The sequence below is a fragment of the Oncorhynchus kisutch genome, linkage group LG10 (assembly GCF_002021735.2).
Source record: "Oncorhynchus kisutch isolate 150728-3 linkage group LG10, Okis_V2, whole genome shotgun sequence".
NCBI lineage: Eukaryota > Metazoa > Chordata > Actinopteri > Salmoniformes > Salmonidae > Oncorhynchus > Oncorhynchus kisutch.
The window spans coordinates 57,664,802-57,808,980 of record NC_034183.2 but is presented as its reverse complement, the minus strand read 5'-3'; the positions used below and the strand labels follow the sequence as shown (position 1 = coordinate 57,808,980).

Below are 144,179 nucleotides of genomic sequence, written 5' to 3'. Positions count from 1 at the left end.
GTCTGTCTGTCTGTCTGTCTGTCTGTCTGTTCTGGTTTCCAGGGAGACCCGGGTCCGTCTGGAGCTCCAGGAAAGAGTGGCCCTGCTGGGCTCCGAGGCTTCAGAGGGAGCAGGGGCAGCCCTGGAGCCATGGTAACGAGCTAACACACCCACCTCACATCTTCTGACCTTCACCTTACTGACATATTACATTCTGCACTGATGTAAAGTACTACTGTATTGTATAGCGCCCAGTGTTTTCTGTGAAAATCACTGAAGGCCAGTTTCCTGGCTTTTTATAGAGATTCTCCATTGACCATGTGGCTTTTTAGTCCAAGAGTGGGCTTCATCTGGGTCTGGGAAACTGACCCTAAGTCCTTTACTTGAATTAGCTGATGATGGACCATCTGATAACTGTATACTCTGGATAGAAACTGATTGGTTGGAGTTCCTGTGATGAAGGCTCTGATTGGTTCATCTGATTGGTTCATCTCTTGCTTGCCTCTCTCTAGGGCATTGCTGGACTGAAAGGAGGAGAAGGACCCACCGGTCTGTCAGGAGCAGGGGTAAATTGGATTTCATCCTGTAGCAATTGTTTAATTCCCATTTTCCCCATGCTACCCCCCTAATCTCCACCTCCATCCCCAATCCTGGTCCGTATGTGGTCTATAGCCAACAAGGACCTGTAGAGTGGGAGGCTGCTACCATGAAGATCATAACCAGTGTACTAAATGAAAGAGTGTATCATGTGACGTTGTCCTCTTACCTCTCTGTTCCCCCTGTTGTGTCGTTACCCAGGGAGCCACTGGGGAGAAAGGGCCTTCTGGAGCGGCTGGTGCTATTGGTCAGCCTGGACGCTCCGGTGGGGTCGGCCCTGGAGGACCAATGGGAGAAAAGGGCGAGCCAGTAAGAACATTTGATCATTTCCTTATTCGTTTTTTTTCTTATGCAACGCCAGTGTCAATTTATAAATGGACAGACGAACATCACTACTCATTACTGAGAAATAAACAGCATGTGTGGGTTCCTCTGTACTGTATGTGTCATAATCACTTACGCGCGGGCGCGCGCGTGTGTGTGTGTCTGCATGTTCCACTCTCTCTGCGTTATCTATTAATCAATATGTCATTGTGCAATATGAGACTAGAATAATGGCTGTGGTTAGACTAACGGTGTTTCCTCATCCATCTGTTCCCAAGGGAGAGAAGGGGCCCATCGGGCCAGCTGGACAGGACGGGGCGCAGGGGCCTGTGGGGCTGCCTGGGGCTGCTGGCCCCGCTGGGCCTCCAGGAGAGGATGGAGACAAGGTACTTACACCTGTACAGCACAGTAGGTACCATGCCACTGTAGAGGGACAACTTAGGAGAATCCAACTCCTGGCCCTCAAGGCCTGAAGCACTGCTGGGGTTTTCTATTGCTAGTCAATTGATCTATTGTCCTTATTGGCCATGGAGTCCACTCACCTAGTGGCCTTGATGTTGTGTGGGGGTGAGGTGTATGTGTTACTGGGTGTGTTTCTTTATCTCTGCAACGTGTGTGTGTGTGTGTGTGTGTGTGTGTGTGTGTGTGTGTGTGTGTGTGTGTGTGTGTGTGTGTGTGTGTGTGTGTGTGTGTGTGTGTGTGTGTGTGTTGTCTACAGGGCGAGACAGGAGGACCAGGCCAGAAAGGCAGTAAAGGAGACAAAGGAGAATCTGTGAGTCTTCATCTGGCGAGATTTCAACCACAACACTGTCTTTTAGCCTCACAAGCCACAGAATTATACACCTGACAGGATATGACATCACCAGACACAGTACTACCAGAGAGAGGGAGGGGAAGATCCTATCTCTGGCCCAAATCTGCCCATGTTAAGCAAATCCTTAATTATTATGTAGGTGAAGAGTTTTTGTGTGGGGGGGCAATGAAAGTTTTGAATTTAGTCAAGATTAACATAAATTGCTATTTTGATACGTGAGGCTTATTTGATCTAATAGAAGTTTCATAATGCTTCGGTTGTTACGAGTGTGCTGTTATAAGTGTGACGCATGTGACATCCGGGCAACTTTGAGAAAAAACCCTTTATCAGAGTTGTCCCTGTTGAAATTCGAGAACAGACTGTTCACATTCATGAAACTATGATCTTACTCTCCGTTGAATACAGGTCAAAATGGGGATCAAACTAGCTTTATTTTTGACTTTTATCTTTGACCATCATTCTATCCCCCACCCAGCAACTCCACTCCTACTTGTCTCCAGTTCCACATCCCAAACCTCAGTTTCAAACAAGTATTTAATTAACAAGATGTATCCACCAATCCAAAGAGAGGAATAGGCGGGAGCTTGCAGCCCGCCGTTCCGCTCTGTGGACAACGAATTCCATTGTTAGAGCGGAGACACAAGCATCTCGTCTTTATGTCCAGTATCTCTGGTACTACTCACCTGGCAGGATATGACATCACAAACCATAGTACTACACACCTGACAGGATATAACATCACCTGCCACAGTACTACCAATCTTAACAATATAGCCAGGTGACCACTCTAACAATACGTCCTCAATGATTGAAGGAAGGTGAGATCAGGTGGGACCATTCTAGCCAATGAGAGGGCAGATACGAGTGTGAACAACAGCTACAACTAAGTTGTTTTTCTCAAATTTGCCGAAATGCCAAATGCATCCACTTGTATCAGTACATTTGTAACAGCCTAAACATTACGAAACTTCTATTCGATCAAATAAGCCTCACATAATTCGACACTCCCATTCAAAAAGAACTTAACTCATGCGGATGGATTTCGCCACTTCGCCTCTTCCGCTCTGGTACTACATACCTAACAGGATATGACATCACTAGAAAAATAACGAAGTCAAATCGTGATGTCAGTAATCTTCAGGTCGGAAAGTTTCCAACTTGGAAATACGACATGGATGACCGTTCAAAGTTATTTCTCCAGGCCAGAGCTAGTTTTTCCCAGAGTTCCCAGTTGTCTTGAACGCACTTAAATCAGAGGTTTCCGAGTTCCCAATTCACAGTTGTTTTGAATGCGGCATACACACCTGACAGGATAGGACATCACCAGTCAACGTATTACACACCTGACAGGATATGACATTACCGGTCACAGTATTACACACCTGACAGGATATGACATCCCCAATCACAGCATTAAGCACCGGCCAGTATCCTCCCCTTCACCAGCTGCTATCACTAGGATAATTCAAATGAATGACTCAATAAATGAGAAAGGGTTTATAATTGAGCGTTGAGATAATTATGTGCAGTTATAATTAACTGTACAGTATATTACTGTATGTGAGCTGTTATACTCAGCTTTAGGCATTATACGCCTTTCTTCATGGTCTAGTTAGCATGCACTGTGCATCTTCATGTTCTTTATCTTATCCTAGCCCTGGCAGCTCTATCAAACTATTCAAAATACTGTCTAACACTTTCAGAAGCCAAGCAATCACAAACAGCTACCATCAACAGCTGCAATTTAACAGTAGTTGTGTTTTTTGAGCTCCTGACACAGCAGTGTTTTCCTGCAGTGTATGATTGATATGCAGTATACTTTCAACAGCATCTCTGTTTCTCGGTCTCTTCTCCAGGGCCCTTCAGGACCTATTGGAATCCAGGGACCTGTCGGCCATCCGGGGTTACCGGTACGTCTATTCAATGTATCTGTCTTTATTGTGTGTGTTTGTGTGTACTGTATGTGTGTACAGCACTGACCTCTGTGTGTGTTTCAGGGTGTGGACGGGGAGCCGGGGCTGAGGGGCCAGCAGGGGATGTACGGGCCGAAGGGAGACGAGGGAGCGAGAGGCCACAAGGGGGCCACAGGACCCACTGGACTACAGGTGAGGAGACGAGACACCCCTCTGTTGGACTGTACCATCCATCTCTCTACTCCAGCACATAGCTGACAGGTGGACTGTACCATCTCTCATCAACAGCACATAGCTGATAGCATTGCAGTATCCCTACTACGGCGCCTCTAACCATTCTCTGTCTTTACAGGGCATGCCAGGACTCCCAGGAGAGAAGGGAGACAGTGGACACGTGGGCACGATGGTGAGTACTGGACATACCATTGGACGATGACATCATTTCCCTATATCCTATTGTTGACCTGGCAGCCTCACTGGACTCTCCCACCAAAGATCATTCCTTAAGTATGTCTCTCATCTTCATTGTGGTATAAAGCCTAACTAAAGTACAGCCCTGCTTGGAGGCAGTGTCTAGAGTCTGGCTCCATGTAGAGTGACTGGAGCGTAACAGCCATGACACGTCCAGCTACACATCCAGAGAGGACTAGGGCTTTGTGTCTAAATGTAACAAGGAGTCCCTCTGAAGTGAGAGGGAGAAAAGTCGAAGAGTCAGTGGAGTGAAGGAGGGAGAGAGAGAAAGCGAGGGATAGGGATGGAGAGAGAGAGAGAGAGAGAGAGCGAGAGGGAGGTGGTTTGAGGAGGAAGACGGCAGCGTGACAGCTGCTAATCAGATTAGCCTGAGCCGGGCCTGTCTAATGAGCATCTTCCTTCTATTGTGACAGTCATTTCAGAACACCACAGACCGTGAACACATGCTAAACAAGATTCTACACACACAGCCAGCGCCACAGCACACACAGCCAGCGCCACAGCACACTCAGCCTGATTAGGGAGAGGGGAAGGAAGCGTCAGAAACAGAACAAAAAAACAAAAGAGGGAACAAGAAGGGAGAGAAGGAGAGGATGAGAGGGAACAAAATATATGGGGGGATAGAGAGAGAGGGATGTGAGAGAGAGAGAGAGGGCACGAAGGAAAGAGAACTCACTGGGAAAGCCTTATCCATGTGAATGCTGTGGTTCACAGGATTGCAGCTTCTAATGCCCGTGTAGCTCCCCAGTAGCAGGATTATAGGATATGTGCTTACTGTAGTGGATGTAGTAGTGTCTCGAGTATGTCTGTCTGTCTTAGTGCTGTGTGTACAGACTCTCACTGTATTGGGATTTCAGTGTTTGTGAAGCACAGCTAACCATTAACTCTGGGCTGGAAGGGAGCAGTCAGTGCAGTTAAGATGGATAGCTTGTTGTCCATGTAGAGGTGCACAGAGGGGTGGAATCCCATCACACTGACTGAGTGTCAGTGAGTGCTCTCATTTCCCCTGTAGCCTGATCATGTGTTCTTGGAGAGAACTAGAGGTTCCTCTTAGAGAGAGAGAGAGAGAGAGAAGGAGGGGATAGAGGGAGGGAGAGAGAGATGAAGGGAGAGAAAGAGAGGGAGATACTGCACAGAAAGAGGGGGTGAAAGACCAGAAGAGAGAGAGGGAGATAGAGACAGAGAGTTAGGGAGAGAGGGAGGGAGAAAGAGAAAGAGAGAGAACCTTTCTGTGTGTCATTGAGGGTAATGGCTTGTCCTCGTGATGTCTTCATCATGTCAGTGAGGTAATGATCATAGAGGCTGGTTCTGTTCTGGGGATATGTTGCACCAGCCACCAGGCCCTCAGCCACCAGGCCCTCACTGAATGACTAGCATGCACACTGTCCCTCACTGAATGACTAGCATCACTGTCCCCAGGGAGGAGCTGCCTGGTGGGTCACACAGTCTACTTCCTTTGGGATAGAGGTGTGTGTGTGTTTGTGTCTGTGTGTGCGTATGCATGTATGTGCTGTCTCAAGCCAATGGCTAATGATTTATTTTCTCCTCAGGGCCCTCCAGGACAACATGGCCCCAGAGGCCCCCAGGGGTCCATTGGTGGAGAGGTACAGTATATTTCTGGCCTTATCTGACCACATTTCTATGCACTGGGTTTGCTGCAGTAATGGATTGGTTTATGTTGCAAGACGGTATACTATTTTGCGCAGCTCTCACTCCTACTCAAATCTACACTACCGACTATCAGAACACACCCACCAATAGGGTTGTTACTTCACACACTCCTCTACCCTCTGCCCCTCTCCCTCTCCCAGACCCTCTGCCGGTTTGGAGCTGTGAATTATTAAGTGGTATTAGAATGTAATCCCTCAGAGGGAGTTATAGTTACCGCTCTATAAATCATTAAGGAGTATTAGACAATCATCCCTGGGAGGAAGTTATATTTACCTCTATAAATCATTAAGGAGTATTAGACAATCATCCCTGGGAGGAAGTTATATTTACCTCTATTAATGGCCAACCTCTCACACCAATCAATTATTCACGAGAGAGAGAGATGGGAAGAAGTCACTCCACACACACACACACACACACACACACACACACACACACACACACACACACACACACACACACACACACACACACACACACACACACACACATAGTCAAAAATCAAATCAAATCAAAATGTATTGGTCACATAGACATATTTAGCAGATGTTATTGTGGGTGTAGTGAAATGCTTGTATGGATTCAGTGGTACGGATTCAGATCGTCACATCAGACCTGGGTACAACTTTCATTTGATAGACCACATACTTTATTTGAGCATTTGCCTGGAGTGCTAGATGGGCGGGGTTTGTACTTTTGGGACTATCCCATTGGTTCTAGTTTCCTATCCAAGCTCAATCAAGCACTATTTGAAAGATGTTGAATACCATTTGAACCCAGGTTGGATTCATATGGTGCCATGGAAATAGAAGGGTGTAGAGATGGAGCGATCCATGAATGGATTGATGCAGGTGATGTTGTGAGAGAGAAATGGTTAAAGAGAAGCGTTGAGTCTTTGTGGGAAATAGAAGAGCTGGCTTGCACTGCAGGCAGGATAGTCTTCCACTCACTCACACGCTCCAATTTGTGCACTCTACCAAAGAGAGAGATGCTTTCACTGTTTTTCTCTCGAGACAGCCAGCACACACTTCCACATTGACACACACCGATGCAGAGAGAATGACTCCACACTCTGTTACTCAGATCGCATCAACAGAGGAAACTCACACACACAGACAACAGTCAATATTTTCTCCTAGTGATGATGGTGCAGCTGTTATCTCAGCACCCTGACAGAGAACAACAGACACACAAAACAACCTCATCACAAGAAACCTGTAGATTAAACATTTATTATTTCACTCCTCCTGTCAGTGTGTTGGTTCGAGTGGTTCTGTTGTGTTGTAACAGGGCACTGCTGGCCAGCCTGGTGGAGTGGGCCAGCCTGGGATCGTTGGAGAGAAGGGGGAGGATGGAGAGGCTGGGGACCCGGGACCAGTTGGAGACACTGGTGCCGCTGTAAGTCATCTTTCTCTCATCCTCTTCTTCACTGCCTCTCTCTCTCTCTCTCTCTCTCTCTCTCTCTCTCTCTCTCTCTCTCTCTGTGTGTCTCAACCACTAACTGTATGATTGTATGGTGTCCCCAGGGTGGTAAAGGGGAGCTGGGGGAGAAGGGTGACTCTGGCCCCTCCGGAGCAGCAGGACCTGCAGGTGTCAGAGGCACGCCAGGGGAGGACGGACCCAAAGGAAACCCTGTGAGTAGATCTCTATGTAGGCCACTCATCCTCTACCAACTGGTTCTTGAGTGGGTGGCAGACCAATGCATTAGATTAATCTCAAGCGATGCTGCTGTATCTAACAGTCATTGGTAACTGACCACTCCCGGTCCTCTGTAGGGGCCCCTTGGGTTCCCCGGAGATTCTGGACCCCCTGGAGAAGCAGGGATCAATGTGAGTACAACACCCGTAGAACCAAGTAATACAACAGGCAGTAGATGACTGATTCTTCTGTTCCTCCTCTAAATGTGTGTTTCCGGTTGGAACAGGGAGCTGACGGTGGACCGGGAGCAAAGGGAGACAACGGTGATCCTGGGAAAGCCGTAAGTACAGTACAGCATTTACATCACACAGGAATTCGTACGAACAGCATAAACATGTGTTACGGTGTATATTCTCTGAGCTCATTCAACAGTATCACATACATAAAGTGAATGCATACCAAAGATATAGTATTGCCTTTGTACTTTGTCACATACAGAGGCTTGTTTATTTCATGGATATGCTGTTCTTTCTTCCCTGTGTCTTTTAGACTGTGTGGTTGTTGTCTTTGAGACTGTGTGGTTGTTGTCTTTTAGACTGTGTGTGGTTGTTGTCTTTTAGACTGTGTGTGGTTGTTGTCTTTTAGACTGTGTGTGGTTGTTGTCTTTTAGACTGTGTGTGGTTGTTGTCTTTTAGACTGTGTGTGTTTGTTGTCTTTTAGACTGTGTGTGGTTGTTGTCTTTGAGACTGTGTGGTTGTTGTCTTTGAGACTGTGTGGTTGTTGTCTTTTAGACTGTGTGTGGTTGTTGTCTTTTAGACTGTGTGTGGTTGTTGCCTTTTAGACTGTGTGTGGTTGTTGTCTTTTAGACTGTGTGTGGTTGTTGTCTTTGAGACTGTGTGTGGTTGTTGTCTTTTAGACTGTGTGTGGTTGTTGTCTTTTAGACTGTGTGTGGTTGTTGTCTTTTAGACTGTGTGTGGTTGTTGTCTTTTAGACTGTGTGTGGTTGTTGTCTTTTAGACTGTGTGCGGTTGTTGTCTTTTAGACTGTGTGTGGTTGTTGTCTTTTAGACTGTGTGTGGTTGTTGTCTTTTAGACTGTGTGTGGTTGTTGTCTTTTAGACTGTGTGTGGTTGTTGTCTTTTAGACTGTGTGTGGTTGTTGTCTTTTAGACTGTGTGTGGTTGTTGTCTTTTAGACTGTGTGTGGTTGTTGCCTTTTAGACTGTGTGTGGTTGTTGCCTTTTAGACTGTGTGTGGTTGTTGTCTTTTAGACTGTGTGTGGTTGTTGTCTTTGAGACTGTGTGTGGTTGTTGTCTTTGAGACTGTGTGTGGTTGTTGTCTTTTAGACTGTGTGTGGTTGTTGTCTTTGAGACTGTGTGTGGTTGTTGTCTTTGAGACTGTGTGTGGTTGTTGTCTTTGAGACTGTGTGTGGTTGTTGTGTGGTTCAACTCTGACCCTTTGTTCTGCTGTCCTCAGGGACCCCCAGGAGCCTCTGGAGAACCGGGCCCTTCCGGGCCCCCTGGGAGAAGGGTGAGGGTAGATGTGTGTGTGTGTGTGAGAGAGAGCGAGAGAGAGAGAGAGAGAGAGAGAGAGAGTTTGTGGGGCTTGCGAGCATGCCTTTATTGTTGTATATTTCTACAGACTCGGATATCTTCAGGGATTTTATTGACCTCTATCTGTTTTAGAAGAACAAAAGCAGTGTAAGGCTTTTAAGCACTCGGGTATTGTCCCCAGCAGCTGAAACTCTGTCCTCATGTTCCCCCACCTCTCTCTCTCTCTCTCTCTCTCTCTCTCTCTCTCTCTCTCTCTCTCTCTCTCACCAGGGCCACTTGGGAGCTGCTGGAAAAGAAGGGAAACAAGGAATGAAGGGAGCAAAGGTAAGGATGTGTGGAACACTCAACAACACTCAACTCATTCATGAAATATGATGAAAATATATCCCCAAAAAGAAAATGCACTACATTGTACACCACACATATCAGTTTTACTCACCACCATGTCATTCTGTTCCTCTCTCTCCTTCCTTTAGGGGACCAATGGGGTTGAGGGTCTGGTGGGGAAGAAAGGGCCAGTGGGGCCCCAGGGACAGTCAGGGATGCCTGGCCCGGAGGGCCTCAGAGGGATCCCAGGCCCTGGGGTGAGTCCCCCTCTCCTCTCCTCTCCTCTCTTTACTCTAACTCAAACAGACATCTCCCTCTACTGTAGCCTGTGGCTCTGCTGCTCCCCTCATCATGTCTCCCTAATTAGTTTAGTATAATCTGTCATTGGTTTACTATCAACATGCATGGTGCATCTCAGTACAACCAGCAACAAAGCTTGGGGACATGTTGTCGTATGACCTTCAGTAACCCCAGTCAATGCTGGAGCCCTTCACTAATTGATTAACCCCTATTTGTGTTTTCATTTGCAGGGTGAGCAAGGGTTAAACGGCCCCCCAGGCCAGACGGGACCCCCTGGACCCATGGTAAGATCCCCATGCATATTACATGTTCATATGTCAACCTACTGTACTGTTATTGCCTCTCTTCCACATAACATATGGTAGGTAGCCTTGATAGGGTCAATTCCAGTGATATGTCAATTATATTTTTTCACCCATGTGTAACCATGTATTAAATGTGAACCTGTGTTGTACCCAGGGACCCCCAGGACTGCCAGGTTTGAAAGGAGACCCGGGCAGGAAGGGAGATAAAGGTCACGGTGGTCTGATCGGTCTGATCGGACCTCCAGGAGAGCTGGGAGAGAAGGGAGACAGAGGCCTGCCCGGAAATCAGGGCACACAAGGAACCAAAGGAGACGGGGGTAAGGGTGGCCTCCCTGGCCCCACCGGCCCCCCAGGACCCCCTGGACTTTCTGTAAGTGCCCCCTCCTCCTCCCTCCCCTCCCCTCCCCCCACCCCACTCAACTCTTCATAGTTGGCTTTGCTTTACTCTGATATGACTTTTCCTATTTCAAAATGACCTCTCCTCCCCTGTTAGGGTGCAGTTGGTGAGAGAGGATCCAAAGGAGACCTGGTGAGTCCAGTCATCTGACTGTAGCTCCACATTGTCATTCCTCTCCTTACACACCAGCATATAGCTAGCAGCTGGCAGGAGCGTATGCTGCCAGACAAGCGGCTATCTCGCCTAGCCAAATGAACCATCACTCAGCCTAATGTTCTATATTGTGCTTTTTAAATGTATTTTGGCCTTAAAAGTGAGCCCATACAGTGATGTGTTGTTCCTGTGGGTACAGTGTATTTTAATAGGATATAGTGGTGTGGTGTGATGTTGTGAAAAGTACCATAGTGTGTCATGTAGAGAGCAGGGGCTTTGGCCACAAACTGCTGATGTACAGAGCTGGATAATCCTATAAACCCTAGAACCATATCTGCCAGGATCAAAGAGGGATTTGGCAAACTAGTGTGAGAATCGCTCCAGGTGACCGGAGGATTGATGCAGGATTTTGTTCCACTCTTTTCTTCAGGGCGCCATCGGACTACAAGGAGATACTGGCCCCGCCGGATCCCCCGGACCCCCTGTAAGTCCTCCACACACCCACCTCCCCACCTCCACACTTTCATCCACCCCACCTTTCTCTTTCTGTTTCTCTCTGTCCCCTCTGTTCCGCTTCATCGCCTGTTGTTGTTCAACCACACACACCTCCACGCCTCCACACCTCCACACCTCCACACCTCCACACCTCCACGCCTCCACACCTCCCCACCTCCCCACCTCCCCACCTCCACGCCTCTCCTTCCCCCCACAATTCTCTTTTTTTTCTGCCTCTCCCAGTCACTGTTGTTTCTTGTCTTCTATCTTCCACTTGTGTTCCTTCCCTCCAGGGTCCGCCTGCCACCATGGTCCAGCCGCTGCCTATCAGAGACCACGAGGGCCGGAGGAAGAGGAAGAGGCACTCTAGGATGGTGCAAGGAGGCTCAGATCCCTACGAGGAGGCAGAGATGAAGATGGATCTGGAGCAGGAGGAGTTCCTGCAGGCAGACCAGCCCATGCTGGAGGAGACAGAGGGCATGGAGGAGGTGTTTGCCTCCCTCACCTCCATGAAGACAGAGGTGGAGCTGATGAGGAAGCCCCTGGGGACCTTTGAGAGCCCCGCCCGCACCTGCAAGGAGCTCATGATGATCCAGCATGGCTACAGAGACGGTCAGCACATCACCTCATCACCCTCGTATCACACAGATCTCCCCTCAGCACCCTGCATTGGCACTCTTATTGAACATGTACGGTGCCTATAGAAAATCTACACCCCCTTGAACTTTTGCTTACCAAAAAGACCAAAAATCTAAAAATCTATGGCAACACTTGAAAATGGCTTTCTAGCCATGACCCCCAACAGAGTTGACAGAGCTTGAAGAAGTTTGAAAAGAATAATGGGCAAATATTGCACAATCCAGGTGTGTAAAGCTTTTCTGAGACTTACCCAATAAGGCTAACAGCTGTAATCACTGCCAAATGTGTTTATAACATGTATTGATTCTAAGGGGTGAATATTTATCTAATCGAGGTATATTAGTGTTTTATTTTTCATTATTCTTAAAAAAAAATATATCAATAATTGTTCTTCCACTTTGACATTACAGAATATTTTGTGTAGATCGTTGACAAAAAATGACAATAAATCCGTTTGAATCCCACTCAGTAACACAATGTGAAGAAATCCAAGGGGGATGTAGACTTTCTATAGGCCCTGTATTTGATTGAGTCAATAAGCCACCAAATCCTCCAATAGCCAGGATAGTTACCTGTTACATCAGACATACTCTACGATTTCATGTCTTCCCCTTTCTCTTGCCTGATCTGCTGTCCTGTATGAAATTACACCGCTGTCTCTGTCTCCGTACCTGTCCCAGGTGACTACTGGATCGACCCCAACCAGGGATGTCACAGGGACTCCATCAAGGTCTTCTGTAACTTCACCGCTGAGGGAGACACCTGTCTCTACCCTGACAAGAGGTTTGAAACTGTGAGTCTCAAACTACCTTGATGTCTGCTCACATCAACCTAACTAGAACGTTGTTGTAGTAGTGTACAGTACATATTCATTGGCCTCAGATCAACTGGTGTCTTACAGATGCACTATCTTGATTTGACTCTATTTATCACAGCAGGAAAATAATCCTGCAGCAACAGGATATGTGAATTATTATGTGGATTATAATTCGAATACATTTTTTAGGCGTTGATACATTTTCTGTTACATTTTTTCTTAATGTCAAATCAATTTTAAAGTGGAAATCACAAACCTTAGAAGCCTTTTAAAACCTTCAATACACGACAATTGATATTTCCCGCTGTGCAGGAACATTCTCCGCAACAAAAGAGTGATCAAATTAAGATACCAGATCTGCACATCCTCAGAAGCCTGTGTTACAGAGGCTCCTTGTTTCCTTCTCTATTCCTGTGAACAGGTGAAGCTAGCAGCCTGGAACAAAGAGAAACCAGGGAGCTGGTTCAGCCAATACAGGAAAGGCAAACAGGTACTGACCACTTTCAACTGCTGCCGTTCATTTAAATGTTTCCAAACACCAGGTAGATTATATTCATTTAAAGAGAGTGCGTTTGAATAATAATCATGTGTATAATCGAGTAGATGTGCATGTGTGTGAGCATGTGCGTGATTGAACCTACTGTCCAATTGAGTGTTCATGTATGTGCCCATGTATGATACCTGTGTCTTCTGCCTGCAGTAGTGAGTGAGTCACGCAGAGCCTCTGGCAGCAGTGGGCTCTCATTGAAGAGCATTCAGAGCTTTGAGCACTGCTCTGTCATGTGCACCTGACCAGACATCTCTTAACACAGAAACATAATCACTTCTCTCCCAGTCCAATCCCTTTCAATGACTCTTTCACACCCATGCCATCGTGTCCTTTTCTCTCTCTCTCTCTCTCTCTCTCTCTCTCTCTCTCCCTCTCTCTCTCTCTCTCTCTCTCTCTCTCTCTCTCTCTCTCTCTCTCTCTCTCTCTCTCTCTCTCTCTCTCTCTCCTCTTTCTCTCTCTCTCTCTCTGTCTCTCTCTGTCTCTCTCCCTATATCTCCCTCTCTTTTTCTCTCTCTCTCTCTCTCTCTCTCTTTCTCTCTCTCTCTCTCTCTCTCTCTCTCTCTCTCTCTCTCTCTCTCTCTCTCTCTTCCTCTCTCACTAACTCTCTTTTTCTCCCCGACTCTCTTATTCTGACTCTAGCTGAATTACTGTGACCTTTGTCCCCTCCTCTCCTCTTACATTATTAATGAAATACGGGTTGAGATTTCTAAGAGAGAAAAGGTTCATGGTAATACAATTGGTCCTAGCCTTCCTTCCTCTGTTCACCAGGATGGATATAGTGCTCTGTAACCAGCATTAACTCTGTCAGCTTGGGTTTCCTGTCCAGGTTATTTGGTAATGGAAAAACTCCTGGCCCTAGCCATTATAGATTGGATGTACGGTTGAAGTCAGAAGTTTACATACACCTTAACCAAATACATTTAGTTTTTCACAATTCCTGACATGTAATCCTTGTAAAAAAATCTCTGTTTTAGGTCAGATAAGATAACCACTTTATTTTAAGAATGTGAAATGTCACAATAATAGTAGAGAAAATGATTTATTTCAGCTTTTGTTTCTTTCATCACATTCCCAGTCAGAAGTTTACATACACTCAATTAGTATTTGGTAGCATTGCCTTTAAATTGTTTAACTTGGGTCAAACATTTTGGTTAGCCTTCCACAAGTTTCCCACAATAAATTGGGTGAATTTTGGTCCATTCCTCCTGACAGAGCTGGTGTAACTGAGTCAGGTTTACAGGCCTCCTTGCTCACACACGCTTTTTCAGTTCTGCCCAGAAATGTTCTATAGGATGGAGGTCAGGGAATGGGATGGCCACTCCAATACCTTGACTTTGTTGTCCTTAAGCCATTTTGCCACAACTTTGGAAGTATGCTTGGGGTCATTGTCCATTTGGAAGACCAATTTGCGACCAAGCTTTAACTTCCTGACTGATGTCTTGAAATGTTGCTTCAATATATACACATCATTTTCCTGCCTCATGATGCCATCTATTTTGTGAAGTGCACCAGTCTCTCCTGCAGCAAAGCACACCCACAACATGATACTGCCACCTCCATGCTTCACAGTTCGCATGGTGTTCTTCGGCTTGCAAGCTTCCCCCTTTTTCCTCCAAACATAACAATGGTCATTATGGCCAAACAGTTATATTTTTGTTTCATCAGACCAGAGGACATTTTTCCAAAAAGTACAATCTTTGTCCCCATGTGCAGTTGCCAACCATAGCTTTTTTATGGCGGTTTTGGAGCAGTGGCTTCTTCCTTGTTGAGCCGCCTTTCAGGTTATGTCGATATAGGACTCGTTTTACTGTGGATATAGATACTTTTGTACCTGTTTCCTCCAGCATCTTCACAAGGTCCTTTGCTGTTGTTCTGGGATTGATTTGCACTTTTTGCATCAAAGTACATTCATCTCTAGGAGACAGAATGTGTCTCCATCCTGAGCGATATGACGGCTGCGTGGTCCCATGGTGTTTATACTTCCGTACTATTGTTTGTACAGATGAACGTGGTACCTTCAGGCATTGGGAAATTGCTCCCAAGAATGAACCAGACTTGTGGAGGTCTACAATGTTTTTTCTGAGGTCTTGGCTGATTTTCCCATGATGTCAAGCAAAGAGGCACTGAGTTTGAAGGTATGCCTTGAAATACATCCACAGATACACCTCTAATTGACTCAAATGATATCAATTAGCCTATCAGAAGCTTCTAAAGCCATGACATAATTTTCTGGAATTTTTCATGCTGTTTAAAGGCAGTCAACTTGGTGTATGTAAACTTCTGGCCCACTGGAATTGTGATACAGTGGATTTTAAGTGAAATAATCTGTCTGTAAACAATTGTTGGAAAAATGACTTGTCTCATGCACAAAGTAGATGTCCTAATCGACTTGCCAAAACTATAGTTTGTTAACAAGAAATTTGTGGAGTGGTTGAAAAACGAGTTATAATGACTCCAACCTAAGTGTATCTAAACTTCCGACTTCAACTGTATATAGTGCTTTACCAGATGCTCTACTACCAATGCATTGGCACTGCTATTTGTTTCTGGACATTCAATATGTGACTGACATGGTCATTGAGAGTTGTTTCTTTCCCCTGGTCCAGTTCTCATGCAGTGACTCTGATGGGAGCCTGGTTGCTTCAAGTGGTCTATATTAATATGTGGTTCATATCTGGTCTAGTTCTCATTCAATTACTTTGATAATGTCTCTGATGTACTGTGTGTCTCTGGTCCAGTTCCAGTACAATGACTCTGATATGTTGTGTGTCTCTGGTCCAGTTCCAGTACAATGACTCTGATATGTTGTGTGTCTCTGGTCCAGTACAATGACTCTGATATGCTGTGTGTCTCTGGTCCACTTCCAGTACAGTGACTCTGATATGTTGTGTGTCTCTGGTCCAGTTCCAGTACAATGACTCTGATATGCTGTGTGTCTCTGGTCGAGCTACAGTACAATGACTCTGATATGCTGTGTGTCTCTGGTCCAGTTCCAGTACAATGACTCTGATATGTTGTGTGTCTCTGGTCCAGTTCCAGTATAATGACTCTGATATGTTGTGTGTCTCTGGTCCAGTTCCAGTATAATGACTCTGATATGTTGTGTGTCTCTGGTCCAGTTCCAGTACAGTGACTCTGATATGTTGTGTGTCTCTGGTCCAGTTCCAGTATAATGACTCTGATATGCTGTGTGTCTCTGGTCCAGTTCCAGTACAGTGACTCTGATATGCTGTGTGTCTCTGGTCCAGTTCCAGTACAGTGACTCTGATATGTTGTGTGTCTCTGGTCCAGTTCCAGTATAATGACTCTGATATGTTGTGTGTCTCTGGTCCAGTTCCAGTACAGTGACTCTGATATGCTGTGTGTCTCTGGTCCAGTTCCAGTACAGTGACTCTGATATGCTGTGTGTCTCTGGTCCAGTTCCAGTACAGTGACTCTGATATGTTGTGTGTCTCTGGTCCAGTTCCAGTATAATGACTCTGATATGTTGTGTGTCTCTGGTCCAGTTCCAGTACAGTGACTCTGATATGCTGTGTGTCTCTGGTCCAGTTCCAGTACAGTGACTCTGATATGCTGTGTGTCTCTGGTCCAGTTCCAGTACAGTGACTCTGATATGCTGTGTGTCTCTGGTCCAGTTCCAGTACAGTGACTCTGATATGCTATGTGTCTCTGGTCCAGCTACAGTACAGTGACTCTGATGGGAACCCGGTCCACGTGGTCCAGCTGACCTTCCTGAAACTGCTGAGTGCCACGGCCAGACAGACCTTCACATACTCCTGCCAGAACTCTGCCGGCTGGTTCGACAGCGCCACCCGCAGCCACCAGCACGCCATACGCTTCCGGGGAAGCAACGACGAGGAGATGAGCCAGGCCAAGAGCCCCTTCATCCAGGCAACACACGACGGATGCCAGGTAGGTGCCATGCAGAGACAAAGGAAAATGAATGAATGACTGAATTAATGTAATTGGTGCTAATGTTTTGACCAATGCTAATGTTTTGACCAATGCTAATGTTTTGACCAATGCTAATGTTTTGATCAATGCTAATGTTTTGACCAATGCTAATGTTTTGACCAATGCTAATGTTTTGACCAGTGCTAATGTTTTGACCAATGCTAATGTTTTGACCAATGCTAATGTTTTGATCAATGCTAATTTTTTGACCAATGCTAATGTTTTGACCAATGTTTTGTCAGCTGCTGTTTGATTCGATAAGGTCATGTAGTTGGTCACAATCAGTTCATCATATGATATCTGAGGATGGTATAGATAGGATCGAAGTTAGAATGAAAGTTAGCGAGTTAGCAGGCACAGTGTATCCTCAACTCTGCTGTATTTTTCTTTGTCTCTGGTGTAGTTCCGTAAGGGACAGGAGCGGACAGTCCTGGAGATCGACTCCCCCAGAGCAGAGCTGCTGCCAGTCATAGACGTGGCCCCGTCAGACTTTGGAAGCAGCAACCAAAAGTTTGGCTTCCACGTGGGACCAGTATGTTACAACAGTTAACTAACGTTGTATCGACCAACTAAGGAATGACCGGAACTGACCTACACAACAATTTACCAATGAAAGAAACTGGACTTCACACTGTTGTTTCCACATGCAATATTTATTATTATATGTCTGTATATGTGGTGGGTTTCTGGCATATGTTATATGACTTTCAACAACCAATGGCGAGTAGAGGAGCAGAGGCAAGGAGGAACAAAGCACATTTATCAAAGGGACTTCATCCAATTAGATATATTTAATGTGTAGTGGTTTTTCTTTATCGTCATTCTTTTCATCGCTCACCTTTTGAGTGTGCTGTAATTAGATCCGCTAGAAGTAGTCTCTTGTTCCACTTGACAACAACCAATTTAAAAAGACAGGCAGATCCCTCCCATGTTGAGGCATGGGGTTAGCCTGTCATCTGTGGTATGGGTCAGTTGAGTGGCACTGTCTTTGTCAGGCCTGGGATGCAGATGAGACGAGTTGCTACCTGAGGGATTATGATGAAAGTGGAGTGGAATTAGCAGGAGACACTATCTGGCATACTCATTAGCATGCCTGGATTGCAGTAGGATAATATCATATTGCAGTATAAGGACATTAGTTCTTGTTAACTGGTGGTGTACCGCAGTATCTACGGTTGTAGGATCTTAATTTGAGACAGTTCACTACAGCAGGAAAACAATCCTGCAGCAACAGGAAATGTGAATTATTATGTGGATTATAATGAATGGACATTTTTGTTGGGGTTGATACATTTTTCATAAGGGAAAATCAAGTCTGAAATGTCAAAGTAAAAATTACAAATACACCACAAGTTTGACATTTCCTGCATTGGAACAGGGTGATCAAATTAAGATCCTACATCGGTAGCATGTCAATTCCATACTAGTCTATTTCATCTGGCAACATTCCCTGTGTTAATTAGAAGGTTGAACATACTGTACAATAGAAATGATAGCTTTGCTCAGTGCTTACCCTTCAACTGCAGATCACTCACTGAATGAGCTTGAGAAGTACACACAATACCATGTTACTAGTAGTCTATTGAGGCCAATGGTTACTTGAACAGAGAAGTTTGCTTTCCTTATTGGACTGGTTTACTCTGCATGCCTGTTGATAATATGACTTTCCGGCCTTCCATGTTTTCATTTCCTATTTGTGTCAGTTTGGCGTCCATTTTGTTACGGAAAACAAGCATTCTGTATTCCAGGCCTTAATGGTTGAGCTGGAGCTGTTTCAGCCCGAGAATGAGTTTCAGAGCATGTTGTTCTTCAAGAGGATATTAACAGTGTTTTCTCCAGTCCTCCGTTTGTCTGTTACATCAAGGAGCATTTCACATGTCGTTGTTTTCAAGCATCTTTTAAAAAGTGCCATTATTATCCACTGTCCTGTTCTCCACCTCAGTCATGTATTTGTTTATTTGTTTTCTATGTGAATTCATTTTTATGATGTATTTTGTTTGGTGCTAAAGAAAATGGTTTTGTTTTGTGTCAACCACGTTTGTGTTGTTGTGTGTCTTGAGGCAGGATGAGAGAGAAAGGGTGCAAGTTATTGGTGCTCCAAAAGCAGTGCATGATGGGAAAGGAATGCTCTCTGAGCCAGGGAGTATCATATCGTACTGTAGGTCTAGACACTACAGTACACACACTTTAACCTGCTGTATGGTAGTCAGGTTACAGTACCAGAGGTAGGTTAGGGGTAAGTTCCACGTTTTCACTTTAAGAGTTCAAACTCCCAAGACAGCCGTTGTTACAACGTAGTGCCTTTACATCTCTACAACATCTCTCCAACAACCTGCAGGCTGGTCTCCCAGCCTGTGTACATAAACAGTACTGGCAGTTTATCAGCGTACTCCTCCTCACACTGTCTTTTAGTATTTAAACAATTAGAGTAAAATCCCCCGCCCCGTCCTGCCACACCCTGTGTATAGTATCTGTTCTACTCATTTTATATACTGTACAGTTATTCTAAGGACTTGAGTATGAATAACAATCTGTTGCCTGAATGAAAATGGGTTTGTGAAACGTGATGAGCGAATAAAAAAAACTATTTTAAAAAGACTAGGTTGTATCTGGGAGAGGGAGAGAAAGAGAGTTGTTTGTATCGGCCTCTCACCACTCAGTGTAATAGACAAACAATTCTCTTCATTACCGCCTAGTTCTGCAACATTCACTCAATGAGCCCGCAATCAACATCCCACCACAGCAGATGTAATCAACTCTGATTGGATTCCCAGTTCATTTATTTCAATTAGGTGGTGTTTCATTCCTCCAGAGGGAAACAGAGGAGAGACGCTAGCCTGGGTGGGAGGGGGGGTAATAAAATTTTCCCAGAACTGTCCAGTGTGTGTATGTGTGTGTGTGTGTGTGTGTGTGTGTGTGTGTGTGTGTGTGTGTGTGTGTGTGTGTGTGTGTGTGTGTGTGTGTGTGTGTGCGAGAGAGAGAGAGAGAGAGAGAGAGAGAGAGAGAGGGCAGGAATTAAGATACACAGAACAGACACTGCTGTATTGTTGGCTCTTGCTATAACACTGTCTGGTTGGCTGGTTATGTGACAAAAACACACTGTCAAATCTTCCTCATGCTGGCTCTCCTCTCTCGCTTTTATTCAGACATAATACATGCTGTCTCTCTCTCTCTTTCTCTCTCACACACACACACACTTTCTATCACATAACCCTTGACCAAGTCCACCAGTCCCCTGTGGGGACTAGTCCTCAAGGTTAACGTCAATGCAGAATAAAGGTTACAGTACATTTCTTTCCTTTCTGCTCTCTTCAACTCAATTGGATTTTAACCACAGTGTAAGTTCCTGGCTGGGAAAGGTCAGACCTAGCTGCTTCCTCAGAATAATGATCAAGCAAAGTGCATCATGACCGTCGATAGGCTAATATGCATTTTTCTCTCTCCAGCAAAGCACACACTATGCTGTAGGATCTGGGTAGAATGAATCACTATGCTGTAAGATCTGGGTAGAATGAATCACTATGCTGTAGAATCTGGGTAGAATGAATCACTATGCTGTAGAATCTGGGTAGAATGAATCACTATGCTGTAGAATCTGGGTAGAATGAATCACTATGCTGTAGGATCTGGGAAGAATGAATCGCTATGCTGTAAGATCTGGGTAGAATGAATCACTATGCTGTAGGATCTGGGAAGAATGAATCGCTATGCTGTAAGATCTGGGTAGAATGAATCGCTATGCTGTAGGATCTGGGTAGAATGAATCGCTATGCTGTAGGATCTGGGTAGAATTCATCGCTATGCTGTAGGATGTGGGTAGAATGAATCGCTATGCTGTAGGATATGGGTAGAATGAATCACTATGCTGTAGGATCTGGATAGAATGAATCGCTATGCTGTAGGATCTGGGTAGAATTAATCACTATGCTGTAGGATCTGGGTAGAATGAAATACTATGCTGTTGAATCTGGTGCTGCCGTTTGGTCTTTGTGTCTCTGAGGTCCTCTATTCTCCCTAACCCATTGTCCATGTTGCTTTTTTGAGCAGAGAAGATAGTAAGATAGTGTGGAGAAATCCTGCACGAAGCCTTCACCGTGCACTGCCACTTTAAGAGAGCATCAGCAGTAAGGAAGGAGGAAATAAAGACCGCTTTTTCAGCTCTTGGGGGAGGAGCTCTTGGTTGGCGCGACAGTTTGATTGTGTGTGCTATGCTGCAGAACTTTGGTTTATTTTCAGCGTGTGTAGTTTATAAAGTATTTAGCTCAATCATCGGTGTGACAGTTCTAGGTCGTGGTTGTTATCGTTTGGGACTGCCCCGGTTATGGATCGCATGGATTAGTAGCAACATTGTTGTGACGGTCAGACAGTACACCGGCAGGCCTGAAGACCACAGCTAAGATCTCTCTTGTTCTCTTTCTCTCTTTCTCTTCCCTCTCATTCCAGTGCTTTACCCTGCAACCAGACTTTCTATTTTTCAAATGCACTTCCCTTTGAAGTTCATTAGAGCTGGACTATTATTGCCCTGCCAGAAGTATTTGGGTGGACATTTTAGTTAAAAGGGAGGTTGCTTGTATAAGTTGTGTATTGTTATGTGAACTGTATTGAGGTGGGGTGTACTAATGACATGTGGCCGAGAAGATTGTGGACATTTTTAAAGCCTCTGTGTCTGAACACCACCCACATTCATACCCTCTACACTCATCCACTGGAAGATAACACATATTATTGCAAATCCTCTGTTGATGACTAGGTTCTTTCTTGAATGAAGTTGCTGTTCAATTGCTCTGCCATTTATTATTATTATTGTATGAGGTATTCTTGGTGGGGTTACCCCTGTGCTGTGATGTGGGTTTTATAGGGTGTGTATTCTCTTTTCTCTACACTGGCTATCTGGTAAACAGGCTACACTCTAGGCAGTCTCTTCTTCTGCTGATGTGTGTAAGTCTGGTAGTGGTACTCTCTCTATTCTACTCTTTTCCTTTTGGCATGGTTAATACCTGCCTGGCGCCCAAACAAAATCTTTATATTTACCCCTGTCAAATAAATACCGCTACAGAATTGGCGCCCAAACAGGGACTTGAAGAGAAACACCCATGACACCATCCACACAAGGTTGAATCATGTATTTTGTTGGATCCCCATACTGTGTCAATGTGGACACACCTGATGGTAATCATGTTTGTGGAATCTTTCATTGTGGAAGGACTCAATGGACTAATGGAGTTGGATAGCGCTGACCCTAATCCCCAGGCTTCCGGCTCACCTATAACATCTCCACCATTACCCTCCCCTCAAACCCTTCCTGTTACCCTGTCCAGAGAGACTGGGAGAGGTGTCTCTGTGATCACTGGACAAATGGAACATCAATGGACACCCACCAATCATAGTTTGACAATGCAGGAGAATGCCATTCGCAAACTCAGTGAATGTGTGGAGGCTCATCAGACAGATGTGCAGCGGAGGATGGATTACCTTCCCTGTCAAATGGAGGAAAACCAACAACAAATTGTTCAGAGACACAAATATTTACAAGATTCTCTGAAGCAGGATATTCAAGGAAAACTGCACCGGTTCAAAACACAAATGGAAACTAACCATCAAGTCATAATCTTTCTTGAGGAGGAACAAAAACTGAGAGCAGAGGAGTCGGCCTCTGTTGTGAAGGGAGTGTGTTGTTATCTGAAGGAGGTTATGGAGGACATGAAGAACTCTCTCACAGGGGAACTATGATTTTTGATTGCACAGACTCAAAAGGACACCGTTAATGAGATGTGAAAAGCACAGAAGGCCACAGACCTTCAAATGGAAGAGCTGCACAAGGAGGTAATGCAGTGCTTTTCCCTTCTGGACAAGTCTTCTGCACCTACCTCAGGTTTTACATCTGCCACTGGCTTGGTCAGTAAGGGAATAGGAACAGGTAGCACTACAAAAGATACTGAAGATACTGTTAAACAACAGAACTCCCACTGTCATGCCTCATCTAGAGCTCTCCCTCCCTATCAAACCACTTTCCCCCACTTTTGGCAGCCCAGAAGATGATGTTGATCCACTGTTTTTCTTATCTAAGTGTAATGATTTTCTTTCTATCCGGCCTCTTACTGACTTGGAGGTTCTTGCTACCCTCCACAGTGTTCTCTATGGTACAGCAAGAGACTGGTGGGAGATAGCCCGTGAACATGTGTCAACCTGGGAGGAGTTTCAAAAAATATTCCTCTTAGCATTCCTCTCAGAGGACAATGAGGATGAACTGGCGGAACGTGTTTGTAACAGAGTCCAGGGTGAAGCAGAGCCAATACGGGACTTTGCCTTCTCTTATCGAGTTCTATGTAGGAGATGGAAGGCTGACATTACTGAGCAGGAGATGGTCAAACTCCTTCTTAAGAACATGGTTCCCCGCCTTGCTAGTCAACTTCGAGAACGTGTGCAGAACGTGGATGATCTGGTGCGTCTTGGGACTCCGATTGAGAAGGACTGGAAGCACCACCTCCAAACTAAAAACCCTGTTCCCTCATCCCAGTATACCCATAAGTCTCCTGGGGCTAAACCGTCTCAGATATTTGTACCCAAGATCCAAGGCAAAAGTCCAGTTATGTGTTGGAGGTGTAAAGTCCAACATCCTCCAGATTCTGTCTCAGCCTCCAGTATTTATGCTGCAGTAGTTTATGTGTCGGGGGGCTGGGGTCAGTTTGTTATATCTGGAGTACTTCTCCTGTCCTATTCGGTGTCCTGTGTGAATCTAAGTGTGCGTTCTCTAATTCTCTCCTTCTCTCTTTCTTTCTCTCTCTCGGAGGACCTGAGCCCTAGGACCATGCCCCAGGACTACCTGACATGATGACTCCTTGCTGTCCCCAGTCCACCTGGCCATGCTGATGCTCCAGTTTCAACTTCCACCTGACTGTGCTGCTGCTCTAGTTTCAACTGTTCTGCCTTATTATTATTCGACCATGCTGGTCATTTATGAACATTTGAACATCTTGGCCATGTTCTGTTATAATCTCCACCCGGCACAGCCAGAAGAGGACTGGCCACCCCACATAGCCTGGTTCCTCTCTAGGTTTCTTCCTAGGTATTGGCCTTTCTAGGGAGTTTTTCCTAGCCACCGTGCTTCTACACCTGCATTGCTTGCTGTTTGTGGTTTTAGGCTGGGTTTCTGTACAGCACTTTGAGATATCAGCTGATGTACGAAGGGCTATATAAATACATTTGATTTGATTTGATTCTTGCCTGCTCGATGTCCAGCTTCAGGATTCAGGAAAAGGTCAGAAAGGACCGAAGACTGAAAGTCTAGACAGGTGTGGTGGCTTGCATACAATTGGGTCAGCTTTAATGCCCACCATGAATCCTTTAGACGGCACAACTAGCGGTCTTATTCCTATTCCGCAACAGTCTGACTGTTAGGAACTGGAGAGGGAAGGCCATAATCGACACAGGGGAATCTTACACTTTGATGCAAGAGGCCCTGTGGCAGAACATGGCATTACCTCATGAGGAGCTACGAACATGGGAGGAGGGACCATTGTACTTGGCCAATGGAGAACCTACCACCCCCTTGGGCTGGATTGGTATAATAATAAAACTGCATGGTGAGACTATTAACCTTCCTGTGGCTATTCTTGCAGATTCAAGCCTTGCATTTGCTGTAGTCCTTGGCCTAGATATCCTGTTATTCAGTGGACTGACCATCTCTATGTCCGAACCCTCCTATCGGCTGCACTCTGACTATTCCCAGCCTCATCCATTTCAACCTGGTAATGCACTGATTTCAGGCTGGAGCCTGCTACATTATGCAGAGTCCGGACAAGGTCAAGTCAGAGACAGAGAAAATATAAAGAGATAATGACAAAAACATGTTCCACCAGTGAAGTCCGAGAACCCAACTATCACCCTGATTACCGCCGTTTCTGTCTGCCAGAACTCAAGTTCCTTGGTCATGTGGTTAATGCTGAAGGTATCCATGCAGATCCAGCCAAAGTTGCAGCCGTGCAGGAATTCCCAATTCCCACATCCCTCAAGGCTGTTCAGCGGTTTCTGGGTATGGCTAGATGGTACCACAGGTTTGTGCCTGACTTCTCAAAGGTCGCCGAACCCCTCAATCAACTTAAGAAGAAAGGTGTGAAATTCCAATGGACCCCTGCATGCCAAAGTGCATTTGAAGCACTCAAAAACAGTCTTATTACTCCTCCAGTGCTTGGACATCCTAACCTGAATGCTCATTTCATTGTGTACACGGATGCAAGTCAAACAGGACTTGGAGCAGTCTTGGCTCAACAAACAGGACTTGGAACAGAAGAAGTTCTTGCCTATGCAAGTCGCACCCTTAATTCAGCCGAGAGGAATTATTCAACGACTGAAAGGGAGTGCCTCGCTGTGGTCTGGGCTTTGGAGAAATGGAGCTACTACTTGGAGGCGAAGATCTTCACAGTTGTCACAGACCATGCTGCTCTGCAGTGGGTTCTGGCATCAGGCAAGACCAACAGCCGTCTTATTCGCTGGTCTATCAGACTGCAGAAGTTTGACTTCATCATTGAGTATCGCAAAGGAAAACTGAACGTTGTTCCAGATGCCCTTTCTCGGATTACAGAGACTGACAATGTTTGTCCTCCCTTGTGCAGTACTTATACACTGCTCAAAAAAATAAAGGGAACACTTAAACAACACAATGTAACTCCAAGTCAATCAAACTGTCCACTTAGGAAGCAACACTGATTGACAATAAATTTCACATGCTGTTGTGCAAATGGAATAGACAACAGGTGGAAATTATAGGCAGTTAGCAAGACACCCCCAATAAAGGAGTGGTTCTGCAGGTGGGGACCACAGACCACTTCTCAGTTCCTATGCTTCCTGGCTGATGTTTTGGTCACTTTTGAATGCTGGCGGTGCTTTCACTCTAGTGGTAGCATGAGACAGAGTCTACAACCCACACAAGTGGCTCAGGTAGTGCAGCTCATCCAGGATGGCACATCAATGCGAGCTGTGGCAAGAAGGTTTGCTGTGTCTGTCAGCGTAGTGTCCAGAGCATGGAGGCGCTACCAGGAGACAGGCCAGTACATCAGGAGGCGTGGAGGAGACCGTAGGAGGGCAACAAACCAGCAGCAGGACCGCTACCTCCGCCTTTGTGCAAGGAGGAGCACTGCCAGAGCCCTGCAAAATGACCTCTAGCAAATGTGCATGTGTCTGCTCAAACGGTCAGAAACAGACTCCATGAGGGTGGTATGAGGGCCCGATGTCCACAGATGGGGGTTGTGCTTACAGCCCAACACCGTGCAGGACATTTGGCATTTGCCAGAGAACACCAAGATTGGCAAATTAGCCACTGGAGCCCTGTGATCTTCACAGATGAAAGCAGGTTCATACTGAGCATGTGACAGCCGTGGATAACGTTCTGCTGCCTGCAACATCCTCCAGCATGACCGGTTTGGCAGTGGGTCAGTCATGGTGTGGGGTGGCATTTCTTTGGGGGGCCGCACAGCCCTCCATGTGCTCGCCAGAGGTAGCCTGACTGCCATTAGGTACCGAGATGAGATCCTCAGACCCCTTGTGAGACCATATGCTGGTGCGGTTGGCCCTGGGTTCCTCCTAATGCAAGACAATGCTAGACCTCATGTAGCTGGAGTGTGTCAGCAGTTCCTGCAAGAGGAAGGCATTGATGCTATGGACTGGCCAGCCCGTTCCCCAGATCTGAATCCAATTGAGCACATCTGAGACATCATGTCTCGCTCCATCCACCAACGCCACGTTGCACCACAGACTGTCCAGGAGTTGTCGGATGCTTTAGTCAAATCAAATCAAATCAAATCAAATGTATTTATATAGCCCTTCATACATCAGCTGATATCTCAAAGTGCTGTACAGAAACCCAGCCTACAACCCCAAACAGCAAGCAATGCAGGTGTAGAAGCACGGTGGCTAGGAAAAACTCCCTAGAAAGGCCAATACCTACGAAGAAACCTAGAGAGGAACCAGGCTATGTGAGGTGGCCAGTCCTCTTCTGGCTGTGCCGGGTGGAGATTATAACAGAACATGGCCAAGATGTTCAAATGTTCATAAATGACCAGCATGGTCGAATAATAATAAGGCAGAACAGTTGAAACTGGAGCAGCAGCACAGTCAGGTGGAAGTTGAAACTGGAGCAGCAGCATGGCCAGGTGGACTGGGGACAGCAAGGAGTCATCATGTCAGGTAGTCCTGGGGCATGGTCCTAGGGCTCAGGTCAGTTGAAACTGGAACAGCAGCATGGCCAGGTGGACTGGGGACAGCAAGGAGTCATCATGTCAGGTAGTCCAGGGGCATGGTCCTAGGGCTCAGGTCCTCCGAGAGAAAGAAAGAGAGAAGGAGAGAATTAGAGAACGCACACTTAGATTCACACAGGACACCGAATAGGACAGGAGAAGTACTCCAGATATAACAAACTGACCCCAGCCCCCCGACACATAAACTACTGCAGCATAAATACTGGAGGCTGAGACAGGAGGGGTCAGGAGACACTGTGGCCCCATCCGAGGACACCCCCGGACAGGGCCAAACAGGAAGGATATAACCCCACCCACTTTGCCAAAGCACAGCCCCCACACCACTAGTGCAGGTCTGGGAGGAGATCCCTCAGGAGACCATTCGCCACCTCATCAGGAGCATGCCCAGGCGTTGTAGGTAGGTCATACAGGCACGTGGAGGCCACACACACTACTGAGCCTCATTTTGACTTTGACATTACATCAAAGTTGGATCAGCCTGTAGTGTGGTTTTCCACTTTAATTTTGAGTGTGACTCCAAATCCAGACCTCCATGGGTTGATAAATTTGATTTCCATTGATCATTTTTGTGATTTTGTTGTCAGCACATTCAACTATGTAAAGAAAAAAGTATTTAATACGAATATTTCATTCATTCAGATCTAGGATGTGTTATTTTAGTGTTCCCTTAATTTTTTTGAGCAGTGTACTACCGCTAAATGTCTGGATGATTCCTTTCCTCTGGATGATTAGTGTATGGAGAGCACAGCAGAAGGATGCTGCCATCATGGCGATCCACAAGAGTCGGTCTGAGGAAGACTTCAAGAGTCGCTTCAATGATAAGTATAGCATAATTCAGGATAAAGTGTATCGAAAAACTCCAAGAGGAGATGGAATACACAGCACCCATTATCGCATCTTCATTCCCTCTACATTGAGTGACCAGATAATCCAAGTTTATAATGCTAATCCCATGAGTGGCCATCTTGGAGTTAAGATTTATCGAAGACTACAAGAGGTGGTTTACAGGCCAGGCATGTGGGTTGATACCCGGAAGTTTGTACAGCACTGTGAAGTCTGTCAGAAATACAAACCAGACATTGGCAGACCTGCCGGGAAAATGCAGCAGACCGTGGTGAACCATCCAAATGAAATGTTGGGAAATGTCCTCCCAGCCGGGGGACCCGGAATGAATTGTTATTGGTGGTAGTGGACTACTACACACACTGGGTGGAGTTGTTTCCCTCCGCAAAGCCACTGCATAAGCCATTGCTCTAATTCTGCGAAGGCAGGTCTTTACCAGATTCGGAATTCCAGACCAAATCCTCTCTGACCGAGGTCCGCAGTTCATACCAGGAATCTACATAGAGCTCTGTACCTACTGGGGTGTAAATTGCCAAGCTGACCACAGCCTACCATCCTCAGACCAACCTGACCGAGAGGGTAAACCGAATCCTGAAGGAGATGATTGCTTTATTCGTGGGGGATCAGCACACAAGTTGGGATCAGCATCTTCCGGATTTTCGCTTTGCACTGAACTCTGCCGTGCAGGAGACCTCTGGGGTCACTCCCGCCGAACTCCACCTGGGAAGATCACTAAAAGGTCTGATGGAAAGAGTCTTGCAAAGATTGAATGTTTCACCTGACTGCCCAGCGTATGATGCCGTACAACATCACCACACCTTGCTAGCCAGAGTGGAGGCCAGCAAAACCAAAGCCAAACAACGACAGCTGAGAAACTATGACAAACATAGACGAGACGTGTGTTTTCCACCCCAGTCGCGTGTATGGGTACGGTCACATCATCTGTCAAAGGCGTCTAAGAAGTTCACTGCCAAGCTAGCTTCGAGATGGAAATGTCCATACTGTGTAGTGCAGCAGTTGGGACCAGTGAACTACTTGGTCTGTTTGGAGGACACTGGGGAAGGTGTCAGGACAGTGCATGTTGTTGACCTAAAGCCTTGCTACCCTACGGCAGAAGAGCTGGATCGTAGGCAAAAGCAACACCTGCAGGACCTCTTCGTGGAGGACACTAATGATGAGGACTTCCCTGGTTTTGTGTAGCAGGAACATGAACCTGTCAAACCTGCATCCTCTCTGTTTCTGCAGGCTTTGTTTTTTCATGGGAGGAGGAGTGTGGCGAAATCCTGCACGGAGCCTTAAAGTGCGCTGCCACTTAAGAGAGCATCAGCAGTAAGGAAGGAGGAAATAAAGACCGCTTTTTCAGCTCTTGGGGGAGGAGCTCTTGGTTGGCGCGACAGTTTGATTGTGTGTGCTATGCTGCAGAAGTTTATTTTATTTTCAGCGTGTGTAGTTTATAAAGTATTTAACTCATTCATCGGTGTGACAGTTCTAGGTCGTGGTTATCGTTTGGGACCGCGCCGGTTATGGATCGCATGGATTAGTAGCAACATTGTTGCGAAGCTTTGACATACAAACCATCTGTTGATGACTGGGTTCTTTCTTGTGTGAAGTTGCTGTTCAATTGCTCTGCCATTTATTATTATTATTGTATGAGGTATTCTTGGTGGGGTTACCCCTGTGCTGTGATGTGGGTTTTATAGGGTGTGTATTCTCTTTTCTCTACACTGGCTATCTGGTAAACAGGCTACACTCTAGGCAGTCTCTTCTGCTGATGTGTGTGAGTCTGGTAGTGGTACTCTCTCTATTCTACTCTTTTCCTTTTGGCATGGTTAATACCTGCCCGGCGCCCGAACAAAATCTTTATATTTACCCCTCTCAAATAAATACAGCGACAATAGTATTTCCTGTACTGTATCTCTTTATCTTGTGTATCTGTGTAGGAGTATTTCTGTCTGATACCCTCTGATCTCTGGGCTCGCGTTGCTGTCCTGTGATCTGTCCTACGATCTGACGAATTCTCCAGTCCCTATAGCACACGGAGAATTTATTTCAGTGCTACTGTAACAAGATATTCTTTCATTTCTCTTTTATTCTCTCTCTCTCCGTCTCTCACTAGTCTCAACTCTGTAGCTGGAGCTCGACTTCTCTTCCTCCCTCACTCCCTTTTAACCATCTTTCTTTCTCCCGCTCTTTCCTCTCTCTCTCTCCTCTCTTTCCCAGCCCCCAGGTTTCCTCTCCTATGCGTCTCAGTGACGCTGATTGTAACTGGGCTGAACATGTCAGTGTGAGAGATGAACATATTAAACAGGCGTTTAGATTCACAAGAGAGTGGAGAGATATCTACATCTCCCGTAGACTCCTGGTTGTAACAGCTCTACCGATGCCACTACATCTTTCTGTTGTGTCACAATCCAGAACTGGAAACATTATTTAGCCACATCGCCGTTGTGTGAATATGTAGATTGATTGGTTTCTTGTGATACATATTTACTCATGTATGACTCGTCCTGTATATTTATATGCAAGCTGTATGTCAATATATAGAGGACTAATGATACTGTATCTCCAGGAGTGATAATTATAAATGTTGTCTTTATCTGTTGTCTAGTCTTTTTGCTAGCTAGGGCCATCAACTTTAAGTGCTGCCTGTCTTCCCAGTGTCCTACTTGGTGTGTGAACTGCTGACTGCTCATAACTTCCAGCTCATTGTTGACACATCGATCAGGTTTAAGGGGCAGGGCAATTTGTGATTGTTGTTGTTTTTGTAATCAGTGGCTGTATTGGAGGGGGAGTGGTTTCTCCTCTCCTAGGCAATTAGCAATTAGTGTTTGTACTTCAGTCTCCCCTGTTTTCTCAGTGGCAGCTGTAATTGGGGGTCGTGCCTTCGGCGGTCTCGTGGTCAAAACTAAGATGGTTCTGCTGAGTTGCTCTGTGGAGTTATTTACGGAAGGAATGAGTGGAAGGCTCCACAACAGTCTCTGACTTGAATATCTTACAATAGTTAGTTATTTTCACATGATCTAATTTGGCAACTATGTGTGTGTTTTGTATACCTGTTCGCTCCTCTCCCTGTAGGCTTTTTAATTTATATATATTTTTTTATAGGCTTTAGACACTCACCACCCCTTGGCTGCAACCCTTCTAATTTTGTGTACCCTGCGCGTACAACCCATGTGGAAGTCCAGGTCTCCAGCGGTATTTGGAACTGTCAATCTGTGGCCAAGATCACCGAGTTCATCTCAGCCTATGCTGCCCTTCAGTTTGTAGACTTTTTGGCCCTGATGCAGAGACATGGCTCACCCCAGAGAACACTGCTTTTCCAGCTGTTCTCACTTGATCTGAGTACGTGTTTTCTCATAGTCCGAGAGCACCTGGTCGTCGCCGGGGGCTACAGGGTTACAGGTGCACAGGGCTACTCATTTCACCTGTACACCTCGTTTGAATTCCATGCTATCACTGTGTCTGCACCACGTACTCTCACTGCTGGTGTCCCCTAGGGCTCGGTTCTAGGCCCTCTCTTCTTCTCTCGGTACCTTTGGCTCTGTCATATCCTCACATGATCTCTCCTATCATTGCTATGCGGATGACACTTGACTACTTTTCTCCTTTCCCCCTTCTGACACCCAGGTGGTGACACGCATCTCTGTGTGCCTGGCAGATATCTCAACTTGGACGTCGGCCCACCATTTCAAGCTCAACCTCGACAAGATGGAGCTGCTCTTCCTCCTGGGGAAGGACTGCCCGCTCTATGACCTCTCCATCATGGTTGACAACTCCAGTGTCCCCCTCCCAGAGTGCAAACCACATTGGCGTGACCCTGGACAGCACCCTATCGATTTTCTGCAAATATCAAAGCAGTGACTCGCTCCTGCAGGTTAATGATCTACAACATCTGTAGAGTATGACCCTACCTCACACAGGAAGTGGTGCAGGTCCTAATCCAGGCACTTGTCCTCTCCCATCTGGACTACTGCAACTCGCTGTCGGTTGAGCTCCCCGGTTGTACCATCAAACCTCTGCAATTTATCCAGAATGCTGCAGCCCGCCTGATGTTCAGCCTTCCCAAGTTCTCCCATGTCACCCCACTCCTCCACACACTCGCATCCACTACAAGACCATGGTACTTGCCTACGGAGCAGCAAGAGGAACTGCCCCTCCCTATCTTCAGGCTTTGCTCAAACCCTACACCCCATCCCATACCTCTGTTCTGCCACCTCTGGTCTCTTGCCTCTTTCCCCCCCCCCCCCCCCCCCCATGACTGAGATTAATGGGGTTGTCCCACCTAGCTATCTTAAGATGAATGCAATAACTGTCAGTGGCTCTGGATAAGAAAGTCTGTTAAAATGTAAATGTATGTTTCCAACACGTGTGTATGTATGCATGTGACTGAGTGAACAAACGTGCACTCATTAGTGTGCATGTGACTGAGTGAACAAACGTGCACTCATTAGTGTGCATGTGAGCGTTTCTCCTCCTGTCGACACCCTTCCACAGATTCTTTGTCTTCGGAAGAGGGGAGATTATTTCTGCAGATTCTCTTTTCCCATCAAAAGTGGTTATCGACAAAGCTAACATTAGTAAAGAATTGAAGGGAGTGAAGGTGGGAGGGAAATATAATTATTCCCTAGGCGGAGGTGTCTGCAGAGTGGTGAGTAGCGGGGAGAGAGAGGCCTGGGTCCTGTGGCTGTTTGAAAGAGTGTCAGATGATTATCTGGGAGACAGAAGAGTTACCAGACACAGCCTTGGATCCCTCCACTATCCCCCCCAACCCCCTCCCTCCCTTTGTCCTCCTTGCTGCATCACTCCTTCCACCGCTCCCCTCATGCCCCCCTGTCTCCTGATTCAACTCCCATCTCCACTGTGTCATTCTCACTTAGTTTAGTCCTCAGTGCGTAAGACAGCGTCAGTCGTCCCAGCAGCTCTTCGCTCCCTCCACGCACAGCCGAGGTAATCAGCAGACTCATATTATTACTAACCAGGGAGAGTGATGGGAGAATCACTCGGGACAATTTAAGTGTGGACACAGCCTGTTCATAAAGGAGAAACATATTAATACATTGTAATGAACAAACCACACTCATATCAGGAGCTGGAACAAATTGTCAGAATGGGTCACGGGGGATTGGTGTGTGAGAGTGTGTGTGTGTGTGTTAGAGCGACTCCATTGTCCATGAAGGACTCCACTGTTCAATAAATATGATTTGCACATAAATCATTGGCGGCAGAGAAGGGAGAGAATTGCAGATTGAATGTTATAATGATGAGTGTATAGTGGGGTCGTAGTCCACTTGAGTGTTGAGTCGGGAAGTAATCCTTTCCCGTGCTGCTCCTACAGTATATGAGGCTGCATGACTCCTTTCCTCTGTGGAACGGAATGTAGTAGGATCCTCCTTCATACCTCTCTCTCTCTCTCCTCTACCCCCTTTCTTCATTCTTCACCCTTCTCTTTCCATCCCCCCTCTCTCTCTCCTCTACCCCCTTTCTTTATTCTTCACCCTTCTCTTTCCATCCCCCCTCTCTCTCTCCTCTACCCCCTCTCTTCATTCTTCACCCTTCTCTTTCCATCCCCCCTCTCTCTCTCTTCATTCTTCACCCTTCTCTTTCCATCCCCCCTCTCTCTCTCCTCTACCCCCTCTCTTCATTCTTCACCCTTCTCTTTCCACCCCCCTTCTCTCTCCTCTACCCCCTCTCTTCATTCTTCACCCTCCTCTTTCCATCCCTCTCTCTCTCCCCCTCTCCTTCCCCTCCTTTCTCCCAACTCTCTCTCAGGATGATCAATGAACCCTGTCCCGTAGTATTGGCTGCTCTACAAATGCTGACATGGTTGTTATTCTGTCAGGATGAATCCAACATGGCAGCATTTCATGAACGCCCTGGACACATTTCATAAATCTTAGCTGGCCTCGCTGCTGACTAGATGTGAACTTCAGAGGAAGCAGAACCTTTGTGTGAGCAGAACAGGACTGTCTTTCTCTCTGTCTGACTGCTGTGAGCCTCACCTAGGCTGAGTACAAAATGTCACCCTATGCCCTTTGAAGTGCACTACCTTTGAGAGCCCGGGTCAAAAATAGTACACTAAATAGGGAATAGGGTGCTATTTGGGACGCAAACCTAGCCTCCTGTCAGTAGGTATGGAGCTGGGTTAAAAGACACTGGGCTGCTGAGAGCCTGGCTGGTGTTTTACTGCTATAGATGAAATACATAGCAAGAGATAGCAGGGAGCTGAAGGTAATAATGAATGCTGTCAGTCCGACAGCACTGGGCTGTTTGTCATTTGAACAGTACAGTAAGTGCCGCAGTGGTTTAATCAAAATGTTTATTCTAATAAATAGAAAAACTCCAGTGTCCCGTATGTATTGTATATCTGGTTTGTTTGTGTACTAGATAGGGACTGGTTTACTCTGTGGCTGTAAGTGTAGGCCTGCAGTTGTGAATTGATGTGTCAATGGTTTCCCACGGTTGCTTTTCAATAATTCAGCTCCAACCTAAGAAATAGAGAGGTGTAGTTTATCTGAATCTGCTGCAGGAATATACTCTGCACCACTAACTCTCGTCTTATTACTCAGACCATGTAAGGGGTGCTTAGCTGGTGGCAGGGAAGTCAGACGCAGGAGAGCAGAACAGGGTAATAACCGGAGCAGTTTAATTATCAAAACCAGCAGCATCCAGAATAACAAAATATGGGTAAAAAAAAACATCACGCACCAGTCAAAATGTGCACAAGCACTAGAACAAACAATTCCACACACAGACATGGGGGGACCAGAGGGTTAAATACACGACAAGTAATGAGGGAAATGTAAACCAGGTGTTTGGGAAAACAAGACAAAACAAATGGAAAATGAAAGGTGGATCGGCGATGGCTAGAAGACCGGTGACGTCGACCACCGAACACTGCCCGAACAAGGAGAGGAACAGACTTCGGCAGAAGTCGTGACAGACCATTGTTTCACATACACTTCATGTATGTACATAGTAGCAGTAAAGACATTATACACAGACACACTATACATACACATATTCAAAAAATATATATACATACATATGAAAAGGTAGTGTACACACACACACTGTCAGAAACAGTGGTCCATTAATCCCACAGGGACATCAGACACCCTCTACTCCCATGTGTCTGTTCCTTCAACAGATGAAAGTGCTGTGAGGATGTTCATGTGGAATCACGGATGGCTCTGATAGCTGAATAAACTACAACCTGTTTCCTGGTGGTTGGATCTGGCCTACTGGTGTGTTGAGAAAGTACTTGGCTGAAGGGTGTGTTGGGTGTGTTTTCTGGTGTCTGTGCTGCTTGGTGAGATGCTGGAGAGTTAATGAGGAACCGGGGATTTCAGGTGCTGGCTGGCCCTGTGAGAGAGGAGAGGTGAGGATAGGAGAGGAGAAGTGAGGAGACATGAGGAGAGGAGAGGTGACTGACAGGTCTCATGAATAGTGATGTTCAACAGCTGCTCATTAACCGCGAGACTGTCAGCTAGCAGACTGAAGGAGCACACAGACACACACACCTGTCCATAGTACCTTCATCTCTGTCCCCTGTGCCTGCTCCACATCCTGGGTAGAACCATACCTGTTTCCCCCCCCCCCCCCCACCACCACCACCACCACCAGGGCAGGCCCCTCATTGAATATGGAACGGCCTATCATGCCAGCTGTAAATTCTTAATAAAACTCTCATTGCAATAGATAAGGGTATGCCTGGAAACCATTCCACATTCCCCTGCTAAGAATACCAAGTTAGTGAGCTGCTAGGGGACCATGCCTTCAGAGAGTAGTGTCTCTTCTCCGGTTAACAGACTCTGATGGAATGCACCTTTTGGTTGTAATCGATGTAGAAGCAGAGGCATCCACCACGTAATTAAAGGCCCATTTGATCTCTAATAAAGCGTGCTGTCTGTCCCTCTCCCACCCAGGGGAGAGCAGAACCAGGGACAGGCATGCCTTCATTACTACACAGCATTCTCTGCCTTGACGTCTGCCTCCTACAAACACTCACAAACACACATACTCATGACCATTAACAGATACAGTAACGTGCGGAACACACTGTGAATCACCAGATCTCCATATCACACATCTTCTCCAATCACACACACACACACACACACACACACACACACACACACACACACACACACACACACACACACACACACACACACACACACACACACACACACACACACACTCACATGAGAACACACACTGTGAAAGAGAGAGAGAGAAAGTGGCTCTCCTGCAATGAGGCTGGGATTGATTCTAGTCACACAGAGCTGTGGCGAGATGAGCAGTCACTCTGAATAGGCCCGGCAGTCAAATAATACAGATACGAACATCAGAGGAATAATTGAAGAAAGTGTTTTATATGTAAAAGACAGAGAGGGATGAAGTGGAATTGAATCCCAGAGGAAATGAAGAGGGAGGTGTGTCCCAGGAGACAGACTCACAAAGGCTCTGGCATGTTTGAAGAAAATAGAGGATAATTAAAGTGGTCACTGCCTTCCACAGGCCAGGACAACACTCAATCTCTCTCTTTCTATTTTCTATCTGCCCCCCTCTCTCCCCCTCTCTTTTCCTATTTCCCATATCTCTCCTTCTGTTTCTCAATCTCTCTCTCTCTGTCTCCCCCTATGTCTGTCTCTCTCTCTCTCTCTCTCCCCTCTTACTCTCCCACACATCCTCTACACACGCACAGCTAGTCCTAGCTCCAATGTCAACCCAGAACTCCACCTCCCTCGTCGCACACAGGATTTCACTCAGTCGTTCTACCACTTTCATCCTTATACGGCCCAATGCGTGAGCAGTGGCACTTCGCCTGACCCCTCCACTATCTGTCTCTGTGGAAGATGGGATGGAGAGAAGAGGCAACCGGTTTTCAAATGGGACTTGAACCCGCAGGCACTCCATTGAGTAAACAATGGAAAAAAGTTTTCTGACTGAATCTCCCTTTTTCGCTCTCTCTCTCTCTCCCTCCCTCTCTCTCTCTCTCATTCTTTCTTTCTCTCTCGCTGCATTCTATCAAGCGTGTCGGCATGACAACAACAGGTCTCCATGGCGATGGTGTGCCCAGGCGATTCCTGTGCTGCTGGTCTGTCCCAGTGCTCCAGGCCTCCCCCAGTTCCTCTGCCTGGTGGGCTAGCCGCTCCAAATCAATAACTCACTTAAGGAACTCACTCATGGCCAGAATAATTCATACATCACTCCTGTATGGCTCTGCTTTTTAAAGAACCCAACCCATATAACCCATATTGCAAACAACCATTCGTGTAAATGCATGACTGGAAAGTCCCTAAGACATTTCAAACAGAAAATAAATGTGAATTTGAGTGTGGAGAAAACCCATGTGCAATCCCAAATGGTAAACATCTCCTACTCTTTCACAGACCACAATTAAGCTGAAACCCAATCATCAACAAATAAACATTATCACTGACTAATCCATATGACTAAATCAATGCCTTACAAAATCAATAATCATTATAAAAGTCCTCCATGTGGTCCATTTAAACCCTTCAGATTCCCCAGCCTTCCCTTCCCATTACCATGGCATGTCCATTACTCTCCCCCGTGCCGTGTGTGGCCGACGCAGCCTGACAGGAGAGCACAAATAAATCCCATGTTCCTCTCTGTCCTCTCTGCTCTGTCAGTCGCCATAGATGATTTCTCCTCCTTCTCCCCCTCTCTCTCTCTCTCACTCTCTCTCGCTCTTCCCCTCTCTCGTCCCCCTGTCTCTCTTGATCCCAGTGTATTGATTGGTCTCTGAGTGTACGGAGAAGGAAGATAGGATAAATACTGAGTCAGTGGCCATGAACAGCTCTCTCAGTCACCCTGACATGAAGGGAAGGATAATCATCTGCCAGCCATGAGAAAGAGCCCGTGCAGTCCTCCTAACCACAATGCACCTGACACACCTCCCCTGGTAAAAACACTGGCTCCTTCCTTCAGGCCCTAGACATCTCTGGTCTGAACCCTTTAAGACATGAGCCCCAGAGAGTTTTTCTCTTTCTGTTTATCTGTTGGCTTTGGAGATGGCTCGCCTGAGCTACACTAGGCTGGTTGTGGTTCCAGAGACGAATCATTTGGAACTGCGAAATAAATGATTGACGTAATACATGTTGATTGGGGAGGAGTTGGCTGAAGTAGAAACAGATCTTCCACCAGTCTAAACCCCCCGACCTACATATTGCATATTTTCTTGAATGTGACTATTATTTCTGAATTAAGCCAGTCTTATGCTGTCACTAACCCGTTAAGTTTGGTGTCTACACATCCTTGTATACAGTGATAATGTGCTTGAACAAGTGCTGTACTGTGTGCCCTCAGTTGGAGAATCACGAGCCACAATGTACTGTAGCACATCAACATTCACACCATACAGAATATAAATGCACACACAAACACACATTTGCCTGCCAATCCACATTCACAGGCACACATGCATGGCCACCATCACTCAACAAACAGTTGAGCACACACACCGGGGCTAAATGAGGGCTGCTGGCATCTCTTGCGGCGTTAGGAGCACTGGCGCGGCTCTTCCTTTCCGATTCTGAAAGCCGTATCTGTATCAGGAACAGCAAGCTGAAAAAGTAATTTGCTTTGTCACACAGAGACATGCCTGACTACACTGAATAATTGCACTGTAGCTCTGGAAAGAACAGATCTCCTTTTATCTAATGAAGGCCTTAAGAGGAGGTTGTGTGTGTGTGTGTGTGTGTGTGTGTGTGTGTGTGTGTGTGTGTGTGTGTGTGTGTGTGTGTGTGTGTGTGTGTGTGTGTGTGTGTGTGTGTAGGATAAGGTTAAGGAGCTGGTCCATATAATGGTCGCCAGTGATAATGGCTGACCCTGGCCACGACCCCACTCTCTGTCTCAGGGGGAGTTGGGATATGCAAAAAACACATTTCCATTTCATGTGTATAATTCACACTTTTACATGTGTGAAATAGGACAATTATAAGCACTCACTTAATTTTGATTTGTGCGTTTGCATTTGTGTGTGTTTGTATTTGTGTGTGTGTGTGTGTGTAGGATAAGGGTTAAGGAGTTGGTCCATATAATGGTCGCCAGTGATAATGGCTGACCCTGGACACGACCCCACTCTCTGTCTCAGGGGGAGTTGGGATATGCAAAAAACACATTTCCATTTCATGTGTATAATTCACACTTTTACATGTGTGAAATAGGACAATTATAAGCACTCACTTAATTTTGATGTGTGTGTGTGTGTGTGTGTGTGTGTGTGTGTGTGTGTGTGTGTGTGTGTGTGTGTGTGTGTGTGTGTGTGTGTGTGGGGGGGGGGGGGATAAGGGTTAAGGAGCTGGTCCATATAATGTGTGTGTGTGAACATAATCAAGAGAGAAGTGTGTAAAGGCAGATAAGGAAGCGAGTGAAGCAGCTCCATTGTATCTGTTCCAATCACGATAATGTCCCCTGCTGCACCCTCTCCTCTCCACACGGTTGCATTGCAATATTTTTGATTCATCAAATCTGCATGTAGCCTCTGGGCCAGGGCTGTCCAGTTGCAGGTTTGGAGAAGGGCCCTGATTCAATAATGCAAAAGTAGGCTGAAAAATAAAAGCCCTGGTGCGTGGCCTCAGACAGCTCCAGAGAAGTGTCGAGTCCACACTCCTCACTCTGTGGTCTAGCTGCTCCCTGTGTGGAGGCAGCCAGCCAGACAGACAGCCAGCCAGATAGCCAGACAGCCAGCCAGGCAGGTTCTGGAGCACCTGCAGACTGGGATAACACTTCAGACCCACAGAGGCCAGGGCAGAGATAGGAGACCCACAGAGGGCACACACCCACGAGGGGCTGCATGGAGAGGTTAAAGACACTGTAAGCCTGGGTCACTCTCAGTTGTTCTTCTCCTGGCTTCCAACAGGGGAGGCACATTTTGTTACTGTAATCACCAGCGTTTTAGCTCCAGTGCTGGAGAGGAGGGACATTTTGTTACTGTAATCACCAGCGTTTTAGCTCCAGTGCTGGAGTGGAGGGATATTTTGTTACTGTAATCACCAGCGTTTTAGCTCCAGTGCTGGAGAGGAGGGACATTTTGTTACTGTAATCACCAGCGTTTTAGCTCCAGGGCCGGAGAGGAGGCACATTTTGTTACTGTAATCACCAGCGTTTTAGCTCCAGGGCCGGAGAGGAGGGACATTTTGTTACTGTAATCACCAGCGTTTTAGCTCCAGGGCTGGAGAGGAGGGACATTTTGTTACTGTAATCACCAGCGTTTTAGCTCCAGGGCTGGAGAGTAGGGACATTTTATTACTGTAATCACCAGCGTTTTAGCTCCAGGGCTGGAGAGTAGGGACATTTTATTACTGTAATCACCAGCGTTTTAGCTCCAGGGCTGGAGAGTAGGGACATTTTGTTACTGTAATCACCAGCGTTTTAGCTCCAGGGCTAGAGAGTAGGGACATTTTGTTACTGTAATCACCAGTGTTTTAGCTCCAGGGCTGGAGAGGAGGGACATTTTATTACTGTAATCACCAGCGTTTTAGCTCCAGGGCTGGAGAGGAGGGATATTTTGTTACTGTAATCACCAGCGTTTTAGCTCCAGGGCTGGAGAGTAGGGACATTTTGTTACTGTAATCATCAGCATTTTAGCTCCAGGGCTGGAGAGTAGGGACATTTTGTTACTGTAATCATCAGCATTTTAGCTCCAGGGCTGGAGAGTAGGGAGAGGGGGAGACAGAAGGAGCAAAGGCAGTGTGTTCTCTTCTTATTCAGTCATGTCTGTGTGTTTAGGAGCAGGTTTGTGGATGGTGGCTGTAAAGCTGTAAATCGATTGTTCTGCGAGGAGCGTAAGTAAGCCGTCAGTGACAGTTTGGCGTATTTAACTTCATAATGAGGCTGAATGTGCAGCAGTTCACTGCTCCGCAGCTAAGCTGCTGTAATCGCTTCTATCTGCTTCATTATGTAAAAAACATTCCTTATCCTCTGTCTGTCACTCCCTCTCTCTACTCCCTCCCCTCTCCTCTCTCTACTCCCTCCCCTCCCCTCTCTCTACTCCCTCCCCTCCCCTCTCTCTACTCCCTCCCCTCCCCTCTCTCTACTCCCTCCCCTCCCCTCTCTCTACTCCCTCCCCTCCCCTCTCTCTACTCCCTCCCCTCCCCTCTCTCTACTCCCTCCCCTCCCCTCTCTCTACTCCCTCCCCTCCCCTCTCTCGCTCTCTCCATAGGCCCCCTGCAATGTAACCGGCACGGTGCACGGAACTGCAGTGTAGAATGAGAGAATGAGAAGAGGAGACGTGCTGGGAGGAACCAACCTGAAAGACAGCTGCTGCTAGAGGGTTTCAGTCCAAATGGCTGAGAGAGGGAGAATCCTGAGAGACGGAGCACTGAGAGACGGAGCACTGAGAGACGGAGCACTGAGAGACGGAGCACTGAGAGACGGAGCACTGAGAGAGGGAGAATCCTGAGAGACGGAGCACTGAGAGACGGAGCACTGAGAGACGGAGCACTGAGAGACGGAGCACTGAGAGACGGAGCACTGAGAGACGGAGCACTGAGAGACGGAGCACTGAGAGAGGGAGAATCCTGAGAGACGGAGCACTGAGAGACGGAGCACTGAGAGACGGAGCACTGAGAGACGGAGCACTGAGAGACGGAGCACTGAGAGACGGAGCACTGAGAGACGGAGCACTGAGAGACGGAGCACTGAGAGAGGGAGAATCCTGAGAGACGGAGCACTGAGAGACAGAGCACCGAGAGACGGAGCACTGAGAGACGGAGCACTGAGAGACGGAGCACTGAGAGAGGGAGAATCCTGAGAGACGGAGCACTGAGAGACAGAGCACCGAGAGACGGAGCACTGAGAGACGGAGCACTGAGAGACGGAGCACTGAGAGAGTGTATGTTAGAAGCAGGAACTCAGTGTTCTTGGTACTGTGTGCTCTATATAGTAGCAGACAATGTAAGACTCACTCCTTCACCTTGCCCTTCCAAGGCCGCTTATGTGACCTCGCATCAATGGTTCATGTTCATACCTATGTATAGGCTGTGTGTGTAGGTGACATACATTATATGGACCAGCTCCTTAACCCTTATCCTACACACACACACACACACACACACACACACACACACACACACACACACACACACACACACACACACACACACACACACACAGAGAGAAGGGTATGCATGCATGCGCTGGTTGAGAAACACACTGTCATGCGCAGGAGCTCTGCTCTGAGCTGGGAGAGGAAAAAGCTTCAGATACATGACAAACCATGAGGCTACTGCTGTTTCAATGGAGCAGGGAAAAAGAGGGGAGAAAAATGTCAACAACAATTAGCTACTGGTTTCTGTTGCCGTGGGCGACATGGACTTTGGTTCCTACATGTTTCTCTCTTCCTGCATTATGCATCATCTTTTCATCCAATTAAACACAAACACAGGCTACAGAGCACAACACAGGTAGCATCACCCAGCTCTGCATATTCTGCAAGAATTTGTGTGTGTGTGTGTGTGTGTGTGTGTCTGGAATGTTTGAACTTGAGATGACGGACTGTTTGGCAGTCTGTGTCTCTCCTCATTTCTCCATGTGTCTGGGAGGTAGATGGTAGAGGACAACGTTTGGTTTTGATCCACAGCAGCTTTGCTCTGACCAGAATTCTGTCTTGACTGGTCTGGGCTGGACTCCGAGACAAAGCATTACAGCACCACTGTATAACACCTCCCTGTGAACCTGGCGTGTCCTTACCCCGGTTTCTGTGGTAACGTGCAGGTAGTGCATGACAAACAGCCCAGGGGAAGGTGTGAAACACCATGTTTAATTCTCTCTTCAGCCGGCCAATGAGCAATCCGGCTTTCACACCTTTCCCTTCCTGCCCCTTGCAGACCGCCATCGCTATGGCAACCAAGCACTCTATAACCTCCTGCCCCAGAAGATTTTGGAGAGACTTATGGACTCATTTCAGGTGCATTCAAGTTAATATATCATACTCTGTATGTGAATATTATAATGGAACAACAGGGCTGATACGGCGGTACTTGATATTTCATCTGAGATACGAGCGGTGTGGAAAATAAATAAAATATCAAATAAAATAAATAAATACACCCATTTTCAATGGCTGTGTAGTAGGCACCCTAGAATGCCTGGAGAGGTACAGCCATAGATAGCGTGACCTTGTTCAGCTCTTTACACTGCTGGGTGAGTTTGACCTTGAAATAAAGGACACAACTCTGGAGCTGAAGAATATGGCCTCAAGAAAACAATTACTAGGGGAAGGGAGGTTTTGAATATCAATAATGTAACAGTGAACTATTTTCCTTCAGAAGGTGTGTGTCTGTGCGTGTCTGTGCGTGTGTGTGTGGCTGGCATCACGAGGGCATGTTATGTTGCATCCTGTTGGCAGCAGGGTGACAGTAAATCCATGCCAAAGATTTGAGTTCTCCATCAGATTATCTTTATCCGCTTCATACCCATTGGAAAACTTAATAACGTTGATGGAACACATTGCGTAATGACTCCACAGTAGCCACATCACAATAGTGATTTAATATCAAAGGACAGACAGACTGATTCAGGGTTGGGATCAGTTCAGTTTTCCATTCAGTCAATTCCTGAATTCTCTCTCTGACAAAGGAAAGCACAAATAAATCCCATTTTCATGTCTGTCCTTGTGCTTTGCTCTGCTCTCTCTCAATCTCTCTCTCGCTCTGTCTCTGTCACGCCCTGACCTTAGAGAGCCGTTTTATTTCTCTATTTGGTTAGGTCGGGGTCTGATTTGGGGTGGGCATTCTATGTTGTGTATTTCTATGTTGGCCTGATATGGTTCCCAATCAGAGACAGCTGTTTATTGTTGTCTCTGATTGGGGATCATATTTAGGCAGCCCTTTTTCCCACTTTCTGGTGTGGGATCTTGTCTACATTTAGTTGCCTGAGTGCACAACAGTAGCGTCACGGTTGGTTGTTTGTTGTTTTTGTTCAGTGAGTTTCGGTTTATTAAAATGATGTGGAACTCTACTCACGCTGCGCCTTGGTCTCATCATTACGACGAACGTGACAGAAGATCCCACCAAAAAATGGACCAAGCAGCATGTACAGAAGGAGTGGACTTGGGAGGAGATCCTGGATGGAAAAATACCCTGGACGCAGGCCGGGGAGTATCGCCGTCCTCAGGAGGAGATGGAGGCAGCGAAAGTGGAACGGTGACATTACGAGGAGTTATACCAACGAGGCAAGCACGAGAGGGGTGGGGGCACACGGGGAGATTGGCAGAGTCAGGGTTCAGACCTGAGCCAACTCCCTGTGCTTCCCATGGGGAGCGTGTGACCGGTCGGGAACGGTGTTATGCGGTGATGCACACCATGACCGGGCTAGACTGGGCATCCAGCCAGGGCGGATGGTGCCGGCTCAGTGCTCCTGGCCTCCAGTACGCCTCCTCGGATCAGGATATCCTGCGCCGGCTCTGCGCACTGTGTCTCCGGTGCGTCTGCACAGCCCAGTGCGTCCTGTGCCTGCGCCCCGCATTTGCCCGGCGGAAATAAACATCCAGCCAGGACGGGTTGTGCCAGCTCTACGCTCCAGACCTCCAGTGCGCCTCCACAGTCCAGTACGTCCTGTGCCTCCTCCCCGCACTTGTCCTGAGGTGCGTGTCATCAGCCCGGTGCCACCTGTACCGGTCCCACGCATCAGGTCTCCAGTGTGCCTCTACAGCCCAGTACGTCCTGTGCCTCCTCTCCGCACTCGCCCTGAGGTGCGTGTCATCAGCCCGGTGCCACCTGTACCTGTCCTACGCATCAGGCCTCCAGTGCACCTCCACAGTCCAGAGCTTCCGGTGACAGTTCCCAGTCCAGAGCTTCCGTCGACAGTTCCCAGTCCAGAACTTCCTGCGACAGTTCCCAGTCCGGAACCTCCAAAGACGGTCCACAGTCCGGAACCTCCAAAGACAGTCCACAGTCCGGAACCTCCAGCAATGGTCCACAGTCCGGAACCTCCAGCGACGGTCCCCAGTCCGGAACCTCCAGCGACGGTCCACAGTCTGGAACCTCCAGCGACGGTCCCCAGTCCGGAGCCTCCAACGACGGTCCACAGTCCGGAACCTCCAGCGACGGTCCACAGTCCGGAACCTCCAGCGACGGTCCACAGTCCGGAGCCTCCAGCGGCAGTCCCCAGTCCGGAGCATCCAGCGGCGGTCCCCAGTCCGGAGCCTCTAGCGGTGGTCCCCAGTCCGGAGCCTCCAGCGGCGGTCCCCAGTCCGGCTTTCTATTCCGCAACAAAGCCTCCTTCACTCACGCCGCCAAACTTACCCTAGTAAAACTGACTATCCTACCGATCCTCTACTTCGGCGATGTCATCTACAAAATTGCTTCCAACACTCTACTCAGCAAACTGGATGCAGTTTATCACAGTGCCATCTGTTTTGTCACTAAAGCACCTTATACCACCCACCACTGCGACCTGTATGCTCTAGTCGGCTGGCCCTCGCTACATATTCGTCGCCAGACCCACTGGCTCCAGGTCATCTACAAGTCCATGCTAGGTAAAGCTCCGCCTTATCTCAGTTCACTGGTCACGATGGCAACACCCACCCGTAGCACGCGCTCCAGCAGGTGTATCTCACTGATCATCCCTAGAGCCAACAACTCATTTGGCCGCCTTTCGTTCCAGTTCTCTGCTGCCTGTGACTGGAACGAATTGCAAAAATCGCTGAAGTTGGAGACTTTTATCTCCCTCACCAACTTCAAACATCTGCTATCTGAGCAGCTAACCGATTGCTGCAGCTGTACATAGTCTATCGGTAAATAGCCCACCCATTTTTACCTACCTCATCCCCATACTGTTTTTATTTATTTACTTTTCTGCTCTTTTGCACACCAATATCTCTACCTGTACATGACCATCTGATCATTTATCACTCCAGTGTTAATCTGCAAAATTGTAATTATTCGCCTACCTCCTTTTGCACACAAAGTATATAGACTATTTTTTCTACTGTGTTATTGACTTGTTAATTGTTTACTCCAACACAACTCTGTGTTGTCTGTTCACACTGCTATGCTTTATCTTGGCCAGGTCGCAGTTGTAAATGAGAACTTGTTCTCAACTAGCCTACCTGGTTAAATAAAGGTGAAATAAAAAAAAATAATAATAAATAAAACTCCGGAGCCTCCAGCGGCGTTCCCCAATCCGGGGTCTCCAGCGACAAGCTGCAGTCCAGAGCCTCCAGCGGTGGTTCCCAGTTCTGAGCCTCTGGCGATGATCCACGGTCCAGTTCCTCCGGCAACGATCTACGGTCCGGTTCCACAGAAGAGGCGGGGTCAGTGTAGGGAGCGGGGACTACGCCCCGAGCCGCCACCGAGGGTAGATGCCCACCCGGACCCTCCCCTATAGGTTCAGGTTTGCGGCCGGGAGTCGGCACCTTTGGGGGGGGTACTGTCACGCCCTGACCTTAGAGAGCCGTTTTATTTCTCTATTTGGTTAAGTCGGGGTGTGATTTGGGGTGGGCATTCTATGTTGTGTATTTCTATGTTGGCCTGATATGGTTCCCAATCAGAGACAGCTGTTTATTGTTGTCTCTGATTGGGGATCATATTTTTCCCACTTTCTGGTGTAGGATCTTGTCTACATTTAGCTGCCTGAGTGCACAACAGTAGCTTCACGTTTCGTTTGGTTGTTGTTTATGTTCAGTGAGTTTTGTTTTATTCAAATTATGTGTAACTCTACTCACGCTGCGCCTTGATCTCATCATTACGACGAGCGTGACAGTCTCTCTCTGGAGATCTATAGACCTCTCCCTTACTGACTCAATTCTCTAGTTTCTTCACCTCCTTTCCAGCTTATAGTACAGTCCCTAACCCTTCATTCTCCTGCTTCCGGTCATCCTTCTCATCCTCATAAGAGATTTTAAATTCTCCTCACTTTCCCATCATTTACAGATTATCAACTCCTAAAAATGTTAAATCTATATAATGATATGGTTGGCAGCGCTGGTTCAGAACAAATAGGCCCACCTGGAGTGCTGAGTTTTAATGCTTGAGACCCATGGTTGTTGAGACTTATCGTTATACACAGACACACACACACACACACACTCATAAACATGTTCACAGACAAAATTGACAAAATAACCATGATTCAAAATGAACATCAGAGGGTGATGCTATGGGTTAGTCATTTTAGACAAATTCAAAGAGCATGAACCTTCTGGCCAGAGGGAGAGAAGGAGAAAATGCCCATTTCAGCTCCGTATCTACTTCACAGAGTGCAGCAGAGCATGAGAGGGAGAGAGGGATGGAAAAAGAGGTGGAGAGACACAGGCTGACCGACCAGCTCTATGCCTGAGAGGACTTCCGGTAACTGTTTTTTCCCTTCTCTTTTCTCTTGCCTTGCCTGTTCTGGCTTGGGGATAAAACAGAAACACGTTGCCTCCTTGACAAATGGGTCATGTATTGTCTTCACCTCCCTCAGAAATATCCTCCAGCCCCCAGGACTGTGGATGGTGACAGGGGAGTGAGTGGAGAGATGGAGAGAGAAAAGAGAGCTTTAGATGAATGTGTTAATACAGTATTTCCTCAGCATTGCCATTAGCCACTTTGCTGCTGCCACTATGACCGCACTCAATGACTCAATGTCACTTTGACTCTCCCTTTCAGGCAGGAAGGAGCCTAAGCTATTATTCACAACCACATGCCATACTGTATGTATCCAGGGTCAGGCTGGAAGGAGAACTGTACCGTACCCTGATGGTGCTGTTACTTGGATTCATGGGTAATTGGGTAATGAGAAAGAGACGCAGTAACAATGACAGAGCTTCCTTGTGGTCTTTAATGCTCTGTTCTACTGTACACTCTCTCTCAATCACACTCTCTCTCCCTTTCTTTCTTTCTCTCTCTCTCTCTCTCTCTTTCTCTCTCTCTCTCTCTCTCTCTCTCTCTCTCTCTCTCTCTCTCTCTCTCTCTCTCTCTCTCTCTCTCTCTCTCAACCACAAGCTATTTCCATGCCTCTGTGTGGCCCTGCTGGGTAAATGGAGGGGTGTGCACTGTGCATCTGAAGGCAACAGCAGCTCTGAGGAGGCCGGAACTCCAACTCTCCACTTTGCTGTAGGAGGGATGTCTTACACTGGTTTTACCCTATACATTATCCTACTGTTCCCTGTACATGGCACTCATAATGATAGGTATAATGTTCCACACACCATGTCATGTGTTGATATTGATGTATCATAAACAATTAGGGTTAGTGAAGAGGATACAGCATGTGCCAAGTGCAGTAGACTGCCAAGGTTCCAGCCCTATCATATGTAGTTAAGTAACACTTGAGCCATTCATAGGTAATTATAGGCAAGGACGTGAAGTGGCTTGTTGTTGGATGTAACTTTGGAAAGCGGTGAAATGTAAAAGTGAAGTTGAGCGCTATTACTGAGGAGGAAGAGTGGAGCCGGTTCTATTATTCATACCGTGTTCAGGATGGCCAGAGGCCACTAGCTCTGGCTGTCAAAAACTAGGAGAATCTGAAGCGCGCGCACACACACACACACACACACAATTAGCAACATCATTAAAATATTTGCATGCTTATTTCTCTAAACCCCAATTCTGGGAAATCCATTCGAATTACATTGACACCTTAATTTACGAATTAGAAGCGGATGAGAGCTAAATTGATGGCATTATGTGGTTTTCACAATCACCATCCGGCTCTTACACAACGTAATATCAGCCCCAATCAGCGTTGGTGTGCAGATAACAAGGAAGTCGATTATGACAATGCCTTCCGTTAAATGTCACCCCTCTCTCGCGTTCCGTGTATCTGTCATTCTACTGAAAATCCATACAGAGTAGCAAACAACACAGTCTAGTCAATGAAGCCCCCTCTCCCCCTCTCTCTCTCTCTCTCTCTCTCCCGCACACTTTCTCTCTCTCACGCACACATGCACGCACGGGCGAGCTGGGCTGCAGCAGAGTGGTACTTCTCTGAATCAGTTGCCAACGCATCGATGTGCTGCTCCTAGCGTCGTCACCTTGCAAGCACAGAAGTCACCTTCCAACCTCTGCGACTTTCTTCCCCTGTCATTAGCTACTATACCATTGAGTTCCGTGTTCATTTACAGGTTAAAGGCATTGCCCTTTTCTAACAAACATATCGTGTGTGAAATATTTTGGATTTGATTCAGCGTTCACTGGCAAAAATCTGCGGTCCACTGATCTGTGTTGGTCATAAGGAGGAGGCGCAAGTCCAAACCGCACATCGCTGATCATTGTAGCCTACCGAGCTAGAGGGCTACTCTGCGTCGGTGTGTGGAATTCACCCAGCGCACAGACTGGCTGGTGATGAGGTTCGTCGTGTACACTCGACAGAGCATTGACAGAATCCCTCTCGAGCTGAAGAAACCGCCCCAATAAGGACACAGGCAAGAGGGGAAAAGCAACAGAGGAGCTGGTGTCGGCTGGAACGCTGTCATTTCGGCAAGAATGCATCTCTTCAGTGCCATGTTCCTACTAGTGATGTTAGCTGCCATGCCCTGTGAGGTAAGAACACGCGTACATCTCATATTTAAAGTGCTCTTTATTTGTTAACGTTGTATAAATGCCGTCCATTGGGGGGTACAGAATACATATTCGAGGACTTGCTTGTGTCTATTAGACATATGCCAATGTGCTTAAAATCAATACTTGAGCAAGTGTGAAGAAAATCATGTTTAGTGGAATGAGTGTGAAATACACAAATGTGTTCGTGCGAACGTGCCACACAATGACTCCAAATATGACTTTAGATGATTCCTCTATATTATTATTTTCCCCCAGTCGTAAGGAAAATGTGTAGGCTAGTCAAATCTCACATCTGCGGCCGTCTGGCCTGGAATACAGCAGCTTGGATTCAGAGGGGCAGGACAGAGAGAAAGTTGAGAGAGGAAGCGACAGAAAGGCTCTGGGGCTTCTCTGAGCAACAGAAGTCTATATTATGCCGGCACTGTACATCACGCTCGAGCGAGCTTCTGCACAATCCAAGTGTGATTTGCGAATGTGTGGACACACGTGTCAGGTTCAGTGTTAGTAAGAGGATTGTAAATGAGTGCTTTTCTAATGCCCCTTCAAACGCTAACCCATGTTCCCTGGTGAGTGTACATATCTGTAGGCATATGTCCTGGAGTCATGTATTTGCGGCTACGTTGGACCAGAGAAGCACTAAGCACAGACCTTTCCATGAAACGATGAGCTCTAAAGTGACAGTTGTAAATTGAAGTGAATGAAGGTAAATTATCTGACCCAGAAAACAAAGTCTAGAACATGTTTGCTTAATTCAAAAGTCAAATATTTAAAAAGGTGGACATTTCAAAAAGATGTCTGCTCTAACTGATACTGTAGCTCATTTTTAAAAAACAGTTACGTTCAATTTGACGTTGAAGTCTATGCGGCCTGTTTCAGCACCATGGTCAGCGCTTCAGAGTGCCTTTGCCTAAAAACAGCGTTAGTGCTATTCGGTAATCCTCGGGTTGACCCTAAACCCTTAAACCCCAACCCTTAACCCTTAATCTTAATGATAACCCCTACCTAACACTAATAGTTGGGACTTCCCAAGGATCCCGGGTTTTAGTTGGGACTTCCCAAGGATCCCAGTTGTAGTGTGTAACAGTTTCCAAACCCTTTGTTTTCTTCTCACAATCACTGTGTAACACATTAATGGTCAATAATAAATCTTGGGATGGACCTACAATTGAAATAATATTCTCTGGCATGCCAGGCCTGACCCCCAAGTGTAGAATGTTATGTGCATCGTTTTGCTGAATAGATATGCCCCCTGGGAGTATCCTGACAATCACTCATGTTTGGGCAGGATTTATCAAATATCTTTTGAACCCCCAAGAATGTTCTGAGAATGATATGACTGTGTTAACCATATTGATCGATAGCTGCAGATGTATACAGTATTCTGACTGTGTGCAAACCATGAAATGAACATGTCTTCTGTAGTTCATTTCTAATACACAGTAGCACTGAGAGAACATCCTGCTCTCCAGAATGAGTATGTTGTCTACTACTGAAGTGTGCCATGTTTACTGCCATGTCTACGTTCTGCGTTGAGACTTGAGCTGACCTTTTCCCAGAAATGGATACGATGCTACCTGTCCTGGGGCCATGCTCCTTTCAAACGGTGGCGGTGGCAATGAGGCCCTACTGAGAGGAGCAGGTGGTGCTGTCAGTGACAGGAATGAATGTGCAGAGCACAGCCAGTGGTATCTCAGTGTAACACAAGACTTCATCTCTGTCCTCGTGCTCTCTCTCTCTCTCTCTCTCTCTCTCACTCTCTGTCTGTCTGTATGTTTATCTGTCTGTGTGTGTGTGTGAGACCTACTGATGGAGAACTCGGTCCTGTTCACTAGTGACAAAACGTTTAGAAAGAGACTGAAATGGGGACCTACTACCTGGACCTGTCCTAATTTCCTTTGGAAAAATATTTTGCCATGTTATGCCCCCCAGTACTTAGGAAAACCCTGGTTTGCTTATCATATGAAACCACCTGCGGAGAGACTTATTTAGCCGTCTGTTTCGTCTGTGTAGCGCTGACGGTCATTGGAGTCACAGGGCAGGAGACAGTAGGCAGGTGAGCACCCAACCGTAAGGCATAAGGACCTAGCCTCCCGGGAGGCACAGTGGTTAAGGGTGCTGTATTGCAGCGCCAGCTGTGCCACCAGAGACTCTGGGTTTGCGCCCAGGCTCTGTCGTAACTGGCCGCGACCGGGAGGCCCGTGGGGCGACGCACAATTGGCCTAGCGTCGTCCGGGTTAGGGAGGGTTTGGCTGGTAGGGATATCCATGTCTCATCGCGCACCAGCAACTCCTGTGGGGCGCAGTGCACAGTGTTTCCTCCGACACATTGGTGCGGCTGGCTTCCGGGTTGGATGCGCGCTGTGTTAAGAAGCAGTGCGGCTTGGTTGGCTTGTGTATCGGAGGACGCATGACTTTCAACCTTCGTCTCTCCCGAGCCCGTACGGGAGTTGTAGCGATGAGACAAGATAGTAGCTACTAACAATTGGATACCACGAAATTGGGGCATAAGGACCTGACGATGTGTGTGTCCCAGACTTACTCTCAGGAGATACAATCATCTCTCTATCAGTGGAACTGTTTCCCCGCCTCCAATGGCTCATAATTGGCCTTGGGGGACAATTTGTTGTAAGTGTTTACATTAAATATTTATCAACCCTACAGAGGGAAAAAAATATGGCGCCACCCATTTCACTAACGTAGCCTAGCTCTGCAGACATAAAGAATTGATTAACTCTTCTGGCCGTATCTTCCGACTGATAGGATGTCTCTCTACACTGCAGGAGTTTGGATATCTCACTCATATGTACACATCTTCTCCACACACAGTCTGGGCACGGGCCCTACATTAAATATGCACTATGCTTTAATGAGACACATGCACTCACTGGCATGTGTTTGTTAAGTACCCACAATACCCCAGGAGTCCTGACAGCCAGTGATACAGACGGACACCTGCTCGACCTTGGCGCCACCTCTGTATGTACGCCGTTGTTATGGGGTATGTTGCATCACAAGACGACTGACCCCATGCATGCACTTTGCAAATGTGCGTCTGTGTAGCAGTTCATATTTATGCATGATAATCTTTGAATTATACTTGTGGGCTGAGCAGAGAATACATGTGTATTTCAGTAGATAAAATGGATGGTAATTATGCTGTTTAGAGAAAATTTCACAGCAATGAAATATAATTGAAAATGACAGCACAATACATACATATTTAAGGTTTATTTTAAATTGGACACATTTGCAGCTAAAAGCTGAATTCCAGCATACATAGGTCTGCGTAAGTAAATCAAACAAAACATGTGAGATGCCGTCCACAATATCACAGTTAAGGCACCTCACCCTAATAGGGTCATGTTTTCCCTTATTCATATCACAATGAACTTCTACCATTTAAATAAAAACACCAATCTACATTTCTTTGTGTGTTACAACGTTTCTGAAATATTGTATTAAAATATGCAAACTGAGGCAATATCTAATTAGATCTGCTCATATTTCCAGGACTGGACATTGAGCAGATTGTGGATATATACACTTTTTAAATTCTTTCTATTTGTAAATTACTAAACCATGTGGGTAAAAAGCATTTTTGGTGAAAAAGAAAGAAGAAATCTAAAATCTACATTTGACAACATATGAACAATTCCCTCTGTACAAGTCTGGGGAATATATCTCAGTATAACCACACAACATTTGGTGAATGCAGGTGCGTCTAAAGCTGAGATGAACTAAGGCTGAGATGAATTACTTAGCGTGTGGGAAGAGTCTGACTTTCAGGAAATGGTAGTTCAAGAGAAGTACAAGGAATTTAGTCTACCAATCACCGAACACCTATTTAGAACTAATATGATCTCTTCAAAGTAAGTTACTACATGTAAAAAAAGTTTAGAACGTCCTCTATGAAATGGGCTTTTAAATGATGTGTGATGTCCATTTTAAATCTCAAAATGTACACTACCGTTCAAAAGGCTCTAACAAGAATAGAAAGAGGAGTGGGAAGCCCCGGTGCACAATTGAGCGAGAGGACAAGTACTTTAGAGTGTCACAAGTCCTCAACTGGCAGCTTCATTAAATAGTATCCGCAAAACACTAGTCTCAACGTCAACAGTGACGAGGCGACTCCGGGATGCTGGATACAACGTATCATTGGAACACAGGAGTGATGGTTGCTGACAATGGGCCTCTGCAAGCCTATGTAGATATTCCATAACAAATCAGCCGTTTCCAGCTACAATAGTCATTTACAACATTAACAATGTCTACACTGTATTTCTGATCAATTTGATGTTATTTTAATGGACATTTCTAAGTGACCCCCAAACTTTTGAATGGTATTGTATCAGTTGGTGCCTCACCTTAAGCAGCATTAAGCAGTCTCACAAAGTAAGCCATAGGGCTGTTGTAGTACCTGTCAGGCAGAGTAGGGGGACGGTTCAGTTTGTGACTGGATCGGGTAGATCTGCCACTGACATGGCCTCTTGTCTGAGGCAGCCATTTGTTGTAATCCTGGAATTTTGCTTCTAGGCAAAGGATCTGGAAAGGTGGTTGTGGCGGGACTGCAAGGACAGGTCATTGCATCCAGAGTCGTAGGAGGTGTAGGTGAGGGCCATGATGATTTTGGTTGCATGTCATTGGATGTTCTCCAGTTGGTTGTGTTGGTGGGCTGTGAGTTCTGGGTGCCATACTGGAGCGGCGTACTGGAGCACTGAATGGACAACGCAGGTGTATACTGTCAGAAGGCCTCAGAAGGCCATTGAAGTGGCAAAGATGGTTCATCATGAAAAGCCTTTGGTGGAGATGTGGAGAAGTGTTTGTCCCATTTTAGGTTTATTATTATTATTATTATTATTTTTAAATGTTGTCCTTATTGTAGGTTAGCTTGGAATGTCACACCAGGCGCTTTGGCGCTGGACACCAACTCAAGTGTGTGGCCGGATATGGATAATGGCGGACGTGGGTCAGGATTGTGACATGTTTCCATGTAAAAATGTCAATTTATTTAATAATGGGAATATTTTCTCAATTATATTTAATATTATGGAAATACTTTGTTCTAATTTGTATGGTTCTTTGATTTGCTAAATATCTAATGTGTTTTTAAAACAGGTACTTTGATGAGTAGTAGAATTACATTTCTGGAGACGTTTTTACATCAAAATGCCTCTCTTAAAGATGCCAATGTTACCAGGTATCTGAGCAGAGCTCACTTTTCAACCTACTTTCATTATCTCCAGCACAATACCAGTGTCTACATATAGTGGGGGAAAAAATTATTTAGTCAGACACCAATTGTGCAAGTTCTCCCACTTAAATAGATGAGAGAGGCCTGTAATTTTCATCATAGGTACACTTCAACTATGACAGACAAAATGAGAGAAAAAAATCAAAAAAAATCACATTGTAGGATTTTTAATGAATTTATTTGCAAATTATGGTGGAAAATATTATAAGTATTTGGTCAATAACAAAAGTTTATCTCAATACTTTGTTATATACCCTTTGTTGGCAATGACCGAGGTCAAACGTTTTCTGTAAGTCTTCACAAGGTTTTCACACACTGTTGCTGGTATTTTGGCCCATTCCTCCATGCAGATCTCCTCTAGAAGAGTGATGTTTTGGGGCTGTTGCTGGGCAACACGGACTTTCAACTCCCTCCAAAGATTTTCTATGGGGTTGAGATCTGGAGACTGGCTAGGCCACTCCAGGACCTTGAAATGCTTCTTACGAAGCCACTCCTTCATTGCCCGGGCAGTGTGTTTGGGATCATTGTCATGCTGAAAGACCCAGCCACGTTTCATCTTCAATGCCCTTGCTGATGGAAGAAGGTTTTCACTCAAAATCTCATGATACATGGCCCCATTCATTCTTTACACAGATCAGTCGTCCTGGTCCCTTTGCAGAAAAACAGCCCCAAAGCATGATGTTTCCACCCCCATGCTTCACAGTAGGTATGGTGTTCTTTGGATGCAACTCAGCATTCTTTGTCCTCCAAACACGACGAGTTGAGTTTTTACCAAAAAGTTATATTTTGGTTTCATCTGACCATATGACATTCTCCCAATCTTCTTCTGGATCATCCAAATGCTCTCTAGATAACTTCAGATGGGCCTGGACATGTACTGGCTTAAGCAGGGGGACACGTCTGGCACTGCAGGATTTGAGTCCCTGGCGGCGTAGTGTGTTACTGATGGTAGGCTTTGTTACTTTGGTCCCAGCTCTCTGCAGGTCATTCACTTGGTCCCCCCATGTGGTTCTGGGATTTTTGCTCACCGTTCTTGTGATCATTTTGACCCCACGGGGTGAGATCTTGCGTGGAGCCCCAGATCGAGGGAGATTATCAGTGGTCTTGTATGTCTTCCATTTCCTAATATTTGCTCCCACAGTTGATTTCTTCAAACCAAGCTGCTTACCTATTGCAGATTCAGTCTTCCCAGCCTGGTGCAGGTCTACAATTTAGTTTCCTTTGACAGCTCTTTGGTCTTGGCCATAGTGGAGTTTGGAGTGTGACTGTTTGAGGTTGTGGACAGGTGTCTTTTATACTGATAACAAGTTCAAACAGGTGCCATTAATACAGGTAACGAGTGGAGGACAGAGGAGCCTCTTAAAGAAGAAGTTACAGGTCTGTGAGAGCCAGAAATCTTGCTTGTTTGTAGGTGACCAAATACTTATTTTCCACCATAATTTGCAAATAAATTCCATAAAAATCCTACAATGTGATTTTCCGAATTGTTTTCCCTTATTTATCTGTCATAGTTGAAGTGTACCTATGATGAAAATTACAGGCCTCTCATCTTTTTAAGTGGGAGAACTTGCACAATTGGTGGCTGACTAAATACTTTTTTGCCCCACTGTATGTGAAAACAGAGCGTTTTGTACAAAAATATTTAAAGTTCTATTCGATAACATAAAAAAAAGTGATTTTCAAACAATAGGAGATTCGTGGTGACGTGGGGCGCAACAACATACAGTACCGTCCCTCTGGCTAGAAACTCTTATCATAAAAAAATAGACTTAATCGGACCCTGTGAAGTCACAGAGAAGCATGTTTTTGTGACCTTGTCTTTTTATCCACAGACATTAGAAACACACACGTAGAAATGTAGGTGCTGGAGATAGTGAATATTGTAACGTGGATGCTGGGAGTCAAGAAGCAGGTGGTAAGTTTAATTTAACAAGAAACATGGAATGATCCAACATAGGCGTAGCGTCTTGACATGAACAAAACCACACTACCTAGGGAAAGAACCTAAGGGAGTGCCAGATTAAGGGGAGGTAATGGAGTCTAGGTGTGCCTAATGAAGCGCAGGTGCGTGTGATGATGGCTCCCAGGACTGGTGGTTTGTACACCAGTGGACACCGAAGGGGAGGAGCAGGAGTAGACGTGACAAATATGAGGTTGAAAAGTGGCATAAATCACTCTGCCATTTCCTGGTCGCTAAAATTCGAGTTGTTTGGCTAATTTCAGTTTATGTAACAAAGCAAGCAATGGATAGTATAGAGAATCATTGTACCATCTAAACTGTTGGGAAATATAGTTGAATTAAAACAAAAATATTGTGTATTCAACTGTTTGAAACTTATGTACAAAATGTAAAGTAAAACTAAACTTAAGAACGGGAAGCATAGAAATAGAGTGCCTAGAATTTATATATCACTATTTAGACTGGCTTTCAATGAGAATAACGGATCTATAAATCATATTTCTATGTGAATTTGGTCAGGTCTTCCAAAAAGTGACATATTGCAGCTTTAAGGCACTAGCCATGATTTATGTTCCTATAGGTAATGCAGGATTATGAATCATTTCGATAGCTATAGGTAATGCAGGTTTATGAATCATTTCGATAGCTATAGGTAAATGCAGGTTTAGGGATCATTTCAGTAGCTTGAGTTAATGCAGGTTTAGGGATCATTTCAGTAGCTTGAGTTAATGCAGGTTTAGGGATCATTTCAGTAGCTAGAGTCAATGCAGGTTTTCAAGATCATTTCAGTAAATCAAATCAAATCAAATGTATTTATATAGCCCTTCTTACATCAGCTGATATCTCTAAGTGCTGTACAGAAACCCAGCCTAAAACCCCAAACAGCAAGCAATGCAGGTGTAGAAGCACGGTGGCTAGGAAAAACTCCCTAGAAAGGCCAAAACCTAGGAAGAAACCTAGAGAGGAAACAGGCTATGAGGGGTGGCCAGTCCTCTTCTTCTGGTGGAGATTATAACAGAACATGGCCAAGATGTTCAAATGTTCATAAATGACCAGCATGGTCAAATAATAATAATCACAGTAGTTGTCGAGGGTCCAGCAAGTCAGCACCTCAGGAATAAATGTCAGTTAGCTTTTCATAGCCGATCATTAAGAGTATCTCTACCATTCCTACAACTCTCTAGAGAGTTGAAATCAGCAGGTCTGGGACAGGTAGCACGTCCGGTGAATAGGTCAGGATTCCATAGCCGCAGGCAGAACAGTTGAAACTGGAGCAGCAGCACGGCCAGGTGGACTGGGGACAGCAAGGAGTCATCATGCCAGGTTGTCCTGAGGCTTGGTCCTAGGGCTCAGGTCCTCCGAGAGAAAGAGAGAATTAGAGAGAGCATACTTAAATTCACACAGGACACCGGATAAGACAGGAGAAGTACTCAAGATATAACAAACTGATCCTAGCCCCCCGACACAAACTACTGCAGCATAAATACTGGAGGCTGAGCCAGGAGGGGTCAGGAGACACTGTGGCCCCATCCAATGATACCCCCGGACAGGGCCAAACAGGAAGGATATAACCCCACCCACTTTGCCAAAGCACAACCCCCACACCACTAGAGGGATCTCTTCAACCACCAACTTACCATCCTGAGACAAGGCCGAGTATAGCCCACAAAGATCTCCGCCACGGCACAACCCAAAGGGGGGCGCCAACCCAGACAGGAAGATCACGTCAGTGACTCAACCCACTCAAGTGACGCACTGATCCTAGCGAAGGCATGAAAGAGCACCAGTAAGCCAGTGACTCAGCCCCTGTGATAGGGTTAGAGGCAGAGAATCCCAGTGGAGAGAGGGGAACCGGCCAGGCAGAGACAGCAAAGGCGGTTTGTTGCTCCAGAGCCTTTCCGTTCACCTTCACACTCCTGGGCCAGACTACACTCAATCATATGACCCACTGAAGAGATGAGTCTACAGTAAAGACTTAAAGGTTGAGACCGAGTCTGCATCTCTCACATGGGTAGGCAGACCATTCCATAAAAAATGGAGCTCTATAGGAGAAAGCTCTGCCTCCAGCTGTTTGCTTAGAAATTCTAGGGACAATTAGGAGGCCTGCGTCTTGTGTACGTGTAGGTATGTACGGCAGGACCAAATCAGAAAGATAGGTAGGAGCAAGCCCATGTAATGCTTTGTAGGTTAGCAGTAAAACCTTGAAATCAGCCCTTGCCTTAACAGGAAGCAAGTGTAGGGAGGCTAGCACTGGAGTAATATGATCAATTTTCTGGGTTCTAGTCAGGATTCTAGCCTCTCTGGGATAGGGGGATGCAAAATGCAGAGCGCCAGATTCAAATAAAATACTATAAATGTCAAACTCATTAAATCACACATCCAAGATAGCAAATTAAAGCTACACTCGTTGGGAATCCAGCCAACGTGTCAGATTTCAGAACGAGGAATTCCCAGTAAGCGCGGGTCATAAGCTCGCGTTGATTAAGTCCCTGCCCTTTGTACACACCGCCCGTCGCTACTACCGATTGGATGGTTTAGTGAGGTCCTCGGATCGGCCCCGCTGAGGTCGGTCACGGCCCTGGCGGAGCGCCGAGAAGACGATCAAACTTGACTATCTAGAGGAAGTACTATTATCTGATGATAGCACAGCAGTAAACAAAGAGAGTAGCATATTTCAACCCTGCAGGCGCTACACAAAACGCAGAAATAAAATATAAAACATGCCTTACCTTTGACGAGCTTCTTTTGTTGGCACTCCAATATGTCCCATAAACATCACAAATGGTCCTTTTGTTCGATTAATTCCGTCCATATATATCCAAAATGTCCATTTATTTGGCCCGTTTGATCCAGAAAAAAAAACAGCTTCCAATTTGTGCAAAGTCACTACAAAATATCTCAAAAGTTCCCTGTAAACTTTGCCAAAACATTTCAAAATACTTTTGTAATACAACTTTTTAGGTATTTTTAAACGTTAATAATCAATCAAATTGAAGACGGGTCTATCTGTTTTCAATAGAGGACGAGAGGAAACTAACGCTACTTTTCAAGTCTTGGCCAACTCTCAACAGCGTTACCCTTTTCCAGGATGGCCGTACTTCTTCATTGCACAAAGGAATAACCTCAACCAAATTCCAAAGACTGTAACATCCAGTGGAAGCGGTAGGAATGGCAAACAAGTGCCTAAGAAATATCGTTTCCCCATGAGAACCAATTGAACAAGACAGCGACCTCAAAAATAAATAATTCTGAATGGTTAGTCCTCAGGGTTTTGCCTGCTACATCAGTTCTGTTATACTCACAGACATGATTCAAACAGCTTTGGAAACTTCAGAGTGTTTTCTATCCAAATCTACTAATCATATGCATATCTTATATTCTTGGCATGAGTAGCAGGAAGTTGAAATTGGGCACGCTATTTATCCAAAAGTGAAAATGCTGCCTCCTATCAGAAAGTTTCAGATTTTTGCAATGTTACGTAGATGGAAAAAAGCTGAGAGTTAATACTAGAGTTAATGCTAGAGTTAATGCAGGTTTAAATATGATTTTTGTTCCTAGAGGTTATGCAGGTGTAAGGATAATTTATTTTCCTAGATGTAATGCAGGTTTTCAGCCAGTTCATGACACTTATCCAATTGAAACAATTAGGGGCTTGATTGGTGGACTGAGTGTGCTGCTGACATTGGGGTGAGGTCTATGTGAGAAATATGATTGCATGGAAATGTACGACAACAGAAAGCCAAAAAATACACTGAGTACAAAACATCGATCCCTTATTGTTGTCACTTGTTACATCCACTTAAGTCAGTGTAGATGAAGGGGAGGAGACGGGTTAAATAAGGATCTTTTAATCCTTGAGACAATTGAGACATGGATTGTGTATGTGTGCCATTCAGAGAGTGAATGGGCAAGACAAAAGTGCCTTAGAACAGGGAATGGTAGTAGGTACCAGGCACACTGGTTTGAGTATGACAAGAACTGCAATGCTGCTGGGTTTTTCACAGTCAACAGTTTCCTGCGTGTATCAAGAATGGTCCACCACCCAAAGGACATCCAGCCAACTTGACACAACTGTGGGAAACATTGGAGTCAACATGGGCCAGCATCCCTGTGAAAAGCTTCCGACACCTTGTGGAGTCCATGCCCCGACGAATTGAGGCTGTTCTGAGGGCAACTCAATATTAGGAAGGTGTTCCTAATGTTTGGTATACTCAGCTCAGTGTATGTTCCTTCATTAAAATGTTTCATTTGAAACGTTATCAAAAACACAGTAAGCACTTAGCAAGTCTTTGCAGATCTAAAATCCAGATCAGAGTCGTCGACACCACAATCAAATCTAATTATTAAATTACTTTGAACTTAACAGAGGGCTTGGGAAGTAGAGCTTTGGGGGGTCTTGAGAGACTTCAGTGTTTCTATAATTATTTTTTGTTTAATCAGTGGCTGTCTGCTGAGGGCAGGACATTTTACATGTACTTGAAACAACCTGTGAACACAACACTGCTTACTTACTGATATGAGAGCATGAGTGCAGTGCAGTGTTCCCATAGGAAAGACTGGTGCAGACAGTGGGGTGTACTTACTGTTTGAAACAGTCTGGCCTTGGAGGCTGTGAGTGATGGAAGTTACCACTTGCTTTGGTGTTTTTCCCTGTTCAAACGCCGAGCGCAGTGGGCGAGAACGCCTAATTGGCTGTCATTCTCAAAGAGGAAGACAAAACATCTGTAAATAATTCAAAAGCTTTATTTCCATCCGTAATTTGTTCTATGCCCTGGCACCAGGGAGGCCGATAATCAATTGGCTGAAATAAACTGGCTGTTTAGGACTATTTAAAATGCTCCTCCTTGTTTGAGATGGAAATAATGTTTGCAACAGAAACTATACCCACAGTTGGAGTCATTTGATTGTAAATAGTTAGTTACACATTAGAGTGAAGATAGCAGTTCACAGAAATGTACAGTATGTCTCACTTTACTTCACAAATAAGTTGAGTTGATTATATTTAAGAAGCCAATTTCAATTGAATTGAAATGCAGATTACGCTGCAAAGGAGTGGAAAAGCAGAGTAGAAAAGCAATGGTGATTTAGTGCAATTTTCTGTGTGCAGCCTTTGTCTGCAGAGTCACATTCAGGGTTTTCTATTACCCTGGCATTTTGAGCAGAGACAAAACTCACACAGAGCCAGTCATAGATGTACAGGACAATCTTTTGGTGTTAAATTGCTCCAACACAGACATTGAGAGGACACGCAGGACAGAACTTGGCCCAATCATAGGGCAGCAGGACAAACAGCTGGCATGGCTGTCGTCCAATCCCGATCAGCTCCCAGCTGACCTGGTAGTGGGACCCCGTGCCGGGAAATCTCCTTTTCTGGTGCTTGTCCAATGAGAGGAAGCAGCATGACGACCATTTAAACCCCTCCCTGGGCTCTGCGGAGGCTGCTGTGATTGAACCACTCACAGGCTAAATTCCTGTCCTTGTCACCCGGCCAGGAGGCGACTACACAATCATCTTACCAAAACAACACGGACACATAAACCTTATAATACCAACTCCTTTTAACTTTCCTGGGCAATGAAATGGTTTACAATCAGTGAACCTGGGCTGTTAAAATTCCTATAAATTGCGGTGGAAGTGACAGAGGGAGCAGTTGGATGGCATTCAAATAGAGAGGGAGAGTGAGAGAGAGAGAAGGGGCATTGAAGTAAGAGAGAGAGTCCTCCTTGCATTGCTCTGGGGACCCAAGGACGCTGGTAGGCAGGCCACGCAGGGTGGATGGACAGTACGTGCTCTGCCTAGCAGCAGCCTAAACCTCCCAGCCAGCCACACAGGGAATTAGACAAATGAAAAGCTGTGAGAGAGAGGGGTGTAAATCTCCCAGGGAGAGGAGAGGACACGCACAAGGCTCGCCCTGCATCATGGCTCCTCAACCTGGAGGAGACGACACCCCGGACCCTGACACTGGACCCACACTGAATCCTCTCTCCATCCTCCATCCCCCTCTGTATGGGCTGTGCCAATGGAAGTGGATGGAGTGGAATGAAATGCCTAGTAGGCACATACACACAGACAATAAGAGAGACATATAGTATACAGCTAACACACATACTCACTGATTGGTGAGATGGTGCCTCTTGTCCTGTGCAGTGGTACGTACACCTAATTATAATGTTGTGGTGGGTGACAGACAGAAACAATCATGTTGAGCAGCATGTGGGCGAACAAACAGGCAGTGATAGATTGATTAGTCTCACGCCCGCCACCACATTCACGTGCTCTCTCCATTTAGAGTCATATATCGAAGTATACCGCTTCACAGTCTGTGGCGGATAATGAGCTAGCATTGTGTTTGATTCATGGCTGCTTGAGGAGATTGAATAGTGTGTGCTTTAGTGTCCTAACTGATTACTGTAGAGCTTGAAGCAGCGCCAGCTAATGAAACTGTATTGTGTGTGTCAGTGTGTGTGTCAGAATTGTTGTAGCGTATGGAGGTTATGTCACAAGGAGAGTCTGTTCAAGGAGGGGTGGGAGGAGAAGGAGGTGTTGTGCTGGCTGCTCCTCCATTCCTCCTAATGTCTCAGGCTCTTTCGTGTCTTCTTATCCACCCTGAGAGGAGTGTGTGTGTTTGTGTGCGCGCTTGTGTATGTGTGTTGACTTGTGTGTCTGTGGGTGCACCTCTTCTACAAAGTAGGTCAGTAGACGGAATGGACACTGCTGACCAGGGTGTGATATCAGTGTGACGCTGGGCTGAGGTACAGGAAGGGCAGTGATATCAGTGTGACGCTGAGGTACAGGAAGAGGAGTGATATCAATGTGATGCTGGGCTGAGGTACAGGAAGGGGAGTGATATCAGTGTGACGCTGGGCTGAGGTACAGGAAGGGCAGTGATATTAGTGTGACACAGAGGTACAGGAAGGGGAGTGATATCAATGTGATGCTGGGCTGAGGTACAGGAAGGGGTTTGATATCAGTTTGATGCTGGGCAGAGGTACAGGAAGAGCAGTGATATTAGTGTGACCCTGGGCAGAGGTACAGGAAGAGCAGTGATATTAGTTTGATGCTGGGCAGAGGTACAGGAAGAGCAGTGATATTAGTGTGACCCTGGGCAGAGGTACAGGAAGAGCAGTGATATTAGTTTGATGCTGGGCTGAGGTACAGGAAGAGCAGTGATATTAGTTTGATGCTGGGCAGAGGTACAGGAAGAGCAGTGATATTAGTGTGACCCTGGGCTGAGGTACAGGAAGAGCAGTGATATTAGTTTGATGCTGGGCAGAGGTACAGGAAGGGGAGTGATACCAGTGTGATGCAGGGCTGAGCTACAGGAAGGGGAGTGATATCATTGTGACGCTGAGGTATAGGAAGGGGAGTGATATTAGTGTGATGCTGGGCTGAGGTACAGGAAGGGGAGTGATATCAGTGTGATGCTGGGCTGAGGTACAGGAAGGGGAATGATATCAGTGTGATGCTGGGCTGAGGTACAGGAAGGGGAATGATATCAGTGTGATGCTGGGCTGAGGTACAGGAAGGGGTGTGATATCAGCGTGATGCTGGGCTGAGCTACAGGAAGGGTAGTGATATCAGTGTGACGCTGGGCTGAGGTACAGGAAGGGCAGTGATATTAGTGTGACGGGGGGCTGAGGTACAGGAAGGGGAGTGATTTTAGTAACCCTGGGCTGAGGTACAGGAAGGGCAGTGATATCAGTGTGATGCTGGGCTGAGGTACAGGAAGGGTAGTGATATTAGTGTGATGCTGGGCTGAGGTACAGGAAGGGCAGTTATATTAGTGTGGTCCTGGGTACAGGAAGGGCAGTGATATTAGTGTGGTCCTGGGTACAGGAAGGGCAGTGGTATTAGTGTGATGCTGGGCTGAGGTACAGGAAGGGGAGTGATATTAGTGTGATGCTGGGCTGAGGTACAGGAAGGGCAGTGATATTAGTTTGATGCTGGGCTGAGGTACAGGAAGGGCAGTTATATTAGTGTGGTCCTGGGTACAGGAAGGGCAGTGATATTAGTGTGGTCCTGGGTACAGGAAGGGCAGTGATATTAGTGTGGTCCTGGGTACAGGAAGGGCAGTGATATTAGTGTGGTCCTGGGTACAGGAAGGGCAGTGATATTAGTGTGGTCCTGGGTACAGGAAGGGGAGTGATTAGTGTGGTCCTGGGTACAGGAAGGGCAGTGATATTAGTGTGGTCCTGGGTACAGGAAGGGGAGTGATTAGTGTGGTCCTGGGTACAGGAAGGGCAGTGATATCAGTGTGATGCTGGGCTGAGGTACAGGAAGGGGAGTGATATCAGTGTGACGCTGGGCTGAGGTACAGGAAGGGGAGTGATATTAGTCTGGTCCTGGGTACAGGAAGGGGTGGGATTTTGCTGTGAGGCAGTGGTTAAACAGGTGAGGGATGGGCACTGAACAGCACAGGTCTTGGCTGTAACGGACCACCAGAACTGATGGAATGCTGGGTGGAGTGTGCATGTGGTCATGAGCCTCCTCGTCCCTCACACTGACACACTGTCCCTGTATGGCGCTCCGAGACGGGGTTGTCCCACAATGTTTCTGCCTTTCTAACTGGTGGTCCAGTGTGGTTCAGTTGATAGAGCGTAGTGCTTGAAATGCCAGGGTTGTGGCTTCAAATCACACAGGGGACCGGTACCAAAACGAATATGAAAATGTATGCACTCACTACTGTAAGTCGCTCTGAATAAGAGTGTCTACTAAGTGACCAACATGCAAATGTAAGTAACTACCTGGAGAGAATGTGTCCCACACTCTCTTACACTCAGTATTCTAGATCCGTATCTATCTGGTCTACAGCAGCTCTGAGTTTAATATAATTTTTCAGTTATGCTTGATTGAACTTACCTGGCCACAATTGAGCAAATTAAGTAGTCTTAAAAGTGCAAACTCCACCCATCTGGCAAAGTATACACATTTAAAACCCAGGTCTGGTCCCCAGTATGTCCTGAGTGACCGGCTGTCTGGTCATTCTACAGACCAGATTGTTTGCTCCAGACTGACCACTACTGACCCCCTGGGAGTTTCTGAGCTCTCACTGACCTTTTGGTTGTTTGGTTACCGCCATGACAGTGCAGCTCAGAGGCCCACTGCTGGCTCCTGAGTGAACCACTGACCAATGGCTTTACTGTGTGTCTCTGACCGTCTCCCCAGGGTGATCCTTATTGGGAGTTTAGCTTCAGAAGGGGTCTACATGCAAAACATGAAAACCAGAGCTGTCTCTTACAGCACATACTGTCTCTTACAGCACATACTATCTCTTAAAACACGTACTGTCTCTTAAAACACGTACTGTCTCTAAAAACACGTACTGTCTCTTAAAACACGTACTGTCTCTTAAAACACGTACTGTCTCTTACAACACATACTGTCTCTTACAGCACGTACTGTCTCTTAAAACACGTACCGTCTCTTAAAACACATACTGTCTCTTACAGCACGTACTGTCTCTTACAGCACGTACTGTCTCTTACAGCACGTACTGTCTCTTACAACACGTACCGTCTCTTAAAACACGTACCGTCTCTTAAAACACGTACCGTCTCTTAAAACCCGTACCGTCTCTTAAAACACGTACCGTCTCTTACAGCACGTACTGCCTCTTACAGCACATACTGTATATTACAACACATACTGCGTATTACAGCACATACTGCATATTACAACACATACTGTATATTACAACACATACTGCGTATTACAGCACATACTGCATATTACAACACATACTGTGTGTTACAACACATGCTGTATATTACAACACACTGTCTCTTACAGCACATACTATTTATTACAACACATACTGTGTATTACAGCACATACTGTATATTACAACACATACTGTGTATTACAGCACATACTGCATATTACACTTAAAAATATATGTACAGTGATCTTTGGTGGTCCTTTTATTTTACATTATTTTGTGCATTTTACACAGACACGTTTATAGCAGGCAATCCTTTTTACAGACAACCTTGCTTCTTGGACCACATTCAAATAACAAATGGTAAACTCTAGAAGTAATTCTGGCCAGTCCTGTATGGTTGGTGTCTACACAGCAGCAACACCTAAAGAGGACTGTCCTCATCATTCCATCATATATTACCTGTGATTGGTTTGTTTATTCCAGGTGCAGTAACATAATGATTCTAGTCAGTGTAAGCAAATCATTTTTCCCACCCCAATTATATTGATTGAATATCGGCCTTCAGAGGGAAGGTTGAGGTTGTGTAGTATCTTTATTCATATGCTCATGTCTCCCCTCAACTTAGCTGACCAGGCAGGTCAGGCTGGCCGGTGCTGGTGGGATGATTATCAGCCATACCAGATAGTCTCTCCCTCTGCGCTGCAGGCTGCACTGCTCTCAGAGGTCTGTGGAGGATGACTCTAACCCAATGTGACATCCCTCTGACAACACCCTTCCAGAGCTGGGCTGGGCCTCGGCTACACGCCATACACACTGTGTCCTCTGCTATCTACTGCTAATACACAAATAGATCAGTGTTTCTCTGGAGACGCAGAGAGGATTTAACATGAATAGATGAATATTAACAAACGTTTGAGAGGCGTGCGGCGTAATAACAAGATGTTGTACTGTCACGTACGCTAGATAGGTGCCATTTTACATGGTCAGCATAGTACAGAGCTCCTGGAGGAAATTAGGGTTAAGTGCCTTTCAGTTACTGGCCCAACGCTCTAACCGCTAGGCTACTTATACCTGTCTTGGGGTGAGAGTGACAGCTGATGGACAGACAGTCAGGGTGTGGAGGTGTGCGGTCAGCATCTTAGGACAGGCTGACGACCGTGAAAAGGGCAACGTGAGGAGTAACCGTAGTAACTACAGCCATGGGGATCACACAGCCTTTTTTAAATGTTGCGGTAAGCAGTAAGCACCTCCTGGCCAGTTTTCTGTATGACCTTGCTTTCCCCCTGCTCAATGAATCTTTTATGAGCTTGGCGATGTGGGTTTCTGTGAAGAAGATTGGAATATAAATATGGCAGTTGCGCCTAAAGCCCACAGCTTCCCTCTGTGATACAAAGCTTTCATACTCACTTGGAGACGGAGCAGATTGGGCTGCTGCTGTGTGTACCTGACTGCACTGCAGTGCTCTCCTACAAAAACCCTCCTCTTTTATCACAAGACACACATCAGAGTGCTCTCACATACCCAATCACAAGACAACGTTCCATTTTAAAGTGAAAAGATGTCATCATTGGAATGGATAGTAGACACACATTACATTCCAGACAGCTCATTCAGTACAGTTTTCCACAATGGGCACACATTCACAGTACACAGGTTCCATGTCAGAATGTCAGAGAGAAGCTGCTTGATATCAGACAATTTGCAACCGGTACAATGGCCACCAGTCAGCTGAGGATGAGATCTCTAGTGCTGTCTGACTCGGGAATCAAAAGAAATCCAAACGGTACATCCAGACACAAGGAGGAAATCTAAACGGAAACCCCCTGTGAAAGCTACTGCCTCTCCTTTTCTTTCTCTCTCCCTCCATCCCTCCCTCCCTCCCATAGTACTTCTACCTTTCTTCCCTGGGATTTCTGTCTTCTTCACCTTCCATTGTGAGTGTGACAGTGCTTCCCCTCCTGCTGAAAGATAACTGTCGGAGAGCTTTCATCTTGCGGATGACCGGCGAGTGCTGCGTGGCGCTACGGAGGAGGGCGGGTGGCGAGAGGAACCTTTTTATCAATGTGTTTCTGCAGCGGGCGCTCTGTCACAGCCACTCAGTAGGGTCATTGATGAGGGGAGCCTCCCTGACGGAGCCGGGGGCCTGAAAGTCGCTAGTCAGGGGAGTCAGCGCCTGATCTGTAGCCTGACGGCGCATATCAAGCAGCTCCTTCAGGCACTTCTCTTCTCCTCTCTGTAGGCCCATGGTGGGGAAGGTAAAGTGGTAGCTAGTAGCTATACAGTCAAAGCATATGTTTGATATAGGCATAGAGATAACAAGATGTAGCCAGCAGCGTAAACACACTAGCCTATTCTCTCTGATTTCAACTCTTTGGGACTTCCTCAACATGATAAAACACAGATATACCCATGTAGCGGTCACTGGCCATGCATACCATAACAGAGAATGCAGCAGCGACAGCAGACTTGTAATGATGAAGTGAGAACTATTTATCTGCACTGTGGTGTGTGGACAAAAGCTGGACGTTGGACCAAAACAAATACTGTACTAGACATTCATCATACCTCACAACTAGGGACTGCAAATATGAACAAAATATCTACCATGGAAATGTTGTCCCCAGTGGTGTGTTTTCATGGATGCCAAAGGAAGCCAGGCTTTCCCTAAACAATTACTAACATGCTGACCAAACCGGACACGTCGAGTGCGCGAGCGTTGCAAAATAAGAAATTCATGTTAATAATAATTCCTATTTCTGACGCAGATCGCGTTACAAGTCCTGCCTCTCCCATCTCCTCATTGGTTTATAGAAGCACGTGCCATCTCCTCATTGGTTATACCCACGTGGGGGATTGAAAGATGAACTGCTTTGCCGGTTGTCTTGGCAATACTATGAAAGTGTAGATGCAATCACCATATAAGTTAAAAAATGAAAAAGCCTGGAAGGAGGAGAGATGACTAGAAACGATTCAGTTGTCCGTTTTATGTGTGGATTAATTGTCGGAGTAGAGGACCTTGTGCATTTCAGGTAAAATAACAACTCAATGTTTATATCCCAGTACAAATTAGCTAGCATCAGCAAGTTAGCTAAATAGGACAAATTAACTTGCACTTGCTAGCTAACTAGCTAAATTGCCATATATGTTAGATGCTTTTCGAAATGTCCCCAAATTAATGTCATTGATTCAGAGTTTGTTTTGATATTTTAACCTGCGTGATGTGGTCCTGTTTGGTGTAAGGGGACAAAATAAATGTATGCACGATGGAGCACGCGCGCCTTTAGGCCTATATATCACAGTGGCAAGGCATATGAACTAACTAACATGTTATAGAGCAAACATCACAATTATCACAACACATCGGTTGTTATATGACTTTTTTTCCCCGGCTTGGCTTCTCAGGGGATTTTACCCAAACACCCCTACTGTTTGGCCCTGAGTTTAACCCGCCCCTCTAAAACCTCAACTCAGTTCTCTATTGATATTTCCATAGTGCTTGAGGCCCAGCAAACCTCCAGGAAGAAACACTTAACCTGCTCCACTGAGGGCATATTTGCTTCACTAACCAAGAGATAATACCTCACATTCTGGGCATTTATTTTATTTTAGACACACACACACACACTCTCTCACTCTGACTCTCACACTCACTCACTCACTCACTAACTCACACAGGAACCAACACAATGAGAGGCATGTTGTGGTATGAATAGCAATGATCAGTGGTGGTGTGCAGGCGGGCAGGATGAGGCAGAGTTCGAGTACACAGTGGGCGGATGTGCAGTGGGTTTGAATCAATGCCCAGTGGACTACTACTGAGAGACAGGGAGCAATGGAGAGCAGAAGGAGAGGCAGAGAAGGAAATTGGGGAGGGAGAGGGTGGGGTGGAAAGAGAGTGAGGAAGATAGACGGAGGGAGGGTGAGAGGGAGATATGTAAACTGCCTGGTGCTCTGCCTGCAGGGTTATTATATTCTCCATCCTCTAATGACAATGAAAGGAATAATTACCCCCCCATCGCTCCATCACTCTCATTCCATTCCCCTCATTCCCCTGACTGTCTGCCTGCCGCCTAGCTCACACTCCTCTCCTGACAGATTGGTTGTAATTAGGCCTCTAGTGTTAAATCAATATGGCCACAAGTATGGCCAAACAATGGCGTGTGAATCTGCCAACATACAGTATACCTGGGCAAGATGCACGCTAGTGTAGGAAACACCGTGCAGAGAGGAGGAAGTGGGAAAGATGTAGAGATGGGAGAGAGGGGAAGAGAACGTGATGGGTCTTGACTTTTTCTCTGATTGCTTCACACACTGATCCATCCGGTGCTTTCGATATAATTACAGCCCCCTCTCTTCTTCTCTCGTATGTGTGTGTGGAGAGTGTGAACTAGCCTCATGAGCGGTATGCAACTGTGCATGAGGAGAGGAATAATGTGGAATTGGCTAATTGGATTAAGGGCATACCATGCCTGCCAACACATCATCTGCTATGAGAGAGAGGTGTAGCTAGTCTACCCATTACAGCATGGTCTGTCACATGGACCATGACAGATCCTTGATACTAGTCACCAGCTAATAATGATGAGTTACAGTTTAGGATGCAATGGGACCTGGAGCAATAACCCTCACCTGTATTTAAGCTGGAGACATAGAGGCTAACATGCTGACCAGACCACCCGTGCGCGTGCGTCTGTGTGCGCATGTTGATTTTTGTACAGACGCCATCAGGACACGCAGGTCGAAATATCAAAACAAACTCTGAAGCAATTATATTAATTTGGGGACAGGTCGTAAAGTATTACGTCAATTTAGCTAGCTAGCTTACTGTTGCTAGCTAATTTGACCTGTGATATAAACATTGGGTTATTATTTTACCTGAAATGCACACAGTCCTCTACACTGACAATTAATCCACAGATAAACTCTCAACTGAGTTCGTTTCTAGTAATCTTTCCTGTTTCCTTAAGGCTTCTTCTTCTTCTTTGGACTTTATATGATGGTTGGCAACCAACTTTAATGCGCATTACCACAACCGACTGGAGTGTGGACCTCAGCTCATCTTTTAATCACTTACGTGGGTATATGCTCCTAAAAACCAATGAGGAGATGGGAGAGGCAGGACTTGCAAGGGTGGTTGAGGGTAACAAATAGAATCAAGTTGTATTTTAGCGCCTGGCTACGCAGATGCTCGCTGACGCACACGAGCAGTGTGGGTGAACTGAGGTCCACACTCCAGTCAATCAAATTCAATCAAATATATTTATAAAGCACTGCTATACAGAAACCCAGCCTAAAACCCCAAACAGAAAGCAATGCAGATGTAGAAGTCGGTTGTAGTAATGCTGTAAAGTTGGTTGCCAACCATCATATAAAGTCAAAAGAAGAATAAGACGCCTGAAGGAGGAGAGATTACTTGAAACAAACTCAGTTTACCCTTTTATCTGTGGATTAATTGTCGGCGTAGAGGACCTTGTGCACTTCAGGTAAAATAACAATCCAATGTTTATATCCCAGGTCAAATTAGCTAGCAACAGCAAGCTAGCTAGCTCAATTGCCATAAGTGTTTAATACTTTCGACCTGTCCACAAATTAATATAGTTGGTTCAGAGTTCATTTTGATATTTCAACCTGATCGCGTCCGGTGTGGACAAAATCAACATGTGTGCGAAGGCAGACGCACGCACGTGTGCAGTCTGGTCAGCATGTAAAAGTCACTTACTGCCAATTGAATGAACAAATATTCAGGAAAGGTCCCTTTAAGCCACATTGCCCTAGGCTGCTGGTCTCGGTCTCTCTCGGTTCCTCCCTCTGTCCTGTCTCTCTCTCTCTCACTCCTTAGTGAGAGGTGGACTGGAAGAGACATAGCTGAGGGAGAGAAGTGCTTCTCACTTGTCAGACACATTTTTCTACTTGGTTTGTTGGCGATCGATATTTGCAGCCAGCCTGATATCTGTGTTGATCATAGTGAGACCGGGCTCTATTAAAAATGACTAGACAGACCCAGCTAGTGGGGACTGCACCTCTCTAGTGTTGTAATGATGAAGAGTTTCAGATATTTCAGATATGCTGGGGGGCTTTGGTACATTGTCTAAGTATCAGAAATATCAGCCTTAAAAATTGAGACATTTCAATGCACTTGACATAAAGTAGATTGTACAATGTACACAAACCGTTAATCCTATCCTGAATTGTTCACCAATCAGAAATGATGCAGAATGGTATCCAAGTTGGATCACATCAATATCTACAAGATACAGTATATCTATATTGTCACGCCCTGACCATAGAGAGCCCTTGTTTCTATATGGTGTAGTGGGTCAGGGCGTGACTAGGGGGTGTTCTAGTTTAATATTTCTATGTTGGTGTTTTGTATGATTCCCAATTAAAGGCAGCTGGTAATCGTTATCTCTAATTGGAGATCATATTTAAGTAGCTATTTTTACCACCTGTGTTTGTGGGATATTGTTTTGTGTTTGTGCATGTGCACCACTTAGTCACGTTTCTGTTAGAGGAATTTAATTCCTATATGTTGATTGACCAATTCAATTGTAACAAAGCAAAACACTTGGTCTGTTTCTAATAATTTGTAAGGTTCTTATTTGCATATAATAGACAAAGATCAGTCTCAAAATGAATCAATTAGCGTTTATTCCCGAGAGCAGTGGTCATAATACCATGTACATTGGTTTATATACCTCACATTTCGTCATAAATGTCTCTCCTCCTCTCAGATACAATGGCAATATAGTTCACAAGCCTTCCCACATTGTCTGCCACCTGTTAAACAATCTACTACAAGCCCAAGGTCTTTCCCCTCCCTGGGTAGGGACAGAATGTCCTGTAAGGAACACAGTATTCCAGCTGGTCTGACGATAGCTCCATTCGTTTCTAACAAGGAACAGAAAGTCTGTTCTAATTCTTGACTAAAACTACACACCTTATATTCAGTATTATGATTATAATAAGATTCATACATTCATACAGTAACATAGTAGTATTCAGTTGAGTTATAGTTCTAAGTTAAATGTATACATAGTTTAGTCATTATTCATAAAAATCCCATAACAGTTTCGTTGTTTGTTTATTGATTTATTGTTTTTGCTTTAAGTTTCACTTTTGAAATAAATATGTGGAACTCAACATCCGCTGCGCCTTGGTCCCGTTCTTACGACAACCGTGACAGAATATCCCACCAACCAAGGACCAAGCAGCGGACAGGAGACCCTTCCTTGGCAGGAGTCACAGAGGACGCAAGAAGGACGACGACGACGCCAGGGACCGCGGCCACAGAGACCCCAATCTTTTTTTGGGGGGGGGGGGCACATGGAGCTGGTGGCTGAGCAAAGGGAAGATCCAGAGAACATCTGGGAGGAGATAGAGAGGTGGTCGGTCGACCCAAGGAGAGTACCAGAGCCCGCCTGGGAGTCGATGGAACAGTGTGAGGAGGATACCGGAGAATGGAGTTGGCTAGGAGTATGCGGCAACACAGGCGTTTGGAGGAGCGTGTCATCAGTCTGGTGAAACCTGGGCCGGCTCCACGCATCTGGCCTCTAGTGCACCTCCCCAGTCCGGTACGTCCTGTGTCTCCTCCTCGCACGCTCCCTGAAGTGCGTGTCCCCAGCCTGGTACGTTCTGTGCCTGCTTCCTGCGCTCGCCCTGAAGTGCATGTCCCCAGCCCGGTACGTCCTGTGCCTGCTTCCTGCGCTCGCCCTGAAGTGCGTGTCCCCAACCCGGTACGACCTGTGTCTCCTCCTCGCACGCTCCCTGAAGTGCGTGTCCCCAGCCTGGTACGTTCTGTGCCTGCTTCCTGCGCTCGCCCTGAAGTGCATGTCCCCAGCCCGGTACGTCCTGTGCCTGCTTCCTGCGCTCGCCCTGAAGTGCGTGTCCCCAACCCGGTACGACCTGTGCCTGCTTCCTGCGCTCGCCCTGAAGTGCGTGTCCCCAGCCCGGTACGTCCTGTGCCTGCTTCCTGCGCTCGCCCTGAAGTGCGTGTCCCCAACCCGGTACGACCTGTGCCTGCTTCATGCACTCGCCCTGAAGTGCGTGTCCCCAGCCCGATACGTCCTATGCCTGTTTCCTGCACTCTCCCTGAAGTGCGTGTCCCCAGCCCGATACGTCCTGTGGCTGTTTCCTGCACTCTCCCTGAAGTGCGTGTCACCAGTCCGGTGCCCCCTGTACCGTCTCCATGCACTAGGCCTCCAGTGCGCATTCATAGTCCAGAGCTTCAGGCGACGGTCCCCAGTCCAGAGCTTCCGGCGACGGTCCCCGTTCCAGAGCTTCCGGCGACAGTCCCCGGTCCAGAGCTTCCGGCGACGGTCCCCGGTCCAGAGCTTCCGGCGACGGTCCATGTTCCGGAACCTCCTGCGAAGGTCCACGGTCCGGAGCCTCCTGCAATGTCCACGGTCCGGAACCTCCTGAGGAGGTCCACGGTCCGGAACCTCCTGCGACGGTCCACGGTCCGGAAACTCCTGCGAAGGTCCACGGTCCGGAACCTCCTGCAAGGTCCACGGTCTGGAACCTTTTGTATTGTTGGGGGGAAATATCCACCAGCTTGTTGACTTTCCATACATATTATTTATAATAAATATATGAAATACCCTTTACAATGTAATCTCTCCCCCATCCTTAGGGGTTGAAACTATTCTCTAATTGGTTCTTCCTGCTTCATTGTAACCTCTGGCCGTCATGCTATACACTCAACAGTGATGCGACCCAGGAGGTGAAAACACTGCTGAGATGTCTTAGGAAGAGAAAATAGAGTGAATATTTATGTTAACAATTAGTATAGGAAGCATCTCCTTAAGGGACAAATCATTGTCCATTCCCGGCTCATGTAGGAATGGAATATTAATTTGGAAGATGGTCTTTTCCGATTTCTCATGTCTTCAAGGCTCCTGCACAAATATCATCATTAAGGACTGTAGTTTTCCTTCGTGACAGGACTGGATAACAGACACACATATTGTAACTACAGAACATGCCTATAAACATTACACGCACACACACATGATGCACACACACACACATAAGCATGCACAATTGCAAAGAGGGAAAGGAACATGGGCAGCAGGTAGCCTAGTGGTTAAGAGTATTGGGCCTGTAACAACTCCCCCTGAGCCGACTTAAGTGAAAGATCTGCCGATGTGCCCTTGAGCAAGGCACTTAGCCCTAATTGCTCCAGGGTTGCTGTCAATAATGCCTGTGACCCCACTCTCAGGGGGAGTTGGATATGCTAAAAACGAATTTCCTATTCACATGTGTATAATACACACTTGTACATGTCTGAAATAGGACAAAAGGAAGCACCCACCTAATTATTATATCGTTATTACAGGTAGTGTAAATATCATGGAATGCTTAAATCCGACAATATCGATGTCCACAACTTACTGTATGTAGTACGTAATACTTCAGTCATACATCAGCTCAACCTATTAGCTATACTGTAGTATGTATCATTGAAAGGACAACTTGTGTCCTCTACCACTGTTTGATGATTCAAACAGATCCCCTGTTGTGTAAATGATAGAGTGCACAGTTAGTGCCCAACCCCCCGTAGCCCCCGCTGTGGCCCTTGCTGTAGCCCCCGCTGTAGCCCCCGCTGTAGCTCCCCACTGTAGCTCCTCACTGTAGCCCCCATTGTAGCCCCCTACTCCTCACACATGGCCAGCTCCCATTTCTACTGCTGAAAACTCATTTGATCCTGTTGGTGTGCTTGTTTTTCTCTGTGTGTTTGTGTAATAACTGAATGGCTCAATGACTCCATAAGTATAGTATTGCTGGCCCCAAACACAGCGGCTGTGAAGAGACTACCATGAGTCTATCCAGGAAACTACAGTAAGACTATGCTGTACAGTGTACTGCATATGAACCTGACTGGTGTGTGGTTCTAGGCCAGGCTTTTCACCCAGCAGCCTTCCCAAGCCCCTCCACAGGCAAAAGAGTCAAGACGCTATTACCCAGAAAAACAAATACATTAGGCAGTTAGGGGATGTGTTGGGGCTGCTCTGCTCCACATTACAATAATAAACTCTAATTGAATGTAACAGCTTCCCTGTACACTAATGACCTGCAGCCGGAACACAACCACAGAGGCAGAGCTAGGAGACGGAACGCTCACTAGTATTCCTTAGTTAGAGCTACAGTACATAGCCCTCACAGAACTGCATAGCCTATAGTCACAAAACTATATAGCCTATAGTCACATAACAACATAGCCCTTAGTCACAGAACTGCATAGCCTATAGTCACAGAACTATATAGCCTATAGTCACAGAACTACATAGCCCTTAGTCACAGAACTGCATAGCCCATAGTCACAGAACTACATAGCCCATAGTCACATAACTATATAGCCTATAGTCACAGAACTACATAGCCCATAGTCACAGAACTACATAGCCTATAGTCACAGAACTTCATAGCCCATAGTGACAGAACTACATAGCCCATAGTCACAGAACTACATAGCCCATAGTCACAGAACTACATAGCCCATAGTCACATAACTATATAGCCTATAGTCACAGAACTACATAGCCCTTAGTCACAGAACTACATAGCCTAGTCACAGAACTTCATAGCCCATAGTCACAGAACTACATAGCCCATAGTCACAGCACTACATAGCCCATAGTCACAGAACTACATAGCCCATAGTCACAGAACTACATAGCCCATAGTCACAGAACTACATAGCCCATAGTCACAGAACTGCATAGCCCATAGTCACAGAACTACATAGCCCATAGTCACAGAACTACATAGCTTATAGTCACAGAACTACATAGCCCAGAGTCACAGAACTACATAGCCCATAGTCACAGAACTACATAGCCCATAGTCACAGAACTACATAGCCCATAGTCACAGAACTCCATAGCCCAGAGTCACAGAACTGCAGTGAGCTCCAAAAGTAATGGGACAGTGACAAATTGTGGTTGTTGTGGCTCTGTACTCCAGCCCTTTGGATTTGAAATGATTCAATTACTATGCGGTTCGAGTGGAGACTCAGCTTTAATGTGAGGGTATTTTGGATAATCCTGAATGAATCGTGAATAATGATGAGTGAGAAAGTTACAGATGCACAAATATCATAGTCCCCCCAAAATGCTAACCTCCCCTGTTATTGTAATGGTAAGAGGTTAGCATGTCTTGGGGGTATGATATTTGTGCATCTGTAAATTTCTCCCTCATCATTATTCACGATTCATTCAGGATTATCCATAATGATGGTAGCGTTCACATTAATGTACAAGTGTATATTTTATTCTGCACCACACTGGGGGCTCCCGATTGGTGCAGCGGTCTAAGCACTGCATCTCAGTGCTAGAGGCATCACTACAGACTCTGGTTCAATTCCAGGCTGTATCACAACCGGCCATGATTGGGAGTCCCATAGGGCGTTAAATAAATGTTATGAAAATAAAAGTGACTCCAAAATGACACAATACATTATTTACCATGTATTTATATTGGGCGCAAAATAATCTGAAACACAACCAAAACAAAGAGAAAATGCAGAAGTTACAAGTTGGATGTAGTCATTGCGTTCTTGTAACGGATGTCGTCGGGAGAAAGAGAGGAGGACCAAAGCGCAGCGTGGTAAGTGTTCATGATGATGTTTAATTAAAACTCAGAACACTAAACAATAAATGACAACGTGAATTTACAAAACCCGAAACAGTACCTTGTGGCCCAAACACTCACACGGAAACAAACACCCACAAACCAAAAGTGAAACTCAGGCTACCTAAGTATGATTCTCAATCAGGGACAACAATTGACAGCTGCCTCTGATTGAGAACCATACTAGGCCGAACTCAAAAATCAACATAGAAAAACAAACATAGACTGCCCACCCCAACTCACGCCCTGACCAAACTAAAACAAAGACAAAAACAAAGGAACTAAGGTCAGAACGTGACAGTTCTATGAATATGGGACCAAATACTTTCACTTTTTAATACTTTAATACACATATAAGGGAATTTGTTCCAATACTTTGGGTCGCCTAAAATGGGGGACTATGTACAGTACAAGAAGTGCTGTAATTTCACCCGATATGGAGGAAAAAACCCTCCAATGAAAGCTGACAGTCTCCACTTTAACCTCATAGTCATTGTATCACATCCAAAGTGCTGGAGTACAGAGCCAAAACAACAATAAAATGTGTCACTGTCCCAATACTTTTGGAGCTCACTGTACATAGCCTATAGTCAAAGAACTACATAGCCCATAGTACCAGAACGCCGTAGCCCAGGGGTAGGCAACTAGAATAATCTGTAGGACGATTTTTGTCAAAATGGATGGTCGTGGAGCCAGAACATATTTAATCATTTGTACACTGCAAATTGACCACAACGAAGCCCAAAGAGTGATGATATTTGAAAACAACATTAATTTCATATCTTGATTACATTGAGACACGATCAAGTCTTTTTTTTATTTGTGGGAATACTTGGGAACAGATTTCCTAAATTAAACACATTTTTCGCTGAATTCCTGGTGATTTTAGTCTTTTTTTACCCCCAATATAGCACATAGTCACAGAACTACAGTATATAGCACATAGTCACATAACTACAGTATACAGCACATAGTCACAGAACTACAGTATATAGCACAGTCACAGAACTACAGTATACAGAACATAGTCACAGAACTACAGTATACAGAACATAGTCACAGAACTACAGTATATAGCACAGTCACAGAACTACAGTATATAGCACATAGTCACAGAACTACAGTATACAGCACATAGTCACAGAACTACAGTATATAGCACATAGTCACAGAACTACAGTATATAGCACATAGTCACAGAACTACAGTACATAGCACATAGTCACAGAACTACAGTACATAGCACATAGTCACAGAACTACATTACATAGCCCATAGTCACAGTACTACAGTACATAGCCCATAGTCACAGAACTACAGTATATAGCACATAGTCACAGAACTACAGTACATAGCACATAGTCACAGAACTACAGTACATAGCACATAGTCACAGAACTACAGTACATAGCCCATAGTCACAGAACTATAGTACATAGCATATAGTCACAGAACTACAAAGCCCATACAGTATATTACAGAACTACAGTACATAGCCCATAGTCACAGAACAACATAGCCCATAGTGACATAACTACAGTACATAGCCCATAGTAACAGAACAACATAGCCCATAGTGACATAACTACAGTACATAGCCCATAGTAACAGAACTACATAGCCCATAGTGGCATAACTACAGTACATAGCCCATAGTGACATAACTACAGTACATAGCCCATAGTAACAGAACTACATAGCCCATAGTAACAGAACTACAGTACATGGCCCATAGTAACAAAACTACATAGCCCATAGTAACAGAACTACAGTACATAGCCCATAGTAACAGAACTATTGAGTAGTAGGTGACATCTAGATTATTGAGTAATAGGTGACATCTAGATGGTTATCAATATTAGTTATTTCTTGTGTAGGTTGCTATCCTACTTGAAATAAAATCATGTGAGAGAAAACAATTGCCACGTAGCTCCCGCCGGCGTACTATTGACTTGTAGTGCAGCCCAATCAGCCACGCAAAACGGTCTTGAGTGGCAACAAATCTGCCCAATTAGCTTTCCCATACACCCACTCCTTTCGACACACCCACTCACCCATACTCCGGTTGCCATATTGGGTTGCAGATGCACATACTTGCACTCTCCTTCCCTGTCTTTCTTTTTTATTTGCCTTCTCTGTGTAATGCCCCATAGTGATTAGCTATTCACTTCAATACCTTCACTTTGCTCTTGGTTGACATGTGTGAACATTGACTCAGGTGGAGAGGGAATGAGGTACTACAGACAGACAGGAAACCATTGGCCCATCAGCTGTCTGAGATGCCTGACTGGCATGGTGGTAGGCTTTTGAAATAATCCCCAGGCTTTTATATTAAATGTTCTGTATATGAAAAGGTTGCTGAAAGAAAGCTTCTAGTCATTACAGTACAATCACCCTCTATTATAACGTTTTAGGGGAGACCCAGATGCAGACAGTGTCGAAGTAACAAGAGTTTATTACTAGAACAGGGGCAGGCAATACAACAGGTCAAGGGCAGGCAGAGGTCAGTAATCCAGATAGGATGCAAAAGGTCCAGAACAGCAGGCAGTCTCAGGGTCAGGGCAGGCTGCGGTCAATAATCCAGATCAGAGTCAAAAGGTCCAGAACAGCAGGCAGTCTCAGGGTCAGGGCAGGCAGCGGTCAATAATCCAAATCAGACTCAAAAGGTCCAGAACAGCAGGCAGTCTCAGGGTCAGGGCAGGCAGCGGTCAATAATCCAAATCAGACTCAAAAGGTCCAGAACAGCAGGCAGTCTCAGGGTCAGGGCAGGCAGCGGTCAATAATCCAAATCAGACTCAAAAGGTCCAGAACAGCAGGCAGTCTCAGGGTCAGGGCAGTCAGCGGTCAATAATCCAGGGTGGTGTGACAAGGTACAGAGCGGCAGGCAGACTCAGGGCAGGCAGAATGGTAAAAATCGGGAAAACTATAGAAACTATAGAAAAAGACAGGAGCAAGGGGAAAACCGCTGGTAGGCTTGACGGACAAAACGAACTGGCAACAGACAAACAGAGAACACAGGTATTAATACACTGGGGATAATGAGGAAGATGGGCGACACCTGGAGGGGGGTGGAGATGAGATAGGTGAAACAGATCAGGGTGTGACACTATGATATCCACGATTTCACAACAATAATGAACAGATACTTTGAAGAGTCCTCTCTGTAACAACACAGGTGGGTTGAGAGTATCGAGAGAGTATTGTAGGCCTATAAACATTAGCCGGGCGGGAGACGATGCACTTCAGATCGCGGATTGTCTAAAAATGTCACACCATTTGGACTAGAGAAGCAAGCTGGGCCTCTCCTGAAAGAGGAAAGGAGTGATCTATCATTGGGGCTTTGAATGGGAAAGACAATTATTCTGAGAAATAGCAGTGACAACGCCAGCGCCACAAGCGGTGAGCGGGAGTGAAGGGCGTTTTTGATGAGGCAGAGTGAGAGGCCATGGGGGGAACAGCCTCAATTATCAGCTTTTCTTTTCAGACTCAAATACCTTTCAGTCAGTCAGGCTTAAGACTCCCAATTCGCTGCCAGTAATTACTACATTTACTAGAATAGCCCCCCCCCCCCCCCGACCGAACGCCACAGAGTCAGTGTTTGATTAGCTGGATGTAGGGAAAGGTCAGCACGTGCCACCGGCTTTTCTCCCTGTTCTGATGCGCCACAGCGAGTGTTCTGTGGTTCCGTGTCCCGGGCTGATGGCTGGATGGTAATTGGGTCATGGAGGTGCAGTGAATAGGGAGGTGATCCTGGTAATTGTGTGTGGGATGGATACATGCAGGCAGGGACATTAGCTGCTACAGTAAGTGGTTGCATTGAGCCCTGCTCCAATGGGCACGGGGCATAAGTAGGTAGCTTATACAGGATGACGGGCAGTGCCAGTGTAGCAAGTGAAGCAGGATACATGGCGGCTGATTGCATTGCCATGATTGCATCTCTTTTCATGGCTTACGTCATAGCTTTTCACTGGCTGATGCTGATGCAGGGTCTGACACGTGAGTTCATGACACGTGAGTGACATGATTTCCCTGATAACCCACTGAAAACTCCCACTAATAGTAACCATGGAGTTATGAGCCTATCATGTGAAGTCATCAACAGACAGCAATACAAATCTGTCATAGTCAATAACACAATTCAGACACGTTTACTGATGACTCTCCCACAACCCTCCTCAGTCTACTCTGTCTGCAGTAGGCCTATATACAGATACAGAGACTATTGTGGTGATGTATGCTTGTATTGGCCAGCTCTCTCCTTCACACGCCACTGTGGCAACAATGATTACAGGATACATACTTCATAGCTCAATGGAGAGGCACAGACACTCATGCATGTGCATCAGAGGAGGCTGGTGGGATGCTCTATAGGAGGACGGGCTCATTTTAATGGCTGGAATGGACTTAATGGAACGGTATCACGCATATCAAACATATGGGAACCACATCTGACTGTTCCATTTAATCCATTCCAGCCATTACAATCAGCCATTCTCCTATAGCTCCTCCAACCAGCCTCCTCTAGTGTGCACACACACACACACACGCGCAGACACGCACACGGACATGGACACACACGCGCACACGGACACGCACACGGACATGGACGCACACGCGCACACGGACACGCACATGGACACACACACGGACACACACACGGACACACACATGGAAACGCAGACACATTCACATTCCAAACTAGGCATATCCATAAAATCTTTAAGGGAACCTATCAGGAGGACGGTCACGTGTGCTAGCAAGGCAGAGGTCCCAAGCTCTCGCCAGGTACGGGCTGAATCGGGAGGAAGTGGTACTTGCAAAGCAAGCATGACGTCCTTTACACACGCGTACGCACACATACATGGTCATTCCAAACTAGGCATATCCATAGAACCTTTCCAGTCCTCCCTCGTCTTTTACCCTGCCTCTGATGCCTCTGTGAGAAATTGCTGATGCAGGCTGTACATATATACATGCATTCAATGTCTTGTCATATCATATCAGTTGATGCTTTGCGGTCTGCGTGTGACATGACTGCACTTCCTTTGTGGTGACATTTTGCTGCTTGCATTATTGAATGAGTTCAATATGATGTGGTTGCAGGGGTCAATGCATGATGCATGTAAGCATGGTCCCCTTGTGGTCCCTGTGTGGTTTTAAATGCCATGGTTGTTAAAACCCCATAGGGATAGTTCACTATCCACTCTGTCTTAAAAACTCACCAAGCATGCCATCCTCTCTGAACTTTGGCTATATTTATGCCGTTTGAAACCGTTATGGAAATGAGATCATGCTTAGTTTGGACTGATGTTGATTGTGATTTCCTAGGAAGGCAAGTAGGCCTCCATGGCTGTGATAAAATTAATGACTAGTAGGACTAGCTCCTTGCTATACTGTAGCTCCTTGCTATACTGTAGCTCCTTGCTATACTGTAGCTCCTAGCTATACTGTAGCTCTGTAGCTCCTTGCTATACTGTTAGCTCCTAGCTATACTGTACTGTAGCTCCTTGCTATACTGTAGCTCCTAGCTATACTGTAGCTCCTTGCTATACTGTTAGCTCCTAGCTATACTGTACTGTAGCTCCTTGCTATACTGTAGCTCCTGGCTATACTGTAGCTCTGTAGCTCCTTGCTATACTGTTAGCTCCTAGCTATACTGTACTGTAGCTCCTTGCTATACTGTAGCTCCTAGCTATACTGTAGCTCCTTGCTATACTGTAGCTCTGTAGCTCCTTGCTATACTGTAGCCCCTTGCTATACTGTTAGCTCCTAGCTATACTGTACTGTAGCTCCTTGCTATACTGTAGCTCCTAGCTATACTGTAGCTCTGTAGCTCCTTGCTATACTGTTAGCTCCTAGCTATACTGTACTGTAGCTCCTTGCTATACTGTAGCTCCTAGCTATACTGTAGCTCCTTGCTATACTGTAGCTCTGTAGCTCCTTGCTATACTGTAGCTCCTTGCTATACTGTTAGCTCCTAGCTATACTGTACTGTAGCTCCTAGCTATACTGTAGCTCTGTAGCTCCTTGCTATACTGTTAGCTCCTAGCTATACTGTACTGTAGCTCCTTGCTATACTGTTAGCTCCTTGCTATACTGTTAGCTCCTAGCTATACTGTACTGTAGCTCCTTGCTATACTGTAGCTCCTTGCTATACTGTTAGCTCCTAGCTATACTGTACTGTAGCTCCTTGCTATACTGTAGCTCCTTGCTATACTGTTAGCTCCTAGCTATACTGTACTGTAGCTCCTTGCTATACTGTAGCTCCTTGCTACAGTATAGCATTGTTCCTGTTCCCAAGAAAGCTAAGGTAACTGAGCTAAACGACTACCGCCCCGTAGCACTCACTTCCGTCATCATGAAGTGCTTTGAGAGACTAGTCAAGGACCATATCACCTCCACCCTACCTGACACCCTAGACCCACTCCAATTTGCTTACCGCCCAAATAGGTCCACAGACGATGCAATCTCAACCACACTGCACACTGCCCTAACCCATCTGGACAAGAGGAATACCTATGTGAGAATGATGTTCATCGACTACAGCTCGGCATTTAACACCATAGTGCCCTCCAAGCTCGTCATCAAGCTCGAGACCCTGGGTCTCGACCCCGCCCTGTGCAACTGGGTACTGGACTTCCTGACGGGCCGCCCCCAGGTGGTGAGGGTAGGCAACAACATCTCCACCCCGCTGATCCTCAACACTGGGGCCCCACAAGGGTGCGTTCTAAGCCCTCTCCTGTATTCCCTGTTCACCCACGACTGCGTGGCCACGCACGCCTCCAACTCAATCAAGTTTGCGGACGACACAACAGTGGTAGGCTTGATTACCAACAACGACGAGACGGCCTACAGGGAGGAGGTGAGGGCCCTCGGAGTGTGGTGTCAGGAAAATAACCTCACACTCAACGTCAACAAAACTAAGGAGATGATTGTGGACTTCAGGAAACAGCAGAGGGAACACCCCCCTATCCACATCGATGGAACAGTAGTGGAGAGGGTAGTAAGTTTTAAGTTCCTCGGCGTACACATCACAGACAAACTGAATTAGTCCACCCACACAGACAGCATCGTGAAGAAGGTGCAGCAGCGCCTCTTCAACCTCAGGAGGCTGAAGAAATTCGGCTTGTCACCAAAAGCACTCACAAACTTCTACAGATGCACAATTGAGAGCATCCTGTCGGGCTGTATCACCGCCTGGTACGGCAACTGCTCCGCCCACAACAGCTTCTATCTCAAGGCCATCAGACTGTTAAACAGCCACCACTAACATTGAGTGGCTGCTGCCAACACACTGACTCAACTCCAGCCACTTTAATAATGGGAATTGATGGGAAATGATGTCAAATATATCACTAGCCACTTGAAACAATGCTACCTAATATAATGTTTACATACCCTACATTATTCATCTCATATGTATACGTATATACTGTACTCTATATCATCTACTGCATCTTTATGTAATACATGTATCACTAGCCACTTTAACTATGCCACTTTGTTTACATACTCATCTCATATGTATATACTGTACTCAATACCATCTACTGTATCTTGCCTATGCCACTCTGTACCATCACTCATTCATATATCTTTATGTACATATTCTTTATCCCCTTACACTTGTGTCTATAAGGTAGTAGTTTTGGAATTGTTAGCTAGATTACACTCGCATTAACATCTGCTAACCATGTGTATGTGACAAATAAATTTGATTTGATTTGATTACTGTAGTTCTGTAGCTCCTTGCTATACTGTGGCTCCTAGCTATACTGTAGCTCCTAGCTATACTGTAGCTATGTAGCTCCTTGCTATACTGTAGCTCCTTGCTATACTGTATCTTCTTGCTATACTGTATCTCCTTGCTATACTGTAGCTCCTAGCTAAATTGTAGCTCTGTAGCTCCTTGCTATATGTAGCTCCTAGCTATACTGTAGCACCTAGCTATACTGTAGCTCTGTAGCTCCTTGCTATACTGTAGCTCCTAGCTATACTGTAGCTCCAATTATACTGTAGCTCTGTAGCTCCTAGCTATACTGTAGCTCCTAGCTATACTGTAGCTCCTAGATATACTGTAGTGCCTAGATATACTGTAGCTCTTAGATATAGTGTAGCTCCTAGATATACTGTACCTCCTAAATATACTGTAGCTCCTAAATATACTGTAGCTCTTAGCTATACTGTAGCTCCTAGTTATACTGTAGCTCCTAGATATACTGTAGTTCCTAGATATACTGTAGCTCCTAGATATACTGTAGCTCCTTCCTATACTGTAGCTCCTTCCTATACTGTAACTCCTAGATATACTGTAGCACATAGCTCTTAGCTTTACTGTAGCTCCTAGATATACTGTAGCACTTAGCTATATTGTAGCTCTTAGCTATACTGTAGCTCTTAGCTATATTGTAGCTCCTAGATGTACTGTAGCTCTTAGCTATACTGTAGCTCCTAGCTATACTGTAGCTCCCAGCTGTACTGTAGCTCTTAGCTATATTGTAACTCCTAGCTATACTGTAGCTCTTAGCTATAGTGTAGCTCCTTGCTATACTGTACCTCCTTCCTATACTGTAGCGCCTAGATATACTGTAGCTCCTAGATATACTGTAGCTCTTAGCAATACTGTAGCTCCTTCCTATACTGTAGCTCCTAGATATACTGTAGCGCCTAAATATACTGTAGCTCCTAAATATACTGTAGCTCCTAGATATACTGTAGCTCTTAGCTATACTGTAGCTCCTAGTTATACAGTAGCTCCTAGATATGCTGTAGCTCCTAGATATACTGTGGCTCCTAGATATACTGTAGCACGTAGCTCTTAGCTCTACTGTAGCTCTTAGCTATACAGTAGCTCCTAGTTATACTGTAGCTCCTAGATATATTGCAGCTCCTAGATATACTGTAGCTCCTAGCTATACTGTAGCTCCTTCCTATACTGTGCGCCTAGATATACTGTAGCTCCTAGATATACTGTAGCTCTTAGCGATACTGTAGCACCTTCCTATACTGTAGCTCTTAGCTATACTGTAGCTCTTAGCTATACTGTAGCTCTTAGCTATATTGTAGTTCCTAGATATACTGTAGCTCTTAGCTATACTGTAGCTCCTAGCTATACTGTAGCTCCTAGCTATACTGTGCGCCTAGATATACTGTAGCTCCTAGATATACTGTAGCTCCTAGATATACTGTAGCTCCTAGATATACTGTAGCTCTTAGCTATACTGTAGCTCCTAGATATGCTGTAGCACTTAGCTATACTGTAGCTCCTATCTCCTAGATATACTGTAGCTCCTAGCTGGGGTAATGAGTCTTGGGATGTGGCCAAATAGCCACATTTGCATGACTTTTGGTCAGGGCCCATAGGGAATAGGATTACATTTTGGACAAAGCATTGGTCTCTAGTACTGTTGCTTGGATTGAGTTTGTTTCAACAGAAGAAGTGTGAGGTGATATTCAAGCTATGACTGACAGAGAGTGGAGCTGGACAGAAGCTGTGTTTATGGTGCATGTGTAACTCGTCAATACGTGTGATTGATGCAGTTGTCTGCAGTCTAAACCGCAGCGAGGCAGTAGTGAGTGTTGTTGTCTCAGAAAGTTTATAGCTCGGGGCTCAGCAGTGCTTTGCTGCCCTCCATGGGCGATACACAGAGACCGCCATTTCTGTTGTTGGTGGGCATTCTCACAGTAGGAACTGATTAAAAATGCCCTTTATAGAAAATCGCCATGGGCAACGACTACAATGTGATTTTTCATTAGATGTGTATCACCCTATTTAGTCTTGTTGCATGTGGGAAGACATCAAAAGACATGAGTTGGCTGTCGTGGTATGTACATTAAGTATGTATGCAGACATGTATTGGAGGATGTAGATGTGAGAGAATATGGCTAATATCATTAATAAGAGTTTAAGAGCTCTGGACAGAAATAGAAGGAATGAGAGGCCTACAGGACACAAGCCGAATACAGGGATGTGATGCCATTTCACCATTGCCACAGTGCAGAGAGAGACAGGGAGGGAGAGAGGGAGCGAGAGGGGAGATTGCCTGATGACTCAAATATAATTATTCCTCTGCTCTGTGTTTGCTACATACTGTACTCCAGTCTGAGACTGCCATGGTTGAAGCCGTTTGTGCTGACGTCAAAATCAGGGGTGTTGTACAAACCAAAGTCCTCAGCGATTGGATCATCTCTTACCAATCAGAGTATCAAAGCTAATGACACATTTTCCAAACGTCGCTTTACCCATGTGTGTTCTGGCTCTGACCCAATCCACCGGTTTATGGGACCAATCAGAACGGTTAAAATATGTTTGTGTTCTAGAAATTGCCAGTGGTGGTGGCGTTTGGCCTAGCAAGAAGTTTGGGTAGCTAGGCAAGGGGGGGAGGGAACGAGAGAGAGAAGGAGAGAGCGAAAGGTCAGTAGAGAAAGATAAAGTCTGGGAAAAATATAGAGAAAGAAAGAAAGAAGAGAGATCGAGAGAAGGAGAGTAAAGAAATGGAGGGAACAGGAGGAGAGGAGAGAAATGGAGAGTAGAGAATTGGAGAGAAAGGGAGAAGGAGAGTAAAGAAATGGAGGGAACAGGAGGAGAGGAGAGAAATGGAGAGTAGAGAATTGGAGAGAAAGGGAGAAGGAGAGTAAAGAAATGGAGGGAACAGGAGGAGAGGAGAGAAATGGAGAGTAGAGAATTGGAGAGAAAGGGAGAAGGAGAGTAAAGAAATGGAGGGAACAGGAGGAGAGGAGAGAAATGGAGAGTAGAGAATTGGAGAGAAAGGGAGAAGGAGAGTAGAGAAATGGAGAGAACGGGAGGAGAGGAGAGAAATGGAGAGTAGAGAATTGGAGAGAAAGGGAGAAGGAGAGTAGAGAAATGGAGAGAACGGGAGGAGAGGAGAGAAATGGAGAGTAGAGAATTGGAGAGAAAGGGAGAAGGAGAGTAGAGAAATGGAGAGAATGGGAGGAGAGGAGAGAAATGGAGAGTAGAGAATTGGAGAGAAAGGGAGAAGGAGAGTAGAGAAATGGAGAGAAAGGGAAAAGGAGGTAAAATGTCAGATTGGCTTTATGTTTCATTTAGAATACTTTTTTATCCAGAGCCACTGACAGTTAGTGCATTCACATTCATGTTAAGATACATTCATGTTAAGATACATTCATGTTAAGATAGCTTGGTGGGACAACCAAGCACAGTCATAGTACATTTGTACTCAATCAAGTAGCTATCAGTAGAGATGGGTGGGATGGGCTGTCGGGTGCAAGTGTTATTTTACAAAAGGCACTGGGGGGATTATTTTAAGATGCCCTTTGAAGAGGTAGGGTTTCAAATGTTTTATGTTTTTGGGAGATGGGCAGCTGGAAGCTGGTTCCACCATTGGGGTGCCAGGACAGAGAAGAGCTTGAACTGGGCGGAGCGGGAACTGCCCAAGAGACAAGAGGTGGCAGAATCAGGGTACTCGGGTTGGGGTGTAGCATAGCCTGAAGATAGGGAGGGGCAGTTCCTCTTGCTGCTCCGTAGGTAAGCACCATGGTCTTGTAGAGGATGCAAGCTTTGACTGGAATCCAGTGGAGTGTGTGGAGTGGGGTGACATGGGAGAACTTGGGAAGGTTGAACACCAGGTGGGCTGTTTCGTTCTATATAAGTCGCAGGGGTTTGATGGCACAAGCGGGCAGCCCAGCCAACAGCGAGTTGCAGTAGTCCAGACGGGAGACAATATTTGCTTAAATCTTGTCGGATCATAAAAGTGCCAACTTTAGTCTGACAGTGGGTTTACTGAAATGCATAGATTCTCCTCTAGTAGATATGGCAGATGTTATTGTGTTCCCAGTAAATCTTGCTTCCTCCAATACTGACTCTAGTTCATCTTGCGTATCTGTTTTACAAACTAGAGATCGGTAGAGATTTGATAGATCAGTTCTGTAGAAACATGTACTAGTATCACAAGGTGAGATACTGTATGGTTGTCAGTGGTGATACATCCTTCACTTTATTTACATCATCTCTTTAAACCTCTGCTGCCATCCGGTGGCCATTGACGCTAACACATGTATGATGTGTTGCTTAAACATGCCTTATTACACACAATACATAACCCCAAAAATAGTGAGCCAACATGCTTTCAGCACTTATTTCCATTATTGATCAAAACTAATTTTATCATGCTCTCTCCTCTCTCTCTGCAGCCAGTGGAGGCTCATCAGAGGAGGAAGGGGTGGACCATCCTCTGTGAATTTGAGAAAAATGTAAAGTGAAACATTACAAAAGTTTACGTTTTTTGATAAAAATATATTAAATATATTCACCAAATAATTTATTAAAACAAACTGTTTAGTAATGAAGGTCTACAGTAGCCTCAGCAGCGCTTTCTAGGGTAGCACCATGGTGTAGCCGGAGGACGGATAGCTTCTGTCCTCCTCTGGGTACATTGACTTCAATAGGAAACCTAGGATGCTCATGGTTCTCATCCCTTTCCATAGACTTACAAAGTAATTATGATAACTTCCAGAGGACATCCTTCAACGTATCAGAACTCTTGCAGCATGAACTGATATGTTGTCCACCCAATCAAAGGATCAGAGAATTCATCTAGTACTGAAAGCATAAGCTACAGCTAGGTAGCAGTGCAGTCCATAACATGTGGTGTGTAGTTCACCCAAAGAGAGAGAAAGACAATAGTTTAACAAATTACTTTCTTCTAAAATTAAGGAGAAGCAAAAGAGAGAGACTTATTTTTTTGTATATATTTTTTACTTTCACTTTCACTGACTTAGCTAGTGAATGCTAGTTTAGCCTACTCAAACACCCGGGTCCAACAATGGAACTCTTCTAAGAGTTGCCACCGGGACCCGCAAGTTTAACTGCTAAACTGCTTGCTGTACACTGTACTGTATGATTGTAGCGGGTTTACTAACGAGTTAGTTCCAGTAGCTATGTTGACTATGACATTAATATGGTGACAATGATGTAGGCTGTGTGTAGCGGTTATGGTAGGAACGTTTGGGTTGTAAAGGTTTTCTTCGCCTGTTCACAGACAACTGTTGTATTGTGCACTGAAGTCCACAAGCGAAGGGAAAAGGTGAGAGGAGGAGAGAAGGAATTATCCTGAACAAAAATATAAATGCAACATGTAAAGTCCCATGTTTCATGAGCTGAAATAAAAGATCCCCAAAATTTTAGACAAGCACCAAAAGCTTATTTCTCTTAAATTTTATGTGAAAACTTGTTTACATCCCTGTTAGTGAGCATTTCTCCTTTGCCAAGATAATCCAAAGGCACTCTCAAATGTGTAGTTTTGCCAAACAACACAATACCATCGATGTCTTAAGTTTTGAGGGTGAGTGTAATTGGCCTGCTGACTGCAGGAATGTCCACCAGAGCTGTTGCCAGATAATTGTAGGTTCATTTCTCTACCACAAGCCGCCTCCAACATTTTTTTATTGAATTTGGCAGTACGTCCAACTGGCCTCACAACCTTAGACCACATGTAACCAGTCCAGTCCAGGACCTCCACATCTGGCTTCTTCACCTGTGGTATTGTCTGAGATAAGTCACCCGGACAGCTGATGAAACTGTGCATTTCCACAACCAAAGAATTTCTGCACAAACTGTCAGAAACTGTATGCTCGTCGTCCTCACCAGGGTGTTGACCTGACTGGAGTTCAGCGTCGTAACCGACTTCCGTGGGCAAATGCTCACCTTCAATGGCCACTGGCATGCTCTGCTCTACACAGATTCATCCTGGGTTTCAACTATACGGCCAGAAGGCAGACAGCGTGTGGGCGAGTGGTTTGCTGATGTCAACGTTGTGAACAGAGTGCCCCATGGTGGTGTTGGGGTTACGGTGTGGGCAGGCATAAGCTACGGACAACGGACACAATTGCATTTTATTGATTTGAATGCACAGATATACCTTGGCGAGATCCTGAGGCCCATTGTCGTGCCATTAATTCACCGCCATCACCTCAAGTTTCAGCAGGATTATGCACGGCCCCATGTTGGAAGGAGCTGTACACAATTGCTGGAAGATGAAACATGTCCCAGTTTTTCCATGGCCTGCATACTCACCAGACATGTCACCCATTGAGCATGTTTGGGAATGCTGTGGATCGACGTGTCCGACAGCCTGTTCCATTTCCCGCCAATATCCAGCAAGAAGAAGAAATGGCAGCAGTTTTACGGGTTCCTAACCAATTGTGCTATTATGTGGGGTGTTTTCGCGTTATTTGTAACTTATTTTGTACATATTGTTTCTGCAACCGTATCTTACGGCAGAAAAGAGCTGCTGGATATCAGGACAGCTGTCACGGCCCACAGCTGTCACGGCCCTCGTTGGAATGAGGATCGGACCAAAGCGCAGCGTGGTAAGTGTTCATGATATCTTATTACTCAAAAAAACACTCGAACAAAATAACAAAGTGGAAGGAAAAAAACAGTTCTGTCAGGTGCTGACACTAAACAGAAACTAACTACCCACAAAACACAGGTGGGAAAAATGCTGCCTATGTATGATTCCCAATCAGAGACAATGATAGACAGCTGCCTCTGATTAGGAACCACACTTGGCCAAAAACAAAGAAATAGAATACAAAGAAATAAAGAACCTAGAATACCCACCCTAGTCACACCCTGGCCTAACCAAAATAGAGAATAAAAGCCTCTCTATGGCCAGGGCGTGACAACAGAGATCACTCACCTCGGATTAGAGTAGATTTTTTCAACAACAAGCAAGACTCACATGATATTCTCCAAACACCCAACAGGGCTGACATCCCAGTTATTCGCAAGAGGAAGCGATGCAGGTACAGAGGACGAAGAGCCGGATGCCTCTTCAGGACCCGCAGAAGGCGAGTAGGAAAGCTGCCGTTACCGTCAATACTACTCGCCAACGTACAATCATTGGACAATAAATTAGACGAGGTACGATCACGAATATCCTACCAACAGGACATTAAAAACTGTAATATCATATGTTTCACGGAATCGTGGTTGAATGACGACATGGATATTCAGTTAGCAGGATATATGCTGCACCGGCAAGATAGAACAGCACACTCTGGTAAGACGAGGGGGGGGGGGGGGGGGGGGGGGGGCGGTCTGTGCATATTTGTAAACAACAGCTGGTGAATGAAATCTAGGGGAGTTTCTAGATTTTGCTCGCCTGAAGTAGAGTATATTGTGATAAATTGCAGGCCACACTACTTGCCTAGAGAGTTCTCATATATATTTTTTTGTGGCTGTTTATTTACCACCACAGAGAGATGCTGGCACTAAGACGGCACTCTGTCAGCTGTATAAGGAAATAAGCAAACAGGAAACCACTCACCCAGAGGCGGCTCTCCTAGTGGCTGGAGACTTTAATGCAGGGAAACTTAAATCAGTTCTACCAAATCTCTATCAACATGTTAAATGTGCAACCAGAGGGAAAAAAATTCTAGAACACCTGTACTCCACGCATACAAAAATTCTAGATCACCTATACTTCACACACAAAGACACGTACAAAGCTATCCCTCATCCTCCATTTGGTAAATCTGACCACAACTCTATCCTCCTGATTCCTGCTTACAAGCTAAAAATTAAATCAGGAAGCACCAGTCTATAAAAAAAGGGAAGCACCAGTCTATAAAAAAAGTGGTCAGATGAAGCAGTTGCTAAACTACAGGACTGTTTTGCTATCACAGACTGGAACATGTTCCGGGATTCTTCAGATGACATTGAGGAATACACCACATCAGTCACTGGCTATATCAATAAGTGCATTGAGGACGTCGTCCCCACAGTGACTGTACGTACATACCCCAACCAGAAGCCATGGATTACAGGCAACATTTGCACTGAGCTAAAGGGTAGAGCTGCCGCTTTCAAGGTGCGGGACTCTAACCCGGAAACTTACAACAAATCCCTCTATGCCCTGCGACGAACCATCAAACAGGCAAAGCATCAATACAGGGCTAAGATTGAATCATACTACACCGGCTCCGACGCTGTTCAGATGTGGCAGGGTTGGCAAACTATTACAGACTACAAAGGGAAGCACGGCTATGAGCTGCCCAGGGACACGTGCCTACCAGACGAGCTAAATCACTTCTATGCTCGCTTCGAGGAAAGCAACACTGAGGCATGCATGAGAGCATCAGCTGTTCCAGACGACTGTGTGATCACGCTCTCCGTAGCCGACGTGAGTAAGACCTTTAAACAGGTTAACATACACAAGGCTGCGGGGCCAGACGGATTATCAGGACGGGTGCTCCGGGCATGTGCTGACCAACTGGCAGGTGTCTTCACTGACATTTTCAACATGTCCCTGATTGAGTCTGTAATACCAACCTGTTTCAAGCAGACCACCATAGTCCCTGTGCCAAAGAACACAAAGGAAACCTGTCTAAATGACTACAGACTCGTAGCACTCATGTCCGTAGCCATGAAGTGCTTTGAAAGGCTGGTAATGGCTCACATCAACACCATTATCCCAGAAACCCTAGACCCACTCCAATTTTCATATCTCCCAAACAGATCCACAGATGATGCAATCTCTATTGCACTCCACACTGCCCTTTCCTACCTGGACAAAAGGAACAGCTATGTGAGAATGCTATTCATTTATTTATTTATCTGTTATTTTACCAGGTAAGTTGACTGAGAACTCGTTCTCATTTGCAGCAACGACCTGGGGAATAGGTACATGGGAGAGGAGGGGGATGAATGAGCCAATTGTAAATGGGGGATTATTAGGTGATTGTGATAGTTTGAGGGCCAGATTGGGAATTTAGCCAGGAGACCGGGGTTAACACCCCTACTCTTACAATAAGTGCCATAGGATCTTTAATGACCTCAGAGAGTCAGGACACCCGTTTAACGTCACCCTACACAGGGCAGTGTCCTGGGGCATTGGGATATTTTTTTAGACCAGAGGAAAGAGTGCCTCCTACTGGCCTTCCAACACCACTTCCAGCAGCATCTGGTCTCCCTTCCAGGAACTGACCAGGACGAACCCTGCTTAGCTTCAGAAGCAAGCCAGCAGTGGTATGCTGGGTGGTATGCTGCTCATTGACAACAGCTCAGCGTTCAACACCATAATACCCTCAAAACTCATCACTAAGCTAAAGAACCTCGTACTAAACACCTCCCACTGTACCTGGATCCTGGACTTCCTGACGGGCCGCTCCCAGGTGGTGAGGGTAGGTGGTGGTGAGGTGGTGAGGGTAGGACCGAGCACGCCCCTATTCTCATCGACGGGGCTGTACTGGGACAGGTTGAGAGCTTCAAGTTCCTTGGTGTCCCCATCAACAACATACTAGAATGGTCCAAACACACCAAGACAGTCCTGAAGAGGGCACGACAAAGCCTATTCCCCCTCAGGAAACGAAAAGGATTTGGCATGGTTCCTGAGATCCTCAAAATATTCTACAGCTGCAACATCGAGAGCATCCTGACCGGTTGCATCACTGCCTGGTACGGCAATTGCCTCCGACCGCAAGGCACTTCAGAGGGTAGTGCGTACGGCCCAGTACATCACTGGGGCTAAGCTGCCTGCCATCCAGGACCTCTACACCAGGCAGGGTGTCAGAGGAAGGCCCTAAAAATTGTCAAAGACCCCAGCCACCCCAGTCATAGACTGTTCTCTCTACTACCGCATGGCAAGCGGTACCGGAGTGCCAAGTCTAGGACAAAAAGGCTTCTCAACAGTTTTTACCCCCAAGCCTTAAGAATCCTGAACAGGTAACCAAACGGCATGAGGGACAAGGTGGTCACACCAGATACTGACTGGTTTTCTGATCCACGCCCCTATCTTTTTTTTAAGGTATCTGTGACCAACAGATGCATATCTGTATCTCAGTCATGTGAAATCCATAGATTAGGGCCTAATTTATTTATTTCAATTGACTGATTTCCTTGAACAATAACTCAGTAAAAATCTTTGAAATTGTTGCATGTTGCATTTTATATTTTTGTTCAGAGTATATACTGTATAGGCTACATCGAGCAAAGGGATCATGCAGTTTATATGTGGCTGCTAATTCTGTGTTTGCATGTGATCAGGGGTGTATTCATTCTGCCGATTCTGTTGAAAAGCCTTTCTTAAACAGAAACTAAACGGAACGAAACGGGGATAAACATACCTGAATATGTCCAATAGAAACTCTCGTCTGCAACTGTTGGACTCATTTTTACAACCTAGATCAGATAGATGCAGGCAAGAGTGTGCATGGCGGTATTGAATGTGTCACTGTCTGTCACCTTCATTACTCTGATTTCTCTGGACCTGTGCGCCTACATGTAGTAGCCTAAGCCTATCCATGTTACATTGAGCAGGGTGAAGTATGAATGACAGTTATCCAATATGTTGTAATAGAAATAAGGCCATGCTCATAAAAACATTGAAATAAAGTCCTACCTCATCATAAATGGCATCTACCGCCACTGTCTGCACATGGTGAGCAATATTTTTGTAACATCAAAGCACAATATCGAATCACATGCATATCGTGTGTTTCTTGCATTTCCTGAGATAGTGGGTTCATAGCCATTATCAACGGCAACCCTGGAAAAGTAAGGCTTGAGTGCCTTTCTCAAGGGCACATCAACAGATGTTTTACCTCGTCGGCTCAGGGATTTGAACTAGCGACCGTTGGGTTACTGGCCCAACACTCTAACATGTAGGCTACCTGCCACCGTATCAGGACAATATCGTTTTGTGAGGTCCCTGGCAATTCAGAGTCCACTCGTACTCAGGTTCAACTAGACTAAGGGTATTTCTGTCTGCTTTGCTGTGATCTTTTACTCTTTCATATCCAGGGTAAGGCAAGGATCCTGCAGGGATGTGTGTGTGTGTGTGTGTGTGTGTGTGTGTGTGTGTGTGTGTGTGTGTGTGTGTGTGTGTGTGTGTGTGTGTGTGTGTGTGTGTGTGTGTGTGTGTGTGTGTGTGTGTGTGTGTGTGTGATCTGTGAATAGTCTCCCTACATGTATAAATGCGTCATATGACAGCCTAGAAGGGAAAGCATACTGAATATAGAACCATTACAACAGATGATTGTAAAGAGAGGATGTATGACTCAATTATTCCTTGACATGCCATCATGATACTAAACTGTGACAATCATGTGTCACCACCATCGGGTAAACGATGGCGAGGCAGTAATTGCCAAAGGCTGATTGGCCTCAAGCGAATGGATGTGAGCTGTAATGCTCCTACTGACCACTTGAGGGAAGCCTTGTCACTGCAATAGGCTGGAGAGGTAGAGTGGAAGAGAGAGAGCCAGCAGGTGAGCTGAGGAGGCCTGACATGTCTTGGATAGAGCTCAGCAAGCTGTCTCCTCTCATAACATGTCAACCCATGCCCCTACGCAGCAAACCCCATATCACTCACCATCTCCCCAGCCCCAACCCAGCCCCTGCCCAGTGTCGGTATCTGGGTAGGAGAGGCTTGTCTGACAATATCAATCAGTCACCATACACAAAGAGGAGAGGAGATGACATGGGCATACTGTCACACCCAGGCAGTCTGTCATCATTATGAGTGGCTGCTGTTTTAGAGGGTCATTTGATGCTGACGCATAATCCCTACAGGGTAAACTGACACCATCTTCTATGGGCAGAGTAAGCAGAAGGTCTGAAACATGACACTATTGCCTGGTTCAAGAAACACTTTCACAAGAACAAGAGAAAGTAATGATGATAACAACCACCACCTGATGACGACGATGATAATCAACGGCTTTGCACATACTCACTCTACCACCCCCACTCTGTAGCATCCACCTGGGTGATGCATGACATGGCAGCCATTTTGCTCCATGAAAAGCCTATTAATTCCCACTTCATTTCACAGTCAGATCCATTAGGCTTCCAATTTTCTCCACTACTATAATTACCTTCCTATTATTGATTAACTTTCTATTTCATCAACTCGTTTAGTTAGTTAGGTCCACACTGAAAGCTCCTCGCATGGCCAGTACTTTGAGAGAGGGGGTTCATTCAGCTTAAGTTAAAAGATAACTGTGTGTGTGTGTGTGTGTGTGTGTGTGTGTGTGTGTGTGTGTGTGTGTGTGTGTGTGTGTGTGTGTGTGTGTGTGTGTGTGTGTGTGTGTGTGTGTGTGTGTGTGTGTGTGTGTGGTGGCGAGCGGGGCTGTAGCGGTTGAGTGTGCATATTACAGGGTGATTTAAGGAGGAGTCAGGAAGCAGGGCAACTGATGGGCTTTCAGGAGAAGAGGAGAGGAGGAGAAGAGGAGCTGTGGGCTGGAACACCTCGTTCCTCTTCCTCATTAATACCCATCCCACACAGCCTGCCTACTCACTCCTCCTCTTCCTCATTATACCCTCACCATGCAGCCTGCTCCTTCTCCTCCTCTCCCTCTTCTTCCTCTCCCTCATCTTCCTCATTAAGACCCACCCTGATTGCATCTTCCTCCTCCTCCTCCTCCTCCTCCTCCTCCTCCAGTCCATCTGAGTAGAGAGGGGGTGTGTATGAGGTGATGTTTCTGAACAGGCTGCAGGCTAGCTGTGAGTTGGACAGAGTAATGGAACCCAACACAGTCATGGTGTTGAACACTGAATGTCCTGTCCTGTCTTGTCTGCACTCATCTACATACCCTTGCAGCCTCCCTCACAGTCTCATCGTCTCTCTCTGTGACTGTGTGCTTTTCAATGAACACACTAAAGAGTCAGGAGAGAACTGCGACAGAAGGCGTGAAAGAGAGGGAGAGACTGAAAATAAAGGAGGGATGTAAGCATGTAAAGAAAGGCTGGAGTATGGGAGGAGATGCTGACAGCCAGGGAGTAGAGAGGGAGGCAGCCAGGGAGGGGACGAGAGAGAGGGAGGCAGCCAGGGAGGGGACGATAGAGAGGGAGGCAGCCATGGAGGAGAGAGAGAGAGGGAGGCAGCCATGGAGGAGAGAGAGAGAGGGAGGCAGCCATGGAGGAGAGAGAGAGAGGGAGGCAGCCAGGTAAGGGACGAGAGAGAGGGAGGCAGCCAGGGAGGAGAGAGAGAGAGGGAGGCAGCCAGGGAGGAGAGAGAGAGAGGGAGGCAGCCAGGTAGGGGACGAGAGAGAGGGAGGCAGCCAGGGAGGAGAGAGAGAGAGGGAGGCAGCCAGGGAGGAGGGAGAGAGAGGGAGGCAGCCATGGAGGAGAGAGAGAGAGGGAGGCAGCCAGGGAGGAGAGAGAGAGAGGGAGGCAGCCAGGTAAGGGACGAGAGAGAGGGAGGCAGCCAGGGAGGAGAGAGAGAGAGGGAGGCAGCAAGGGAGGAGAGAGAGAGAGGGAGGCAGCCATGGAGGAGAGAGAGAGGGAGGCAGCCAGGTAAGGGACGAGAGAGAGGGAGGCAGCCAGGGAGGAGAGAGAGAGAGAGAGGGAGGCAGCCAGGGAGGAGAGAGAGAGAGGGAGGCAGCCAGGTAGGGGACGAGAGAGAGGGAGGCAGCCAGGGAGGAGAGAGAGGGAGGCAGCCAGGGAGGAGGGAGAGAGAGGGAGGCAGCCAGGGAGGAGAGAGAGAGGGAGGCAGCCAGGGAGGAGAGAGAGAGAGGGAGGCAGCCAGGTAAGGGACGAGAGAGAGGGAGGCAGCCAGGGAGGGGACGAAAGAGGGAGGCAGCCAGGTAAGGGACGAGAGAGAGGGAGGCAGCCAGGGAGGAGAGAGAGAGAGGGAGGCAGCCAGGGAGGAGAGAGAGAGAGGGAGGCAGCCAGGGAGGAGAGAGAGAGAGGGAGGCAGCCAGGTAGGGGACGAGCGAGAGGGAGGCAGCCAGGGAGGGGACAAGAGAGGGAGGCAGCCAATGCGCAGCTCTGCATCTTGAGAGAGAGCGAGTGAGGGAGAGAGAGGCTCTAGGCAGACAGTTGCTCTCAAACGGATAGACCCAGTGTGATGCTGCTGCTGGATGTGAGCTCCTGTCCTCCTCTGTCCCACTCTCTGGTTCTAGCTCTAGCTGACTGATTGACTAAGCCTGGGTCTGTGGTTTTCAGAGCTGCTCTAGTTTTTTCCCTGGGCTGAGGAGAGAGCCACCGTGCTGGGGCTGTGTCTCTGGCTAACTGCCTGTCCTCCTGGTTCTCTGCTCCTGCCTGGCTGACTAACTGGTCCCGGTGCAGGCAGAGTGGGGTGGAAGAGTGCAGGGCAGAGGGGCGGTAGGGGCTGAGGAGCGCGGAGCGGTGTGGAGGTGGGGGGACAGGCGAAATGAGCGTGCCGCTGCTGAAGATCGGGGCGGTGCTCAGCACCATGGCCATGGTGACCAACTGGATGTCCCAGACACTGCCCTCTCTGGTGGGACTCAACGGGACCACCGTCTCCCGAGGGGGCACCTCTGAGAGGATCGTCAGCGTGCGTACAGTAGACGGCTCTTTTCCCATCCTTTCTACCTGTCTGCTGGGTGGATGAGTTGGAGACCGGGAGAGGGGTCTCAGAGCGGTAGGGTGGTTGAAGTGGGGTTGGGGGGTGGGTATCGGAGAGGGTCTGTCTACTGGGTGGATGAGTTGGAGACCGGGAGAAGGGTCTCAGAGCGGTAGGGTGGTTGAAGTGGGGTTGGGTATCGGAGAGGGTCTGTCTCACGGGGGCGGCGCTAAGGGAAATTATAGAGGATGAAAGCGGTGCATGTGAGAGCGATGCTGCTGGGAGTCAGGTGAAGTGGGAATGATGTTCAGGGTCTTGTGTGAGTGATGCTCCCAGGGAATTGATCCAGAATGATTTTGCTGTGTTGATTGCTGGGAGGTGAAGGAGAATCAGGGGAGAACTGCCCTGCTGGTAAATCCTCTGTGTGCTGTGGGTGATCAGAGCTGGGATACTGCTGCTGTAGTGAGGGATGAGGATGTTGACTGATATGTCAAAGAGCTGGAGGGTGTAACTGATGATATGCAAACTCTGAGGTGATGATGAAGATGATGATGGGGGGGGGATTTGGGCTCCAGATCCTACACACCCTATTCCAGTTGGATGCGTATCTCGTTCCCCCATCTCTCTTTCCTTCGTCCCCGGTGTCAAAATCCACAGACTCTGTAAAGGTGTATGCGTTCAGAATCCAGGGACCTTCATTTTGTTATCTCCTTGAAAAGTACATTATGTTGGGTCTCATGTGAGGAGCGTGTTGAAAGATTGAGATGTGAAGGTTTGTGTAGCTTGTTGTGGATGTACACCTGTGTACACTGTGATGCATGTGTGGTGTGACTGTGCATATGGGTGCTCCATATGGATGAGATGAGAGGTGTTGAGAAGTGTCAAGCAGAGGAATGTATCTGTCATGTTCAGGATCATTAGTAGCGAGTGATAGCCTTTGGTTCTTTCCTGGGTCTATTTTCATGGCATCTGCTCCCTTATTAAATGCCCAGCCCTGATGAAATGTGTGTGTCCAGCACTGTCCATCTGTGTGTGTCCAGCTCTGTCCGTGTGTGTGTGTCCAGCTCTGTCCATCTGTGTGTGTCCAGCTCTGTCCGTGTGTGTGTGTCCAGCTCTGTCCGTGTGTGTGTGTCCAGCACTGTCCGTGTGTGTGTGTCCAGCTCTGTCCGTGTGTGTGTGTCCAGCTCTGTCCATCTGTGTGTGTCCAGCTCTGTCCGTGTGTGTGTCCAGCTCTGTCCGTGTGTGTGTGTCCAGCTCTGTCCATCTGTGTGTGTCCAGCTCTGTCCGTGTGTGTGTGTGTGTGCGCGCATGCCTGCCTCATTGCCTGCCTTCCTTAGTGTGTGTGTGTGTGTGTGTGTGTGTGTGTGTGTGTGTGTGTGCGCACACTTACAGGTGTGTATTTATTGGTCATTTCTACCTATGGTCTCAGGAGCTGGGGTCCATCTGTCCAGAGAATTATGACTCTATCTTCCCAATCTTTCCTCTATCACAGAGCCCTATCCTCAATCAGTCCAGTCATATCATAAAAGCCTGCTGCACCAACAAATACCACTTTATTGCACCGAGGCACCCAGCTGTAATAACTGTCTCAACGGCTCACTGGAGGAAACATTGTTGATGTTTTCACGGTTGAGGCTGAGCTCTATGAAGGTGTTGACCTTGTAGAGAGAGGTCTAGCAAAACATTCCCTGAGATGCATTTATCTATTCTACAAGCGCAGGTACTTCTCTTCAAGTTCAATATCAATATAGCTTGTGTCTGATCTGTGTGTTTCTCAGAGCTTTAGCTTTTGAGGAACTAGCAAGCATGACATTCCCATAGTGTCCCTGAATGAGTGGTACAGGAGTGGTTCTACTTCTACTGCCTGGGTGGGTGTGGTCTAAGTGGACTTCTTCTCCAGTGGACATGGACTGCAGGACCTGGCTGCTGATTGGAGGACGGCTTATAATAATGGCTAGAACGGAGCAAAAGGCAGCCATGTTTGATGTATTTGATACCATTCCACTAATTCCACTCCAGCCATTACCTCAAGCCCATCCTACCCAATTAAGGTGCCACCAACCTCCTGTGGTCCCAATGTCCATACCAGCATCCCACTTAGAATTCATGGCCAGTACATGAGATCATTTGAAGTAGATGGTTTATTAGTATTGATAGTAGTGTGGCTATTGAAACAGAGCCATGGTCTGGAAGAGCTACTTCAGGAGGGGCATTGACATCAGTTCTGCTTCCATGGTTGATGTGGTGAATCTGGACTTGATGTTGTGGTGATGGAGTCATCAGAGAGGAGAACTATTTCTCTTTTACCATTTCACATGTTCTGGTTCAACAAAGAGCCAATTTGTGTTGCTCCTTATTTTTCATCTCAAAGCAACATCGAAGGCTTCCATTAACAACAAGTCCCAATGACAAATACTTTGAGACATGGTAGATTGGGTGGAATCTAAACACATAAAACGCTCTAAGGTTCAGCCATGCAGATGAGCTGGAGGTTAAACCTATGGAAGCCATGGGGGTTAAAGCATTAGAGGAACATTTGACTAACGTTGTTGTTAGGTTCATTTCAAACCCGCTAGTCCTTTCTTGGGTCGCCTTGGGATGTTGTGGCACCAGTGTCCCGATGGCCATGTATGACTGCTCCTCACCCTAGTGTCCCCATGATCAGTGTCCCACATTCACACTCCTCTTAGCTACAATCAGTCTGCTCCACTTGCTTTCGTTCCCTTTCCAACAACCATCTGAGCTGAGCTGGTCCATGCGCGTGTGGCACTGCACTCAACATCTAAAGAAGTTAACCATAGTGAGTTCTTCAAAAGGACTGAGCAACACGTGCCTGAGTCCAAACATGGATAGCCTGGGTATGGTTAGCATGGGTATGGTTAGCATGGGTATGGTTAGCCTGGGTATGGTTAGCCTGGGTATGGTTAGCATGGGTATGGTTAGCCTGGGTATGGTTAGCCTGGGTATGGTTAGCATGGGTATGGTTAGCCTGGGTATGGTTAGCATGGGTATGGTTAGCATGGGTATGGTTAGCCTGGGTATGGTTAGCATGGGTATGGTTAGCCTGGGTATGGTTAGCATGGGTATGGTTAGCCTGGGTATGGTTAGCCTGCGTATGGTTAGCATGGGTATGGTTAGCCTGGGTATGGTTAGCATGGGTATGGTTAGCCTGGGTATGGTTAGCCTGGGTATGGTTAGCCTCGGTAGTGCAAAGCCAAACCGTGAATAATCCAATAAAACAAGACACAACCTTGAGACCAGACGGTATGGCAGAAATCTATTACACTATCAAACAAGAAACAAGTGTGTGTGTGTGGGCAGTCTGTCAGACACACACTCCACACAGTGCTGTTGTCCCTTTGATCTCTTGTATTAATAATAAAGCCATGCAGAAGGCTGAAGAAGAAGGGAAATATCAAAAGAGCCGAAGGAACAAACAATGGTCCCACACAAAGAGAGAGAGGCCTGCCACTCAGATTGGGGTCTCTACGCTAGTCTGGCTGCATGGTGTCCATGACTGTAAACTTTAGCACATCCCAAGGCCAATCTAATAAATCTGACTCCACGATTGATTTATGACGGCAGATGAAAGGGCCAACTCAGATTAAAGTCGCTCTGTGGTCTTTTATCCATATTCATACATAGTTATTTTATGTTTGACGGTAGAACCTCTTCTCTTGTTATTTGAAGCTCTTAGATCCTCTATATGAATGAATATTTAGATCTCTATGATGAATATTTATGAGGTATGATATAGCATGGAGTTAGAAGTTATAGATATACATCAGATAGATAGATCACTTGTGGAGATGCTCTACTGGACACATTCACCAATCATCCTGACTGCAAACACACACACATACAGTTGAAGTCGGAAGTTTACATACACTTAGATTGGTGTCATTAAAACTCGTTTTTCAACCACTCCACACATTTCTTGTTAACAAACTATTGTTTTGGCAAGTTGGTTAGGACATCTACTTTGTGCATGACACAAGTCAATTTTCCAACAATTGTTTACAGACAGATTATTTCACTTATAATTCACTGTATTACAATTCCAGTGGGTCAGAGGTTTACATACACTAAGTTGACTGTGCCTTTAAACAGCTTGGAAAATTCCAGAAAATGATGTCATGGCTTTAGAAGCTTCTGATAGGCTAATTGACATAATTTGAGTCAATTGGAGGTGTACCTGTGGATGTATTTAAAGGCTTTCCTTAAAACTCAGTGCCTCTTTGCTTGACATCATGGGAAAATCAACAGAAATCAGCCAAGACCTCAGAAAAAACATTGTAGACCTCCACAAGTCTGGTTCATTCTTGGGAGCAATTTCCCAATGCCTGAAGGTACCACGTTCATCTGTACAAACAATAGTACGCAAGTATAAACACCATGGGACCACGCAGCCGTCATACCGCTCAGGAAGGAGACGCGTTCTGTCTCCTAGAGACTAACGTACTTGGGTGCGAAAAGTGCAACTCAATCTCAGAACAACATTAAAGGACCTTGTGAAGCTTGTGGAAGGCTACCTGAAACGTTTGACCCAAGTTAAACAATTTAAATTCAATTCTACCACATACTAATTGAGTATGTAAACTTCTGACCCACTGGGAATGTGGTGGTAGAAATACAAGCGGAAATAAATCAGTCTCTCTAAAATTATTCTGATATTTTACTCAGATTAAATGTCAGGAATTGTGAAACTGAGTTTTAAAAAATTTGGCTAAGGTATATGTAAACTTCAACTGTATACACTGAATGTACAAAACATGAGGAACACCTTCCTAATATTGAGTTGCACACCCTTTTGCCCTCAGAACAGCCTCAATTTGCCAGGGCAAGGACTCTACGTTCCACAGGGATGCTGGCCCATTTTGACTCCAATGCATCCCACGGTTGTGTCAAGTTGGCTGGATGTCCACGGGAAATTGTTGGCCGTGAAATACCCAGCAGCGTTGCAGTTCTTGCCACACTCAAACCAGTGCGCCTGGCAGCTACTACCATACCCCGTTCAAAGGCACTGAAAACATTTGTCTTACCCAATTCACCCTCTGAATGGCACACATACACATCTCATGTCTCAAGGCTTAAAAATCCTTGTTTTAACCAGTCTCCTCCCCTTCGTCTACACTGATTGAAGTGGATTTAACAAGTAACATCAATATAGGATGATATCTTTTGCCTGGATGCACCTGGTAAGTCTACAGTATGTCATGGAAAGAGCTTGATCCTAATGTTTTGTACACTCAGTGTAAATATATATATACAGTGTTCTAGTGAAAAGTTTGGACACACCTACTCATTCAAGGTTTTTTCTTAGTTTAAAAAAATTATTTTCTACATTGTAGAATCATAGTGAAGACATCAAAACTATTAAATAACACATATGGAGTCATGTAGTAACCAAAAAAGTGTTAAACGAATCAGATTCTTCAAAGTAGCCACCCTTTGCTTTGATGACACCTTTGCACATTCTCTTGTCGTGGGAATTCTTCCCTTACATTCTCAACCAGCTTCATGAGGTTGTCACCTGGAATGCATTTCAATTAACAGGTGTACCTTGTTAAATTGTGGAATGTCTTTCCTTCTTAATGCGTTTGAGCCAATCAGTTGTGTTGTGACATGATAAGGGTGGTATACAGACGACAGCCCTATTTGGTAAAAGTCCAAGTTCATATTATGGCAAGAACAGTTCAAATAAGCAAAGAGAAACGACAGTCCATCATTACTTTTATTTATTTCATTGTTTTATTTATTTAAATCAGTTAAGAACAAATTCTTATTTACAATGATGGTCTACCAAAAGGCTTCCTGGGGGGACAGGGACTGGGATTAAAAATTTAAAATAAATACTATATAAATATAGGACAAAAGACACATGACAAGAGAGACCTAAGACAGCAACACATGACTACACAGCATGGTAGCAACACAATATAACAACAACATGGTAGCAACACAACATGGTAGCAGCACAAAACATGGTACAAACATTATTTGGCACAGACAACAGCCCAAAAGGCAAGAAGCTAGAGACAATACATCACACAAAGCAGCCACACCTGTCAGTAAGAACGTCCATGATTGAGTCTTTGAATGAAGAGACAGATAAAACGGTCCAGTTTGAGTGTTTGTTGCAGCTCGTTCCAGTCGCTAGCTTCAGTGAACTGAAAAGAGGAGCAACCCAGGGATGTGGGCTTTAGGGACCTTTAACAGAGTGTGACTGGCAGAACGGGTGTTGTATGTGGAGGATGAGGGGTGTAGTAGATATCTCAGATAGGGGGGATTGAGGCCTGAGAAGGTTTTATTAATAAGCATCAACCAGTGGGTCTTGAGACGGGTATACAGAGATGACGAGTTTACAAGGGAGTATAGATTGTAGTGATGTGTCCCATAAGGAGTATTGGTGGCAAATCTGATGGCCGAATGGTAAAGAACATCTAGCCGCTCGAGAGCGCCCTTACCTACCGATCTATAAATTATGTCTCCATAATCTAGCATGGGTAGGATGGTCTTCTGAATCAAGGTTAGTTTGGCAGCTGGGGTGAAAGAGGAGCGATTACGATAGAGGAAACCAAGTCTAGATTTAACTTTAGCCTGCAGCTTTGATATGAGCTGAGAGAAGGGCAGTGCACTGTCTAGCCATACTCCCAAGTACTTGTATGAGGTGACTACCTCAAGCTCTAATCCCTCAGAGGTAGTAATCACACCTGTGGGGAGAGGTGCATTCTTCTTACCAAACCACATTACCTTTGTTTTGGAGTTGTTCAGAACAAGGTGTAGGGTAGAGAAAGCTTGTTGGACACTAAGAAAGCTTTGTTGTAGAGCATTTAACACAACATCCAGGGAGGAACCAGCTAAGTTTAAGACTGTATCATCTTCATATAAATTGAAAAGAGAGCTTCCTACTGCCTGAGCTATGTTGTTGATTTAAATTGAGAAGAGCTTGGGGCCTAGGATCGAGCCTTGGGGTTCTCCCTTGGTGACAGGCAGTGGCTGAGACAGCAGATTTTCTGGCTTTATACACTGCACTCTTTGAGAGAGGTAGTTAACAAACCAGGCCAAAGACCCCTCAGAGACATCAATACACCTTAGCCGGCCTACAAGAATGGAATGGTCTACTGTATCAAAAGCTTTGGCCAAGTCACTAAAAATAGCAGCACCACATTGCATACCCAAGAGAATACTATAGGCATCAAGAAAGCCAGTCAGTTGATTATCGACAAGTTTTTCCAACACTTTTGATAAACAGGGTAAAATAGAAATATGCCTATAACAGTTAGGATCAGCTTGATCTCCTCCTTTCAATAAAGGACGAACCGTGGCTACCATCCAAGCAATGGGAACCTTCCCAGAAAGGAGAGATCGACTTGGCGATGATAGGGGCAGCAACCTTAAAGAAGAAAGGGTCTAAGCCATCTGAACCAGATGTTCTTTCAGAGTCAAGTTTAAGGAGCTCCTTTAGCACCTCGGAGTCAGTGACTGCCTGCAGGGAGAAACTTTGTAGCTGGGCTGGGAGAAAATAGGGAGAAGCATTGGGGATAGTCGCATTAGAAGGGGTGGGAGATGAGGAAATGTTGGACGGGCAAGGAGGCATATCTGAGTCAAATAGGAATCCTGACTTGGTGATGAAAAATACGTAAATCAAGCTATACAAACGGACCAAAAAAACTCACACTGAGTTTTGTTCCATGATTGGTTAAGAGATATACATAAAACATGACATACACACACAATCAAATTGTTCAAATCATGAAGTGGTGATTAAAGAGTTCAGCCATCTGCTTATTGTCAGCAATCACATCATCAACATTAAGGGACATGGGCAGCTGTGAGGAGGAGAGTTTATTCTCCAGGTCTTTAACCATTTTCCAGAACTTCTTGGGGTTAGATCCACAGAGAGGGAATTGCTCTTTAAAGTAACCAACTTTGGCCTTGCGGATAGCCTGAGTGCACTTATTTCTCATATGCCTGAGAGCCTGTCAGCCTGAGTATGCGTGTGCTGAGCCTTTCGCCAAATGCAATACTTGAGGTGGAGTAACTCTGCAAAATCACAGTTGAACCAGGTGCTCTTTTTAATTGTCATTTTCTTTATGGGGGGCTTGTTTGTTAACAATACCACTGAAAATATCAAAAAAGAAGGTCCAAGAGTCTTCGGCAGAGGGGATCAAGCTGATTCTATACCATTTTATAGAGGCCAGTTCATGAAGGAAAGCTTGTTCATTAAAGTTTTTTAGCAAGCATCTATGACAAATCAGAACAGGTCATTTCACTGAGCAGCCATTATGAACACAGGCTGTAAAACAGTGATAACTAGGGTCATTACAGATAACATCAAGGAGAGTAGCCTTTTCTGTGTGTTTGGAGTCATACCTTGTGGGATTGGTAATAATCTGAGAAAGATTTAGGGAGTCATATTGCTTTAGGACTTGGTCAGGTGGTTTAAGCATGTCCCAGTTTAGGTCACCGAGCAGGACAAATTCAGACTTAGTGTAAGGGGCCAGGAGAGAGCTTACGGCAGGTAGGGTACAGGCCGGTGCTGATGGTGGACGATAACGCCCAGCAACAGTCAACAAAGAGCTATTTGAAAGTTTAATGCTTAAAACCAGCTAATCAAATTGTTTGGGGACAGACTTGATGGAGACAACCGAACACTGAAGGTGATCCTTGGTAAAGATTACCACTCCCCCACCTTTGGAAGATCTGTCTTGCTGAAAAACACCTCACAAGTACTCAACTGTCATCTTCATTAAATAATACCCGCAAAACACAAGTCTCAGCGTCAACAGTGAAGAGGCGACCTCGAGATGCTGGCCTTCTAGGCAGAGTTGAAAAAGCCATATCTCAGACTGGCCAATAAAAAGAAAAGATTAAGATGGGTAAAAGAACACAGACACTGGACAGAGGAACTCTGCCTAGAAGGCCAGTATCCCGGAGTCGCCTCTTCACTGTTGACGTTGAGACTGGTGTTTTGCGGGTACTCTTTATTGAAGCTGCCAGTTGAGGACTTGTCCTCAGTTTGCGCTGTTCTGTGAAGAGAGCATTGTTTTTATTCATCGTATTCTCTTCCTGTCCTTACTTTACCAATGGTTGCGGGTGTTCATTTCATAAGGAGTTAGTTCACTAACACAGGATGTAAAGTTGGCCCATGTTCCTCACTAGGAATTTTGAGGGTAAGAAAGGGCAGGGCAAGTTACACTCCGACACCATTTTATAGACAGGTGCAAAGCCACCTGCCTTAATAGCACTTCAGGCCCTTCCACTGAGAAGAGCAGTATGTGACAGGAGCAAGAGCAAGAGCAAGAGCAAGAGCAAGAGCAAGAGCAAGAGCAAGAGCAAGAGCAAGAGCAAGAGGGAGGGAGGGAGGGAGGGAGGGAGGGAGGGAGGGAGGGAGGGAGGGAGGGAGGGAGGGAGGGAGGGAGGGAGGGAGATCGGCACAAGAGGCACATACGGATAGAGGAGAAGCAATAGGGACCTTTTAAAGAGGGACCGGGGGAGGAGGGAGAGAAGAGAGTGATGAGTTTATGAGTCATATTATTGACCAGTAGCCATGCTGTGCTGATTGTGGTAATCAGTTTTACTCTGGACTGCATGGGGAGACCAGGGGCCCTGCTGCTGCTGTGTTGCTGTGATTGTGTGATTCTTCATTGAGTTATTTAAGACCAGCAGCTGGCCTGCGTGCATTCAGAGGTTGTGGGACAACTGCTCATTTGAGGTAGGAGTGAGTGTGTGTGTGTGTGTGTGTGTGTGTGTGTGTGTGTGTGTGTGTGTGTGTGTGTGTGTGTGTGTGTGTGTGTGTGTGTGTGTGTGTGTGTGTGTGTGTGTGTGTGTGTGTGTGTGTGTGTGTGTACACACACTAGCTCATCATGGCAGGCCGGTAATGAGGGAGAGGTTCAGGTGATCTTTTGGCCATGACATAATTATGCATATCGGAGTGGTGCTGGAGTGTTTGTAACCCAGCAGATAGAGACAGATGTTTCCTGCCTGGCTGTGGGCATCGCTGGGCAGGCAGCGGCTAAAGACGGAAACACCAAGCAGGCTACATCACGTTGCAGAGAGGCACACTCACTGCTCACTTTCCCTCAAATACTGTACTCCAGGCTTGGAGACCCTTATTCTCTCTTTCATCTGTCCTTCAACTCCCTCTCTGACTCGTTGTCTCTCTTCTTCATCTTCCTCTCTCAGACCCCTTTTTATCCCCTCTTGCCCTTCTCTCAGACCCAATCTCTCTCTTCTTCCCCCCTTCTCTCTCTCTGCTTATGAAAGTTGTAATATACTTCCCGTCACGCTCATAAAGTGGGGAACTGTAGATTTATAATCTAATTCATCCCGGCTTTACAGCGCTCCGATCTGCTCTGCTCCGCTCCAGGGTCGGCCTAATGAAACACTGGAGGAAGTCAGTCCTGCAGGCTTGAGCCCGCAGTGTAGCCCAGCCGCGAACACCTAATTGGTTCATCCCCACGGTAGTTAGTTAGTTGGGGCTCTACTTGTAATGAGGCTGGCTGTGAGCTGATGGGTGAGGCGGTGGATAGCTGTTGAGATATAGTAGATGTTTGAGGAGGTAGAGATGCCAGTGGCAGGGTGGTGGTACTGCAGGAGATTGGGTCACCACGATAGAGACACTGTGATATCACCCACAGGTTTGTTGAGCTCTCAATTCATCAGTCTTTATGGTCATTGCTCAGTTTGTGATCAAAGATTGATCATTGGTCATTCACCTGACCATTGATCACTTGTCTGAGCATTTATCACTCATCTGTTTATCCACTCAGCTCCTAGCGTTCAATCTCAATCTAAACTCAGCTAACATTTTCTCTTTAGGACAATGTTTAGAGGTTAGAAAGAAACACAATCACCCTTAGTTCAATGATGAGTGAGCTCAGTGATGGCCACAAAGAATTCAGCCTTCTCCCCTCATCTCACCTCTCCTCATCTCAACTCTCCTCATCTCTCCTCTCCTCATCTCACCTCTCCTCATCTCACCAGTTCTCTCCTCACCTCACCTCTCCCCATTTCACCTCTCCTCACCTCACCTCTCCTCATCTCTCATTTCCTCATCTCTCCACTCCTCTTCCCCGGCTCCAGCAGGTATGGTACTGAATGTGTCACTCACTCTTCTGACTGTGCAGAGATAGAGACAGAGATAGAGACAGAGACAAGCCACTGGCTCAGCAGCTAGAGGAAATTGCTTCCATCTCACTGAAATTAGACCCTTTTCCTATTTTCTCTGTCAGCCTTTCCTATTTTCTCTGTCAGCCTTTCTTTAACCCGCATGTCTCTCTCTACTTCCTTCACTCTCTGTCTAAGTATCTCTCTGTCAATCTAGCATGGCAGGATGGCTGGTGGGGAGAAGATGTGTGTGCTGTGGTGGTGTGGCTCAAATAGTATTGGTTACCTTTCAAAAACTTAGAGTATTTCATTGAGCCTGTCTGGAGTGCCAGATGGGTGGGATTTGCACTTTGGGATTTCCTCCATTGGTTCCATTATGCCAGACGAGCTTAATCAAGCACCGTTCAAGCATTCAATAGAAAACAAAAACTATTTGAACCCAGGTCTGATAGATACGCCCGGGGAGAGAGGAGAGATCCTAGTGATGATTCATGTGGAGGGGGCAGGTCAGACGTCTTAAGAGCAATGTAATTTTCATTTGACAAACTAAGCCCCATTTGATTTGTAATCCCCCGTTGTTTTTATTACCGTTGTCATCTCCTTAATGGGCTTTCGCATGGCAGCATTGACTGCATGGCAGCATTGACTGTGACATCCCCAAATCTGCCGCTTTACATATTCTATGTCATCTGCAGCTCCTAATGGAGCCATTTCTGGGACACCAGCAGCACCTCTCTCCTCTCCTCAAACACCCGTCTGGATCTGTCTGTGACTGTGTCGACTGTGGCAGAATAGGATTATAGTCAGGACTTGCTTTGCTGCCTCTACAAACCTTGCTGAACGTTCAGTAGATTCAGAGGTATTTTATCCTAAAGCCTAAGTTAACATACATGTTGTACTACATACACAGTTCTCCATTCAACTCTCTGTCTGTCTCAGTCAGTCAGATACTATTCAAGCTTGGCATTTGAAGCTTATAGCTGTTCCCTTGATGCTCAGGAGATTGCTGTTAAAATGCTAATGAGAGGCTGGGAGCATGCATGCATGGTGTGAGTGTGTACTGTGTGTACAGATGCTAGATGAACCATTGTAAATGTGCCTGTTCTCGTCCCAGGAGAAGGAATTTAATAACAATCATATTTACATAAATGAGTGGGTGTTGTGTAACAAAATGTCAATTCACTTAGATCAGACTCCTACACACCACTACTGCTGCTTATGGGGGCTGATGTTTACATGGATATAGATCTGCAGCTCCTGTGTGTGTGTGTGTGTGTGTGTGTGTGTGTGTGTGTGTGTGTGTGTGTGTGTGTGTGTGTGTGTGTGTGTGTGTGTGTGTGTGTGTGTGTGTGTGTGTGTGTGTGTGTGTGTGTGTGTGCGTGTGTGTGCGCGTGTGTGTTTATAGACGTATATCGACAGTATCTGCGCTCCTGAAGCTGCGAGACAATTTAGCGCAGCTGCACCTCTACCCTCAGTTTACTCCTCCTTTCCTCTGCTCCCCCTGCAGCCCTCCTCTGCCATTACAGGGAGATGAGGGAAATTACTTCCAGAAGTAATAGGTGGGTGGTAATGAAATTGGGTCTGATTTTAATAAGCTCTTCATTTAAAAGTCAGTGTTATGAAACATTAATGAACAGGTGATGTCTCTCTGCACGAACCTTCTCAGCACCAGTGAATTGGCTGGAGAACACAGTCACCGTATGGGTGAAGATAAGAGGATATGAGGGCAATGGTGGAGCATGTGTTGTACATGTGTTGCTGCCCCAGATGTTTTGCATATTCGTTTCATGATCATTAGGCTGATTATATACAGCTGGAGCATGTATGGTAGGCTGCATCATGTGCTGCGTGTAATATTACTGCGCATAATGTTTTGCATATTGCTTTGTAGTGTTAATAACTAGTGACGGGGGAAAAAACGGATACAGTTTCATATCGAGATATTTGCTTGTTAGTATTGGCCTACTTTAAATACATTTTTAGTGAGGGAAACTTTGCTTTGTAGTGTTAATGCTAGTGATGGGGGGAAAATGAATACAGTTACATATCGGGATATTTATTCAGACGATATATTGTATTGTGGCCTTTTGACAATATCGCAATATTATTTTTTCACTAATTGGCTGTACCTGCACCAAACGCCAGTATTTCTCCATCATCAATTTGTTTACTGCACTTTTATTTCCATGACTGATCACAAGTCGTTTTCTCATGGCTCCCTCTTGTCCCTCTGCAGAAGACATATGGTGAGCAATATGTTTGGAACATTGAAACACAATAAAATCACAGTATCAAATTGCAATACATACAGAATTGTGAGAATCACAATATATCACGTATCGTATATAAGTATCGTGATAATATCGTTTTGTGAGTTCCCGGGCATTTCCCAGCCGTATAATTGATCTGACATTTAGGCAGAGGAATACTGAAAATTAGGAACGGATCAGTAACATGCAAACTACACCGGCCACGTTGCGTGCGCAAGCCTTGCAAAATGTTATTCAGTCATTTCAGCCACACCACTCAGGCCGGGAACGTGCGTAATGTCTGTGTAGCCAAGCGCTAAACTAGATGGTTGGTTCTAATTGAGACACTTAATGTCCAGCCTCTCCATTCTACTCATTGGTGTTCAGGAGCATCCAACCCCACCTGGGTATTTGAATGATGAACGAGGAGATATTAATCATAGATAACTAACAAAAAACTCCAAGAGCATAATTTGGATCATTTTTGTTGCAATAGCATAAATGAAATGTATTTATTAAACTGTTAGAATGCATTGGCTCAGAACGGGATTGCTAGATGACCAACTTTTCTAGTGTTAATAGTCGGAGTAAAGAAACGTGATTTTGTAAGCGGGTCAAAATCATGCAAAGATCCTGCAAAGATCCTGCAAAGATCCTGCATATATCCTGCAAAGATCCTGCAAAGAACCTGCATATATCCTGCAAAGATCCTGCAAAGATCATGCATATATCCTGCAAAGATCCTGCAAAGATCCTGCAAAGATCCTGCAAAGAAAAGGAACAACTGCAATTCAGGTGAAATAACAATCTCCCAGGACAAATTTGCTAGCAACAGCAAGATATCTAAATGTCCATGAATGTTTCATGTGTGTTCATGTGTGTTTGACATGCCCCCAGAAACCAGGCTATGTGGGGTGGCCAGTCCTCTTCTGGCTGTGCCGGGTGGAGATTATAACAGAACATGGCCAAGATGTTCAAATGTTCATAAATGACCAGCATGGTCAAATAATAATAATCACAGGCAGAACAGTTGAAACTGGAGCAGCAGCACGGCCAGGTGGACTGGGGACAGCAAGGAGTCATCACGTCAGGTAGTCCTGAGGCATGGTCCTAGGGCTCAGGTCCTCCGAGAGAGAGAAAGAAAGAGAGAAAGAGAGAATTAGAGAGAGCAAACTACTGCAGCATAAATACTGGAGGCTCAGACAGGAGGGGTCAGGAGACACTGTGGCCTCATCCGATGACACCCCCAGACAGGGCCAAACAGGAAGGATATGAATATAGTTGTTTCAATGTTGGTTTTGATATTTTGATATTTTAACCTGTGTGTGATGACCGCGTCTGGTGTGGATGGACAAAATCAACATGCGCATGATGGAAGATGCACTCTAGTGGCCGGTGTAGTTAGTATGTGGACACCCCTTCAAATGAGTGGATTCGGCTATTTCAGCCACACCCGTTGCTGACAGGTGTATGAAATCAAGCACACCGCCATGCAATCTCCATATTCAAACATTGGCAGGGGAATGGCCTTACTGAAGAGCTGAAGAGTGACTTTCAACGTGGCACCTTCATAGGATGCCACCTTTCCAACAAGTCAGTTCGTCAAGATTCTGCTCTGCTAGCGCTGCCCCGGTCAAGTGCTGCTATTGTGAAGTTGAAACGTCTAGGAGCAACAACGGCTCAGCTGCGAAGTGGCAGGCCTCACAAGCTCACAGAACGGGACCGCCGAGTGCTGAAGCGGGTAAAAATCGTCTGTTCTCAGTTTCAACACTCACTACTGAATTCCAAACTGCCCCTGGAAGCAACATCAGCACAATAACTGTTCATTCGGGAGCTTCATGAAATTTCCATGGCCAAGCAGCCGCACACAAGCCCAAGATCACCATGTGTAATACCAAGCGTCGGCTGGAGTGGTTTAAAGCTTGCCGCCATTGTAGTCTGGAGCAGTGTAAACGCGTTCTCTGGAGTGATGAATCACACTTCACCATCTGGCAGTCCGACAGACGAATCTGGCTTTGGCAAATGCCAGGAGATCGCTACCTGCCCTAATACATAGTGCCAACTGTAAAGTTTGGTGGAGGAGATTTAATGGTCTGTGGCTGTTTCATGGTTTGGCCTAGGCCCCTAAGTTCCAGTGAAGATAGATATCCCTCTAGTGGTGTGGGGGCTGTGCTTTGGCAAAGTGGGTGGGGTTATATCCTTCCTGTTTGGCCCTGTCCGGGGGTGTCCTCGGATGGGGCCACAGTGTGTCCTGACCCCTCCTGTCTCAGCCTCCAGTATTTATGCTGCAGTAGTTTATGTGTCGGGGGGCTGGGGTCAGTTTGTTATATCTGGAGTACTTCTCCTGTCCTATTCGGTGTCCTGTGTGAATCTAAGTGTGCGTTCTCTAATTCTCTCCTTCTCTCTTTCTTTCTCTCTCTCGGAGGACCTGAGCCCTAGGACCATGCCCCAGGACTACCTGACATGATGACTCCTTGCTGTCCCCAGTCCACCTGGCCATGCTGCTGTTCCAGTTTCAACTGACCTGAGCCCTAGGACCATGCCCCAGGACTACCTGACATGATGACTCCTTGCTGTCCCCAGTCCACCTGGCCATGCTGCTGCTCCAGTTTCAACTTCCACCTGACTGTGCTGCTGCTCCAGTTTCAACTGTTCTGCCTTATTATTATTCGACCATGCTGGTCATTTATGAACATTTGAACATCTTGGCCATGTTCTGTTATAATCTCCACCCGGCACAGCCAGAAGAGGACTGGCCACCCCACATAGCCTGGTTCCTCTCTAGGTTTCTTCCTAGGTATTGGCCTTTCTAGGGAGTTTTTCCTAGCCACCGTGCTTCTACACCTGCATTGCTTGCTGTTTGTGGTTTTAGGCTGGGTTTCTGTACAGCACTTTGAGATATCAGCTGATGTACGAAGGGCTATATAAATAAATTTGATTTGATTTGATTTGAATGGAAATGATCATCTGGACGATTCTGTGCTTCCAACTTTGTGGCAACATTTTGGAAAGGCTCTTTCCTGTTTCAGCATGACAATTCCGCTGTGCTCAAAGCGAGCTCCATACAGAAATTATTTGTTAAGATCAGTGTAGAAGAACTTGGCTTCCCTGCACAGAGCCCTGACCTCAACCCCATCAAACACCTTTGGGAGGAACTGAAACAGCGACTGAGAACCAGGCCAAATTGCCCAACATCCGTGCTCGACCTCACTACTGCTTTTGTGGCTGAATGGAAGCAAGTTCCCGCAGCAATGTTACAACATCTAGTGAAAAGCGTTCCCAGAAGAGTGGAGGATGTTATTGCAGCAAACGGGGGACCAACTCCATATGAATGGAACAAGATGTTCAGCGAGTGTCCACATACTTTTGTTCATGTAGTGTAAGTAGTGTGTTTGAAGATAAAACAGGATCATGCATGAAGAAGAGAATCAGATTAATGGTTCTGAGATTGAACCAGTAAATATGTCTGAGATTGAGGAGCCAGTTAAGACCTGCCACCCTCTGTAATGCCCCAGAACCCTCTCTTCTCCTCTCTGTGTCTCAGACTGATCAGACACACACACACACACTCCACCCTAATTCTAATTTAGGCAGCCGACAGAGAGAAGGGAAGGGAAAGGAGAGAGGGAGGGGGAGAGAGACGGAGAGAGAGATGGAGAGAGCGAGAGAGACGGAGAGAGAGAGAGATTAGCCTCAGACTAGAGAATAGAGAGATTGAGCTGCAGGAAACTCTGTGCAATTTGACGATGTAAAGGTGGAATGATAAAGAGCACAGACAGGAATATTGCTCACAGTAACCGGCTAGACAGGCCACTGTGACATAAAGATACGACTGCCTATTTGAGTAACATTGACACCCAAAGCACCTTGACAAATGAATGTGTAACAATACTCAGAAGTCATGTTGCTTGTTGCTGTTTGCCTTCATGTTTCTGTCATCATTTAGAGTTCATGTACTGAATCTTGTTTAATGTTTACCACGTGCATAAGATGTGAGCTTTGGCAGCATGTATTAACATTCACAGAGAGAGAGAGAGAGAAAGAGAGAGAGAGAGAGAGAGAGAGAGCGAGAGAGAGAGAGAGAGAGAGAGAGAGAACATTGTCTCCCAGGGTGGCTGCTACTTTATACTCCAAACACATAGTCCTCTTGTCTGTCCCCCAAGCCATTCTAATCTGATCGTCTTTCTCTCCACTTTCGATGGGCTTGTGTCTTTAATTGCATTGCTCTTCTCTGTCTCACTACAATTGACTTTGTATTCTGTGTGAGGGGTTTGTGTCCATATGTGTGTGTGTTATACTAAAACCATGTTTGTGTGTGTGTACGTGTCTTTTACAGGCGTGTGTGTGTGTGTTTCTGTACAGTATGTCAAAATGAGTGTGTGTTTCTGTACAGTATGTCAATGTGTGTGTGTGTGTGTGTGTGTGTACACTACTTCTTCTGATTGGATTATTAAGAGAGACATCCATCCTCTCAGCCCCTCAATGGTGCTCTGGTAAAGAGCAGCGCTATCGATCCCAATACAGTTCCATTTCCTCTCTGTGTCCAAACTTATTAGATCCTCTCCTCTCACACAGCCCTTTGATCCCTACCTCCCTTTCTCTACTTTGTAAGCCCCGCTCTCTCTTCCCCCCCATTATCTTGTTCTCTCTCTACATCCTCTCGTCTCTTTCTCCTTCTTACCTTTCTTTACGGCATCTGTCTCTATTCCATTCTCCCTCCCTACCCCTCCCTCTCTCCCCGACTCCATCTCCTCTTTCTATGTCGCTTTCATCCAACCCCCTCTCTCTACCCCTCCCTCTCTCCCCCTCTCTCTCTCCCCCGCTCTCTCTCTCCCCCTCTCTCTTTCTATCACTAACTTACCCCTCTCTCTCTGTGTCTCCGTGCAGGCTCTCTATCCTAGCCCAGAGGAAGGCTGGCAGATCTACAGTTCAGCTCAGGATGCAGATGGGAAGTGTATCTGTACAGTGGTGGCCCCGGCCCAGAACATGTGTAACCGAGACCCACGCAGTCGGCAGCTCCGCCAGCTCATGGAGAAGGTAACAGCCGTCAACAACTCACACATTTTGTTGCCCACGTCTGGTACAATCACACACACACACGACGCAGGCATAGAAACGAATCCACACCCTGGCTCCTTCTGTTGTAAACCAATTAGACTCTTAGAGATGAACAGTCACATTATGACAGTCACTATGACAGTCCCACTATGACAGTCAGACTCACTCTATCCCGCTGAGGTTTGATCAGTCATGCATGAAAACAGTGTGTGTCATAATACTTAGTTTGTTAGTCAAAACGATTGCAGTAGCATGAGAGACAAAAAGGTACCCATGAAGATTGGATTCATTGAACCTTCGCCTTGTAGTGTTGTTCCAATTGGATCCATTAGGCTGAAAAACAAAGTCAAGAAAAAGCAGTGAGGAAAAAGAACCAGATCAGTAAATGGAGCAGCCAGCCGACTGCTGCAGCTGCACTCGAACTGTTCACACACAATGTCAGTTTAAATAAACAGTCAAACACACCATCTCTCCTCACACATACACTCACTACACCATCTCTCCTCACACATACACTCACTACACCATCTCTCCTCACACATACACTCACTACACCATCTCTTCTCACACATACACTCACTACACCATCTCTCCTCACACATACACTCACTACACCATCTCTTCACACTCATACACTCACTACACCATCTCTTCACACTCATACACTCACTACACCATCTCTCCACACACATACACTCACTACACCATCTCTCCACACTCATACACTCACTATACCATCTCTCCTCACACATACACTCACTACACCATCTCTCCACACTCATACACTCACTACACCATCTCTTCACACTCATACACTCACTACACCATCTCTTCACACTCATACACTCACTACACCATCTCTCCACACTCATACACTCACTACACCATCTCTCCACACTCATACACTCACTACACCATCTCTCCACACTCATACACTCACTACACCATCTCTCCACACTCATACACTCACTACACCATCTCTCCACACTCATACACTCACTACACCATCTCTCCACACTCATACACTCACTACACCATCTCTCCACACATATACACTCACTACACCATCTCTCCACACTCATACACTCACTACACCATCTCTCTACACACATACACTCACTACACCATCTCTCCACACATATACACTCACTACACCATCTCTCCACACACATACACTCACTACACCATCTCTCCACACACATACACTCACTACACCATCTCTCCTCACACATACACTCTCTACACCATCTCTCCACACACATACACTCTCTACACCATCTCTCCACACTCATACACTCTCTACACTCATACACTCTCTACGCCATCTCTCTACACTCTCTACACCATCTCTCTACACTCTCTACACTTATACACTCTACACCATCTCTCTATACTCTCTACACCATCTCTCTACACTCTACACCATCTCTACACCATCTCTCTACACTCTCTACACCATCTCTCTACACTCTCTACACCATCTCTCTATACTCTCTACACTTTCTACAGCATCTCTCTACACTCTCTACACTCTCTACACCATCTCTCTACACTCTCTACAAACTCTACACTCTCTACACATCTATCTACACTCTCTACACTCTCTGCACCATCTCTCTACACTCTCTACACTCTCTACACTATCTCTCCACACCCAAACACTCTCTACACCATCTCTCTACACTCTCTACACCATCTCTCCACACTCATACACTCTCTACACCATCTCTCTACACTCTCATACACTCTCTACACCATCTCTCTACACTCATACACTCTCTACACCATCTCTCTACACTCTCTACAAACTCTACACTCTCTACACATCTATCTACACTCTCTACACTCTCTGCACCATCTCTCTACACTCTCTACACTCTCTACACTATCTCTCCACACCCAAACACTCTCTACACCATCTCTCTACACTCTCTACACCATCTCTCCACACTCATACACTCTCTACACCATCTCTCTACACTCTCATACACTCTCTACACCATCTCTCTACACTCATACACTCTCTACACCATCTCTCTACACTCTCTACAAACTCTACACTCTCTACACATCTATCTACACTCTCTACACTCTCTGCACCATCTCTCTACACTCTCTACACTGTCTCTCCACACCCAAACACTCTCTACACCATCTCTCTACACTCTCTACACCATCTCTCCACACTCATACACTCTCTACACCATCTCTCTACACTCATACACTCTCTACACCATCTCTCTACACTCATACACTCTCTACACCATCTCTCTACAGTCTCTACACTCATACACTCTCTACACCATCTCTCTACACTCATACACTCTCTACAGCATCTCTCTACACTCTCTACACCATCTCTCTACACTCTCTACACCATCTCTCTACACTTATACACTCTCTACACCATCTCTCTACACTCATACACTCTCTACAGCATCTCTCTACACTCTCTACACCATCTCTCTATACTCTCTACACTCTCTACACCATCTCTCTACACTCTCTACACCATCTCTCTACACTCTCTACACTCTCTACACCATCTCTCTACACTCTCTACACTCTCTACACCATCTCTCCACACCCAAACACTCTCTACACTCTCTACACCATCTCTCTACACTCTCTACACCATCTCTCCACACTCATACACTCTTTACACCATCTCTCTACTCTCTACACTCTCTACACCATCTCTCTATTCTCTCTACACTCTCTACACCATCTCTCTACACTCTACACCATCTCTCTATACTCTCTACACTCTCTACACCATCTCTCTACACTCTCTACACCATCTCTCCACACTCTACACCATCTCTCCACACTCATACACTCTCTACACCATCTCTCTACACTCTCTACACCATCTCTCTACACTCATACACTCTCTACACCATCTCTCCACACTCATACACCCTTTACACCATCTCTCCACACTCATGCATCCTTTACACCATCTCTCTACACTCTCTACACTCTCTACACATTCTCTCTACACTCTCTACACCATCTCTCTACACCATCTCTCTACACCATCTCTCTACACCATCTCTCTACACTCTCATACACTCTCTACACCATCTCTCTACACTCATTTCTGCTTATTTATTTTCCCTTGTGTACCATTTGTACATTGTTACAACACTGTATTTATATATAATATGACATTTGTAATGTCTTTATTGTTTTGAAACTTCTGTATGTGTAATGTTTACTCTTAATTGTTATTGGTTATTTCACTCTTGTATATTATCTACCTCACTTGCTTTGGCAATGTTAACACATGTTTCCCATGCCAATAAAGCTCTTGAATTTAATTTTGAGAGAGAGAGAGAGAGAGAGAGAGAGAGAGAGAGAGAGAGAGAGAGAGAGAGAGAGAGAGAGAGAGAGAGAGAGAGAGAGAGAGAGAGAGAGAGAGAGAGAGAGAGAGAGAGAGAGAGAGAGAGAGAGAGAGAGAGAGAGAGAGAGAGAGAGAGAGAGAGAGAGAGAGAGAGAGAGAGAGAGAGAGAGAGAGAGAGAGAGAGAGAGAGAGAGAGAGAGAGAGAGAGAGAGAGAGAGAGAGAGAGAGAGAGAGAGAGAGAGAGAGAGAGATGGTTGTTGACTCTGCTGTTCTGCAGTTGCATCGATCGAGAAATAGATGCTGAGAGCGCGTCAGTCTGACTCCATCTCTCCACCTCCTTCCCTCCTTCCTCAAAGAGACAGAGGTTTCAGTGGTTGTATTGTGGCTAATAATTTGGCTTGCTGAGTGAGACTTCTCATAGACACATCTCCAGCTCTACGTACTAGACCACTGGAGCCTGGCAGGAGGCAGTATTGAGTTAGGGCTGGTGAGGGAAGTCCATTGGTGAGAAAAAGATAGAGGGAGAGAGAGAGAGAGAGAGATGGGAAGGTCGACATTGATATGGTGCTGAGAGAAGAGGAGAGCTGAGGTAAATTGAGATGCTGAATGGGCTGTGAAAGCCTCAGTGGATCAATGAGACACCTGAATTCTCTGATCTCATTCACACTGATAGCCATCTTTTCCCCTTCCTCTCACGCTGTGTGTCTCCTCCGCTCAGGTTTTTGACTGACACACACACACACACACATTTGTGCCCACACACACACACACACTTTTTTGACGAATACACAAACGTGTGTGGGGGCATGGTGTATGTGCGCTTGTAAGACAGCAGCTGTGAAGGACTACCGCTCCCATCTAATAAAGGCCAGACTACTGAGGACACCTGAGGTTCTGTCTGTGAGCCGCCTGCCCAGCATACCATAGAGCCTAGCAGAGGAGGAGGAGGTGGGCTGAATGGAGCCACTCTGTCATCCAATATCACATCCTCTTTTAAAACGCACTAGACCTGATCTTCACCTCAGACAGCCAAGGATATGCTAACAATGTACCGTACAAAGTTCAATTCTATCCAGAGATGGTAAAATACCACAATAAAATGCCACAATATCTAGCATCATTTGTAAGGTGGGATGGGTTGAGGAGAGCTGAAGGATGGGACTGGATAGTCTTTAGAGATAGATGGGAGGGGTTGAGGAGAGCTGAATGATAGGACTGGATAGTCTTTAGAGATATATGGGAGGGGTTGAGGAGAGCTGAAGGATGGGACTGGATAGTCTTTAGAGATAGATGGGATGGGTTGAGGAGAGCTGAAGGATAGGACTGGATAGTCTTTAGAGATATATGGGAGGGGTTGAGGAGAGCTGAAGAATGGGACTGGATAGTCTTTAGAGATAGATGGGATGGGTTGAGGAGAGCTGAAGGATAGGACTGGATAGTCTTTAGAGATAGATGGGAGGGGTTGAGGAGAGCTGAAGGATGGGACTGGATAGTCTTTAGAGATAGATGGGAGGGATTGAGGAGAGCTGAAGGATGGGATGGGATAGTCTTTAGAGATAGATGGGAGGGGATGAGGGTAGCTGAAGGATGGGACTGGATAGTCTTTAGAGATAGATGAGAGGGGTTGAGGAGAGCTGAAGGATGGGACTGGATAGTCTTTAGAGATAGATGGGAGGGGTTGAGGGTAGTTGAAGGATGGGACTGGATAGTCTTTAGAGATAGATGGGAGGGGTTGAGGAGAGCTGAAGGATGGGACTGGATAGTCTTTAGAGATAGATGGGAGGGGTTGAGGGTAGGCTGGGACTGGATAGTCTTTAGAGATAGATGGGATGGGTTGAGGAGAGCTGAAGGATAGGACTGGATAGTCTTTAGAGATATATGGGAGGGGTTGAGGAGAGCTGAAGAATGGGACTGGATAGTCTTTAGAGATAGATGGGATGGGTTGAGGAGAGCTGAAGGATAGGACTGGATAGTCTTTAGAGATAGATGGGAGGGGTTGAGGAGAGCTGAAGGATGGGACTGGATAGTCTTTAGAGATAGATGGGAGGGGATGAGGGTAGCTGAAGGATGGGACTGGATAGTCTTTAGAGATAGATGAGAGGGGTTGAGGAGAGCTGAAGGATGGGACTGGATAGTCTTTAGAGATAGATGGGAGGGGTTGAGGGTAGTTGAAGGATGGGACTGGATAGTCTTTAGAGATAGATGGGAGGGGTTGAGGAGAGCTGAAGGATGGGACTGGATAGTCTTTAGAGATAGATGGGAGGGGTTGAGGGTAGGCTGGGACTGGATAGTCTTTAGAGATAGATGAGTGGTTGAAGAGAGCTGAAGGATGGGACTGGATAGTCTTTAGAGATAGATGGGAGTGGTTGAGGAGAGCTGAAGGATGGGACTGGATAGTCTTTAGAGATAGATGGGAGTGGTTGAGGAGAGCTGAAGGATGGGACTGGATAGTCTTTAGAGATAGATGGGAGGGGTTGAGGAGAGCTGAAGGATGGGACTGGATAGTCTTTAGAGATAGATGGGAGGGGTTGAGGAGAGCTGAAGGATGGGAGTGGATAGTCTTTAGAGATAGATGGGAGGGGTTGAGGAGAGCTGAAGGATGGGACTGGATAGTCTTTAGAGATAGATGGGAGGGGATGAGGGTAGCTGAAGGATGGGACTGGATAGTCTTTAGAGATAGATGAGAGGGGTTGAGGAGAGCTGAAGGATGGGACTGGATAGTCTTTAGAGATAGATGGGAGGGGTTGAGGGTAGGCTGGGACTGGATAGTCTTTAGAGATAGATGAGTGGTTGAAGAGAGCTGAAGGATGGGACTGGATAGTCTTTAGAGATAGATGGGAGTGGTTGAGGAGAGCTGAAGGATGGGACTGGATAGTCTTTAGAGATAGATGGGAGTGGTTGAGGAGAGCTGAAGGATGGGACTGGATAGTCTTTAGAGATAGATGGGAGGGGTTGAGGAGAGCTGAAGGATGGGACTGGATAGTCTTTAGAGATAGATGGGAGGGGTTGAGGAGAGCTGAAGGATGGGAGTGGATAGTCTTTAGAGATAGATGGGAGGGGTTGAGGGTAGGCTGGGACTGGATAGTCTTTAGAGATAGATGAGTGGTTGAAGAGAGCTGAAGGATGGGACTGGATAGTCTTTAGAGATAGATGGGAGTGGTTGAGGAGAGCTGAAGGATGGGACTGGATAGTCTTTAGAGATAGATGGGAGGGGTTGAGGGTAGGCTGGGACTGGATAGTCTTTAGAGATAGATGGGAGGGGTTGAGGAGAGCTGAAGGATGGGACTGGATAGTCTTTAGAGATAGATGGGAGGGGTTGAGGGTAGGCTGGGACTGGATAGTCTTTAGAGATAGATGGGAGGGGTTGAGGGTAGGCTGGGACTGGATAGTCTTTAGAGATAGATGAGAGGGGTTGAGGAGAACTGAAGGATGGGACTGGATAGTCTTTAGAGATAGATGGGAGGGGTTGAGGGTAGCTGAAGGCTGGGACTGGATAGTCTTTAGAGATAGATGGGAGGGGTTGAGGAGAGCTGAAGGATGGGACTAGATAGTCTATAGAGATAGATGGGAGGGGTTGAGGGTAGGCTGGGACTGGATAGTCTTTAGAGATAGATGGGAGGGGTTGAGGAGAGCTGAAGGATGGGACTGGATAGTCTTTAGAGATAGATGGGAGGGGTTGAGGGTAGCTGAAGGCTGGGACTGGATAGTCTTTAGAGATAGATGGGAGGGGTTGAGGGTAGCTGAAGGATGGGAGTAAAAACAAACAAAAGTAACTATTGTATGATATACTGTGTCCATAAAATGTATATAGTATGTACAGTACCATTCAAAAGTTTGGACACACCTTCTCATTCCAGGGTTTTTCTATAGTTGTACTATTTTCTACAGTGTAGAATAAGACATCAAAACTATGAAATAACACATATGTAATCATGTAGTAACCAAAAAAAGTGTTCAATCCAAATATATTTTTGATATACAGTATATATTCTTTGCCGTGATGACTCCCTTTGCCTTGATGACAGCTTTGTAGACTTTTGGCATTCTCCCAAGCAGCTTCATGAGGTAGTCACCTGGAATGCATTCCAATTAACAGGTGTGCCTTGTTCATTGAAATACAATAATAATTATTATAATAATAACTCCATCTGACTGTTGAGTAATCTCCTCTTATGCACTCTGGACATGCATGTACCCAACTCACTAACTTGATCATCAGGTCCTAATGGCCTGGTACTCAGGACTCTGTTGTCCCTCTAACCACTAACATCAATGCAAATGCATTCAAAAGTTACATCAAACACTTATATTTAAAACAGTCCCATGCTTTTAAAACTCATGATCAATTTGAACAGCAGGTTGAAACTGAGTGCTCGTTGTGCTCGTTGTGGATGTTGTTTCAAAGCCGAACCCATCAAAATTGACTTTCTAAGGTGTTGATTCATTCATAACGCCCATACTATTAGAGCTTGTGAATACCATAGGCCTATATATGAAATAATATATGACATAATTAAATTAACGATTGTGCAATACATAGCCAATACTCCAAAATTCTCCAAATTCTAGTAATCATCTTTGAGTTTTGACTGTAGTATTATGCATACTGGATGGTCTGGTTACCTTATGCTACACTCCAAAATGTCTATCCATTAATCTGGGAGAGAACGTATAGGCCTAGGCGATGCTATTGGTTAATTGATTGTGCAGGGTGGCTTCCAGAGTTAGCCTACAATTATAGTGAATTTGTATTTGATTTGGAATAGCATAGTAATAGGGCCTTTTTTACATGTTCATAATGAATAGGCTGACACATTACCTTTAGCTAGAGAATATCTCACCACAGTGCATTTCCTTCTCCTCCTCTCGCTCCTTCATTCCTTCTATATGCAATCCTGTGTGAAAGCAGAGTTTTGATGGTTGCCACTAATAAGAGGAGGATGAAATTATGATCACTAGATGAGAGAACAGCGCGTGCAGCCTGAGGCAAAGAACAAAGCTCAAGTTCTTTTTGCAACTTTCTCAAATCATCAATAGCCTGTTGTCGCATCATGCAGCCCATATTTGTTTTGATTTAAGACATTCTAAGGTTTGTATCACTCACAGCTAAAGTTGCCAAATAACTCTAAATCTAGCATATGTCTACTGTAGCAAATTATCATTTTTACGCTCAAGATAGCCACTTCATATGCCCACTGGATATCCGTTCTATTGTATTCAGCTAAGTTCAATTATATTCTTCATACTATATGTCACGTAATCTCAAGGTGGGTGGAATCAGGTTCAGAGAGCAGGCTAAGTGATTTGACAGTTTAATTCTCCGGCAATCCAAACAACACGGTCAACCCAACATACAGGGTGAATAATCCAACACAGGATCAAAAATAGACCGGAGAAATAACACACACGTACTCCACCAAAATACATGAAATACAAACAATCCCGCACAAAACAAGGGCGGGACAACCTAATACATATAAGGACGTTAATTAAACTAAAATACACACAGGTGAAACTAATAAGACAAAACCAACAGACAAACGAAAAAGGGATCGGTGGTGGCTAGTAGGACGGCGACGACGACCGCCGAGCACCGCCCGAACAGGCAGGAGAGCCAACTTCGGCGGAAGTCGTGACAGTATAATATCATATAATATAAAATAATGACATGGGACTTACAGTTGAAGTCGGAAGTTTACATACACTTAGGTTGGAGTCATTAAAACTAGTTTTTTAACTACTCCACAAATGTCTTGTTAACGAACTATAGTTTTGGCAAGTCAGTTAGGACATCTACTTTGTGCATGACACAAGTCATTTTTCCAGCAATTGTTTACAGACAGATTACTTCACTTCATAATTCACTGTATCACAATTCCAGTGGGTCAGAAGATTACATACACTAAGTTGACTGTGCCTTTAAACAGCTTGGAAAATTCCAGAAAATTATGTCATGGCTTTAGAAGCTTCTGATAGGCCAATTGACATCATTTGAGTCAATTGGAGGTGTACCTCTGGATGTATTTAAAGGCCTACCTTCAAACTCAGTGCCTCTTTGCTTGACATCATGGGAAAATCAAAAGAAATCAGCCGACCACAGAAAAAACATTGTAGACCTCCACAAGTCTGGTTCATCCTTGGGAGCAATTTCCAAACGCCTGAAGGTACCACGATCATCTGTACAAACAATAGTACGCAAGTATAAACACCATGGGACCACGCAGCCATCATACCGCTCAGGAAGGAGACGCGTTCGTAGAGATTCGTTCCTAGGCGCGTTCCTGTCTCCTAGAGATGAACGTACTTTGGTGCGAAAAGTGCAAATCAATCCCAGAACAACAGCAAAGGACCTTGTGGAGTTGCTGGAGGAAACATGTACAAACGTTTCTATATCCCCAGTCCTATATAACGAGTCCTATATTGACACAACCTGAAAGGCCGCTCAGCCATGAAGAAGCCACTGCTCCAAAACCGCCATAAAAAAGCCAGACTACGGTTTGCAACTGCACATGGGAACAAAGATCGTACTTTTTGAGAAATGTCCTCTGGTCTGATGAAACAAAAATAGAAGTGTTTGGCCATAATGACCATCGTTATGTTTGGAGGAAAAAAGGGGAGGCTTGCAAGCTGAAGAACACCATTCCAATCGTGAAGCATGGAGGTGACAGTATCATGTTGTAGGGATGCTTTGCTGCAGGAGGGACTTGTGCGCTTCACAAAATAGATGGCATCATGACGAAGGAACATTATGTGGATATATTGAAGCAACATCTCAAGACAAGTTAAAGCTTGGAAGTTAAAGCTTGGTCTCAAATGGGTCTTCCAAATGGACAATGAGCCCAAGCATACTTCCAAAGTTGTGGCAAAATGTCTTAAGGACAACAAAGTCAAGGTATTGGAGTGTCCATCACAAAGCCCTGACCTAAATCCTATAGAAAATTTGTGGGCAGAACTGAAAAAGCGTGTGCGAGCAAGGAGGCCTACAAATCCCATTCAGTTACACCAGCTCTGTCAGGAGGAATGGGCCAAAATTCACCCAACGTATTGTGGGAAGCTTGTGGAAGGCTACCTGAAACGTTTGACCCAAGTTAAACAATTTAAAGGCAATGCTACCAAATACTAATTGAGTGTATGTAAACTTCTGACCCACAGGGAATGTGATGAAAGAAATAAAAGCTGAAATATATCATTCTCTCTACTATTATTCTGACAGACATTTAAACAGACTGGCGGACTAACATTTAAACAGACAGACAGACAGACAGACAGACAGACAGACAGACAGACAGACAGACTAACATTGAAACAGACACATTTAAACAGACAGACATTTAAACAGACAGACGGACTAACATTTAAACAGACATACTAACATTTAAACAGACAGACAGACAGACTAACATTTAAACAGACACATTTAAACAGACTGATATTTAAACAGACATTTAAACAGACAGACAGAAAGACAGACTAATATTTAAACAGACAGGCATACAGACTAACATTTAAACAGACAGACATTTAAACAGACTAACATTTAAACAGACTAACATTTAAACAGACAGACATTTAAACAGCATTTTTCACCTCCCTCAGTGTGATAAGGAGGAGATATGGAGCAGCATGACTCATTGTGCTGGACCGCCAGACAGCAGAAGCAGATTGGACTAGAACATGTATCTAAACCAGCCAGGAGAAGGAATATGGAACTAGCTAGCAGTCTGTGGTTAGTGTTAGCTAATGTTAGTGTTACCTCAAAGCCTCTCTGGGGATGGAGCTACCTGTCTGTCACACCTGCCAGGACACAGTGTGTCTACACAGTCGGAGGCTTCATAATACATACTACATGACCAAAAGTATGTGAACACCTGTTCATTGAATGTCTCATTCCAAAATCATGGGCATTAATATGGATTTGGTCTCCCCTTTGCTGCTATAACAGCCTCCACTATCCTGGGAAGGCTTTCAATGGATGTTGGACATTGTTGCAGGGACTTGCTTCCATTCAACCACAAGAGCATTAGTGAGGTCGGGCACTGATGTTGGGCGATTAGGCCTGGCTCGCAGTCGGTATTCCATTTCATCCCAAAGGTGTTCGAGGGAGTTGAGGTCAGGGCTCTGTTCAGGCCAGTCAAGTTCTTCCACACCAATCTCAACAAACCATTTCTTTATGGACCTCGCTTTATGCATGGGGGAATTGCCATGCTGAAACAGGAAAGTATCTTCCCCAAACTGTTGCCACAAAGTTGGAAGCATAAAATCGTCTAGATTCTAGAATGTCATTGTATGTTCTAGCATTAAGATTTCCCTTCACTGGAACTAAGGGGCCTAGCTACCACCCCAGATCACTATTCCTCCTCCACCAAACGTTACATTTGGCGGTATGTATTGGGGCAGGTAGCATTCGCCAAACCCAGACCTGTCCATTGGACTACCAGATGGTGAGGCATCACTCCAGAGAACAGGTGATCTTAGACTTGTGTGGGGCTGCTCGGCCATGGAAACCCACTTCATGAAGCCCCCTGACGAACAGTTCTTGTGCTGATGTTGCTCCCAGAGGCAGTTTGGAACTCTGTAGGGAGTGTTGCAAACAAGGACAGATGATTTTGTGCTCCTAGACATTTCCACCTCACAATAACAGCACTTTCATTTATCTGTTATTTTACCAGGTAAGTTGCCTGAGAACACGTTCTCATTTACAGCAACGACCCGGGGAATAGTTACAGGGGAGAGAGATGAATGAACCAATTCTAAACTGGGGATTATTAGGTGACTGGTTTGAGAGCCAGATTGGGAATTTAGCCAGGACACCAGGGTTAACACCCCTACTCTTATGATACGTGCCATGGGATCTTCAATGACCTCAGAGAGTCAGGAGTCAGGACACCCTTTTAACGTCCCACCCGAAAGACAGCACCCTACACAGGGCAATGGGGGATTGGCCCTGGGGGATTGGGATATTTTTTAGACCAGAGGAAAGAGTGCCTCCTACGTGCCCTCCAACACCACTTCCAGCAGCATCTGGTCTCCCATCCAGGGACTGACCAAGACCAACCCTGCTTAGCTTCAGAAGTAAGCCAGCAGTGGTATGCAGGGTGGTATGCTGCTGGCCCACTTACAGTTGAATGGCTCTAGCAGGACAGAAATTTGACGAACTTGCTTGTTGGAAAGGTGGCATCCTATGACGGTGCCACGTTGAAAGTCACTGAGCTCTTCAGTAAGGCAATTCCACTGCCAATGCTTGTCTATGGAGATTGCATGGCTCTGTGCTCAGATGTGGCTGAAATAACTAAATCCACTAATCATACTTTTGTATATATAGTGTAATTCATGTACAGTACATACTTTAATACACAAATTGAATGAACTACACACTCCATAATAATTCATGTACATAAATTAATACACAAATGAATATTTCATTCTGTTAATTAGTTACAGTACATAAGGTTTGGCCAGTTGAACCCTGGCCAGTATGTGTGTGGGAGAGTGGGTGTAGTGTGTGGGTGGAATAGAGCAGTAGCAGAGTGTGTAGTGAGTGGGTGGATCCAGTGGGAGGATGTCTCAGTGGGTGGGCTGGACAGCTGGTGGTGGGAGGAGGAAGACACAACTAACTTCAGATAAGAGGAAGTGAAGGCAAAGTGCTGTTGGGAGTACGGCACAGCACACTCATTGTAATAAAAAGGAAAACACAAGCCACTGAATAAACATGTCATTTAGTGTGTGTGTCTGACTGCGTGTGTCTGTCTGTGAGTCTGTGTGTCTGATTCCGGGTGGGTCTGACTCTAGCCCCATTAATATATGGTGCTAACATGGGTCCGTCCTGATCTTGTCTACATACTGATTGTGCCCACATGTCCAGAAATGTGTCTACACATGGTATTATAATGTGTCTGTTATCCGTCTGCATTGTCACAAGAGTTCCTGGTCCCTTCATTTATGCAAATGATTTCACAGCTATTCCTTCAAAATAACATTTATTTATTGTAAGACACATATTGATGTCGTCAGTCAATGGTGCCACCTCTCAATGATTTGAGAGGGAGGAATAATGATGATTTAAATGGTTTCTTTGTACAGATCGGTCTACGCTAGTAAGATATCCAGACACAATGTGTGTCTGACTACCTCTGGAGTTGGGCAGGATGATCTGTGTCTTTTGAGTGTCTACACCTGTCAAAAAATGTGGGCACAATCGGGAATGTGGACAAGATCAGGACAAAGGACTCAAGTTAGAACCAGGTATAAACAGGGCTTCTGTATCTATCTATCTGTCTGTCTGTGCGTCTGTGCGTCTAACAGCATGTGTGTGTTTGACTGACAGGTCCAGAACATCACCCAGTCCATGGAGTTGCTGGACCTGCGGACCAACAGGGACCTTCAGTATGTGAGGAACACAGAGAGCCTGATGAAGACTGTAGACGTCAAGCTGAAGACTGCCTCAGACAACCCCCGAAGCCTCAACCCCAAGAGCTTACAGGTAACGCACATGACATGCGTGCATGTGTCCTATTCATCTGTACTGAAAAACAATCACACAGGTTTCTACATGAAGCATATTTCTAAACTGTGTATGTGAACTTTCTAATAAGAACTGTCTATAGGAACATCCTGGACTCTAGCACAGGCTTTATAACGTATACTTAGAGCTTCCTCTACATCACAACACATAATGACACACTAACACTCACATAGCTTATCTTCATCTGCTATTTCAGTGTAATTGAGTCATGTACAGGAGGCAATTTGAGCACAATCAAATGTACCTGCATTATTAAAACCCTACTCCCAAGTGAAAGTGTTTTTCTCTCTCTCTCTCTCTCTCGCTCTCTCTCCCCCTCTCTCTCTCTCTCTCTCTTAGTTAACAGCCATATATATTCACATTTATCTAACCCTTATCTTCCTACAAGCGGAATCTCAGGCTCCATTATCAGACTGCGTTTCTGTCTTGCTGTCAGCTGGTCCTTCTCACGCGTTTCTTACACTCTGCGGATATTAGATGGACCATAAAATGGTTTGATTAAAAGATTCTTTGATAAATGCCTAATGCATAAAGCCTGATTTACTGCTGGGACTCTGCACGGCAACAGGGATGAGCCTAAGGGATTGGCCCTGTCGGTGTTTCTCTCTCAACACGTTTTACTATTAAAGTCCCTGCAATGTTTACAAAATCCCCCCCATTCATCAATACATCTTAACATCACTAGCATATGCCAAGTCATGCACATTCCAATAGCTTTCCAAGTGTGAATAAATGCTCGTTCACAATCCAATGGGTCCAGAACAAACTGCGTGAGTCTAAAAGCTGCATTTGACTTTCTGTGAGACAGCCTGATGAATGTGTGGGGCTCAACGTCGCCGATGGCAGGGCACGGGAGATTAACGAGAGGGAATTTTCGCGGCTCGAATGGGGGAAAATGAGATTTATAATGTGGCGCTGTGGGGCTGAGAGCTGCTCCATCACCAGATTTACGATAAACCTTAACAAGGAGAAAACAGCCCCCCCTGTGGTGGACTAGGTTTATTGATGTGCCTGCTGCTCCTAACAGCCTCACAGCACAGGACTGCATCCACGCACCATAGCAGGCTACCTCTCCTCTCCTGCTGCCCCCTTCATCAATACACCACTGGCCTATGAGAAATCAGCCCCACCACCTCCCTGACAGCAGATCAGTCATGGATGTGGAGCTGAGGCTAGGATAGGATAGATGGCGTAGGTCCCCGGATGAGGAAGAATGCATTGGAGAATGAAACAATAGAGTCCAGGATCAACAATGTGTATGAAAACATATTTGGGGATTCATCATGAGAACGGTAACTAGTTCTGACATTGGAATGCAGTCGGTACCAGCACGCACACAAATCTGCCCTTCTGTTTGCTATGAGTGTGGCTCCTCTCTCTCACTCCTCTTCCTACTGTTTTTCTAATTTTCCTCTTTGTCACCCCTCTCTCCCTCTCTCCATCCAACCCGCAGGAGTTGAAGGACAAGGTGACCCAGCTGCTCCCCCTACTGCCGGTGTTGGAGCAGTACAAGACGGACGCCCGTCAGATCAGCCGGGTGAGGGAGGAGGTGAGGAACCTGTCGCTGGTGCTCATGGCCATCCAGGAGGAGATGGGAGCCTACGACTACGAGGAGCTGAGACACAGGGTCCTGCTGCTGGAGACCAGACTCCACTCCTGCATGCAGAAACTGGGTGAGGAGGGTGGAGGGGGGGGTTTGGTGTCCGTGGAGATCCATAAATATCCATAAAGGTAAAGATCCAAGATGACATTATACTGATAGAAAGATGCTGACATGCCAACAGCATTGAATGTCTCCTGGCTTGTCATGGACTACTCTACTATGACTGGTTGGAGGTAGTCTTCGTGTACATAATATAATACTGTGAGGGCTATTCACATTGACGAGGCAATGTAAGGAAAACCTAATACAGATCATTTGGAATATGTTCAGGCTAAACGTATTTGTTCACAACCTGAGATGCTGTTGGATTTAGAATAACATTTTCTCAATGAATAGTCAAGCAGTGCTCTCTGAAAGCACTATTATAAAAACCAGAGTTCATAGGTTGCCACCTTTCCACCAGAGTACGATCACCAAGAGCAATGTGAAATGTAGCTACAGTAGCTGAGACGCAGGCGATTAATGGTCAACATTCTAGTGATGTTCATGTTCAGTACTAGTATTAAGCTGGATAAATGATCCAGTAATGGCCTAGAGATGCCCAGATAAAGTATCATTCTCATGTAATATGTGGAGCTAAACTGATGATTTTTACAAAATCCTGCATATATAAACTGATGATTTAACAGAAAAAGGGATTGCAGCTGAAATGTTGCCTTTAGCTGTTTAATATTTCATGATATTCTCTCTGTGTGTGTGTGTGTGTGTGTGTGTGTGTGTGTGTGTGTGTGTGTGTGTGTGTGTGTGTGTGTGTGTGTGTGTGTGTGTGTGTGTGTGTGTGTGTGTGTGTGTGTGTGTGTGTGTGTGTGTGTGTGTGTGTGTGTGTGTGTGTGTGTGTGTGTGTGTGTGTGCGTGCGTGCGTGCGTGCGTGCGTGCGTGCGTGCGTGCGTGCGTGCGTGCGTGCGCGCGTGCGTGCGCGCGTGCGTGTGTGTTGCAGGCTGTGGGAAGTTGACCGGCGTCAGTAACCCCATCACCATCCGTGCGTCAGGGTCAAGATTCGGCTCCTGGATGACTGACACCATGATCCCTAGTTCAGACAACCGGGTAAGTTTTCCACATGAACGCCATGCACGAACACACACGTTGGATTCACTACCTTTGTGGGGACCAAAACATTGATTCCCATTCAAAATCCTACTTACTCTAACCCCTAAACCTAACCCCAACCCTTAACCTAACCTTAACCCTTACCTTAACCCCTAAAACTAAACCTAACCCTAACCCTAATTATAATCCTTAAACCTAAAAAAGCCCTTTTCCTTGTGGGGACCGGCAAAATGTCCCCACTCAGAATTGGCCTTGTTTTACTATCCTTGTGAGGTCTTCTGGTCACCAGAAGGATAGTAAACACCAAACCACACACACACACACTGACTCCTGACCCCCAAAACAAAGTGTATCACATGGCTTAGACTACAGCTCCACAGGACCCTCACAGGGGGGTTGTATGCTGTAATGCTACTTTGGTGACAGACTATTTTGCCTACAGTCTGTCAGACTCCTGAGAGTCACTGAGAGCTGAGTCACTGATGGATGGCAGCCCTCCCTCCTCTCTCTCCCTCACTCCCTCCCTCCCTCCTGTCCCACCCCGTCACAGCCACAGTACGCCTGCTGATTAATCATTCTGTCATGGGTGAAGAAATGAACGAGTTGTTTCAGCAGAAGTTTCTCCAATCACCTGGGTAATTACCAGCAGTGTGACTGCCAGCCGAGCAGCAGAGACTGAGACAAGGCTGAGAGCCTGGACACAGATGATATAGTAATGGGTTTTCCTAATTGGAGATGACATGTGGTCGCACGTTAACAAGACCCTCTGGTGTAGAGTGGAGAGGAAAGGAGAGGATAGGAGAGGAGAGGGAGGACAGGGGAAGAGGAGAGGGAGGACAGGGAGTGGTAGAAGGGAAGAGGAGAGAGGAGAGGAGAGAGGAGAGAGGAGGAGAGGAGAAGAGAAGAGAAGAGAAGAGGAGAGGAGAGGAGAGGAGAGGAGAGGAGAGGAGAGGAGAGGAGAGGAGAGGAGAGGAGAGGAGAGGAGAGGAGAGGAGAGGAGAGGAGAGGAGTGGTAGAAGAGGAGAGGAGAGGAGAGGAGAGGAGAGGAGAGGAGAGGAGAGGAGAGGAGAGGAGAGGAGAGGAGAGGAGAGGAGAGGAGAGGAGAGGAGAGGAGAGTGAGGACAGGGGAAGAGGAGAGGGAGGACAGGGGAAGAGGAGAGGGAGGACAGGGAGTGAGAGGAGAGGAGAGGAGAGGAGAGGAGAGGAGAGGAGAGGAGAGGAGAGGAGAGGAGAGGAGAGGAGAGGAGAGGAGAGGAGAGGAGAGGAGAGGAGAGGAGAGGAGAGAGAGGAGGATGGTAGAAGGGAAGAGGAGAGGAAGAAAAGGTGGAAGCGGAGGGAGGAGGAAGAGAGGGGAGGGGATGTGTGGAGGGGGAGAGGAATGGGGGATAGAAGAAATGAGGTAAGAGAGAGATGAGGGGAGGAGAGGACAGATGTTTTGTTCCGTGGGGGAAAAATGAAGATGGCCTTTCTCATCTAAACACTGTCATCATGTCCCAGACTAAATAGATGGAATGTTGTGTTGTAGGTCATCGTCTCCCCCATGCAGACTACTGTGTTTAATGATCACGTTGCTCACTGACATCGCGTTAGAATTCACATCAGTCACTGATCCTATAGCCCATATACTGTACATCCAAGGAGTATCACATTAACGCCCATATCCATCACTGTGATCACATTTGGGAGCGGAAATGTCATTGGCTCCTGAGAGTGAAATGTCATTTGCGCCATACTGCCTCCCAAATGCTACATGACAAAAAACCTCTCTCTCAGACATGCCTGTCTGCCTATGCGTGTCCCAACTAGGGCTCAAGCAAAGCGCCTCCATGCTCTAGGGACTCGTTTAACAGTGAGAACGGGAAATAATACTTAATGCTCCATAATCTTCCCTCCTCCATAATTCAGCTGCTATTCCAGCACCACCCCGGCTCCTGTCCTAACCCTCCCTCCCTCCCTCCGGGGATCAGCCTGAAAGCAAGTAGTTAGGCCCTAAATCCTTGCCTGATACATTAAGAGCAAAAAGTACATATGTGAGCTGACTGTGGTTTAATTGAATCAATTAATAGTGGAGAGGCCAGGGGATGAGTGGAGATTGGGTCATAAAGGGGGCTGATCTGTCAATGTCCTGATCCAGTCATTCTCAGTAGAGAGAGAAAAGACAGAAAGAGACGCTAAAAGGATTGATTTTCTGTAAGTGTGGACTGGAAAAGGACAGAGAGCAGAGAGCAGTGTGGTTGGCTGGGCTGACTGCAGAGCAGAGAATACAGACAACTTCTTCACTCTCACACACACACACACAGTGTACAGCTAACATTGTGGGGACACACAATTCCGTCCCATTCAAACTCCTCTTTTCCCTAACCACTAACCCTAACCCGAACTGTATTCTTACCCATCCCTAACCCTAACCTTATTTCTAACCCTAACCTTAACCCAAAAACTTAACCTTAACATTAACCTTAACCCTAAACCTTACCCTAGCTCCTAACCCTAACCCTAACCTTAAACCAAAAACCTAACCTTAACCCTAACCCTATCTCCTAACCTTTACCGTAACCCAAAAAACTAACCTTAACCCTAAACCCCCTAGAAATAGAATTTGACCTTGTGGGGACTAAAAAAATGTCCCCGGTTGGTCAAATTTTTGTTTGTGGGGACTTCTGAATAGTTAAACATGTCCACACACACACACGCACGCACACACACACAGGAGATCAATAGCACTGTACACACTGCACGTACACCACACAAACACACTCAAATGCACACACCTACACTCGCTCGTATGAACACACACACAATTTGCTCAGGGCACCGCCGTAGGCAGGTTATCCAGGAAGAAAGACCACACTGACACTCCATGCCTGAAGATCAGACACCTCTGATGTAATGGAGCACAACGTTATCACTACGTTTACATCCTCTCTGTCTCTCTAGGTGTGGTCCATGGATGGCTACTTTAAAGGTCGTCGTGTCCTGGAGTACCGCACCCTAAACGACTTCATGAAAGGCCAGAACTTCGTTCAGCACCTGCTGCCCCACCCCTGGGCGGGGACAGGCCATGTGGTCTACAACGGCTCCCTGTACTACAACAAGTACCAGAGCAACATCATCATCAAGTACCACTTCAGGTCCCGCAGTGTTCTGGTGCAGCGCAGTCTCAGTGGGGCCGGCTACAACAACACCTTCCCCTACTCCTGGGGAGGCTCCTCAGACATCGACCTGATGGCAGACGAGAACGGCCTGTGGGCCGTCTACACCACCATCCCCAACGCCGGCAATATCGTCATCAGCCGCCTGGAGCCGCAGAGCCTGGAGGTGCTGCAGACGTGGGACACAGGGTTCCCCAAGCGCAGCGCCGGAGAGTCTTTCATGATCTGTAGCACGCTGTACGTCACCAACTCCCACCTGGCCGGGGCTAAGATCTACTTCGCCTACTACACCAACTCCTCTAGCTACGAGTACACAGACATCCCCTTCCATAACCAGTACTCCCACATCTCCATGATGGACTATAACCCCAGGGAGAGGGTGCTGTACACCTGGAACAACGGACACCAGGTGCTCTACAACGTCACTCTGTTCCAGGTCGTTAAGACCGCTGGGGACTAGAGACACCAGGGGTGGCTGGTGTCACTTTACATCGGAGGACGGGCCTATTGTAATGGACGGAATGTAATGAATGGAACGATATCAAACAAGCATTCCATTGATTCCATTCCAGCCATTGCTATGAGCCGTCTTCCGTTCACAAGCCTCCAGAGACACCCAGAGCTAGCCTGGTCTAGCCTGGTCTCTGTTGTGCTGTCTTGACAACTCCTAGTGTGACATTGACCATATGTGTTGGAAAGATAGCACAGATCTGGGACCAGGCTAACCCAGAGGCAGAGTCAGACCGAACACACAACAAAACTATAATGCTGTTATGGAGGGGGGGGGGGGGGGGGGGGGGGGGGGCAGGCAGGCAGATGGACGGAAGGAGGCTTGGACTTTTTTAAAGCATTTCAATCTTCTCCATAGACCTCTGTTATTCATTTGGAGAAAAAAAATACACTCCGACAGCAAGGTCAGTAAATATATACAGACTTTCTGATTTCCTTTTCTGTGATGAGTAAGCATGGTTCTTTTTATTTGTGATGAGAAATAAATATCAACCTTTACCATTTCAAACGTTGTCCTTTATTGTGGCTCCTGCCTCTTGAGTAGAGTCTGTCCACCATTATTCTCTTTGAGAGATGAAATAGCTCATTTTTAAAATGGATTTTCATTATGAAAGCTCAATTTCCTTCAATAATCATCCTAACGGGACAGGAGAAACAACACTCAAAATAACATGTCCATCTTGAGCTCTCACTACCTGAAGATCTCAAAGTTTGAATACAGCCCCAACGTTGTTGTTTCCAAGGTGATCACTCTGTGAAAGAACAAGAGTGGTCATAAACAGTGTGGATGAAAAGGAAAGAGGTGTGAAGGGATTGGAGAGTGTGAGAGCGAGAGCGAGAGAGAGATATGAAAATTGTAAAGATAAATGTGACAACATTAGCATTGAGGCAGAGAACTGAGGTCCCAGGCAACACTGACACCAACTGTTGCTGATTGCGTTTGGCTCTCTCCATCTCTTTAAAAGTGCATAGCTCTTCTCCAGCCCCCGCTGCACTACAATGGACAGACAGACACACTCAGTATGACACCACCTGCATAAACAGTGACCTTTTCACTGTGTTCCAGTTCATTCAATGACACATAAAATCAAAACTCCCAACTAAATATTTTAAAAAACCCCTTGGCATTTCAGGTTTATCTCTGAAAGGCAGAGGAGTTTGGATAGAGACAATTTTATTTTCATTTTATTCATTTATACAGGTTGAGACGAAATCAGATCTCTTTTTAGAAGAGACCCAGGAGAAAAAAACAGGAGGATGAGGTGGTGAGGGGAAGCCCTGGGTTACCATGGTGATCTGATTCTCTGGTAGGTGACCTTTCTATTGGTCAGCCTTCATGCAGTCCAGGACCCTGATGAGTTCACAGACAAGAGCAAGGCTGACATTTCACTAGCAGAAGGACGTGTGGGAACGCAGGACAATACGAAAACTCAGACGATGAACTCAAAACACAAAGGACCTGTCTCAATAGTTTTCCTTTGATACTTCACGTAGACACAAATCAATCTAATTCAGCATGGAGGATAACACAGGCCGTATCTCCCACAGAGTATTGGTCTCATGTAAAAAAACTCGAAAGCTTTTATTACGGTATGGTTACTCCCAGCTGCGCTCGAAATGGCACACTGTTCCATATAAAAGTGCACCCCATAGAGCTCTGGTCCAAAGTAATGAACTTTATAGGCAATAGAGTGCCATTTTGGATGCACCCCCTGACGGACAGTCCACTAAGAGAGGCTGTGTTTGGAGGTGACAGTATCATTGTCACGCCCTGGTCTAAGTATTTTGTGTTTATTCTTCATGTATTGGGTCAGGCCAGGGTGTGGCATGGGGTTTTTGTATTGTGGTGTGTTTTGTCTTGGGGTTTTGGTGTGTATGTATTGGGATTGTAGCTAGTGGGGTTATCTAGCAAAGTCTATGGCTGTCTGGAGTGGTTCTCAATCAGAGGCAGGTGTTTATCGTTGTCTCTGATTGGGAACCATATTTAGGCAGCCATATTCTTTGAGTTTGTCGTGGGTGATTGTCCTTAGTGTCAGTTTGCACCAGTTTAGGCTGTTTCGGTTTTCACATTACGTTTATTGTTTTTTGTAAAGTTCGTGTTTCGTTATTCTTTAATAAGCATGGATTGCAATAGCCACACTGCATTTTGTTCCGACTATCCTTCACACCTAGAAAACCGTAACAGAATCACCCACCACAATCGGACCAAGCAGCGTGTCAACAGGCAGGAGCCACAGGAGAAGCAACAAAGGCAGCAACAGCGGCGCAATGAGGATTGGACATGGGACGATATATTGGATGGCAAGGGTTGCTACACATGGGAGGAGATCCTGGCGGGAAGGGATCGCCTTCCATGGGAACAGGTGGAGGCAGCGAGGAGAGCAGAGGCAGCCGGAGAGAGGAGCCAGCGATATGAGGGAACACGGTTGGCAAGGAAGCCCGAGAGTCAGCCCCAAAAATGTATTGGGGGTGAGGCTCACAGGGAGTAGGGCTACGCTAGGTAGGAGACCTACGCCAACTTCCTGTGCTTACCGGGGGGCTAGAGAGACCGGGCAGGCACCGTGTTATGCAGTGGTGCTCCTCATATCGGCCGGGCTAGAGTGGGCATTGAGCCAGGTAAGGTTGGGCAGGCTCGGTGCTCAAGAGCTCCAGTGCGCCTGCACGGTCCGGTCTATCCAGTACCACCTCCACACCCCAGCCCTCCGGTAGCAGCTCCCCACACCAGGCTTCCTGTGCGTGTCCTCGGTTCAGTACCACCAGTGCCAGCACCACGCATCAGGCCTACAGTGCGCCTCGCCTCTCCAGCGCTGTCGGAGCCTCTCTCCTCTCCTGCGCTGCCGGAGTCTCCCGCCTGTTCAGCGCAGCCAGAGCCTTTCTCCTCTCCTGTGCTGCCGGAGTCTCCCGCCTGTTCAGCGCAGCCAGAGCTGCCAGCCTGCATGGAGCAGCCAGAGCTGCCAGCCTGCATGGAGCAGCCAGAGCTGCCAGCCTGCATGGAGCAGCCAGAGATTTCAGTCTGCATGGAGCAGCCAGAGCTGTCAGTCTGCATGAAGCAGCCAGAGATGTCAGTCTGCATGAAGCAGCCCGAGCTGTCAGTCTGTAATGAGCTGCCAGTCTGTAATGAGCTGCCAGTCTGCACGGAGCAGCCAGAGCCGCCAGTCAGCATGGAGCAGCCAGATATTTCAGTCTGCCAGGATCCGCCAGTCAGCCAGACTCTTCCAGATCTGCCAGTCAGCCAGACTCTTCCAGATCCGCCAGTCAGCCAGACTCTTCCAGATCCGCCAGTCAACCAGACTCTTCCAGATCCGCCAGTCAACCAGACTCTTCCAGATCCGCCAGTCAACCAGACTCTTCCAGATCCTCCAGTCAACCAGACTCTTCCAGATCCGCCAGACTCTTCCAGATCCGCCAGTCAGCCAGACTCTTCCAGATCCGCCAGTCAGCCAGACTCTTCCAGATCCGCCAGTCAACCAGACTCTTCCAGATCCGCCAGTCAACCAGACTCTTCCAGATCCGCCAGTCAACCAGACTCTTCCAGATCTGCCAGTCAACCAGACTCTTCCAGATCTGCCAGTCAACCAGAATCTTCCAGATCTGCCAGTCAACCAGACTCTTCCAGATCTGCCAGTCAACCAGACTCTTCCAGATCTGCCAGTCAACCAGACTCTTCCAGATCCGCCAGTCAGCCAGGATCTGCCAGCCGGCCAAGATCTGCCAGCCGGCCAGGATCCGCCAGTCGGCCAGGATCCGCCAGATCCGCCAGTCAGCCAGGATCTTCCAGTCAGCCAGGATCTGCTGAAACCACCAGCCAGCCAGGATCTGGTAGATCTATCTACCTGCCTGAGCTTCCTCTCACTCCTGAGCTTCCTCTCACTCCTGAGCTTCCTCTCACTCCTGAGCTTCCTCTCACTCCCGAGCTTCCTCTCACTCCCGAGCTTCCTCTCACTCCCGAGCTTCCTCTCACTCCCGAGCTTCCTCTCACTCCCGAGCTTCCTCTCACTCCCGAGCTTCCTCTCACTCCCGAGCTTCCTCTCACTCCCGAGCTTCCTCTCACTCCCGAGCTTTCTCTCACTCCCGAGCTTCCCCTCAGTCCCGAGCTGCCTCAGTCCCGAGCTGTCTTTCAGTCCCGATCTGCTCCTCAGTCCAGTGGGGTTCTAGGTGAGGACTACTAGGCCATGGTCGGCGGCGAGGGTGGACTATCCAGGGACGCGAGGAGAGGGGACTAAGACATTGACTGAGTGGGGTCCACGTCCCGCGCCGGAGCTGCCACCATGGACAGACGCCCACCCGGATCCTCCCTATTGTTTTGAGGTGCGTTCGGGAGTCCGCACCTTAGGGGGGGGTTCTGTCACGCCCTGGTCTAAGTATTTTGTGTTTATTCTTCATGTATTGGGTCAGGCCAGGGTGTGGCATGGGGTTTTTGTATTGTGGTGTGTTTTGTCTTGGGGTTTTGGTGTGTATGTATTGGGATTGTAGCTAGTGGGGTTATCTAGCAAAGTCTATGGCTGTCTGGAGTGGTTCTCAATCAGAGGCAGGTGTTTATCGTTGTCTCTGATTGGGAACCATATTTAGGCAGCCATATTCTTTGAGTTTGTTGTGGGTGAGTGTCCTTAGTGTCAGTTTGCACCAGTTTAGGCTGTTTCGGTTTTCACATTACGTTTATTGTTTTTTGTAAAGTTCGTGTTTCGTTATTCTTTAATAAGCATGGATTGCAATAGCCACGCTGCATTTTGGTCCAACTATCCTTCACACCTAGAAAACCGTAACAATCATGTTGTAGGGATGCTTTGCTGCAGGAGGGGACTGGTGCTCTTCACAAAATATATGGCATCATGAGGAAGGAACATTATGTGGATATATTGAAGCAACATCTCAAGACATCAGTCAGGAAGTTAAAGCTTGGTCGCAAATGTGTCTTTCAATTGGACAAGCATACTTCCAAAGTTGTGGCAAAATGGCTTAAGGACAACAAAGTCTAGGTATTGGAGTGGTCATCACAAAGCCCTGACCTCCATCCTATAAAAAATTTGTGGTCAGAACGGAAAAGCGTGTGCGAGCAAGGAGGCCTACAAACCTGACTCAGTTACATCAGCTCTGTCAGGAGGAGTGGGCCAAAATGCACCCAACTTATTGTTGGAAGCTTGTGGAAGGCTTGACCCAAGTTAAACAATTTAAAGGCAATGCTACCAAATACTAATTGAGTGTATGTAAACTTCTGACCCACTG

At 46.1% G+C, this 144,179-nt stretch overlaps 2 protein-coding genes across 4 annotated transcripts in view; both read left to right on the top strand.

Moving 5' to 3' along the window:
* The window catches only part of col5a3a (collagen, type V, alpha 3a), a 77,217-nt gene extending 57,729 nt beyond the window's left edge, over positions 1-19,488 (top strand). For both annotated transcript variants that reach the window (XM_031834173.1, XM_031834172.1), the window contains 25 exons: positions 43-132; positions 492-545; positions 778-885; positions 1,179-1,286; positions 1,619-1,672; positions 3,571-3,624; positions 3,712-3,819; positions 3,980-4,033; positions 5,649-5,702; positions 7,060-7,167; positions 7,296-7,403; positions 7,545-7,598; positions 7,694-7,747; positions 8,879-8,932; positions 9,226-9,279; positions 9,432-9,539; positions 9,813-9,866; positions 10,042-10,257; positions 10,381-10,416; positions 10,868-10,921; positions 11,226-11,544; positions 12,252-12,364; positions 12,810-12,878; positions 16,617-16,850; positions 17,296-19,488. In XM_031834173.1, coding sequence (XP_031690033.1) covers positions 43-132; positions 492-545; positions 778-885; positions 1,179-1,286; positions 1,619-1,672; positions 3,571-3,624; positions 3,712-3,819; positions 3,980-4,033; positions 5,649-5,702; positions 7,060-7,167; positions 7,296-7,403; positions 7,545-7,598; positions 7,694-7,747; positions 8,879-8,932; positions 9,226-9,279; positions 9,432-9,539; positions 9,813-9,866; positions 10,042-10,257; positions 10,381-10,416; positions 10,868-10,921; positions 11,226-11,544; positions 12,252-12,364; positions 12,810-12,878; positions 16,617-16,850; positions 17,296-17,442 — 2,466 coding nt within the window. In that variant the 3' untranslated portion in view covers positions 17,443-19,488. The remainder of the gene's footprint in view (positions 1-42; positions 133-491; positions 546-777; positions 886-1,178; positions 1,287-1,618; positions 1,673-3,570; positions 3,625-3,711; positions 3,820-3,979; positions 4,034-5,648; positions 5,703-7,059; positions 7,168-7,295; positions 7,404-7,544; positions 7,599-7,693; positions 7,748-8,878; positions 8,933-9,225; positions 9,280-9,431; positions 9,540-9,812; positions 9,867-10,041; positions 10,258-10,380; positions 10,417-10,867; positions 10,922-11,225; positions 11,545-12,251; positions 12,365-12,809; positions 12,879-16,616; positions 16,851-17,295) is intronic.
* A 29,428-nt stretch (positions 19,489-48,916) lies between these two features.
* Positions 48,917-139,464, top strand: olfm2a (olfactomedin 2a). 2 transcript variants are annotated; one of them, XM_031834202.1, is made up of 6 exons: positions 48,917-49,485; positions 118,546-118,695; positions 132,387-132,542; positions 134,038-134,257; positions 135,185-135,291; positions 138,232-139,464. In XM_031834202.1, the coding sequence occupies exons 1-6, from the start codon at positions 49,429-49,431 to the stop codon at positions 138,904-138,906; spliced, it is 1,365 nt and encodes a 454-aa protein (XP_031690062.1). In that variant the 5' UTR covers positions 48,917-49,428; the 3' UTR covers positions 138,907-139,464. The 2 variants fall into 2 exon arrangements, with proteins under 2 accessions (XP_031690062.1, XP_031690061.1); XM_031834201.1 differs by lacking the exon at positions 48,917-49,485 and adding an exon at positions 99,773-100,288.
* The last annotated feature ends 4,715 nt before the right edge of the window (positions 139,465-144,179 follow it).

What these genes read in the sequence shown, in the direction of transcription:
- olfm2a (XM_031834201.1), top strand. Translation starts at nt 100,145, where the DNA reads ATGAGCGTGCCGCTGCTGAAGATCGGGGCGGTGCTCAGCACCATGGCC. An exon ending in CCTCTGAGAGGATCGTCAGC is followed by an intron (nt 100,289 to 118,545) that starts GTGCGTACAGTA and finishes GTCTCCGTGCAG; the next exon opens with GCTCTCTATCCTAGCCCAGA. An exon ending in TCCCTAGTTCAGACAACCGG is followed by an intron (nt 135,292 to 138,231) that starts GTAAGTTTTCCA and finishes CTGTCTCTCTAG; the next exon opens with GTGTGGTCCATGGATGGCTA.